This window comes from Grampus griseus, assembly GCF_964374135.1.
Source record: "Grampus griseus genome assembly, chromosome: 5".
Classification (NCBI taxonomy): domain Eukaryota; kingdom Metazoa; phylum Chordata; class Mammalia; order Artiodactyla; family Delphinidae; genus Grampus; species Grampus griseus.
In genome coordinates this window covers 128,342,431-128,486,609 of record NC_138998.1, presented here as the reverse complement: position 1 = coordinate 128,486,609, position 144,179 = coordinate 128,342,431, and the positions used below count along the sequence as shown (strand labels likewise).

The following is a 144,179-nucleotide window of genomic DNA, read 5'->3' as shown; positions in this document are numbered from 1 at the left end:
CCTTCATTATTCATAACCCTTTATGTATATTTAATATTTCACAGTATTAATTAGCTATTCCAGATTGCTAGATTTATAGTCCTGAGGTTACAAGTTAATCCAATAGAAACTGAATTATTTAAGGTTCTCAAAAAGCAAGTTATTTCAAATAAAATCAATGATAAATCTCCATTAAGATGCAAAATATCTTGGAGTAAAGCAAAAAATTATTTTGTAATTCATAAGTCCCATATTTAAATAGTGCTTAAAATGAACGCCATTTGTGATACATGTAAAATGTCATTTATCAAAACCATAAATAAATTCTTAAAATCAAAAGTACAGTTTCAAAGTCTTTCTTGAGCACTTTGATTCTAGCTGGTTAGCATCTTTACTAGGTATTAGATTATGAAAATTGGCAGTGGTAGGAGCTTGGGAAAATACCCCTGTTTTAACTTATTATGAATTGTAACATATACAAAATGTACAGACCAATAACCTATTATGTCAAACTTGGTTTTAATGTTCTTGAAATCAGGTGTAATTTATAAGAGGAAGCAAGTACTCTGGCAACCCCAGGGTATAGGCCAAAAATAAAGTAGATTTTTAAAAAGAACACATTTTTAAATAAACCAGAAAACAGATATATTTGGTAAATGTTGGAAGTGCTGCAGAAGGTTGGCACTAGAAAATAATTGTAAAGACACAAAAAGTCACAGAAGGGAATTAGTCTAGCCAGATAGAAGAATTTGCAGAATACGGACTTAATAAGGAAGTTTTTGGAAGGAAAGGCTGTGTGGCAGAATATTAAAACACAACCCTCCTGTCTTACATTTTCACCTGAGACCCCAAATGGAGAACATTCCCTGCCAAGCATCCTCATAATTTTTAAGTGACATCTATGTAAGATTTGCAAAGGGGTGGCTAAAACCAGTTCTAAGAGCTTTTGTCAAACAGCACATCCCCCCTAGAGTATATAAAAGAAAGCAAGAAGGAGAGAGATAAAAAGAACACGTTTGAGCAGAAAGCTTTTTCATCATTTGAGCTTTCTTTCATTAGGATTGATTACCAGGAATGGAATTATTAGTTCAAAAGGAAAAACTATTGGAAGGATGAACCTCATGAGGACCTTAGAGAGACTGGAGATGGAGGAAAGCACCACATGTTCTGTGCTGTGGCACTTATCTTCCCACCCACAGAGGAGTGAGGGGTACCTCCTTAAGCCAAGTGAAGAGAACATGGTATAAGAAAGCCACTCTGAGGACATATGTCCCTCAAACTCATGGGGACCCTAAAGGAGAGAGAGGCTGCTCTACCTGCCAGGAGGCAGAACCAAAAGGCAGTATCTTATTGGAAGTAGCCTGTATGTCTAGAGTAGAATGGGACAAAAGTGAATCAAGAAGCTAGATATAGGGGCTTCCCTGGTGGTGCAGTGGTTAAGAATCCGCCTGCCAATGCAAGAGACATGGGTTCGAGCCCTGGTCCGCGAAGATCCCACATGCCGTGGAGCAACTAAGCCTGTGTGCCGCAACTACTGAGCCTGTGCTCTAGAGCCCGCGAGCCGCAGCTACTGAAGCCCACATGCCTAGAGCCCGTGCTCCACAACAAGAGAAGTCACCGCAATGAGAAGCCCGCACACTGCACCGAAGAGTAACCCCCGCTCGCTGCAAGTAGATAAAGCCCATGTGCAGCAACAAAGACCCAATGCAGCCAAAAATTTATGAATTAATTTTTTAAAAAGGAAGCTAGAGATAGACAGTCAAACTCTAGGATCTGAGGGAAAATAGGAAGCAACCACCTGGAAAAGGTATCTCCAGAAAACTGGAATTGGAGGACTTTAAGGGGAATCTCCAAGGAAGCCATAAAAATACCCCCCAAGAGAAAGAGTCTGCTATGGACATCTGTCATCTCTACCTCTACCAACCATACCAATGAAATAAGACCTGCTTTCCCCCTTACCAGCACCCTCCACCACTACAGTCTTTAACCCTGGAGGAACTAGAAGCAGCATGGTGGTCACAGGTGTGGAGTAAAAGAAAAGTAAGAACTAGTAATGAAACTGACTACAGGGCTCTTCTCCATGGCAGGACTCCAGAATGGCAAAAGCCCAAACTGGAAGTTGGAACAAATATTTTCATCTCCATCATTTTTGGATAGTGATAATAATAATAGCTAACACATATATAGTACCTACCACTTGTCATCACTGCTGTAAATCCTTTATACATAATAACCCTTTAATCTTAAAAAGACTATGAAATAGGTGCTCTATTAATTTCTCCATTTTTCAGATGAGAAAACAGAGGCATGGAAAGGTCAAAGTCACATGGCTAAGTAAATGGCAAAGCCAAGATTCAAAACCAGGAAATCTAGTTCCAGAGTCCATAAGCTCTTTGCTAGGTCAGATTAAAAATTATCCAAAACAACAGAGAAATTCAACATCCCTTACAGCCTGACCAGATTGTAGACTATTGGCTCACATCAATAAAGTCAAGTTGCAATGGACTGTGAACAAATATTTCTGATTTTCCCAGCATGCTAATTCTGAAAGGACCCCCTGATGTCACCTGGACCTGGGGTAGAAAATGGGCAGCAGACCCCAAGCACCAGGCCAACCAGCAGCCTCTTTTACATGAACAGTACACTGAATAGATATTTTAATACTAAGATTTACCAGAAAAGTTGTGGGGTCTGCCTGAGATTTCTTACCAGGAGGGGGAAAATGACAAAAGTTTTTTTTTTTTTCTTTAAGATGCAGCGGTGAGTAAGAATAAATTTCTTTTCTCTGTGTACCATGCCAACCACCGGTCTCAATAAATTAGTTAGAGGGAGAACCAGTGGGATACTGGAGCCAGCTAGCAAGAGCCAGTTCTGTGCATCTCTTCCCAAATCTGAGTTTGGTGGCACCCCATAGGTAGTTTGAAATCAGCCACAGTGGGAGTATTTACACCATGGAAATTGCAAATGCTACAAGTCAGATTTTTCTTCTGCTTCTAAGAGCTGGCTGTTAAACATTTACCAGCACACCAATGGAAAGAACCTCTCATTTGGAATTCAGATGGGATGTAAAGAAGTTTTGACCTGGACCAAGGAGTGGAACTCAGGACAGGAGTCAGCAAGAAAGTAGTGGCATCCCCAAAGATACCCAAAGATCAAGATTAAGAGAGGAAATAATAACCTGAAAATAAACCCAAGCATGATAATGTTATAAAGGCCACCTCACCTCTGGATACACCATTTGGACTAAAGGTCAGTTTTAAAAAATAGCCTAAAGGTTAAGGAAGGAATATCACAAAGAAATACAGGAAGGCAGGAGCAGTACAATGCAGGGACCAACAGTGCCAGAGCTACCGGACCTTAGGCTGACTTCTGAGCATCCTGGGCTAGAACCCAATGTAGACAGGACTGGTAGTCTGCAAAAGAGGCTGCCAGAATGTATATGCAGCCCTGTTTACATTTCAACGAATTCTAGAGACTTTGTATATTATGAGAGTCTTTCTCTAAGATTTGTTACCGTTTTTGATCCCACAGTCCTTAGCAATATAAACAAATAGCAGTAAAAAAAAAAAACACAAAAGTTATTAGGCTTGCCTCAAATACAGCAGGGCAGGGGAAATTTAAGGGAAATATGTGCATAAGAGCATCCTGGGGAGAAAGCTTGACAGAGGAATGTAAAAATAAAGAAGCAGAACCAAGTATCTGAGGAATCTGTCAGCTAGTCTTCTGGTAAATTAGCCAGCAGGAAGGTTGCAAGACACTCCTTGTTTCTCTGAGATTCAGATGAACATCATTCACAGAGACGGTGTTTCTTAGAAAATATATATTTATGCATCAGGCATCTCGTTAGGTTGAGGATTTGCTGCAGGTTCCCTTCTCTGATCTTATGGTGATTTTTGAGCCTCTGACCTTTCTCTTATTGTTAATTATGATTTGATGTGGAATTATAAACCCCACTAAAATGATTTAAATCCCTTAGAAAAGATCAAAAGCTACAGCGATGATACCATTTGAAGGTAATAACCAAAATTGTCCAGAATGACTAAATAGTCCTTTGCTTATGCATAAATAAATCTTGGTATAATTGATCTTTCAGGGATCAATTTATTGCTAATCATTCTGTCAGAACCATTTTGGTTTTGCATTCCCCAGCAAAGATAAACCATCCAACTTAGATCTTATGTCCCATAGATGTTGTATCTTGTACCATGTTGAACTGGAAGATCATCATAGAAGTGTACTGTTGGAAGATGATCTAATTTAACCTGTCTATTCTATAAGAAAGTAACCCAATAGTCAGAGAAATTAAGTGACTTATCTCAAGATCATACAGTTCAGTAAAAGAATTCCATTGACCTATGCATCAATTAAACACTTAACATTTGGTTACTTCAAAAGGTGATAAACTGAGAGGCACTGAATGTTGGAGTGAATGCTATCCTATTTTTCTATTCCTGAATTCATCTAATATCTCTTTGTAATGATCAATAAATGTCCCTATTGAGGCACAGATAGTAGATAGTTGCATGTTTATGTGATTTAAGGTATAAGAGAAAGGGCCCCAGCTGTTACAGTACCAATCTCGTGCCCCACTGCCCACAGCCCACAAGGAGCTATTAGTTACTGAGAATGAAGTTGCCATACCTCTAAGCGGTATTATATTAAAACCCTCAAGATTGTGTGATCCTGGGAAATAGCCATAACTTATCTGAGACTTGGTTTTATTATCATTTTTTTAAATATTGGAAAATAGAACTTTAAGCTATCTCCCAATTATAAATGTAATGGGAATGAAACTCAGCTGTGCAAAAAAAAAAAAAAATACTATCCATCCATTCTAGGCTACACATTTTTAATTTACATCTTTACATCTCTGAAATTGGAATGCTTCTTACAAATCAAAGGTGTCTTAGCATCACTGTCTCCATGGGGCAGTTATGGTGGAGCTGTCACTTCGTGACCAAAAGAAGTGGAAAGTGGCTTGGAAGAATGTCCCAGAGAAAATAGTGGACACGCATTCTTTTCCTCTCATTCCTACCTATTTCTTTTTTTAATCAAATTTTAATTGACATGAAATATTATATTAATTTCAAGGAACATGTTTTTAATAAATGCTGCATGTCCAGTGTTTTCACAGCACAGAGGAAGATACTGAAAAGAAACCATGAACATTGACAAGTCTGAATCAAAAAGGAGATTCAGAAGAGCATGACTCCAAATGGGAAAAACTATTATGAATATGGGTTAAAATAGATTTTGCTTATATTTTTCCTTTTTATTTGTGTCCTGGGGTAGTACATGACAGAAGTCTATGTCTAGAGAAATCTAGAAAAACAGTTTCATCAGTATAAAATAAAAACACCGAGAGAAATGATAGCAGTATGTCACAATTTAATGGCAATTTGTTTTCTTGGTGGAACATAACATGATTCAACATCTTGGAGTAAATGGCATCTTAGAGTTCATAAAATATGATATCCCATTCCTCAGTTGTCTATAGATCAAGTGCATTTCAATTCCGAGCCCCTATTCTGACAGCCTGATGGTAAACTCAACTTCAGTTAGATGACCACCTCTAGCCCATGTTTTCATGTGTGTTGATATTTGGAAAGCGGATAAGTCAGGTGCCTGAGGTTCTGCCTCTTTAAACACACACAAACAGCCATTTCTTTCTCAGTTCTTCCAGAAGTGCAGCCAGGAGCTGAGCACAGATCTCCTCTGTTCGAACAACCATAGATCTCTCCTTCTGCCTCCATGGGAATCTTCTCAAAATCATTCTTTCTCATGAAGAGATTAATTCCTCCCCCATAGAAAGGGAGTCCAATAGATAACACTTCTGGCTATTTCCTGTGATCTACCTATCCAACTTTTCATCAAATGCCACAAGAGCAAAGGGCAGGCAACCTTCCTTTGCAGGCTCATACTTCTCACCTGTGGCTCTAAGGCTGCTTTACTGACTGACTGAGACATTAAAGCTTTGTCTTCAGTATCTTGCATGCTAGGTTGGCAATAAATATTTCCATCCAGTACAAATTACCATCCAGGACAATACTGCAATTCCACTTCTCTAGAGGTGATAGATGACTTTCCTTTTAAAGGTGAGCCAGTTCCTAGTTCCTGAAAACAAGCATTTCTCTTCACATTCAGCTTTCACACATTTTCAGAAACAATTTTTGAGGTTTTTGTCTTTCTTTCCAAGTCCATTAGGTGACAATTTTCAAATGCAGAGCACACCCAAAACTGAGAAGTGGGGAAGATTTGTATTCTTGGCCCTCAAAACCACCATTTAACCCTTCCTGTACTCTCCCCCTCAAATCAGTCCATGCCCTCTGTAGTGGCTTTTTTGATGTCTCAACTTGGCTGAGCTATAGTTCCCAGTTATTCAATCAAACATGAATCTAAACATTTCTATGAGAAGATTTGTGCAGATTTAATTAAAGTCCCTACTCAGTTGACTTTAATTAAGGGAAGTTATCCTGGATAATCTGGTAGGCCAAGCTTAATCAGTTGGAAGGCCTTAAAAAGCAGGGCTGAATAAAAAAGAATGGAATAATGCCATTTGCAGAAACATGGATGGACCTAGACATTATCATACTAAGTGAAGTAAGTCATACAGAGAAAGACAAATGTCAAATGATATCACTTATATATGAAACCAAAAAAATGATGTAAATGAACTTATTTACAAAACAGAAACAGACTCACAGACATAGAAAACAAACTTATGGTTTTCAAAGGGGATGAAGAGAGGGCAGATAAATTAGGAGTTTGGGATTAACACATACATACTACTATATATAAATAAGATAAACAACAAGGACCTACTGTATAGCACAGGGAATGATATCCAATATTTTGTAATAACCTATAAGGGAAAAGAATCTGAAAAAGAATATATAGATAGATAGATACATAGATAGAAACAGGTGTATATATATATAGAAATATAGATATATAGATAGGCTGAGGTAGATATAGATATAGATAGATATAGATATAGGTATAGACATAGATATAGATATAGATAGATATAGATATATAGTCTGAGGCTTCCCTGAAAGAAGAAATTCTACCTGTGGACACCAGTTTTGGCCAGTGCCATTGAGATCCATCCTGCCCATGTCCCTCCCTTCCTACTGGTCCCAATTCTCTGGCTGAATTCCAACAGATACACCCTCCCCCACCACCATACTTGTACCCACCTGGAACTGTCTTTCTGGAGGCCCCCTGCTTTGGACCTCCCTTTCCCTCTTCCTTTACTCAAGTTTTACTTGTGTGCCATAGTCATGGTGTCCCTTGAACAAAAATATTGGGACTTGTTGTCTTATAATAGATTTTTTTATTCTATGAACATGTTTAAATGAAATATCTTAAGAGAACAAATATTAAATTCCACTTAATTATGTACATAATGACCCACATTATTCACAAGAATTTTAAAAGTTCCTTGAAATTGGTGTATCTGAGATATCCAGAGCATATGATCACCACACCTATATCCAAACTAGCTCTCTTCCGTTTGGAAATGAATATTATTCCATATATACTAAGGTGTTAGGTGTTTGGACATTGGATGTTTTTGCCATACAAGCATAAACTATTAAGTGTAATGCATCTCTCGATGTATTTTGTTTTTACAGAATTCTTCCAAAGTTATTACTTCATAAATCAGTGGTTCTGAAAGTGTGGTTCCCTGACCAGCAGCGTAAGCATTATTTGGGAACTTGTTAGAAATAGAAATGCAAATTCTTATCCCCACCCGAGACCTGCTGAATAAAAACCTCTGCAGAGAGAAGTCCCAGAAATTTGTGTTTTAATAAATCCTTCAGGGGTTCTCATGTGATCTAAAGTTTAAGAACTACTTCCTTAATCTAAGAGAAAGAAGCACAGTCACAGTACTGGTAACACATGGGATATTTTTGACAGGCAAATTTTTTTGACAGGGGAGTTAATTAGCTAAGGTATAAAAGAAAACAACTGGAAATTGTAAAATGACCATCAAAAACAAATTTATTAGGAAAACACTGGCAAATACAAGCATACCTCATTTTATTGCACTTCACAGATATTACATTTTTTACAAATTTAAGGTTTATGGGAAATCCTTGTCAAGCAATTCTATTGAAACCATTTTTCCAACAGTATATGCTAACTTCGTGTCTCTATGTCACTTTTTGGTAATTCTTGCAATATTTCAAACTTTTCATTATTATTATATTTGTTATGGTGATCTGTGATCAGTGATCTTTGATGCTACTATTGTAATTGTTTTAGGGCACCATGAACCACACTCACATAAGATGGCAAAATTATTGGTAAATGTTGAGTGTGTTCTGACTGCTCCACCTACTGGATGTTCCCCTTTCCTAGGACTTCCCTATATCCTGAAACACAACAATATTGAAATTAGGCCAATTAATAACCCTACAGTGGCCTCTAAGTGTTCAAGTGAAAGGAAGAGTCATGTGTCTCTCACTTTAAATCAAAAGCTAGAAATGATTAAGCTTAGTGAGGAAGGCCAAAAGCTGAAAAAGGCTGAAAGCTAGGCCTCTTGCAGCAAACAGTTAGCCAAGTTGTGAACTCAAAAGAAAAGTTCTTGAAAAAAATTGAAAGTGCTACTCCAGTGAACACAAGAATGATTAAAAAAATGAAATAGTCTTAATGCTGATATGGAGAAAGTTGTAGTGGTCTGGATAGACGATTAAACCAGCCACAACGTTCCCTTATGCCAAAACCTAATCCAGAGCAAGGCCCCATCTCTGTTCAATTCTATGAAGGCTGGGAGAGTTTAGGAAGCTGCAGTAGAAAAATTTGAAGCTAGCAGAGGTTGACTCATGAGGTTTAAGGAAAGAAGCCATCTCCAAAACTTAAAAGTGCAAGGTAAAGCAGCAAGGGCCAATGCAGAAGCTGCAGCATATTATCCAGAAGATCTAGCTAAGGTCATTAATGGCGGTGGCTACACAGGTGTTTACAACAGACTTTCAATGTAGGTAAAACAGCGTTATACTGGAAGAAGATGTCATCTAAGAGTTTCATAGCTGGAGAGGAGAAGTCAATGCCTGGCTTCAAAGGACAGGCTAACTCTCTCATTAGGGTGTAATTCAGCTGGTGACTTTAAGACATTTACCATTCCAAAAATCCTAGGCCTTTACAATTTATGCTAAATCTACTCTGCCTATACTCTGTAAATGGAACAACGAAGTCTGGATGGCAGCACATCTGTTTACAACATGGTTTACTATTTTAAGCCCATTGTTGAGACCTACTGCTCAAAAAAAAAAAAATTCCTTTCAAAGTATTACTGCTCATTGACAATGCAAATGGTTATCCAAGAGATCTGATGGAGATGCGCAGGACACTATTGTTTACATGCCTGTGTCAGGGAGGAAGAAATTTTCCTCTACACTTCTAGGTTCTTCTGGCTGGTCTAAGAATTAAATTGGCATAAAACAGATTAACAGGAGAAAATCAAACATAAGTTTAATAACACATATACATAGGAGAGATGCAGAAAAACTAAGTAACTCACCAAAATGGCTGAAACCCTCACCTTAAATACTGTCTTCAGTTAAAGACAAAGTGGTTTGGGACTTCAAAGGAAAGTATGCAATTCACATGGAGATGGAAAAGCAAATGTTTGGTAAACAAATATTTGGTAGGCCATGTAGAGACAATGGGACACAGAGAGGAATTTTAATAAACAGACTTTGCTAGGTTCCCTGTCTACCATACTTAGTTCATACTATAGTTATCTATGATGATAGCTCTCTTCCTGGAAGAGGTCCGCTATCTACATTCTTTTAGGCAGTTAGGGGAATGTCAAAGTTTCTTCTTGTGTCCTTTGGACCTTGATTGTTGTCAGCTCAAAATAATCTACATGCCAAAGAGACATGCTGGGGTAGAAAATTTTGCTCCCCTACATCTGCTAACACAACATCCATTCTGCAGCCCAAAGAACAAGGAGTCATTTTGACTTTCAAATTTTATTTAATAAATATATTTGGTAAGACTATAGCTGCCATAGATAGTGATTCTTCTGATGGATCTGGGCAAAATCAATAGAAAACCTTCTGGAAAGGATTCACGATTCTAGATGCCATTAAGAACACTTGTGATTCATGGGAAGAGGTTAAAATACTGACACTAACAAGAGTTTGGAAGAAGTTGATTCCAATGCTCATGGATGATTTTCAGGGCCACAAGACCTCAGTGGAGGGAGTAACTGTAGATGTGGTGGCAATAACAAGAGAACTAGAATTAGAAGTGGAACCTAAAGATGTGACTGCATTGCTGCAATCTCATGATAAAACTTTAACAGAGGAGGAGAAGAGCAAAGAAAGTGGTTTCTCCAGATGGAATCTACTCTTGGTGAAGATGCTATGAAGACTGTTGAAATGACAACAAAGAATTGAGACTATTACATAAACTTCGTTGACAAAACTGTGGTAGGTTTTGAGAGGATTGACTCCAAGTTTGAAAGAAGTTCTACTATGAGTAAAATGGTATCAAACAGCATTGCATGGTATAGAGAAATCATTCATGAAAGTAAGAGTCAGTTGATCCAGCAAATTTCATTGTCTTATTTTTTTTTTAATTGCGATGTCCACCCCAACCTTCAGCAACCACCATCCTGGTCAATCAGCAGCCTTCAAGATCAAGGCAAGACCCTTCATCAGCAAAAAGATTACACTCTCTGAAGGCTCATATAATGGTTAGCATTTCTTAGCAATAAAGTATTTTAAATTAAGGTATATACATTTTTTGTCATAATGTTATTATTGCACACTTAACAGACTATGGTATAGTGTAAACATAAATTTTATATGCACTGGGAAATCAAAAAATGTGTGTCTTGCTTTATTGTGATATTCACTTTACTGCAGTGGTCTGGAACTAAACATGCAGTATCTCCAAGGTATGATGGTACCACCAAGTCCAAGGGTTTAACAGCCAATACCCAGGATATAGAGAACAGGAGCTCCAACAGCTTCCAGCCCAGCGTTTGTGAAACTTCCTTCTAAAGCATAGCCACAGGCAATGCAGTTCCCATCTTCTGCAGTTATCGTGTCTTAGTTCAAACTATGAAATTCCAGGTATTCAGGACCAGGAAAGCACAGTCTGAGTCAGGGTTTCACCCTGTAGCCAGGCAGGGTCACAGAGTAGGAACACTATCCTGAAAACCTTTCATCCCTGGGTCATAACCTTCATCTGAGAGAAAGGAGAAAGCTTGTGAGCTGAGAGTCACCCTAAGCTACACCTGCTACAAGACATCCTTATATTACCTTGATTCTCATACTATATGGACTACAGGTATAGTTAACCTCTCTCAGCATGACAGCAGATTATAATACTCCGAGTCATCTTCCACAGCTCATTTCAAATGTCCTCTCTAGGAAGCCCTCCATGGCCCTTTGAGTTGGAATTGGTGCTCATATCACTGGTCCTGAGTTCACATCAACTATTTTTCCTCCACACTCTGCCTCTGCCTCCAATCTCTTGCCATACCATCCCACTGGATGCTGTTTCGGAGTTTCTAACAGAGATAAATTCATTTAGAATATGGGGTTGAAAGTCGGGAAAAGGAGATTGTGTCAATATATTCCAACTGAAAATTGAATATATCAGTAAACACAATAGATAAAGGAATTATATAAGCTTCCACTCTCTGGACAAAATTGAAATGGGCAAAGTATTTGGAAAACAGTGTGAAATTCAGTGTTGAATACATTTACCATTTTATTTGGATATTAAGTCCAATGTATATATGCTGGGATATATTGTGAAGTATTAACTCATATTCTCCCTACCTCTATCATGTTGCACCCCTCTTATTCAGGCTGCTGGACAGGAGGACTACAGGGACCATGTTCCATGTATGTATGTCATTGCAGCTCACTCAGAGAACTAAGTGGCCATATTTTACCTTTTGATTTTCAAAAAGTTCCTTTTCCATGTTACCGTCACACACACACCACCATTTCCCATCTTCAGAGTCAGTAAAAACCTCTCTGTCTGGAAGGGAGGGAGAAAAGATGCAAAGTCATTTAAAACATCGGTCAACAAAATAATGTCTTTGTCATAGGAGACAATTTGGGGGGATGTAGACAATCTTAATCTACAGTTAAAAGACAAGGAAAGAGAGAAAGAGGAACAGAGAGGGGAAAGAAGAGGGAGAAGAGAAGGAAAAGGAGAAAAAGAACAGATCTTAACCCCCTCCCACAGGATACTAACAGGCCCAGCAACAACAGATAAGCTTTCCAGCAACTCTCCCATCAACATGCAAGTTGCTCTTTTATGTCCAAACACTCTAGAACAACATGGAAAAGCAACATGGAAAAGCAACATGGAAAATTGGAGAAACAAGAACCAAGTTGAGAAAATCTGTGAGAGTGAGTTGACCTCAGAATAATGACCTCATGCTTGAGATTTTCTCACAGGATGACAAGAATTTGATTTCCCTCCTTGAATAAATGTTATTTCTAGACACCCTTGGGCTGTCTGGAGATTCCAAGTTGCCCAGAACTCAGTTTTTTGACCCCATAAATGTGGTAACATTCTCTTTAAAATGAAGGATCAAACACCATGAGTGTTCATTCGATCTTTCTCTTCTTCCCTCCCCACTGCTCCTTTCTTATCTGGTTTCCATTCCTTTCTTCTCTTCCCACTTCAACTATGATTTTCCCCTTTTATTCATAGTTCTTTATTTCAGCCATATCTGGAATATTAGAAATGTCGAGACTCATCTCTTATTTGCATAAGAAACAGTTTCACCTGTCACTCTCTCTTCTTTGTACCAATGTTTTAGAACCTGCTATTGAACAGATGTATTCATACCTTTCCATGCCTTTAGAAAGAAGGGGGCTTAGGACTATTAGAATCAGAATTAGGACACCTATTTTCTAGCCCCATGATTCCATCCCCTAAATAACTTGGAAAATCACTTAATTTTTAGCCATTAGTCTCCTTATTTGCAAAATGGATGAGTTCGGCTAAATTTCCATCAAAGTTCCTTCCAGTTTTAAAATGCTACAATTTCCAGTGGAAAAAGACTCATATCTAAATTCAGGTTATTCAGGGGAAAGGAATTAATTTTGTTCCAGGCACCAGAAATATTATTCCATGTTATGAGAAGAAATAATATAAAATGCTCATACAAGTATTCATTCAGAACCACTACAACTAAAAATAAATTCTTCTTTATTGTCTTCTGTTTCACTTTCTCACTCTAATGCATTAATTTCTCCACTGATGGGTTTTTTCCCATACTTTCTTTCCCCTTTCTGGCTTACAAAATGGGAAACTGGTTCAGCTTATGTTCAAACCTTGTCTCCTTGACTACACTCCTAGAGGATCCTGTTCTCTTCTCTTAAACATCACCTGATGCCACTCACTGTTTTCAACTTGTACCTCACTTCTTCCTATCTTCCTGGCAGCGTCACTGTCCAGAGATCTGTCTCTCTGCCAGTTTCCATGTAAACTTCATATGACCACAGCTGTTTCTTATTTGTGCTTGTGTTTCTGGTCCCAGCTGGTACCAGACCCAAGTGTGCATCTAATAATGAGTGGTCAAATTAATTAATCATAAAAATTGACATATCAAGCTACAAAAAGACACAGGGGAATCTTATATGTGTTTTGCTAAATAAAAGAACCAGTCTGAAAAGGCTTTATATTATATGATTTCAACTATAGGATATTCTGGAAAAGGCAAAACTATGAAGATAATAAAAAGTTCAGTAGTTGCCAGGGGATGGGAAGAAGGAGGGAAAAAGAAAGTAGGGGGAGCACCGGGAATTTTCAGCTCAATGAAAACAATTCTATATGCTATTGTATGATGGATATGTGTCATTATTCATTTGACTAAACCCACAAAACTACACAACACAGAATGAACTCTAATGTACACTATGGGTCCTCAATTAATAATAATGTATCAATGTTGATTCATCAATTGTAACAAAGGTACCACACACTTACAAGATGTTAATAATAGGGGAAATTGAGACAGAGAGAGGAAGTATATGGGAACTCTGTACTATATGCTCAATTTTTAAACTTAAAACCGCTCTAAAAGATAAAGACTATTAATTGTTTAAAGGATGAACCAACTTCCAATTCTCGGTCCAGCACATAAGGGCCTTGGAAATTGTCACTGTGTCCTAACAAGCAAAAATCTGAACAAGCTGAAAAATCAACAAGTCTTCTCAGATCTGTGGGAGAAGTGAGGTCACAGGGCAAATTATTGTCTCTACAACTGGAGAAAATAATAGATGAATGCAGAAAATCGCTACTTACTGGAGCAGCAATCCATGAGCAGACACCTTCGCAGGAACCAGAGCCAGGGTAGGAAAACATAAACTGTATTGATGAACTGCTGGAAGCTCAGTGTGGACAAGTCTGAGTTAAAAACTCCAGGAAGACCCAGTCAGAGGGAGCTCCCACACTTTTATGAGTTTTACCTCCAGGAGCTCTGTGAGAATCTTCTGGTTCTCACAGAGAATATAGAATAAAAAGAGTGAGCAGTGAGCAAATATAGGAGAATAATGAATAGAGGAGAAAAATCTCCTCCTGCTTTCATTGGGGTGAGGAGAAAAGTAACAATTTTGAAATATGCCAGAGCACTCTGCTCTTAATAAGACCAGCCATCAAGAGAAACTATCTTACCAGAACCTAAACTCCTGGGATTTTTTGAAAACCTAATCAACCTGAGGAAGAGAAATACCCAACTCCATCCTTCTCCAGACTTTCAGATGGGGGAGGAAGGAAAACACCCAATTGCAGCCATTTTATCCCACCTAAGTGGGAGACTGAGAACCCTTATGAAGTTCACAGTCCAGAAGCACAAGCTCATAAAAAGACTAAATCATAGCACAATAGAGCATTTCCCACCCCATACACACACCTTCCCACCGTATTACTAAAGGTCTATTTACACCAGTTTATTTAACTCAGACCATGGCGTCTGGCTATCAAGAAAAAATTATAAGACTAAACACACAGTATGAAGAGAAAAAGCAAGCATCAGAACCAGACTCAGATATGACAGGGATATTGGAATTATCCAACCAGAAATGTAAAACAGCTATGGTTAATATGCTAAGAGTTCTAATGGATAAAACTGACAGCCTACCAGAACAGATGGGCAATGTAAGCAGAGAGATGGAAATTATAAGAAAGAATTAAAAATAAATGCTAAAGGTCAACATACATTGTAACAGAAATCAAGAATGCCTTCCATGGGCCTATTAGTAGACTGTACACAGCTGAGGAAGGAATCTCTGAGCTTAAGGGGATGTCAGTAGAAACTTTCAAAACAAAAAAGCAAAGAAGTAAAAGACAGGAAAAAAAATGAAACAGAATATTTAAGAACGGTGGGACCACTACAAAATGTATATCATACCCTTAATGGGAATACTAGAAGGAGAAAAGAATGAGGAACAGAAGAAATATTTGAAGCAATGATGACTGAGAATTTCCCCAAATTAAGATCTGCTGTGGTCTGAATGTTTGTGGCCCCCAAATTCATATGTTGAAAACTAATCCCCAATGTGATGGTGTTTGGAGGTGCTTAGATCATAAGGGCAGAGCCCTTATGAATGATATCAGTACCCTTATATGGACCTGTGAAAGTTCCCTTACCCACTTCTGCCATGTGACATTTCAGCTAAAACATGGCCATCTGGGAAGCAGGCTCTCACCACACACTGACTCCACTGGCACCATGATTGCATTCCTTGGTATTTACCCAAATGAGCTGAAAACTCATTCACACAGAAACCTGCATGTAGATGTTTAGAGCAGCTTTATTCATAATTGCCAAAACCTGGACACAACCAAGATGTACTTCAATAGGTGAATGGACAAACTGTGGTACATCCAGACAATGGAATATTATTCAACACTAAATAGAGCCATGAATAGACATGCAGGAAAATTAAATGCATATTTCTAAGTGAAAAAGCTACGTACTGTTTAACTGCATGACATTCTAGAAAGTGAAAACTGTGGAGACGGTAAAAGAATCATTGTTTACTAGGGGTTGGGGGAAAGGAGGGATGAAGAGGTGGAGCACAGAAGTTTTTCAGAGCAGTGAAACTAGTCTGTGTATTAGAAAGGTGGAGGTATATCATTTATACTTTGTCAAAACCCATAGAATGTACTAAAACAAGAGTGAACCCTAATGTAAACCATGTACTTAGGATTGCAATGACATATCAATGTGGTTCATCCATTGTGAAAAATACACCACTCTGGTTTGGGATTTTGACAGTAAGGGAGGCTGTGCATATGTGGAGGCTGGGAATATATAGAAAATCTCTGTACCTCTCACTCAATTTTACGGTGAGCCCAGAACTGTTCTAAAAAATAAAGTCTACCTTAAAAAAAGAAGAATGAACCCACATCAGACTCTCCAGTTCACTTGGTTTTGTCCACATAACAAACATGAAGAAGGTAAAAACAGCTGGATAGGCTCTCACATTTCATGCTGACATTAGAACTAGTTGCTAGGCCTCCTATTTTCAAGCCTAAGGAGTTTTTCTATAGCTGGCTTGCTTTTCATTCAGGTCTTGTTTGCCTTTTAGTTGTTTCTTTATCCACCAGCTTTTACCTTTTTTCATAGCTTTTCCTGCAACCTGGGCATTGCTTATATCATTTTCTTGTCTGTGTCACTAATTAGCAATTGAATTCTAAAAATTCAGCTCATCATCAATAAATGTTGCTACTAAGTAGTCAATTAGAAAAAAACATCTCCCAGAGATTTATGGAGTTATTAAGTCTCAAATCTAGCTTTGGTGAACTTATACATTAAGACCTCATGTCCCAGGAGGATTATCTGTGGCGACAGCAACAAGAGGTGAACCTGCTCAACTCAGCTGGAAAGTTCAGCATCAGGCTGGTGAATCCATCTTCCCTGGACCCCATGGTGTCACAGCCAGCTGACTAATGCTCTAATTATGGGCTCCACTTTTGCAACCTGTACAGTTTAATGGGCATCACATTTGCTTCGGGTCTAACGTCCATTTTTAAATTGACTGTCATGCCATTAGCTTTTGGTTCGGGGGACTTGCTTCTTCCTAGGAAGGGAGTTTGGCAATTATATCCATCGACCTGCTCTTGCCCTAATGTATTAAGGAGAGCTCCTCAATCTTGGCTTCCCACGAATGCAGTAGCACTTTGTTCCCTTAGCAAAACTCTTTTTTTATGAAACTGCATTAATCACCTACATAAACCTACCTCCACATGTATCCCTGCCTTCGTATTCCTCCTCTCTGAAGCCCTTCCCAGTTGGCAATGAAAGGAAGTTCAGACAATGAGCTGTGTTCTCTGGAAGGGCAAAGGCGACTCCTCAGCCATGTTCTGATAAATGAATACAAGAATTCATTGTGCACGGCAGTGAAGAACGTTTATGTTGATCGGATAACTGCGACTTAAAATGCCCCCAGATGATATACACCAGGCAAAAATCAACACAATTAAACACACAGCTTGGATCTGAGCAACAGCATCAGATGTATTCATTTTAAACCAGGATACACTCTGATTCTCTCATCTCTCTCTCTCTCCCGCTCTCTCTCTCTCTCTCTCTCTCTCTCTCCCTGAAAGTCTATGACAGAGTAGGTAACACAAAGGCAAGATATGAATACTTTATGTAAAGAAAAAGACAACCTGTAGATTATTTTCTCTGGCCAGGTAATAACTCAATAGTACAGAGAGAATGGAATTGTTGAGGAAAAATCATTCAACAGGCAACAATGGTTATTGGTTACGACGGTACAGAAAACCATTTATCTCAAATATATGCTGGTGGAAGATAACCCCAACTACTAAAAATCATATTTTAAAAGAATATTTAAAAGATTATGAAGAGATATCACTACACCCTTATCAGAAGAGCTCAAATAAAAAATAGTGACATTACCAAATGTTTATGAGGATGTGGAAAAACTGTATCTCTAATACCTTGCTGGTGGAAGTACAAACTGGTACATCCACTTTTACACCATATGATTTGGCAGTTTCTTAGACTCATCAGTTTCTTAAAAATAATGTGGTAGCTTCTTTAAAAAAACAAAATTAAACTAAACCTATATTTATCATATGACCCAACAATCACACTCCTGAGAATTTATCCCAGAGAAATGAAAACTTAGGACCACAGAAAAACCTAGACATGATTGTTCATAGCAGCTTTATTTATACTAGCAAACGGCCAGAAACTCCTCAGATGTACTTCAACAGGTGAATGGTTAAACAAACAGTGATACTTCCACACCATGGAATACCACTCAGCACTAAAAAGACTGAACTTGAAACATGCAACAATTTGAATGGATCTTAAGAGGATTCTGCCCAGTAGGAAAAAAAGCCAATCTCAAAAGGTCACATACTAGATGATTGCATTCATATAGCATTCTCAAAATGACAATATAATAGAGATGAAGAAAAACTAGTGTTTAGCGGGGGTAAGGAATGGTGCGGGCCAGAGAGACGGGTGTAACTATAAAGGGGTAGCATGCATGAGATATTTATTGTGATGGAATAGTTTTGTATCTTAATTGTGATGGTGGTTACACAAATCTGTAGCATGGGATAAAATGACATACGCACATTGTACTGATGTCAATTTCCTGATATTGCCATTGCACTGTAGTTATGGAAGATGTAACCATTGGCAGAAACTGGATGAAGGGTACGTGGAATTCTCTTTTTCTCTGTGGATAAATAGTTAATTCAAAATTAATGCTTAAAATAATATTTAATAACAAGAAAATTCTCACTATAAACAGGATACCTAATACATATACAGAAAAACCATGCATACTTATACCACCCCCAAAAAAGTGGTTTAAAATAAAAACACCTCTACTGGTATAGTAATGATTGTGCTTGGGTATCAGAATTTATATTTGATGTTTCTTTTCTTTACATAGTTTCTCCATTGAACTCCTATGAATTATATAATTTGTTCCCCAAATTCTATTTTCCTGTGCTCCACCAAAAGGGCAGACCTTTAAAAAACATTAAGTTATACATACCCTACTAAAATGAATGAACCAGAAGCTGTTTCTGGAAGAAAACTGCAGAAATAAAAGTCCTCCCCCAAGAGGATCAAATAGTTCCTCCAAATAAAAATCAAGCAGAATCTCATAAGAACTCTATTTGTGTGAGATATATTTTTTAAGCTAATACAGACCCCAAATTAATAAGACAACCAGATACCATGCATGCGTATAACACTTCAACCAAATACACTAATTTTATAACTACTAAAGCAATGGTGATGATTTGATTGCAGTGTATTTCCCTACCTCAACAAGGTAACAATCAGAAAGGATGTGTTACTCATTATGCTTAATATAAATCATCCATTATGACCACTGGAAGAACACTGACCATGTGGTAACTGGTAAATCAATCTGAGATGCACATAAATACTAAAGTCTTTATTGAAGGGTCTTATATTTGGTAATTACTGTATGCTGTACTCTATTTCATGCTTCCCTTGTGAGCTTCTTTGGTATTCATATAGAACAAATAACTTATTCAAAGTCTCTATATTTAATGCTTAATATTTTCTCTTTGGATAATCTACATTTATGAACTAATTTTTGTAAGTATTTCCAGAGTAGACTCCACACATCTCCAGGATGAGTTTAATGACAGGAGATAACTGGGGTTTATGCTTTTCTCCAGCTATTTATGAAAACAAAGAACAGCCTATTTATTATTCAAATGTAAAACCTCTATTCATCAAAAAGCCATTGATTTCACATTTTCAACTAAAAGAATCCTGAATTATTTTAAGTCATGAAACAAATGCCATCCAAATTGGAATTTCAAGATAGGCTCACAATCAAAAGGAACATAACCTGAAGCTGAAATTCAAATAAATGCTTAGTTTCATCTCATTTTTTCAACTTGAATAACAGGAACGTAAAAGAGAAAAATACACACATAAATACAAACAAAGAAAAATTATCTTAAAGCAATCGACATTCAAAAGAAAATCCTGCCCACTGTTGTGTCAGAAATAGAAACAGACATAAATGTGAGTATCTGAGTTGAAAGAATAAAACAAATATACACGTAGATATAGGCAGTGTGGTGTAAAGATAAAGGACAGATGAGCACAGACTGGGGACCCCTATACCCAGGATGCTCATAGCTGAACAATGACCAAGCTCAGGGCCAGACCAGGGAACCTCTCAATTTCAGGTTACAGCCTCTGTTTGGAGCTGTCCTCCTCCAGTCAGCTCCGCCATACCCCAGTACAGAGATGCACAAGTTCTTGGTGCCATTCACACAAGTGCTACACTCTTGCCTTCAGACTTCAACAGAATATTGTGGATTTTTCAAAACTCCTGTCTCATATCTGTGCCTTCACCTGAAGCCTCCCTGCATCTGTGGAGTAAAGTAAGGGGTAGACCCTGGGGCTGGCGGTCATCCTAAGTGTCTTCTCTTTCCACTCCTTCCTTGAAACCCTTCTAATATCCTGGCTAAGAGAGAGAACTCATCACCCAGCCTCTGCTAGGGGTCACCACACAGGAAATACTCCATCCTCAGGTGGGTCTATTCAGGCCAAGTACCAGTCCTGTCTCTGCTTCTGGGACCACATAGAAAAAGCTACATTTCTTTGCTGCAGCAGTATCATCCCCGTTATTACTAATATTTCTTGGGCCATCATTCACGTTCTAGGCATCCTACTAACAACTTTAAATGTATTGCCTCATTTGATCCATTTAACACCTTTAATCAGCAGGTGCTAATATTTTGTTCTATTTCACAGAAGAGGAAGTGGAAGTGGAAGGCAGTTAAGTAACCAGCCCATGACCACCAAACTAGTGAGTGGCACGATCAGAATTTGAATGCTTTATTCTTAATCATCCACCACCCTCAACATATTAGCCAACAACTTTGTACTCTCCCTGAGATGGCTCTTATGCAGATGAAACAGTCTCATTTTCAAAGCAAAGAAATCATAAGGTTCTCCTCAATGCAGTGACCACTAAATGGACATTGCCTCAGAGATCCTAGCTGGAATGCAAATAGTTCATTAGACAAGCTGGTCAAATTCAGAATATGGTAAAAATAGCATAAGGAACGCAACTGAAAGGTGTTACATGTTTGTAGTGTCAGAAGTGCCATGGAGATGGTTATGTTGAATTACCTACAATACCGCTGCTCACAACACCCCAAGGTGCGCTCGTCATTCTTCCTTCTTCCTAAGATTTCAAGAGTTATGCAAGCATCTCAAAGAACTTTGCAGTATATCTGTGACAATAAGCTTCTATGGATTATATAATCTTCTCAGTTTATAAATGCTTTGAATGTAGTGGCAGCATCTTACTTAGCTTTGTGTCATTTACACATACCTTTTTGTTTTTTTTAATTTTTTTGTTTTAATTTTATATTGGAGTATAGTTAATTAACAGTGTTGTGTTAGTTTCAGGTGTACAGCAAAGTGATTCAGTTATACATATACATGTATCTATTCCTTTTCAAATTCTTTTCCCTTTGATGAAGAGAAAAATCAATAAGCAACAGTCTACATAGAACCAGGAAAACCTCAGAAGTAGACACTAATTCAATCTCACAGCCCAAGGCACAACTTGTCATAATTTGGTCTCCCCAAGAAGCAAACCCTAAGACAAGGACTTGGTGCACAGCCAGGAGTTAATCCCCAAAAACAGAAGTAAGGGAAAAGTAGATGGTGATGGAGGAAAGTCAGTACATGGTGTGTTAACTGGATAACATGGTGGGCAGCTGTGGCTCAGTCTCTCTGGGGATCCTCTGGGAAACTGCAGAACATTCTTCAGAGTTGTCACACCAGGTAACGGGAAGCAGAGGTATTATTCACCTTGAAGGTAAAGACTGCCTCCATGGGTGCTTACTCTCCTGAAAGTCTGAATTGCCCCTGGCCAAGTTTCAGCAGCCTTCTGTAGCTTTGGAGAAAACAACTCAGAGAAAACCCTTGGCACAATCTTGATGAAGGACCCTGGCAATGGTACATGGGGCAGCTACCCTAAAATCAGGTGGGCTGAGGGCATATGCAGAGTACATCACAGCATCTGTTCTACCATCTTCATCCAGACCTTCTAAAGTAAGCTTGGAGTAGAATGTCTCCTGTGGTCTCAGATCTTCAAGGGAAGGCCCAAAGTTTAAGACAAGAGGCATCTGAAGAGATAACCAAGAAATGGCCTGACACATCCCAATTTATAGAAGTGGGGGAACAAAATGAAAATGGGTACCTATATTAGTGTGCTAGGATTGCCATAACAAATATCACAGACTGGGTGGCTCAAACTGGGTGGCTCATAATCAAGGTGTCAGTAGGGTTGGTTCTTTCTGAGGCCTCTCTCCTTGGCCTTTTTCTCCATGTATCTTTTCTCCATGTATCTTCCCTCTGTGTGTCTGTGTCTTAATCTTCCCTTCTTACAAGAACAGCAGTCACATTGGATTAGAGCCCACCTCAAGGACTTTGTTTCATCTTAATTACCTCATTAAAAATTCTATCTCTAAGTACAGTCACATTCTGAAGTACTAGGGCTAAGACTTCAACATATGAAGTCCCCCCATTACAATATTTCACTCCCCAGCTGGAGGTTTGCTAAGTTGCAGGAATTCTTACTTCCCTGGAGAAGAATACGGTGTAATTGTACTCTGGAGTGTTTGACATGGATGCACTAGAGTTTAGGGGTATTTGTGAATATAGAGTCTGGTGTCTGCCTCCCGCTGGAGAATATAAAAGATAGAGATGCTGACAGAAGAGAGGAAAAGAACATCAGAAGCAGCCTGAATTTGGAATGGCAAGGACCCCTGCCTTTCCCATGGGTTCACTGAACACTTGAAGGTAGCCAGGCTTGCACCATCTTGATGCGGAAGGATATGCAGGGCAGAAGATGGTAGAGGGAGGGTTGGAAGAAGACAACCATAGAAGAAATTTCTTGCCACACAATTCAGAGTCCACATGGAACACACAACAGACCACACAGCACCCCACAGATGAGCCAGAATTTGGAGGTCTGCCACACAAGTCATTAACAGCCAGAAGACACCTACAAATAACATGAAGTAGGTAAAAATCTCTTTCTCCCTTTCATTCTAACCCCTTCTTTCCCATGCTCTAATCCTGGAGGAGCCAGTAGCAGGAGGTAGGAAAAAGAGAAAAAAAGAAAGGAATAGAAAAGGGAAAGACTGCACCCCTACCTTAGATGATAGGTCAAACCTGAGCTGGGGGGAAGGAGAGAACCTCAGAACTGGATATGGAGCTGAAGTTTTTGTTAAGACTGGACTGAACTGTTTAAGACTGGACAGTAGAATGGGACTCTTGTCAATGAGGCAAAAGGACAAGAAAGCTATGAGATCTTGCCCAGATTTCATCCAAGGGTAAGGGGAGAGGATTGGACAGAGTATGCTTGAATACAATAGATGAAGAAAAATAAAGTCTCTTATTTCTCTCCTTGTTGAGCTCATCCAACACACCAATAGTATTTCATGTTCTCAGACAGACTACTGAAAAAAATATTCTGAACTAGCCTCTTTCCCAGATATCCTTCAAGTTATATTGTACCCAAATCCATATTTTTTAGACACCACTTCTATCCCATTATTCCTCTGTCCAAAATTCTCCATTGACTAGGTGGTTTAAAAGATAAAGCCCACTATTTTCTACTTGTCCATAAAGGCCTTCTCCACTAATCCCCATTCCCAGATGCCTGATGATTTTTCTTTCTACATTCCAAACTTAGAGGTTGGAAGGGCTACATCATTAGTTTCTCAGGGATCCTCCCATCATGCCCTGCAGACATTTTGAAATGAAAATGCTATCTCAATGATTTGAGGTCAGGCAATCCAAAGCATCCATTCCTTCATTCAGTTATAAACAGCCAGTGTTGGCTGCCACATGTCAGAGTCTATGGCTCTCCCTTACCCCAGGCTCCCTAAAGAGTTCACGTTAGCACTAAATGGAGTCCCATTATCTTTATATCTGACATTTTCCATTTTGTGAGATTGTACATCAGGACCCGATCATGAGTTCTCTTTTGTGTTTTTGAACCTTATGTAAGAACCTAAGGTCTGACTCTACATTTCTCCTCATCTTCTTTGGTACGAAGTAAGTCAGAAAAAGGGTGGAGGGATGATATAGGCCTTTTTAAATGACCCTGATTCTCTGAACTCATGGTCCCCTCCCACAGAGGGGAAAGGAAAACTTACATGATTAAGCATGATATCTTACCCCTTGAAGAGGTGGGCCCATATCAAATATGGACCGTCAAGAGTTCGATGTCCTTAGGAAATTTGGGGGCAGGTTTTGAGCCATAAGTAGCAAAGTCTCTATAGAATTTCCTTGGACTTTTACATTTTCTTGCAACCAGTGACACATTTAAAGGGCAATGGCTCTTATTGTTCATCAGTCAAGAAAATATATTTGCAAAATCTAGAATCCAGGCACAGTTAAAATCCACATTTTTCTTTCTGGTCCTTTTATTTATTTCTTTAAAATTGTTTTATTGTTACCATGCAAGCCTGTGCCTGAATTACAACCTTTAATAAAGCAATGGCAGTTTTATTTCTTGGGTGCCTCATGACCACATTAACCTCTTCTCAGTGGAGTTATTAATTGTGCATTCTGCCCACACTCCTTTGGCGTGGCTTCCAAGGAGAGAGTCAGAAGTCTCCTCGGGAAGGGAAGGACATGTTTATAGCCAGTCCCATGGGAGTGTTTGCATAATTACTGGAATGATTAAGGAGGTGTTTTTGGACACAGACAAGTGTACTAAGTTTTAATATGTTTCGTGACAATGCATAAGACGAGTGCATGATACAGGACACTGCAGGTCACCAAAATAAATAAATATGTGCAGAGGCACTAGAATAAATTCAGGCCTGGGTATAAACAGAAACTTCAAGGGGAAATGAGCTTTGATTCTTGACAAGAGAATTGTTTGTGATCTGAATGAGGACAGCTGTACAGAAGAGGTAACAGAGAGCCCGGGGACGCAAAGTCTTAGATGGTTTTCTCTAATCCCCTGTTGTAAAGACAGCTTAATGTGAGCGAGGGGGTGGCAGGGGGAGCTTTGATTAATTCTGAGATTGAAGTTAAACCTTTTCTAATTTGACTCACCGATTAATCTTGTAACTATGCATCCTTAATCAAAACTCAGAAGGAATCTTTAATCTTGTGGAAATAAAACACAAGACGATTAGAGGCCTTTGACCCGCCCGTGCTTCCCAGCTGCTGCCTTCTTTTCTATTTTCTAGGTACTTCCTACTGTTCTTCATATCTCATTCTAGTTATAGAATACAGGACTGGTATTCTGTAATGTTAGAAGAATGACTATGAAGAACATAACAGTTAAAGTCCCATATTCAATCTGTCATCTATTCATTCATTCATTCTTCTTTTCTTTCAGTGGGTAAAGAGTGTGTATTATGTGGCAGGCATTGTTTTATATATTAATAAAGAGTGTGAACAAGACTGTCACATCTACTTTTACAGACCGCACCTAACAAGGACTTTTTCATTCATTCTTTGCTAAGTAACCAAATGCACGTGATCTAGGAAAATAAATATGCTTCTAAGAATTAAATAATACTATAGGAAAGCTCTTCTCATTCAGATGACTGCAAAGTACAAATTATTTACTGGAGAAATCCAGTCATATGTCTGGCAAAATGTTTTTGGATGCTGTTAGAAGATGGATAACCAGGTGATAAAATTCACCATTCCAGCATCACAAGATTTAATAACCGGACGAAGGCTTTAAATGGTGCCTAAGCCATCTTTTATGCACAATAAACAGGGTTCCAGGGGAAAGTCCTCCCACCCATGCCCATCCTAATCACATCTTTTATAGAGGAATATTCCTGCAGACAAGGAGAGTATTCAGATCACACCTGTCCCTTGAGCCAAATACTACCATATCCAGGCAATACCTCCCTCCTATTACCACTTTATAAAGCCATGTATTTTAAGAATGTTATTAAAATCTTTCAATTCTTCAGCTCCAGATTCAATTTCAGTAGGCGGACCAAATTTAAACGAACAGCAATTGGCAAAACCAAACAAAAAAATCCCTACAATAATAAAAAATACTAAATTCTCTGGAAGATAATTCCCTGCCACTGTGACCAAAATAATGATTATTATGAAATATAAGTTTTCAAGGGAGAGAAAGCATTGATTTTGTTTTTCCAGTTTTTGAAAGAGTTTTCTAGGTTGGATCCTTCTGAATTCATGTAAACAAAGCGGTTGACTGGCTGCATTTTATTCCTCCCCATTGGTCCTTTGCAAATAAGAAAGCACCCACGGTGCTGGTAAGGGAACAACATCATTGAAATAATACAAAAAGAGTAATACCTGCACTCAGATTTGTTCTACCCGTTATACTAAAATACTTGGGCAAAACTCACTGTGGCAAAGTGTTAAGTGACAACACCTACAGCCAAAATGATATTTTCTGTTGACATTGCTGAATAGAAGAGCATAGGAAATGCCAAGATTATTAATTTGTGTGAAATACACGTCCCTCTTTTCAGCTTTTCCTCTTGGTTGAGACCAAATGGATTCCCAGAGATATGCTATAAGGCCCTCCAGAGGCACCAGACACCAAGCTCTTTGATTCTTATTTATTGCTTGTCTAGAAGACACTTTGGTGTTGTGGAGGAGGAATATTAGCTGTACGTCAGTCACACTTTATTTGTGAGAGACTTTGCTTACTTAGAGCATGTTAATCAAAGGCACACTAGAAAATATTAAATCAAAAAGAGCTTGTCAAACACAAAAGACTAGAAACCACAGCGACTCTGCGAAAAAGCAGTACTCACGCCAAAAAGAATGCTCTTTACCCAAACAGTGCCCTATCCAACCAAGAGGAAGGGACCAAAATATGAAGAGCCTGGACCTCAGAAAAACGAAAAAAGACATTTTTCCAGTGTTTCTCTTTTCTGACCACCATTCTGGAATAAGAGAGGAAGAGTGAGGGGGAGTCAGAGGAAGCAAAGACTGTGGCCACTTCCTGCCTCTTCTGACTTGTAGCCCCAACATTTGACATTCAGATGACTTGCTTGCTTCTTATAGCTCTCAATAGCTGCCAGATGATCTTTTTCTTTTTAAAAAATTTATTTTTGCAATATTTAAGACATAGAAAAGGAAATAACAAATAAGTCCCTATGCACCCACCCCTACTTTAAGAGATAAAATAGTACTAATCCATTATATTTAATGCCCTTTGTTTACTCATTACAAATATACCTTCATTCTAAAGGTAAACACTGTCCTGAATTTAGGGTTTGTCTTTTCCAATCTTTTTGTTGTTGTTATATTTTTATTCTGTCTCTATGTAGCCCTTAACAATTTTTGTATTGTGTTGTATGTTTTAACCTTTATATACTCTTTTTTTAAATTTGTTAACCTTTATATATTTTTAACATTTATAAGATTTGCTTATGCTTTTAACTTTTACACATTCTGTGATTTTCTTTTCTCAAGACATCATTATGTTTATAAAGTTCTCCTATAAATATATTTGGCTCTAGTTTATTAATTTTCAGTGCTGCATAGTAGTCCATTATATAAATACACAACCATGAGTTAATTCACTTTTCTGTTGACAACTTAGGTTGTTTCTAAGCATTTGCTATTACAAACTATTTTGCTGTGAATATGTCTCTTGTCTCCTTGACTATATGGGCAAGTTGCCCTGGAGTATATTCCTTTGGACTGCTGAGTTATAAGGTGAGGGAATCTTCAACTTTACTAAATATTGTAAAACTGACCTCCAAAGTGGCTACACCAATTTACATTCCTCCTGCTGTGTACAGGAATTGCCATTGCTTTATATCCTTATCACAATATAGTGTTGGCAGGTTTTTTAAATTTCTGCAAATATGATAGGTGTGAAATTATAATCATCTTTTCAAGTGATTATTAGTCATTTATGTTTCCTCATCTGTGAGGTTCCATGTTGCTGTGTGTGTTTTTTATGGACCTCGTTTTTTATTGTGTTGTTTGTCCTTTTCTTATTGATGTGCAGAATTTCTTACATACACGGCATTTTAATCCTCTGTTGATTATACGTGCTGCAAATATTTCTTTTTCATTCTTATTATGATGTCTTTTGATGAACAAAGTTTTTATTGTAGTATATGCCATCCATATTTTTTATAATTTGTATTTTTCCTGTTTTATTTATTTCATGCTAGAGGCCGTAAAGATATTCTTTGTTTTCTTCTAAATTTTTTTGGTTTTATTTTCACTGTCAAATTTTTAATATACCTTGACTCGATTTCTTTATGAAGTGTGAACTAGTATGGCATAGTGATTGAAAGCATGGAGTCTGAAGCCAGACTGCCTGAGTTCACATCTCACCTCCATCACATTTTAGCCTGTCACTTAACCTCTACATGCCCTAGTTTCTTAATCTGTAAAATGGGTATAAAAATAGTAGCATCTATTTATAGATAAGTGTGAAGTTGCAACTAGGATATACAAAAACCTCTTAGAACAGTACCTACTAAATGCATTTAAGTGATTACTATTATTATTGTTGTTGTTATTATATGAAGTAGGAATCTAATTTTATTTTTGTATATGGATAACCAAATTTCCTACCCCTATATACTAGCTGACCTCTTTCTCACTTTCTAACAATGCCATTTCTGTCATACATCAGCTTTCATGTAGGGGTGAACATTTTTCTAGCTTCCTTATTCTTCCGTTGGACTGTCTATCCTCTAGAAAAATTTCAAGCCTACATTTAAAATTCCCTGAGTTCTAGAAGTCCCTGAAGTTGTCACTCTGGCCTCTTCTTCTTTTATCTATAATCCCACCTCAATAATATATTTTTAGTTGTTTGATAAATAACTGAAGGACAAGGGCAATGTTTGTTCCCTAGGGCTGCCAAAACAATGTACCACAAACTGGGAGACTGAAAACAAAAGAAACTTATTGTCGCTCATTTCTGGAGGCTGGAAGTCCAAAATCAAGGTGTTGGCAGGGTCACGGTCCCTCTGAAACCTGTAGAGGAATCCATCCTTGCCTTTCCCTAGCTTCTCGTGGTTTGCTGACAATCTTTGGTGTCCCTTGGCTTGTAGATGCAACATCTGATCTTTCATCTTCACATAGCATTTTTCCTGTGTCCCTGTCTTTACATGGAGTTCTTTTTGTAAGGACATTAATCAAATTGGATTAGGGATCCAACCTATCCCAGTAGGACCTCATCTTAACTAGTTATATCTGCAACAATTATATTTTCAAACCAGGTAACATTCTGAGGTACTGGGAGTTGGGACTTTATTTTTTTTGGGGGGGGGTACCATTCAACCCATAACAAGGGCAAAACTAAAACTACTAACCTTTGGCTTCAATCAAATCTTCCAACCCTCACCTGAACATCTCAATCCACCTGCTGAGGATCCTTGCCATACTGCCTTCAATTACAGTGGTTCAATCCTCCTAGACCCAGTTGTCCTAACCCAGACAAATTTAAAAAAAAATAATTTCAAACTTCAAATAGCCAACTACATCAGGAGTTTGTAAAGAAGGACGATTTCAGAATCCTACCCTTAGAGATCCTGATTCAGTGGTTGGAGTTGATCAGTGCTAATGCAGGTGGTCAAGAGAACACACTTTGGGAAACATTAATCCAGACAACGTGTTAAAAGGCACATTTCTAAAGAAGGGGAAATCTGCAGAACAGCCCACCTCATTGCTCAACACTCAGGCAGCTGCTCATCAACCCAAAGGTCTTGGAAGAGGCTGTCTGCAGAGAAATGGAGTTTTCCTGATAAGCAGTCTAGAAAATTAGATTAATACTACTTCAGAGTTTAAAACCCACGCTTAGAGGATTACAGAATTGAACTGCTTCCATTTTTTAATTAGCAATTCAATTGTGTCTTCAATTTTCACAGGCTGCAGATGCCCTCAAAGTCCAAAGTAGGACACTGCAGTAATCTATTCTACATTAATAAAGCTTGGACCAGAGTTTGCTTTTTTATTTGGAAAAATGAAATTAAAAGACAACAGCTGGTATTTGTTGAAATCCTACTATTTGCCAGCATTTTTCTGGGCAGTAGTGAGACAGCATTAAACAAAACAGACATAATCCCTGTTATCACAGAGCTTTTATTCTTGTGGATGGGAGATGATTGAGAAGCAAGATAAATTAATAAAGTGTGTGAAAACTCCAGGATGATAGAGATTTTTGACTGTTTCATTTAACACTGCCTCTCAAGTGCCTAGAAGAGTCATTGGCACATAGATGAGGGTCAGCAAATGTATATTGACTACCAAATGGTGATAAGCGCGATGGCAGAAATAAGGTAGGAACATGGACTAAGGAGTGGGATGGGTGCGATTTTAAATGGGAGAATCAAGGAAAGCCTCATAGAGAAAGGGTTTTTGGAGTAAAGATCTGAAGGAAGTGAAGATGGGAGTCATATATGTATCTGAGAAAGAAAGGGACCAGAAAACAGCCTGTGCAAAGGCCCTGAGATGGGAGCAAACTTGGTGTATTCAAGGTAGCATTGAGAGAAGGAAAGGAGAGAAGGAAAAGTGGGAGCATGGAAAGTCAAGGGCATTAGGAATGGACAGATCGAGAAGAGGTAAATGGGCCACTATAATACCCTTGGCATTTGCTCTGAGAAGGGCAGCCACCAAGGGTTTAAACAGTGGAGTGATAGAAACTGCTTATACTTAACAAGTGTATTTCAAGTGCTGTGTTTTGAACACACTGAAGGGCATAAGCAGGAAGCCATTGAAAACACCCAGTGAGACTGTCTTCTGCCAAAATGGTGGCAGTAGTAGGATGAGAAGGAATAGGATTCTAGGTGTATTTTGAAGATTTGGGCAACAGGATTTCCTAATAGATGGAATTTCAGATTGGATGCGAGAAAAAGAGAGCAGTTGAAGATGTAGCCAGGCAAGGATGTGCAGGAACTCATACTTTAATACACTGCTGGTGGGAATATGAAATGGTACAACTACCTTGGAACACTGTTTGACACTTTCTTTAAAAGTTACCCAATACACCTACCATTCTACCTGGACATTCTGTACCTAAGTGATTTACTCAAGAAAACTGAAATCAAATGTCTGAACAAAGACCTCTACTGAATGTACATAGCAGCTTTATTCAGAATAGCCAAAAACTGGACACAACCCAAATGTCCATCACTTGGAGAAGACATAAACAATTATCCATATAAGGGAACATGAATCACAACAAAAAGAAGTGAACTACCAACACACACGACAAAAATGGATCTCAAAATGTTTATTCTAAGTAAAAGACACAGACACCAAAGAGTACACACTGTAGAGTTCTATTTATATAAAATTGTAGAAAATGTAAAGTAACCCCACAGTGACAGAAAGCAGACCAGTGCTCTTTAGGGGACAGGGGAAAAGAGAGGAATGGGTGACAAAGAGAGAGAGAAATGTTCTGTATATTGATTGTGGCAGTGATTTCCTGGTATATACATCAGTCAAAACTCATTGAATTGTACACTTGAAATGGGCAAAGTTTACTGGGCATAAATTACACTCAAAAAGTTGATTAAAAAAAATTTTAAAGAGGATAAAGCTAAGGTTTTTAGCCTGAGTGACTGAAAGAATGGAATTGCAGTTGACATAAATGAGAAAGACTAGAAGAGAAGGCTATTTTGTTGATGGGGGATATCAGGAGCTCAAACTCATGGTGAGTTTGAGACACCAATTAGATATCAGAGTAGAGATGTTAAATGGACAGTCAGATATAAAAACCTGGAGTTCAGGAAATGGCCTAGGGTGGAAATATACATACTGAAGTCATAACGTACAGATAAAGCTATAAGGCTATATAAGATCATTACAAGATAGAAGGTAGACAGAAAATAGGAGAGATCTAAGGACTCATCCCTGAGATAAAGATGAACAGCAAAGAATCTGAGAAGAAGCAGCAGTTATTCAGGAGGGAAAGAAGTAGAGTCTAGTACCCAACAAGGCACATGAAGGAGGGTTTCAGGGAGAAAGGAATGATCCTGTGGCAAACGCTGCTGATAAATCAGACTAGATGAGGACTGAGAACTGCTCATTCATGTAAACGACCTGGAGTTCATTACTGATGGGGTGATAGTGAAGAAAGAATGGGAAAAGAGCAATTAGAGTTAGCCTAGATAGCTAATTCATTCATGGAGTTTTACTGCAAGAAATGGGGAATGAGTGGTAAGTGCAGGAGGAAGTGAGGTCGAGGGAGAGCTTTCTTAAGATGGGAAAAATCACAGCATGTTTGCTCACTGATGGGAATGATTCAATGCAGGAAGAAATGTTAGTGCTTTGAAGGAGCTAGGGGAGAATTGTTAGAGCAATGTTCCTGAGAGTATGAGACAATGGAATTAAGTGCACAAGCAGAAGGGCTAGATTGTGTCAGGAGCCCAGAGAGACCCTTAGCTATAGGGACAAGGAGGGGAATTCAGGCACAATAAATAAGGCAAGGGGAACTGCTGCTACATCTTTTCTGTTTGCTTCTATTTTCTCAACGAAAGAAGAAGCAATGTAATCATTGAGAGTGAGCATGAGTTAGAAGCTGCTGGAGACTTGAGAAGAGAGAAGAAACTACATAATAATCAGCTCGTGTAGGGGCTGGCAAACTCCAGCCCCCTGACCTACCTGTTTTGGTATGGCCTGTGAGCTAAGAATAGCTTTTACATTTTTCAAAGTGGTCAGATAACTATAGCTTTTTAGTGAGAACAGGTTCTTGAAGAGATGATATTTCCTCTTGGCTAACAAAGCCTGCAATATTTACTATTGGCCTTTTAGGGAGAAGTTAGCGGTCCCTTGATGTAGGAGAAAGAGAGAGTGAGTGGGATGAGACCATACAGCACGATATGCCAGGCAACAGGAAGGTATTGGGTGGGAGCTTGATAGAATGTCAACTCACTGAGTCCTCGTACAAGCACTGCAAGTTAAATATTAATAACCCAATTTTAGAGATACCCTCATTGGGTTTCTGGGATGTTCGGTAACTTTCTCAAGGCCACACAAATAATAAGTGCTGGAATATACGTATTTAGCAAATATACAACTATCTCAAATGTTTCCTTTCCACTCTGCCATGCTGCATTACAAAAGACTGTGGCCTCTGTCTTTACCTTGAATCCTCCCATCTGCAATGGCAAGGTGATACATAAAGAAGCAGCACATGCAGCAAATGAGCCACCTCTTGAGCTGGACTGATGTAGGGGTAGACCTCACCCTGCTCTTGGCTTTGTGGCCTTGAACAGGATATATCACATGTGCAAGGCTCTGCTTTTCTCATCTATAAAATCAGATTAATAATAAATGCCCCATTTGAAGTCTCTGATATTCAACCATTTTTAAACAATAAAAATGACAATTTCATATGTTTCAAACTAGTACCTACCATCCAAGGATATTGTGTGGATTAAAGTTAATATACATATAGCACAAGTACAATGCTGACATTTAAAGAACAGGTATTCTATGGACAATAATAACAGGAGCAGCCTTATGCCTAAAGAAGTCATTATTTAGAGAGAAGGGGCTGTGAAATGATCTCAACTATGTACACTTGGCCCAGAGGCACAGGGGAAAATGAAGGGAGGAAGTCTGCAGGAATCCTGGTTGTGGCCAATCAGCCTCAAGTCACTCTAACTCTAAGTCCAAACCCAACTGATAACATTTGGCCTGGAGGAGCCCCGAGGGCAACTTGATGACCAAATACCTGGAAGACTCATGGGGTGGACTGAGACATCTCACTCTGTTTGGCTGCAGGGGATGGAAACAGGAATAGTGAGTGGAAGTTACATGGAGACAGATTTATATGCCATTAAGCTAAAACTTTCTGGTAATTAGAATTATTAACCATGGAATGAGCTTCAGTGGGAAGTAGAGAGTTCAAGGGTAGACTGGGAGAGCACTAGATCACGTATTACTAGAGGAATCTCATAATGGGTACATTCATTACATAATAAATGATTTGTGAGATTCTTTGCAATTCTAAAATGTTATGAGTTAGTAGTCCCTGGCTTTGGCCTAGCAGTGCCCTAAAGTCAGAACAGCTAGTTAAGTATCTAGTATAGTGCCCTAATACAGAGCGAGCATTTAAGGAATATTTGCCCCTCTCCTTCATGATTCTTCTGCCCTTAAATGCAAGAAGTTTTACGAGGCTGTCTTATCATTCAGCAACTGTACTGTATCTCCCCCTTATCTCATTCTTTTTGATTTATCATCTATCTGCTAATTAAGAAACAGAAGAGGAAAGAGCTGATTTTAAAAGTAACAAGTCCAAATTCAAATTTGAATCCAAGTCTATTGTCATGCAACTGTTATCATATCACAGTCAGTATTTCATATTTAAATTGGCTTTTCCAAGAATAGATCACTGGGATTTATAGCACTAATAGGGGAAGAAATTGTTTTCTGAGAAAAGATTAAAAATTGGCATTTGAGAGATATTCAGATCACTTCACTCACAGATGGATGGAATAGAAATTCTACCTACGTTAGTCAGACTGGCCAGAAAAGGCATCTGCAGAAAACACAATATTTAAGTTGATTTCCAACAGACAAGAAGTCAAACAAGGCAACAGTAGAGATAAAAGAACAGAGGGAACAGCATGTATGAACATCCTGAGGTGGGAAAGATGTGGATGTGTTTGAAAAAGAGTGGCTTTGGTGTAGTGATGGAGTAGTGCAGCCTGAGGTTGGAGAGATCAGCAGAGACAAATGAGGTAGATCTATAGAGCCATCCAGCTCTTGTAAAGAGTTTGAATTTGTTACAAATATAATGAAAAGCCACTTACAGTTTTTAAGGAGTGTTTAATTTATGTTCTAGAAGATGATCACTCTTGCTTGTGATGTGGAAATGGATTGTAGAGGAGCAAATGTGGAATCAGAGAGACATCAAAGAGATGTCAACATAGTCTGTGAAGGATGGGCTATGGCCAGGAGCCAAGAAGATGGAGAAAAGACAGAGAGAGTCAAGATATTTTGGGGAGTAGAATCAAGTGAAGTTACCAATGCTTTGGATAAGGGTTATGGGAAAAGAAAATCAGGACTGACTCAGGTTTCTGAATTGAGCAACTAAAGGATAATGTGCCATTTATTTGGATAGAACAGATAGGGGAGGGATTCACTTGCAGAAGAGAAATGAGAAGTTTTATCTTAGATGTATATGATTTAAGTGTCTGTAAGACATACAGGTTGAGCTATCAGGTAAGCAAAATTGTAATGGTGCTCAGAAAAAAAATTATCTAGGTTGGAGATATAAACTTTGGAGTCTTTAGTCATACTGAATTTTTAAAGACTGGGAATTAATAGGATCACTCAGGGAGAAAAATCAAAAGAAGAGAAGAGGATCCACAACTTAAACCAGAGGACTGCCAGTACTTCAGAGGAGGCGTAGGAGCCAGCTGGAAAAGGAAACTGATGTAATAAGCCAGTGCATTTGGAAAACTAGGAAACAATAGTGTAATGATAGCCAAGAGAAGAGAGTGTTTCAGGAAGTAAATGGCCAATCCCATCAAATGCTCAAAGGGTGGATAAGAGGACAGAGATGTGTAGATTGCAAATGGCTGTGTGACCATTGTCAGTGATCCTGAGACAAGAAATTTCAGTATAGTCGTGGGGCAATGTGGAAACCATATTAGAATGGATTAAAGAAAAGTTAAGGAGGTGGAACTAATACATTTAACAACTCTTGAGAAGTTTGGTTATGCAGGATAATGGGGAAATGAGTGAAACCAATCTTCAGGGAGCTATGGAACTAAGGTTTGATTGTTTGTTTTTGGTGTTGTTTCTAAGATAAAGTTGGAAAATTAGAATATGGTTACAAAACTGATATGGTAAAGAATGGAAAATTTGATAAAAGGAGAGTGGATAACCAAAGTGAAGTGTTTTTAAAGGTCAAAGAGCACTGGATCCATAGGATAAGGGAGGGCCTGGAATTGGCTAAGATGAAGAAAGGGCTCTCCATAATGACAGAGGGGAAAAAGTGAAGATAACTGCTGATGAGGGTAGTCTTTGTTAAGTTTGCATTAGAAATTTTAGAGTTATCATCTGAAGGCTTTTATTTCACTTAAGTATGAGGCAAGGTCAACAGCTGAGTGAGGGTAAAATAGGGAGGAGTTGTGGGTGGTTTGAGGAGAACATATAAAATCATTCTGGGAAATATAAGTGGGTTTCTGGGTCGTAGTATGTGCAAGTTGTGATTTTAGATAATCAAATTAAGGAAACATCAATTCAGTTATATATACTCCAGTAACATTCAGCTACTCAGACACAGGTGCAGAGAAGATGGGGGGTGTTGAGGTTTTACTAGACATGTGTGATGAAGGTGAGAGTAGTAGAGGGGTTGAGACTACATGTGAGGGGGTGATTATAATGTTAGACCATGGAAGTTTAATGATGTACCTAAGAGAAAAAAAATAGAAGGAAACTCAACAAAATGTTTAAAGGGTACTTCTGAGTGGGGAGAATACAGGTGATTTTCATTTTCATCTTTATGTGAGTCTTTATTCTCTAAATTTTCTATAAGAAGCATATTTTAGTTCTAAGTACATTATTTTAAAAATAACCAAAATGATATAAAAGCAGTTATATACTGAGCTTAAGAACAATCCTCTTAAAATTGAGACGGGAATCAGAAAACAAGTAACAATGGCAATAAGTACATACCTACCAAATGCTAGTGGACTAAATTATCCAATCAAAGGCATAGGCTGGCTAATTGGATTAAAAAAAAAAAACAAAAACAAGACCTACCTATATGCTTCTTACATAAGACCCTCTCCAGAGCTAAAGACACATACAGACTGAAAATGAAGGGATGGAATAAGATATTTCATGCAAATGGAAATGACAAGAAAGCAGGGGTCGCAATACTATATCAGGCAAAACAGACTTTAAAATGAATTCTGTAACAAAAGACAAAGAAGGGCATTATATAATGATAAAAGGATCAATAAAGGAAGAGGATATAACACTCATTAACAATAAAGGAAGAGGATATAACACTCATTAACAGATATAACACTCATTAACAAATATACAAAAAATTCTGTATTATACACATAATACAGAAGTATGTAAATATATAAAGCAAATATTAACAGACATAAAGGGAGAAATTGACAATATTACAATATTAGTAGGGGACTTTAACACCTCACTTACATCAATGGACAAATCATACAACAGAAAATCAACAAAGAAATAATAGTTTTAAATGACACATTAGTTCAGTTGAACTTAATATATATCTATAGGACATTCCATCCAAAAACAGTAGAATACACATTCTTTTCAAGTGCATGTGGAGTTTTCTCTAGGATAAATCACATGTTAGGTCACAAAACAAGTCTCAAAAAATTTAAGATGATAGAAATTATATCAAGCATTTTTTCCAATCACAGCAGTATGAAACTAGAAATCAATTACAAGAAGAATGGGAAAAACACAAAATGAAGAGATTAAACATGTTACTAAAAACCCCTCAATGAAGAAATCAAAGATAAAATCAGAAAATACCTTGAGGCAAATAAAAATGGAAACACAACTTTCCAAAACCTATGAAACATAGCAAAAGCAATTCTAAGAGGGAAGTTTACAAGGATAGAGGTCTGCCCCTAAGAAACAAGAAAAATGTCAAACAATCTAACTTACCATCTAAAGGAATTAGAAATAGAAGAACAAATAAAGCACAAAGTAAGCATAAAGAAGGAAATAATAACAATCAGAGAGGAAATAAATTAGAGACTAAAAAAAATAGAAAAGATAAAGCCAGGAGCTGTTTTTTTGAAAAGATAAACAAAATTAATAAACTTTTAGCTAAAGTCATCAAGAAAAAAAGAGAGGACACAGATAAACAAAATGAGAAATGAAAGAGTAGAAATAATAACTGGTATCACAGAGATACAAAAAAAAAATCATAAAAGAATACTACAAACAGTTATATGCCAATGAACTGGTCAACCTAGAAGAAATGGACAAATTTCTAGAAACATACAACCTTCCAAGAATGAATCAGGAAGAAATAGACAACTTGAACAAACCAAAAACTAGCAGTGAAATTGAATTTATAATAATAATAAAAATTCCCAGCAAACAAAGTCCAGGAGTGGACAGATTCACAGGGGAATTCTAATAAACATGTAGAGAAGGGATAATACCTATCCTTCTCAAAATATTGCAAAAAATTGAAGAAGAGGTAACACTCCCAAATTCATTTTACAAGGCCACCATTAGCATAATACCAAAATCAAACAAAGACACTACACAAAAAGAAAATTACTGGTCAATATCTCTGACAAATATAGATGCAAAAATCTTCAACAAAACATTAGCAAACCAAATTCAACAGTATATAAAAAGGATTATGCACCATGATCAAGTGGGATACAAGGGATACATTCTAGGGATACAAGAATGGATCAACAGTCACAAATCAATCCGTGTGATACACCACATTAACAAAAGGAAGGATAAAAATCACATGATCTTCTCAATAGATGCAGAAATATTCAACATCCATTCATGATAGAAACTCTTATCAAAGTTGATATAGAGGCAACATATATCAAAATAATAAAGGCCATTTATGACAAATGCACAGCTAACATCATACTCAACAATGAAAAGCTGAAAGCTTTTTATCCAAAGTCAAAAACAAACCACACATGCCCACTCTCACCAGTTCTATTTAACATAGTATTGGAAGTCTTAGTCACAGCAATCAGACTAGAAAAAGAAGTAAAAGGCATCCAAATTGGAAGGGAAGACGTAAAACTATCACTATTTACAGATGACATGATACTATATGTAGAAAACCCTAAAATTTACACCAAAGGACTATTAGAGCTAATAAATGAATTCAGTAAAGTTTTAGGGTACAAGATTAATACATAGAAAGCTATTGCTTTTCTATACACTAATAATGAACAATCATAAATAGAAAGCAAGAAACAATCCCATTTAAAATCACATCAAAAAGAATAAAATACCTGGGAATAAATGTACCAAGGAGATGGAAGACCTTAACTCTGAAAACTATAAAACATTGATGAAGGAAATTGAAGATGATCCAAAGAAATGGAAAAATAGCCCATGTTCATGGATTGGAAGAACTGATATTGTTAGTGTCCACACTAACCAAAACAATCTACAAAAATAACACAATACCTATCAAAATACCCATGACATTTTTCACAGAACTAGGACAAATAATCCTAAAATATATATGGAAACACAAAAGACCCTGAATTGCCAAAGCAATCTTGAGAAAAAAGAACACAACTGGAGGTATCATGATCCCTTACTTCAGACTATACTACAAAGCCACAGTAATCAAAACAGCATATTACTGTCACAGAAACAGACACATAGATCAATGGAACAGAATAGAGATCCCAGAAATAAACGTATGCTCTTATCATCAATTAATCTGCAGCAAAGGAGACAGAACATAAAATAGAGAAAAGACAGACTCTTCAAGTAATGGTGCTGAGAAAACTAGACAGATACATGTAAAAGAGTGAAATTAGAACATTTCCTCACACCATATATAAAAATAGATTCAAAATGGTTTAAAGACCTGAAACCATAAAATTCCTAGAAGACAACATAGGCAGAACACTTTTTGACATAAATCATAGCAATATTTTTTTGGATTTCTCTCCTAAGGCAAAGGAAACAAAAGAGAAAATAAATAAATTGGACCTAATTAAACTTAAAAGTTCTTGCACAGAAAAGGAAACCATCAGCAAAACGAAGACAGCCTACTAAATGGGAGAAAATACTTGCAAATGATATGACTAATAAGAGGTTAATATCCAAAATATATAAAGAGCTCATACAACTCAATATCAAAAAAAAAAAACCTGATTTAAAAATGGACAGAACCTGGAGGCCACCACCGCCATTGCCGTGCGGTCGAAGCACCAGCCTGCACCATGATCTACTGCCAGCAGGAAGGGAAGGATTGAATCATATTTGTCACCAAAGAAGACTATGAAACTCCAAGCAGATTGGAGCTGGTGGCCGATTGGAGCTGGGGTCTCTTCTCCTCATACAGACCCCAATGATCTGTATGAGGAGAAGAGACTGATCCTGCCAAATGGAGATATCAACTGGAACTGCCCATGCCTTGGGCGGATGGCCAGTGGTCCACGTGGGAAACTTTTCAAGGTGGCCTTTTCCTGATTCCTCTACAGCATGGAGGATGTCAAGGGGTCAGACTGTGTAGACCAGTTCCGGGCCATGCAGGGGTGCGTGCAGAAGTACCCGGACCTCTATTTCCAGAAGGAAGAGGAGAAGCCAAGGGATCGTTTAGAGGAAACAGCTGCCTCTGAGGCCACTGCAACCATAGAAGAGGAGGGGTCCAGCTAATGATGGCTCTGGGGTGCTGGGCTCCAGCCTCCTTCAGAGCAATATGAACCTCTCTGAGAAAGTGTCTTTCCTTCTGTTTTTCTGTGCACTGTAATGTACAAAATAACTTATTGTGCTGATCGGGGTCTTGGCCCCTTGACATATACGCTGAAAAATGGGGTTGTGTGTCTGTGTGTCTCACATGGACATATCAGCAAATGTAGCTGCCACTTTTGAATTCGTTTCTCAGATTGTCCTGAATTTTGCCACTTTGAAATAATATGCTGAATAATCTCAGCAACCAAAAAATCATTATCTGGGAGTGTCTCTTGTGAGTGAGCTGATTTATTTTATTCATTGTATCCCTTTTAGTAGATTTTACACCCAGTTGGAAAGTGAAACAGAAACAAAACATCTTTCTTTAAAAATGTTGGAGTGGGACTATTTCTTGTAGAAGAGGAGGGATGATCAAAACTTAAGTACCTGAGGAAGCACTATGCTTCATTTCTGATACATTTTGCTTTCTAATTTTGCATTGAGCTCCAGGTTTTCTAGTTTGGAAAGCAGAGCTTTGGACCCTCTGAGTGACTCCCTTTGTAAGTGAAGAGAAAGGCTAGTTTTTGCTCTTCTTTTATTCCAAAAGCCCTGGTTGGGGGTCTGTGTTCACACTGGCTCTGTCTCAGCCTGTTCAGATGCAATGTTCTTGAGAGGTGGGGACCTAATCATTACCAAAGTAGCACCGAGAGAGGAAACTGTGTCCATTAAAAGGAAAACATAATTTTTACCTGAAAAAAAAATGAACAGAACCATAAATAGACATTTTTCCCAGGAAGATATACAAATGGCCAACAAGCACATGAAAAGATGCTCAACATCGTTAATCATCAGGGGAATAAAAATCAAAACCACAATGAGATATCACCTCACACTGTCAGAATGGTTATCATCAAAAAGAACACAAAAAACAAATGTTGGCAAGAATATGGAAAAAGGGAACTCTCATACATTGTTGGTGAGAATGTAAATTGGTGCAGCCACTGTGGAAAACAGTATGGAGGTTTCTCAAAAAACTAAAAATAGAACTACCATATGACCCAGCAATTCCACTCCTGGGTTTATATATCCAAAAAAAAAAAAACAAAAACAAAAAAACTGTGCAATAATATGGATGAGTTGGAGGGTATTATGCTAAATGAAATTAGTCAGATAAAGACAAATACTGTATTATATCACTTATAAGTTGAAACTAAAAAATCAACTAGTGATATAACAAAAAAGAAGCACATTCACAGATATAGAGAACAAACTAGTGGTTACCAGTGAGGAGAAGGAAGGACTATATAAGGGTATGCGATTAAGAGGTACAAACTACTATGTATAAAATAAGCTACAAGGCTATATTGTACAATACATGGACTATAGCCAATAGTTTATAATAACTATAAATGAAGTATAACCTTTAAAATTGTGAATCATTATATTATACACCTATAACTTATATAATATTGTACATCAACTATACTTTAAATAAATAAAAATATATGTGTGTGTGTATATATATATATATATATATATATATATATATATATATATATATTGCTGGGCTCATTATTCTGAAATTAGATTAAGGTACAGAATCAAGCATTTATCTTGCCTCTCCTTTATAAACTGTTTTTCATATTAACCAGATAAAGAAGTCCAACTAATTCAGAAAGAACGATTGACTTAGAAAAATGTCATTTTGCAACCCCAGTGAAATAATGGATCTATACAATAATCCTCAATGGCTGCTAAGACCATTAGGAAAAGGTTGACACCTAAATCCCACTGATCAATCTTAGCATCACTAAAAGTGGGACAAACAGGTATTACATCCCTCTTGATGTGATACAATAGCAAGTACCCACACTGCCTGTGAAATAGTCTTGCCTCCCCCAGCATAATTAAGCCTATATTTCATGTTTTAGACTCAGCTACAAGTTAACAAGAAATATAGGACTGTAGAAACAAGTTAACCAATACCACAGAGATATAACCAAAACAGTCCAGGATGCAGAAAATCAACAGGAAAAATGACTCATTTTTTCAATAAATAAATGTCTTGGTTAAAAAAAAAAAAGGAGAGGAAACTACTAAACGATAATAGAGACATAAGAGATAAATCAACAAATTCTATAAAGGACCTTGTTTGGGTCCTGATTGAACAAATAGGACAATTAACAAATTTTGAGACAATCGAAGAAATCTGAACACGGATTGGAATAATATTTCAAATAATAATTTTGTTAGGTGTGATAATACTATTGTGGTTATATTGTTCTAAAGCCTTTATCTGTTAGAAATGAGGTATTTATAAGTAAAATTTCTGTGGCCCAGGAGTGCAGACTGGTTAAACACAATTGGCAAAATATCGATAATTATTGGGGCTGAGTGATAGTACCATCACGATCTGCTTCCCTCTAATTCTGGATATGTTTGAAATTTTCTGTAATAAAATATTTTAAACAAAGTTGAAATGAAAAAGACTATGTGCCATGAAAATCTGAGTGTTGAGACCTGAGGCTTATAAAGTCCTTTCAGAACCTGAAATCACTTGCAATTTTATACTATGCAAGAACGATCCAAATATCAATGTGTATTGTTATTCTGCTGAACTAACACTTGCCCGTTTGCCGTGTCTTTGTAAGAATTCATAATAACTGGAGCCATCCAGCAATCTGTGAAGAGCTTCTTGTCTTTACCATTTGGGAGGGAATAAACAGATTACTAGACGTGCTAAGTCATCCACACACCCCCATCTTTAAGCAGGTGAATGACTATGATGATGGGATTAAGCTTCACAACCAATTACACCATCTGACTCAGATTTCTTGAGACAAAACAGAAGAATAAGGAAACATAAGTAGTGTCAAATGTACAAATATTTATCTAGCTACTCCACCACCGCACAGAGTTTTAATATGTAGTCTGAGAGCATAAACTGCAGATACCAATATTGTATGTGTGTCTGAGACATGACAATTTAGCAGCCCCTCTGGCACTTAAACCATTTAGGAGTTTCATTCCAATGAAATCCAAATGGGAGAAGCATCCAGAGGTCAGGAATACATCAGGCTTTCTCTTTCTCAATTCCCCTCTCACACCTTTGGGACCTGGGCTCATTCCAGAACACCCCGCAGCTTCCTCACAATGATCTACACCTGCAAGCTTTCCTATGTCCATACTCTGCCCCGGTCAAACTGTACCCCTACTACCACCTCCACCACCACCATTGCCACCACCTCTGACACACACACACACACAGCGGAATTCTTACTTCTTGTAATAGCAGTAGGTATCAATGTGTGGTCCTGAGACAGGGAGCAGCTGCATCACGTGGGAACTAGTTAAACATGCAAGTTCTTGGGCCCCATCCCAGACCTATGGAATCAGACGCTCTAGGGTAGCACTCCAAGTTTTAATAAGTCCTCCAGGTGACACCTGTGCACAGGAAAGTTTGTGAAAAGTAGAGGAGTGTCATGCCCACAAACGAAGGGTAAATTTGGGGGAACACTGCAGGTTCTTCTAATTCTTAAAAACCTGCTGAGTGAGTAGGAGACATTCTCATTTTACACAAGAAGGAAAGTGAATAATTAAGAAATCAAAAGACACACAGTCAATATGAATTCATTACAGAAAACATGGAGGTGGGGTGAAACAGGCCAGATAATACAAAACAAGTGTTAACAAAACAAGTGTTAAATGACTGTTATTGTTTCAGCACATCTTCCAAATTGAGGTTAATTTAACATTGGTTTGCGTTGAGTCAATCTGTCAACAAGTGCTAATTGAACACCTTTGATGTCCTTTTCTTCAAAGCACACCAACCAATGGAGACACCCAGAAAGAGAGTATTTGGGGAATTCTCTGAAGGATTTAGGATTTAAATCATAATATGAGTAATGTATATGTATCTAAGTGATACTACAGTTAACTTTAAAGGGGTTACTAGAAAGTGAAAAAATTACAAGGGTATTCTCTCCTCTGCCTCTGTCTAGAGTATAGAAGAAAAATCTATATTTTTAAAGGAACAAACATAAGGGAAACAATGTCCAAAGACTGAATTTCTACTCTGCATCTCGGTTTAAATGTGAAATATATTGTTGCTAAACTCGGACTCAAAATCAGGTATGCCTCTTACTGAGCTCTGTTTACTGGGTACTGCAGAGAAGCCAGATCATGGAATCCAGTTCTTTGGAAAATCTCCAAGGAAAGAATTTCTAGAATGAGGATTCTGGAGTATGAATATGTGTGTTATGTTTCTAATTTCCCAGAACACATGTGATTTCTCATAATTAAAATGCCCAGGATTTTTCTTCTACTATGATTTTTATTAGGTTATAAAACTGGTGGGACAATTATTCATGTTAAAAAGAATTATTTTCAGTTTTAAGCTATCACCATATTTCAAACTCTTTTCAATTTCTCGTAATTGTGGTGAGACTGTATTTATAAATGTAGAATAAAGTCCCTCATATGATAATACTTCAAATACTCCCTGCCTTCTTTTTAATTAATAAACCCAAAAGTCATCTTTTGCAGAAATAACTGCCTTAAGCTTCAAAAAAATTTTCAGCTTAAAAGTAACAAAGTTCAACATTTTATGGTCAGCTGTTTTATTACAAATTCAGGTGGTAGTAGGAAAAATCAGAAAATTGAACCCAAGACATTCAAAAGATGCTAAAGGGAACATTCTCCTCCCTCCACCCCGCCCACCTTAAACTTTTACGGAATACAAAAAATTCTTATTTTCCCTCTCTACCATAACTTACTTAAATTTTATTGAAGGCCTTTATTATTATTATCATATCTAAATAGTTAGAATTGACTTTATTTCTGTGGAAATAAAGACCAACCAAATGAGAAAAAACAAAGGCTATTTTTTCAGAACCCGGATGAGAAGTGAGTCAGCCACTGTCACTTGCATCTTGGCAAAGATGCAAAGGCAGGCAGAGGAGTAGGAAAGCTTGATTGTACAAAAAAGGGAGGCTTCACGTGTACCCTGATTGGAGGCTGTGGGCTTGGGGAAGCTGGAGGTGCGATAACTCATAGCAAGGTACCTTATGTGACTGGTCAGGGGTGTGCATATTTGTTTTTCTCTAGTTGGTCCTAAGTTGGAAGGATTTAATCAAATCCTGCCCATTTGGGGCTGGCTGTTACAGAAGTTACTGTTTAGTTTCTTAGATTGTTATTAGAGATAGTGGTCTGAATTCTAACAAGTCTGACTTATGGCAGGCTGGCTTCCTGGACTGTTTATTGTCAATGAAAGGGTTGGTTTCCTTGGCAGGTTGCTGTAGGTTGTGGGTCAGAGTTCTATTTTTATATAGGGTCTGGCCGTTGTCTGTTTCTATGTTTAGTCTCTCATTTCCAAGTTAATTATAATTTAATGAGTAGCTGCAATATTGATGTAGTTCAGATCCAGAATGGGGTGCCCACCTCTGTGGAAATTTAGGCCCAGCAACCAGAGGAGGTATCGTACAGTTCCCACAGGTATGAGGGCCTCTCCAAGCAATGACAACCTGGGATCATTTAAGAGACAAATTGGAGTGAATAGCCCCTGGACAGAGACGGGACCACAAGGAAAGGTTTGAAAAGAGTAAGGCACAGGCAGATGCTTTCTAGGAAGCAACAGTAAGATAAATCAACAAAGCCAGCCATCTTACTCTATTTTTTTATACTGCACAGTTTTCATTATTTTATTTTTTTCATTACTTTTTATTGGAGCCTAGTTGATTTACAATGCTGTCTTAGTTTCTGCTGTACAGCAAAGTGAATCAGTTATACATATACATATGTCTTCCCCTTTTTCCAAAGAGCTGAGGCAGAAGTACAATGTTTGCTTCATGCCCATCTGAAAGGACGAAGTTCAGGTTGTGCGAGGGTGCTACAAAGGGCAGCAAATTGGCAAAGTGGTCCAGGTTTCCAGGAAGAAATATGTCATCTACACCATACGAGTGCAGCAGCAGAAGGCTGATGGCACCACTGAGCATGCGAGTATTCACCCCAGGAAGGAGGTTATCACTAAACTAAACTGGGCAAAGACCAAAAAAAGATCCTTGAGCGTAAAGTCAAATCTTGCCAAGTAGGAAAGGAAAAGGGCAAATATAAGGAAGAAACAATTGAGAAGATGCAGAAATAATCTTTTATATGACTTTCATTAAAAACTGTTAAAATGAAAAAAAATTTTAATTAAAAATATAGTAAGACATTTTAAAAAACAAAACAAACAAAGCAAACAAACAAAGCCAGCAAAAACTCTAAGACATGAGACAAGATAGCAGACTGAAAATGGGAGAGTGCGTGCCTAGATCAGAAACAGTGCCTAGTGCGTGCCTAGGCTCAGAAACAGATTTCAAAACCACTCAGCATACCCAACAAAACTAATCTACCAGGAAAATGGCCCAGAGGCCTGCCTGTTTGGGACCCCTGTCCAATCTGATATTCAGCCTGTATGCACTGGTTTGACCATACCAATTGGTCAGTTCCCCATTCCATCATGGTGCCCAAGACAACTGGTCATTAAATATGTATTCTGAATATTACCCCCACCTGAAAGTGCGAGAGTCTGGAGGTACCCCCAACTAGTGGTTACGAAGAATAAACGATTTCAGATGTAGTTTTGCAGGTATGCTGTTTCCTTTCAGTTTAGGTGCTGGGTAACTTGTCTCAAGCTTGATCTGAGCTGGGAAGGCATGAAAACCTGAAAGAAGAAATCAAAGAAAAGTACCCCTAGTGAGAAGAGGGTACTCTTCTCTTCATGAGTGAGGGCCATGAGGAAGCTATGAAATCACACATCTATGTCAACTGCACAGGTTGGAGGGCAAATCACTGGGGTCTGTGGCCATGGAAGGGAATATGTCAACACTGCAACTGAAGCCACTGCAGGAGCTTCAGAAATGGGAGCCCAGGACAGAGCAGAGAATAAAGAGGATAAAGAAGGGCATTAATTTTTTTTAACATCTTTATTGGAGTATAATTGCTTTACATTGTTGTGTTAGTTTCTGCTGCATAACAAAGAGAATTAGCTATGTATATACATATATCCCCATATCCCCTCCTTCCTGAGTCTCCCTCCCACTCTCCCTATCCCACCCTTCTAGGTGGTCACAAAGCACCGAGCTGATCTCCCTGTGCTATGCGGCTGCTTCCCACTAGCTATCCATTTTACATTTGGTAGTGTATATATGTCAATGCCACTCTCTCACTTCATCCCAACTTACCCTGCCTCCCTCCCCATGTCCTCAAGTCCATTCTCTACATCTGCATCTGTAAGGAAGGGCATTAATTCTGATAGCTTCAGCAAGAGAACTGCCACCCCCACTGATAACGTGAGTTACCCCCTTGACTCGGCCAAGAGGTCATGGTGATGGACATTCCAGGGGTACTTCTGGGTGTGTGGTCAGAGCAGAGACACTGTTCTTACCATTTCATATGTTAATTTGCCCCTGCCCCTGTCCAGGGTAACATCTGCTTTAGGTTAAAAAAGAGGGGTGGACATTTAATGTACCTTTTTTACCATTTGAATTTTTCACAATAGTTAAGCCTATTTCTATGGTGGTAAATTAACAGATGCTATTTGGGGAAAAAATATCTAAAATTCACATATGACATACCACAGGTATGGTAAATTGTTTACTAAAATGGCTAAATAATATAAAGGCAGGTTTTTTTTAATATAGCAGGTTCTTATTAGTTATCTATTTTATACATATTAGTGTATGTATGTCAATCCCAATCTCCCAATTCATCGCAAGTGCCCCCCTTCCCCCCCTTGGTAACCATAAGATTGTGCTCTACATCTGTGACTCTATTTCTGCTTTGCCAGTAAGGTCATCTGTACCATTTTTCTAGATTCCACATATAAGCAATATTATACAATATTTGTTTTTCTCTTTCTGACTTACTTCACTCTGTATGACAGACTCTAGGTCCATCCACACCTCTACAAATGGTACTATTTTGTTCCTTTTTATGTCTGGGTAATATTCCATTGTAAAAAAATGTGGAACGCTTCACGAATTTGTGGGTCATCCTTGCGCAGGGGCCATGCTAATCTTCTCTGCATCACTCCAATTTTAGTATATGTGCTGCCGAAGCAAGCACCCAACTTAACTCTTTAAAGTATGGCTAGGGTAGGTGATGTGGATCTCTCGTCCCACGTGCAGTGGGGTGTCGATGATACTAATTCTGTTGTCTCAAAATTGGCGACCAAGACCTGGAGCAGAAAGCGAAGACACATCAAGCACCTCCCATTCTAAGAAGAGCTGCCAACAGCTGGAGGCATGAACCCCTCCAGGACGTTTTAATAGACCAGACTTAACCAACTGTACTGCTTTCAACCATTCCCCCCACCCCAAACAAGCAGAAAACCAGGAAGAGGAGAAGGAGGAGAGATTCCTTATTGTGAGTCATCGGTAGAGAGTTGAGAGCCTCGGTGTTTTCCATGGAGGAAGAAAAAATGGGGAGCTCTCATAGACAGTACAGGTGTCAGAAACAAGAGGAGACAGGCATCTCGAACCACAGGGAGACATCAGCTCATGGAGCAGACATGCTGATCTGCCAACTCTCTGAACATCTCTGAGCAGGGGAGAGGAGAGCCCACAGGGCAGAGAGAGAGACCAGCAGTGGGGAAACCAGCCCTCCTACCACTTGGTATTTGAAGGAAAGCTGACTCTTCAGTGACTCAGGTGGACACTGCAGAAGGTAGCTGGGCTTAAGCTGTCTTATTGTACCCCAAACAAGAGGGCCACGTACAGGGTGGATGTCCCAAGCAATGGGAAACAGCAGGGTGTGCTGCTGGTGGTGAAAGCTGTGGTGGCATTCAAAGAGGTTGAGCTAGAGTTAGTCTCCCTTGTTAAGGCATTGGATGGAAACAAGATGTGGAGCCCTGTCCCGATCCTGAAAGGTTCATGAAGAACTCACACATGTACCCCAAGAAGGAAGCAGCCTGGGATGCCTGCCCTCAGTGGGCATCTCTACTTGGTCCATTTCAGCTTAAGAAGCAATAGCCAAGAGATGGCCAATGCACACCAGGAATGACAGATTCGTCCCTTTCCATCTCCCCTCTGCAATGAAGGAGAAAGGTGCCCCAAGAAATCGGGGATAAGGAGTGAAAAAGCAGACCAAGCTTTCTCCCTCCTCTAAGTCTCCTTGGGAAAGCATGGCCAGTGCTGGGAGGAGGGGAGGGGATAGATGGATCTGAAATGGATATTTTAAACTTGACCTGCTTTTTTTAAATATTCAGAAGTAAATAGAAAATGTATGGAACTCTGTGAGTACAAGGCAGCATTTTCCTCCCAAAATGAATAAATATCTGCAGGTTTTAAATTGCAAGAAGAGCCCTCCTGCAGTGAGGGATGTGGCCCTGAGGTCAGGGAATCACAGTGATAAACCAGGAGCATCTAGGAAGTGAGCCCCGCACAGGATTTCAATTCCAGGACACTCCTTCCTTGGACTTCAGGAAAAGTAAACTAGCAAAGTTTAAATAATTTCTCTCATAGTTTCTCCAACACTTGAATAAAAAGTTTGAAATAAGTGAGGGACTGAGTCATAAAAACAAAAACAGAGGGGAACAGATCCCCATCATGCTCACCATCATCTCTGGGATTTTGCAGAAGTGGGAAGATTGCATTAGAAGGTGTCCTGAGCCCCCAGCCCCACTAGAAGGGCAACAAGTACGTATCTGCTTTGGCTCAGAAAAGTCTGGGGAGAAAAAAGCAGCCTGGAGAATAGGTAAGAGGACCCTGCAAGAGCAGAGAAAACTTCCCACCCCAGTGAATACACTAGAGCAGTGACTTTCAAACTCCTTGTACCAAAAGCCACAGTAAAAAATACATTGTACATCATGACCCTATACACATGTATATGCATAACTGAGCAAAGTTTTATAAAACAATATTACTCACCATGTGCAATGAATGGACACAGGTTGTTTATATTCTGTTCTGTTTTGTTTTTTTTAATGCTGGTCACAGATCATATAAATTGATTTCTGTGGTTCTGAAGAACCTAGTGACAGGAATAAAGACTCAGACGTAGAGAATGGACTTGAGGACAAGGGGAGGGGGAAGGGTAAGCTGGGACGAAGTGAGAGAGTGGCATGGGCTATATACACTACCAAGTGTAAAATAGATAGCTAGTGGGAAGCAGCCGCATAGCACAGGGAGATCAGCTCGATGATGCTCTGTGACCGCCTAGGGGGTGGGATTGGGAGGGTGGGAGGGAGGGAGACGCAAGAGGGAGGAGATATGGGGATATATGTATACGTATAGCTGATTCACTTTGTTATACAGCAGAAACTAACACACCATTGTAAAGCAATTATACTTCAATAAAGATGTTTAAAAAAATTGATTTCTGGACCCTAGTAGTCTACAAGCAGCAGTATAAACAACTCTCATTAGAAGGAGATGACCCTTAAAAGGGAGGAGAGAGTTTAGGTAACACAAGCATGAACAACATTTGTTTTTTCTCTCCCAAATATGCCTCCCACATTCACAGCTCCTTCTATATCATCAGATTGGAATCATATATTCCTGATAACCTACTTTCCAGATGAGCTCTCTCCTCTGGAGTTCACATCTCTCTACTTGTTCTCTTATCTAACTATCCTCCATGCCTTTCTAGCTCTACCCACTGTAGATGTGGATTGGACCCCTCAATACTATCTCCACTAATTAAATACTTTGCAATCCCTTAAATATCCAACATGTACAAATAATTCACAGGGCATTCTTAACAAGCATGTCTGAACAATAACAATAGTGAGTAACATTTACAGAACGCAAGGATGTGTCAATCACTGCTCTCAGCTTTATCAATCTATATCTCTCTATCTGTAACCCTTATAATCATCCCACAAATAAGGAAACAAAGGCCCAGGAAGGTTAAGTAAGGACACAAAGCTGTCAAGTGGTATACCTATGCTTTGAATACAGGGGTTCTTGGAAAACTTGCAGGTCATAGAAAAGCATGGACACAAAGGATAAGTTTGACCTTTCAGTGGGGGGGAAGAGGGTCATGAGACATGGAGCATTGGTGGGTCTCATGCAGAGCCTCTTCCGGGTTTTATGCTCATGGTAGAATAACCCTTCTGTACCAAAGGGTTCCAACCAAGAGACTTCTTGCTCTCTCATGAAGACAAACATTGGTTTCAGTTTCAGTCACAATTCCTACTTTGTAAGTCAAATCTTGAAATAATTTTATCCCCACAAAACAGAGAAGCAAGATACACATCCTGATAGCATTTGGATTTGTTAACAACCTTCTCCTACCATTTTCACTTGTTCCAAGAATTTTAGGACCTGGGTTACTTGGAATATTGACTAGGAAAATCTTTCTCAAGGGCAGGCCTCTCTGAGAGAATATTCTCATAGGTCCCTGGGACTGGTCCTCAGTTTTGCTAGTTTAATGTGAAAGGAGTAGACTCCAGGGGCGCATAAATCATGTTTAACCAACAATGCTAGATCCTTCACTTAGGAGGATATTCTTTTCCTCTCCTCCAGGGGGCACCATTTGCACAGAATTCAATATGAATGGCACCCGCAGGGATTAGGCAAAGCGGTGGTCCTGAAAAATAGTCCTGCTTGAAACCATCCTTCAGATATCAGACAGCTGGAAAACAAAATAAGTTAATCAAATAACCTAATTGAATTAACGTTCACGAGGTTGCCTGGTGTCCAGAGAATCAGAAGGAAAGGTAGAAACTGACCCTTTCATCACTTCTTGCCTTCAGAAGGAAACTGTCAGATATATTTTCTGCCCCATTAATTAATGCCTCCCTTCTGACCAACCGCCTATGATAGGCATATTCTCTCTAGACTGTGTTAGTTTTACTATTAGTCAGGACTTATTCTGAACCATTCTCTCTAAGGTGAGTTTGTAGATATCTGACTTCATTCTCATTATGCTGATTTTCACAACAAATTCTGAGGTCCCGAATGTAGCAGTGGTTCTCACAGTGTGGTCCCTGGGTACCAGCAGCAGCATCACTTGGGAACCTGTTTAGAAGTGCAAATACTTGGGCCCAAACCCAGACCCAAATCAGACAGACTCTCCAGGTGTGGTACCAGACATCTGTGTGTTTACAAGTCTTACAGGTGATTCTAACACATGCTAAACTTTGAGAACCATTGCCTTAACATACAGTTTCCAGTCCAACCGATACCAGAAACAACTATGAGCTTTTTAAAAATATAGGTGCCCTGGATTCTCCCAGAGCCACTGGGAGAGTAAAAAGAGCTTTGGAATCAAAAGGATCTAGGTGGAAATTCTAGTTTTGTCACTCACCAGTGTGTGCCTGGTTGATGCTCCATTTCCTCATCTCTAAAGCGAGGGTAGTAGGACCTTGCCTCATAGGAAGGTATTGGAGGTAAGATGCAACACATGCCTCATATAGAGACTGACAGCAAATCTTCTTCCTTGGCCTCCATCACAACTGGAATGGCCTTTGCCCAGCCTGTGAGGTTGCAGGTCAGGTCTCATCTCACCCAGAATCACAAAACAAGAGCTGCCAGAAGCTGATTTCCAAAGTTTCACAAATAGCCTAACATTTTGACAGCAGTTACTGGGGGTTTTGCCATGACTCAGTGGGAACAACACGGCCCTGAGATTCCCATGGAGCTATTTCAAACTCTAGATTGATGAGTACAGGAGGAGTCCCTATGAAGCAATATTTACCAACTGAAAGCATTATAATTGTTAAAATAGCTCTTGTGAGCCAGATCACATTCCTGCTGACAACAGGGAGGCAAAGAATTCCAATGGTTGCCTAGAAAATTGAGTGGAAGTTCCCCAAGTTACCTGCCACACCCAGGTTTGTTTTTCCTTAATTATCTAGGTAATTGCTTTGGTTCCTCTACTTGCCTTTACCAAGAGACACCTGGGCAGAAGAGCGAGTATCTGTGGGGCTGCCCTGCTGGGTAAAGGTTCAGGTTGCTCACCCCAGTGCAGAGACCTCCTCCAATGTCAGTGGGAGTGCCTATGAACTCCCCCTCCACTGGAACTAATGAGGCCTTTCTAGTCAATCTGGGTCCCTGCTCTTGTGTATTTTTTGTTTGTTTGTTTTGGTTTTTTTTGCGGTACGCGGGCCTCTCACTGTTGTGGCCTCTCCCGTTGCGGAGCACAGGCTCCGGACGCGCAAGCTCAGCGGCCACGTCTCACGGGCCCAGCCGCTCCGCGGCATGTGGGATCCTCCCGGACCGGGGCACGAACCCGCGTCCCCTGCATCGGCAGGCGGGCTCTCAACCACTGCGCCACCAGGGAAGCCCTGCCTTTCATCTTTTTAAGCACTATGACCCCTTGCCATGAATTAATAAGAACAATAGATGTAGTCAGGGTTCTCCAGAGAAACAGAAACAGATTAATAGAATATGTGTGTCTACATATATATACACACAGGTTGGGACCCATTTCTAGAGATGGAGTGGGATCCATGTCACCCACAGCACCTGGTTTGTGAATGGGGGAGGAGGGAGCTTCTGCAGTGTCCGCAGAAAGGTACCTTATGTGCTGGAGAGACAACCAATAGAAGCGCACTATTGCCAGATGGCAAGAAAGTGTCAGGGTCTTTTCCCCTTTGATTCATTTCCTTCTGTGAAGTGGGGAGCCCAGATAATTAAAGGGAGAAGAAATGAAAATAATTTGAGAAACACTTCATCCCACCTACAAAACACTCATTCTCATCTATGCAGTTATTTACAGTTTTCAAAGCACTTTCTCAAACAGCACCGGACCTGCATTATAGCAGCTCTAGGGAGACAGCCTAGTGGGTAATATTATCCCCGCTAGAGACCTGAAGCAAATCAGCCTTCTTTACTCACTGCTCAGGATGTGCCCCTCTCATGCTCACTGAAGGGGAAACTCCCAGCCTGTCTGCATGGGAGCGAAATACTAGGAGATTCCATGAGAGGAGGCTGGGAGGCTGAGTGGTGAGAACAGAAGGGAAAGTGCAGAAAGAGGAGAAGAGGTTCAAGGTAGGAAAAGAAAAGCTGCAGAGTGATGGAACAAAGTGCCCACTACCAACAGCAGGAACTGTATTTCTTTCCACAAAATGGGTGACTGAAGCAACAGAAATTTATTGTCTCACAGTTCTGGAGGCTAGAAGTCCACGATCAAGGTGACAGCAGGGTCAGTTCCTTCTGAGGGCGGTGAGGCAGAGGTGTTTCACGCCTCTCCTCTAGCTTCTGGTAGCTTGCCAACAATCTTTGGTGCTCCTTGGCTGGTAGGCCCATCACCCCCTTCTCTGTCTTCATCTTCCCATGGCGCTCTCCCTGTGCGAGTCTGTCTTCAAATTCCCCCATTTTATAAGGACATCAGTCATACTGGATTTGGACGCATCCTAACGGTCTCATTTTAACTTGATTAGCTCTGTAAAGATCTCGTCTCCAAATAAGGTCACCTCCTGAGGTACTGGGGGTTAGGTCTTCAACATCTGAATGTTGAGGGGACACAATTGAATCCATAACAGACACTAAATCTCTAGAGCTGAGCTGGATATCACAGTGCCCACTGGTCACACGTGGATATCAGGCACTGGACATGAGGCTAGTCTGAACAGAGATGAGCTGTGAGTGTAAAATAGACACCAGAGTTCAAATACTTAGAGTGAAAAAGAGAATGTAGGATACCTCCGTTGTCTTTATATTGATTACCCGCTAAATACTTTTGATACATTGGGTTAAAGACACTACAATACAGAATTAAGATTAATTTCCTCTCTTCTTGCGTTTTTCAATGCAGCTCCTAGAAAATTTACAATTACACATACAGTTCATGTTTGTGGCTTGCCTTATATTTCTGTTGTACAGCACTGTTCTAGAAAGAGAAATTCACCAGGTCCCTGACACCTGATCACCTCGTGAGAAGATTTTCTGAACTTCTCACATAGTTCTCTGACAATAATGGCAACATTAAGCATTTGAATCACTCGAAATGTGACATAGAGTAGACGGTAAACATCAAACTTTATACCTGTACAGCGTACTCTAAATGTGAAATAAGTTTTTGTCTAGCCTAAGTGACAGAAGATATATTTGATCAATAAGGATCACACTTTATTTTTTATTACTAAGAACTCAATTTGGAACAGGCCACCCAATATCATCTTATAACAGTAGCTCCTGTTTAAGGTATTCACTTTTTCATTTACCTCGTGTGAGAAAAATGAGGCTGCATAGCAAGGGTGCCTTTTATTAACGATTACATCGGAATGGTACCAGTCCTTATTAAAGATGGTTTTCCAAGTGAGGTTTTGCATATGCTCCATGCAGATCAATCATGGGTACCTTAGTGAGGTCACATCAGTGTAGATGGATTTTGCTTTATGAAATGCACTGGGTTATAAATACTCTGACCTTGTTTATAAAGGAAGCCGGTTAGTTCACTTAATGAAGACATTAATTTGCCAATCAGCTTGGACTGATTATTCATTAGCTGCTATTTCCTGACCAACAGCTCTGACTTACAAACGCAGCCGTTTGTAGGCAGTGGTGTGCTGCCACCTACGGCTGGAAAGAAAAAAGGATAAGGTGCAGAGAGTTCTGAGAAAGCCACAACTATTGAAAAGAGTCAGAGTATGAATAAAAAAAGGCTAGAACAAAGTATACTACTGTGGACCTTTCCCCATGTTAAAATCATTGTAAGACATTGACTTATTTGCAAGCAAAATAAAACCTAGATGAAGTAAGCCATAAATGTCACAACTGCAAAGTCTTAACCCAATTATTCTTGGTGGGGCTGGTGTCATAAGATCAACAGTACTGATAAGTCAAACAGTGTAAGATCTACTATAATCACTTTCCAAGTAGGCCACTGCTTGTATTTCCCAGAACTCACCTTGGGATCATTTTTTTTTTCACTCTTCAGGCCTTTTCTCTACTCTAGGACAGCACCTTTGGCAACACTCCACAAATATTTTTGGATTCCAGGCATTGTCCTGGATACTTGAGATGCAATGTGGACGAGGATTTGTGTGTAAATCTCCTGCCCTTGAGATGCTTACATTCTAGTGGAGTGAGACAGGTAATAAACATGAAGGAAAAGAAATAAGCCAATTCTCTAGTATGTTGGAAGGTGACAGGTGATATGGAAAGAGAAAATGAAGGACAAGATACAGAGGTTGGAGGTGGGATGGTAGGATGGAGGTAGGGTGCAATCTTGACTAGAGGAGCCTCACTGAGAAGGTTATACTGGGTAAGTGTCACCTGGAAAGGTGTTCTTAGAGGTAGCTGCAAGAAGAGAATTCTGGGAAGAGGGACCCCTTGGACCAAGGCCCCATGGAGTGGCAGTGTCTGGTGTGCTGAGAAAGAAGAGGCTTGTGGAGCTGGGGACACAAAAGAGGAGGAGAGCTGGGGGATGAAGCCAGAGGGGAGGGGAGGGAACCCATCACAGCAGGCCTTGGGGACCACCATCAAGATCTCAGCTTTTAGCTGAGTGAAATATAACTTTCTGCTTTTTTTACATTTCTGGCTGACTTACCCTTAAATTTTTCTCTTTCTGGTTTTTGTTTTTAAAATCATGTTTGATAGTTTTATAGTGGTGGTGGTGGTTATTGTCTCAAGATTCATGCGTACCCATGAAAGCAAATTGGAATAAATAAGAATGTGTTCACCTTTCACGGACTTCTTTTCATTATTTTCTATTCTATTCATTATTTTTCTATTCACATTATTTTTCTATTCATATTTCTTATGCATGGTTATAATCATTCTCGATACATGTGTCTTGCTTTTATGTTTAGTATGTCACGAGCACTTTTCATGTTATTCTATGTTTATTATAAACAGCTTATTAGCTTACTAAAACTCCTAAAAGAGGATAATATCTACCTTTTGAGGTTATTGTGAAGATTAAGTGAAAAAATCATGAAAAGAGCTGAATGTAGTGTCTGGCACCGAATAAACCCTCAATAAACTTAGCTTTGAGTAGATGTACAGGGATTCACTTTTTTTCCATTTCTAAAGGTTTATTCACTACTATTTACTAGGCTAAATAATGCTATGATGAACTACTTGGTCCACAGAGGAATTTGTAGGATTAATTTATGGCTAAAGTCTATTAGATCGCAAACTGCTTTCCCAAGCCTTCAGGACCTTGAGAAAATAAATTTCTGTTATTTATTTTTATTATTTATTTATTTCTGTTATGTAAACCTCCTACTCTGTGGTCTTTTGTTATGATAGCCCAAGCTGACTAATACACACTTCTTCCCATTCAGGAATGTGGTACAGTGCTCCATTTATTGAAATTTTCCTTTACAACTCTCTAAAACAGGTTTTCAATTTATTTTGAGTAAGTTCCAGCCATTTCTCACCAGAATTTTATTTCTAGAAATGGCTATTTTGCTTTTATCATTATGTATTGGAAATCCTTTTTATCAGGATATTTTCTAGCCAGTTACTGGAGATAAATAGAAAACCTTCTCATTTAATATATCTCATATCTAGCCAGCCACCTTACTGAACTATTATATGTCATAAATTCCTGTAAAAGCTAACAAGGAATTGGAGAATAAATTATTTAACAGAAATTATATTAAAAGCACATTGCTCTCTACAGTTCTATGTAGTCAGAATTAGGCCTCAAATTTTCTCTTACAAGCAAAAAATATTAAAGGAGGAAACAAAATCCATTCTAAGTTAGTATAACTAGTTGTAATTAATTCTTCCTACTTCTAAAATCTTCCTTACTACTGAAAAGCAATTTCTCTAATAGAGCCTCAATAAGAGGACACAGCTTTCTCATAAAAGAAACTGTTTTTTTGTTTGTTTATTTGTTTGTTTTTTTAGGTGTTCACTGTGGCATTGTTTAAAATAGAGAAAAAACTGGACACAATTTATATATCCATCCACACAACCGCATAATTTAAATACAAAGTACAATGTAATATTATGAAGCAGTTGCTTAAATTAGATCTCTCTATGTAATATGTATATATCTTTATAATATAATGTAGGGACTTCCCCCGTGGCACAGTGGTCAAGAACCCGCCTGCCAATGCAGGGGACACGGGCCGAGCCCTGGTCCAGGAAGATCCCACATGCCTCGGAGCAACCAAGTCCGTGCGCCACAACCACTGAGCCCAAGCACCACAACTACTGAAGCCCACACGCCTAGAGCCTGTGCTCCGCAACAAGAGAAGCCACCGCAATGAGAAGCCTGTGCACCACAATGAAGAGTAGCCCCCGCTCGCCACTAGAGAAAAGCCTGCACGCAGCAAGGAAGACCCAACGCAGCCAAAAATAAACAAATTAATTAATTAATTTAAATAAATATATATATATAAAATGTAGAATGAAAAAAAGCAACAAGCAGAACAATAAGAAAGAAACTGTTTTTTAAGAGCCCATGACCTAACCCCTTCAAACCAAAGGACTACAGTATTTCTTTTTGAAATTTCTAGTTATCTTGGAGTTTCCGGGGAAAAGCTAAATTCAGAATCTTAATTCAAAACAAAGTTATGGTATACATATACACCACCCAATTTTTCTGTAATAGGAGGTTTTTCTGTAACTTGGGCTCAAAATATTCAACTTACTCAGCTCCTACATAAAGAAATGCCTAGAAATTTTAGCTAATTCCTCTACCAAATCAACTAGTCCACATTTCAGTTGCTTTCTCCTGTGATGATGCAGTTAGTAGACATTCCATCAACTCCCTAAAACTACACCCACACTCCCTCATTCCCCCAAAATGGAAAGCCCAGTCTTACAAACATCATGGTGGTTTCCTGGAGTCATTCAGCTCTCTTCCTCCTTCCAATGTCATGAGTCCATGGGATGGAGAAGCACATCCATGCAGGAGTCTTCCTACAGGGACTTGTCTATGTTTGCAGCAATTGCAGTGCCTAAAAGTGGACACAAATCCCCTCTCCTGAAAGGATGCAGGAGTTAGTGGATAAGAATACATAGCAATACAGAAGTCAATGGAGAAATACACGTAACTGCTTTTCTCCTTATTTTAACCCAATAATTCACCCTGTATATTCATTAAATTTACTCATCTGCACCCCATATCCCCCCAAAAAACTATATTAATTTGGATTTTATTTATAATTCCCTATGAAAGACATACTGATGTTTTTGTTTTGTTATCTATACTTGTAACAGTAAATATATCATAATTTTTTAAGTAATTAATACTAGAACCACCCTTATTTTAAAACCCCATTGAAATAGGAGAGAAATAGGTGAGGGAGATTAAGAGGTGCACACTTCCAGCTACAAAATAGATGAGTCATGGGTATGAAATGTACAGTGTGGGAAATACAGTCAATAATAATGTAATACCTTTGTGTGTTGACAGATGGTAACTAGATTTTCATGGTGATCATTTTGTAGTGTAGGGGAATATTGAATCACTGCTGTACACCAGGAACCGTGTAGTGTTGTAGGTCAATTATACTTCAAAAACAAACAAACTCGTAGAAAAAAGAGATCAGATTTGTGGTTATCAGAGGCAGGGGGCTAGGGGTGGGGGAATTGAATGAAGGTAGTCAAAGGTATAAATTTCTAGTTATAAGATAAATAAGTGCTAGGTATGTAACGTACATCATGATAAATATAATTAACAGTGCTGTATGTTATATATGAAAGTTGTTAAGAAAGTAAATTCTAAAAGTTCTCATCACAAGGAAATTTTTTTCTTTTTCTTTTATTTTCTATCTCTATGAGATGATGGATGTTCGCTCGATTTACTGTGGTGATCATCCCATGGTGCATGTGGGTCAGGTCATTATGCTGTGTACCCTAAACTTACACGGTGCTGTATGTCGATTATATCTCAATGAAACTGGAAGGAGAAAGAAAGAACGAAGGAAGGAAGGAAGGAAAAAGAAAGAAAGAAAGAAAGAAAGAAAGAAAGAAAGAAAGAAAGAAAGAAAGAAAGAAAGAAAGAAAGAAAGAAAGAAAGAGAAAGAAAGAAAGAAAAGAAAGAAAGAAAGAAAGAAAGAAAGAAAGAGAGAGAGAGAAAGAAAGAGAAAGAAAGAAAGAAAGAAAGAAAGAAAGAAAGAAAGAAAGAAAGAAAGAAAGAAAGAAAGAAAGAAAGAAAGAAAGAGAAAGAAAGAAAGAAAGAGAGAAAGGAAGGAAAGAAGGAAGAGAGAAAGAAAGAGAAAGAAAGAATGAGAGAGAGGGGAAGGAAAGAAGGAAAGAAGGAAGGAAGGAAAGGAAAAACTCCTCCACTGAAACAAATGAATGGATAAACAAAATGTAATATATACATACAGTGGAATATTATTCAGTCTTAAAAAAGGAATGAAGTTCTGAGACATGCTACAACATGGATGAACCTTGAAAACTTTATGCTAAGTGAAATAAGCCAGATACAAAAGGACAATTACATGATTCCACTTATATGAGGTACCTAGAGTAGGTAGTCAAATTCATAGACAGAAAGTAGTCAAATTCATAGACAGAAAGTAGAATGATGGTTACCAGGGCCTAGGAGGAGGGGAGATTGGGGAGTTACTGTTTAATGAGAAGAGGGTTTTAGTTTGGATGATGAAAAATTCTAGAAATGGATAGTGATAATGGTTATACAACATTGTAAATGTACTTAATGCCACGGAGTTGTACACCTGAACATGGTTAAAATGGTAAATGTTATGTATATTTTACCACAATAAGAAAAATGAATTTAAAAAGTGAATTCATTGTAATATACAGGGAGTCCCCTATGCTAAGCCCTTTGGCATACTACCATGATACCACCATCAAATACATTTTTAGCCAAGTGTTTCTAACTAGACCGTAACATCTTGAAAAATGTTGTGAATAAATCTTTAGATGTTATCAAAACACCACTAGGAAGTTTGTACCAATTTACCTCTCAACTGGTAGTGTTCACTTCTTCACTTACTTGTTGACATTCAGTTTTGATTGGCAGTCATTTAAACTTTGGCTGTAAGACTATAGTTTTATTTCAACTTCCCTTATTATTAGTTCAATTGGAAGATGTTTTCACAGGTTTGTTGGCCATGGCAGAACAAGCATTCTCTACACAAGCTGTTTTTGCTTTTCCACCTCTCACTTACCAGGTCACCTAGCCCCCTAGACTTGGTCATGGTCAGACTCACCCTGAGCACCTCATCACCAGTGGAGATGTTCGTTCCTTATCTGACAGAAGGAGTGCATCTCCTTCCCAACACCAGTCTTCCATGTTACACTTGTCTTTCGATTTTCCTTCTCCTCTGGTGTTCCTTCTTGTCCCCTTCTTAGTTTCTTCTTTCTTAAACATCATTATTCCTTTGGGGTCTGTCCAGGACTATCTTCTCTGCTCACTGTACACACTCCACTCACATGGCTTCAAAAGTAGATCATATGTTAATGCATAAATGTAAAGCTTGGGTGCAAATCTTCCTCCTGGGTACAAGTCTTATATATCAACTACCAAATCGACCTCTCCACACAGAAGCACACGTTGTGCCTCACATGCTGTACATTCATCACAGAAATCAGCATCTGTTCCTCAAACCTGCTTTGATCTTGTCTTCACCACCTCAATGAATAGCAACGTCTTCTACTCTGTTATTCAAGAAAGAAATCTGGGAATAGTACATGATTCTTCTGCCCTTTTTTTACCAATCCTTCTCCCCACCTCAAGTCAGTCACCTTTTTCCTACCTGTTTCATGAATCTGGCTACTGTCTTGTTTTCCCACTAGTACGTCCTTAGTCCAGCCCACCATGATCCCTTGTCTGACTACAGCCATGGTCTTTTATTTAGCTCCCCAATTCCACTCTTTGACTCTACCATCTACTCTATTGGCCACAGCCAAAGCAAACTTCCTAAAACACAAGACTGATCATATCACATCTTTCAGAAGTTTCCCATTGTCTTTAAGATAAATTCCAAATCCCATAATATACCTAAGGAGGGCTGGACTCTTCTCAACCTTCTCCATCTCATGCCACTCCTCCAACCTAGAGTCATCATCACCCTGACCACACACACAGAGCATTCAATCATGCTAGACACATTTCAGGTCTACAAATAAATCAGGCCCTCTCTTATCCCTCAGCTTTTGCACATGCAATCATTTAGACTCAGGACACTCCTCCCCAACTCTTTACCCAACTTCCTGCTCATCGTTCAGACGTCTGTTGGTTGGCTATTTGCAATCCCTCATCAGCTCCTGTTCCTGAGGGTAAATCTCAGCTTCTTCCTTTTAAAGCTGCCTCACCACCTGGCAGAAGCCCTCTTGCATAGGATCCCTTTGGAAATGACCCCAGACAAATAGCTCTCCCTTGGATTCCACATTTAGCGGCTAGAACCCTACAACTCTGACCCAGACCAAACAGATCCCACTTCTTCCCAAATGCAGCCTTCTAGTCTGCTGCCACAGGTGTTCCATCCATCTCCCACCCCAAGGTTATTTTTGCTTTTTGTTTTCATGAGTCAGATACCAGTCCTTTGCATCCCCCAAACTCCAGGTGACTTATGTCAAGGTTTACCTAGTGGGTCCCTCATAGCCCCTCTCACTAAGCTTAAGATGGTTAGATTCCCAACACAATAATAACATTTTCTAAAGAAATTCTCTATCTTCTCAAAAAAATTCCTGTCAGTCTTCTCAACCATCTTTTTAGGCTGGAGGTGGGTGGTCAGCTAAGGGTACTTAAACCAGTTCTTGGCCAGCTCCTTTCAGATGCTGCAGAGGAGAAGGAGGAAAACTTTGGCAAGTTGAAAAAACAGAGAGAGGACCTCTCACTGAAAGGTAATGACAACAGAGGGGAGTGATATGAAATGTAATCAGTGGGATAGAAAGGATGCAAGACCATGGTGTATATATAGATAGATAGATAGATAGATAGATAGATAGATAGATAGATATTTTTTTAAAGGGAAACCACTGAAGCGTTTTGAGCAGAGGAGAGACATGACCTGCTCATATGTCATAAAAGCCACTCTCTTTCCTTTGTGTAAAATGTAATTAATGTAAAGGAACAAGAGGGAAACTAGGAGACCAGTTAGAAGGCATCTCAGTGCTCAGTGGCTCAGTGGAGAGATGGGAATGGCTCAGGTGAGACTGTTGACATCAGGTAAGAAGACCACTCAATCAGATTAAAGCTACTTTTTGTCGGAGAACTAACAGGTATTGCTGGTGGATTGGATATGAGAAATGAAGTAAAAGGAGAAAAGAAGGATGGTTCTAAGGATTTTGCCTCCAGCAAATGGGATAATTTACTGAGGTGGAAATGACTGGAAGGGGAGCAGGATTCTGGTCATAAAAGAATATGTATTCAAAAGTCTACCTTGGTTATGTTAAGTTTGAGATGATGATTAGATATCCAAGTGGAGAGATCAGGAGGGCAGCTGGAGTCTAGAGTCCAGATGTTCTACCATTCCAGTAATCTATTGCTATGTAACCACCCTCAAACCTTCGTGGCATAACTATCATTTTTCTTTACGCGCATGGAATCTGTGAGTCATGGACCAAGATGGCTTGTCTCTATTCCTTGATATCTGAGACCTCAGCTGGGGAGACTCAGACAGCTGGACATGGCTTGAATGACTGGGGATTAGGATCATCTGGACGCTTCTTTACTCATATATCTGGCACCGAGCCTGGGATGACTTGAGGGCTGGGCTCAGCTGGTACTGTCAATGGACATGCCTACACAGGGCCTTTCCGTGTGACTTGGGCCTCCAAAAGCAAGTATCCTGGTAAAAAACAAACAAGCAAAAAACCAAAAACAAACAAACAAACAAACATCCACAAGGCCTTTTGAGAGCGAGGTTCAGAAATCTCAGAGAAAGAGTTCTATAGTGTTGTTCTATTGGTGATGAATGCAGTCACAAGTCCACCCAGATTCAAGAAGAGAGGACATAACATAGATCACACTTTTCAATGGAGGAGTGTCAAAGAATCCGTGGCCATCCCCAGGATACTCTCAGAGTCCCTGTTCGATGGTGGAGACCTTGAAGAACAGGGAAGAACAGATAATTGTAGAGTGAATCTGAGAAACCAGTTTCACGAGAGGGAGACGGAGAGAAAAGTCAGACCACAAGGGCTTCCCTGGTGGCGCAGTGGTTAAGAATCCGCCTGCCAATGCAAGGGACACGGGTTCAAGCCCTGGTCTGGGAAGATCCCACATGCCTCGGAGCAACCAAGCCCATGTGCCACAACTACTGATCCTGCACTCTAGAGCCCGCGAGCCACAAGTACTGAGCCCGTGTGCCACAACTACTGAAGCCCGCGCGCCTAGAGTCCGTGCTCCGCAACAAGAGAAGCCACCACAATGAGAAGCCCTCACACCGCGAGGAAGAGTAGCCACCGCTCACCACAACTAGAGAAAGCCCGCGCGCAGCAAAGACCCAACACAGCCAAAAATAAATTAATTAAAAAAAAAAAAAAAAGTCAGACCACAAGACTATAATTAGGGAAGAGAGAAAAAAATCTGCACATTTAACTAGCAAATGCCTCTGTGCAACAGTATATACTGGACCTTGAAATAGAAACTGAACCTTTCAGTTACATATTGTACGTACCTACTGTATTAAATGGGCCAAATCCCATAATGGTTTGGTTTTTCTTCCATTGCTTCTGATATTCTCTGATGTCTCTTCCCTACCCTCTGGTGGTAGCTCAGGCAAATCTCAAAACTTTACCATTGTTTGTGACTAAAAGAATAGTTTTATTTTCAGGTGTTCAAAAACCCAGAACAGAATCTGTTCAAAATATGTACTGTATTTTGAAAATCGCATAGCTGCACACAAAAATCCAGCAGTCTGGCTTCTTTTGAAAACCTGAAGATCTGGTAACACCGGACCTGCACTGCAACAAATGGTAGAAGCTGAGTAGCACCTGTCCCTTTTTGGACAAGGTGAGTGCCTCTGGCCCACAGCCCTGCTCGTCCTGTTTGTGAATTGCATTAACCTCACCTGCTTGGCCTCATGGCTCTGGGACCCGCCCCAGGGACTGGTCATGTGGTCTGCTCTTTCACTCCCTGGCTCTGCTTCCTCCTCATTGGCCCCTAATTTAATTTTCTCTTTACTGTTGATCCCTTTCGAGGCAGACAACCAGATGTCAGCCTTCCCTTGGGAGGCATCTCTGTGGTCTCCTCAGAGATCTTCCACAGCGACATGCCTGAGGCACATTCCAACTGACATCTGACTCCACCCAGACACTTGCCTTCGCCATACAAACAAAGACTTTGTCCCTTGTTATGAAGGCAGGTCCTTACATGGCTTTAGCCTACCTACCCACTGTGACACATACTCGGCACCAAGGTGGGCTCCTCTGCTTGTGGTGGCCACAAGCAGCGGGGCAGGCTGTTCTGCTATCTCTCCCCAACCCATTCTCACAGGCAACTCAGCCAGCCTCCCCATTAGACCTCTCCACTGAGGGGCAGTTACCTCTGCGTTCACACAGAACCCCTCAAATTCTTAAGAACACAAACCAGGTTCACCCAAGAACCCTTTCCTACTTGCCTCTGAGAGCAGCCAAGGGGGGGTCACACAAGTTTCTGCAGTTCAGACACATCTAGCCGGGAGTGGATGTCAGACTCCCCTTCCACCAGACACCATATCTCTGTGTGAGGTTCTCCCGGCAGCCCTTCACTTGACTTGTAGGATCAGAAGCTCCCCTTCTACACTCCACAGCACTCTCTGATGAATTCACTGGAAAGAATCTAGTCTCTTAATGAACGCTGAGGCTTCTCTTATCCAGACTGGAGACCAGAGATTGTCTGGCCAAAAGCCTCATTTGGCTTCCACTAGTAAGCCCTGCACAAATGTATCTATGTTAATATCTCTCTTTCATATGTGGGAGCACTTGTCTCCCACTGCCCTCAGCTATGAGGCTTGAGCTGAAATTCTAAGACAGCAGAGTCCCATGACACTCCTGTTATATATAAAACTGTATTTTCTTTGATTTATCAACGTTAGATAGTCTATTTAGCACTATGCCATAGAGCTTTCTACAATGATAGAAATGTTCCACGTCTGTACTGTGCAAAATGTCAGCCACCAGCCACATGTGGCTATTGAGAATTTGAAATGTGACTAGTGAGACTGAGAAATTGAATTTTTAATACTACTTAATTTGAATTAATGTAAGTTAAAATAGCCTCTTGTGGCTAGCAGGTACCGTATTGGAGGGCACCAGTCTATATAATAAGAAGACTAAAACTTATTACATGCTAGCTATGTACTAACTGGTCTTCTGAAAGGAATTATTCCATACATTGTTTCATTGGATTTTTACTATAGCCATACCAGATTGGTATTTTCTCTAATTTTTCTTTATAACTTAAGCCAAAAATAATCTTCAATGTATAACCAACTAAAACTCACTTAATACCCTTCAGTTCTTTTTTCAAATGTCATCTTCTCGGGTAGCTTTCCGTTGTCAGCCTGTGCAAATCTGCCACCCTGCTCTTCCTTCTGTGCTTATTTTTCTCATGGCCCTTTTTATCATCTAATACACTCTGTGCTTTATAATTCTGTTTATTGTCCATCTATCTGGACTAGAATGTAAACTCAGTGAGGACAGAGGTTTTCATCTCTTTCTCTAATGAATCCCTGGAGCCCAGAACAGTGTTTAGTCGTTCCTCCCGGAGCTTACTAGGTTTTTGTTGGGTGAATGAATGAGCTGCCTTCTAGACGAGACACATCCTGCTCCACGAAATGCCCTCTGTTCTGCTGAGCCCTTGTGTGGCTTTGTAAGTGGAGATGGTCCAAAGCCATCCTCAGAGGCTGAGACTGGAGAGAGGTGAATGGGGGCTCCCCAGGGCAATCAGGAGGAGAAGGAAAGAGAGGGGAGCCAGGGGTGGCATGAGGCTGAGACCCAACATGAGGCTGGGCAGGCTGTGAAAATCCCCCAGTGGTGGGGAAGACCTCAAGACAGAGCTATCTCACAGCGTTCACACTGAAGCTGTCTGTATTGCTGTGAAATAAATGTATTTCCCTAATTTTCAATAAAGCCTACTCTACCCATACAAGTCTAGTGCTAGAGGTAATTTTTTTATTGAAGTATAGTTGGTGTGCAATACTATATGCTACAGGTGTACAACAGAGTGATTCACAATTTTTAAAGGTTATACTGCATTTACAGTTATTATAAAATATTGGCTATAGTCCCTGTATTGTACAATATATCCTTGTCGCTTATTTGATACATAATAGTTTGTACCTCTTAATCGCCTAGCCAAGAGGTATTTTCTTTGTTTGTTTGCTTACTTTACTTACCTGCTTCCTTATTCATTTGGGTGAAATTAAAGGAAGTTATTGAGTTTAACGGTTCCATCAACAACGTGTAAAATGCAGCACAAGAAAAGATAAGCTGAACTATTTGGATGGAAGCAGGTGCCTAAGACAGGGTGACCATGAGACTCTAAGCCAATTCAACCACAAATACCCACGCTCACTCTCCAGAAATCCACTCCTCCTTCCCAATTTAAGGAGAGCATTTAATAAATATGTGTTGAATAGCTGATTAGGACTTCCATAGGGTGTGAATGAGTTGGAGTCAATCTGACTTTGATCTCAAGGGCCAGAAGATGCACAGATAAGGAAACTATGGGGGAAATTAAGCGCAATTTCCTATGGCTGTTCAGTGATGAAGTGTCAAAACCAGGCTTCAAAACTATGTGTCTTAACTCCAGGTCCATAATCTTTCTATTTGTCCCCATTGTCATCTTTCTGAAAAGGCCTGGATCTGTGCCTGAGTCATTGCCTAAACTTGTGCAATTCCTTTAGTCCTTAAGTGCATACTTCATTTTTTAGCCTATTTAAAGTATGTTTGCAGCTGTCGGCTTTCCCAGACCCTAGTGAACACAAGGCCAGTCTATGAAGTGCTTGGAGTAGCCAAATTCTCTTGCTTATCTTAGCAGCTTGATCTCCTTAACTTATATGTGCTCCACTACTCATTCTTGTAAGTTTCAAACCCCATCCTTGATTCCACATCAAGCTTCCCTCCCAGAGGCTACTCATTTATCTGGTTGGCTGAAACAGGGATGTCTGAGCAGATACCCAGATTTCTAGGAATGGTATGGAAGACTTCTTGGCTGGTTAAATTTTTCACAATTTCCCACAACAGACACCTCAAATATCAGGTGTTGAGCACAGTAGGTGAGGTCTTCTAAAAACACAGATAAAAATCTCTGACAAGCTCAAAACATGGTGTTTAAAAAGTTATTTTTTTTAGAAAAATTTATTTTAAAGGCACTAGTAGTCGCCCTGTTCATTTAAGGTTATCATTTAAATCAAAGCAAGCAAAACAGAGTATACTTATTTCACAGAGGAAAATTCTTTGAAATTAATAGTCCAAAGCAAAAAGACTCTAAGTTTCTGAGATGGATCAAAGAGGTCATTACTTTAGGAAGATTAAATTATAGTGGATAGTTCCATATTTAATAGTGCTCTGGGTATTATTCACAGGATTTCCTTGCAAGAGATTAATACCACACCAGAAACCTGCTTAACAAGACAGTATCTAGAAAATTATTTAGGTCTAGTCCCCTGAAAGAAGGAAATTAACTGTTTAGAAAACAGCTGGCTTTCTGGACAGTGAGTAAATGTAAACTAAGCGGGGAGAAGGAAAACAGTGTCTGCTGGAAAGACAGTTATTTTTAAATGAAAAAGAAATATGCGATCATCAATTTTTAAAATGTTTTCCATTCTCTTTTCTTTTAAACTTCTAGAATTGTGCAAATAACAGAGGTGAAGGAGAGGAAAAAGAAGTGTTTGGGCTTAAGCACAAGGTAATACTTTGTTTTTATTTTTTAATTTTTTAACATCTTTATTGGAGTATAATTGCTTTACAATGTTGTGTTAGTTTCTGCTGTATAACAAAGTGAATCAGCTATACATATACATATATCCCCATATAATACTTTGTTTTTAAACCTGAACCTATGTTCCCACTAGGGGTGGAGTGGGAGGCTGGGAGGCTGGGAGGCTGGGAGGCTGGGAGGGTGAGTTCATGACCTTCATCACAGCCTGCTTCTCTTTTGGATACCTTGCTGTTTCTCTCCTTGTAAGCTTTCCAAAGCCCAGACTCACTGCCTCCATGTAATTCCTCTCCACATTTTCCCCTTAACCTCCTACGCTCTGGCTTCTGGGATATCCTCCCTTAACCTCTTTACTCACTCTGTCCCTGGAGAGGTGGGAGCTGATTGATGAATTTGGGAAAAAATAACTGGCTGTTCTCCACTCGGCATGGCCCTTCACCCTCTTGGGGTACACCTGTAGCACCACTTGTACTCATCCCTGCCACCATGCTGATAAGAGTAGAGGCAGTATAGGTGATGTGGTGCTGCTTAGAGGAAAATCTCTCTTCATGGAAACCAGGAGTAGGGAAACGCTAATTCCCTCCAACAGGAAACAAACTGATAACATAAACGTGCCTCACTCTGGAGTTCACATCAGGCTCTCTAAGCTACTCCTTCGACTACTCTTTACTGAGGTTTTATATTAGTTTTCCACCCACCATTCCTTCATTTTATTGCTCATAACCCAGGAAGGGAATATGAAATGTTCCTCTGGAAACCCAGAGGAGCAGGGCAGGGGGTTGGAGGGGGGGAAGTGTTTAGAGATACTGAGAAATCAAAACCATAAGAACAGAATTTGATAATGAAGCATACATGTGATCTGGAACTTCGTGGCCCCATGGTACACACTGGAAGCCAGGGAATTTTAACTTTGGTGTTGCCTGGAGGCTTGGACTAGGACCAGTGGGTTTTCACAGTAGCACAGGTGGCCTAGGTGAGAGGTATTAAACCAGCCCGTGAGCCTTTTGAACCTGGAGGGTCATTGTGGCTTACGGTATTTTACTCATAAAACGTGACTTTCTGTGGGGTCCCAACTGCCCTTCTCGGGCTTTTGAAAAGGCTGAGTGGGCATCTTTAAGCCACAGGCGCTAAGGCCTCAGCAGAGGTGTGGGTTGCCCCTCACAGGGTCAACGTCATTCCTTCAGGGACTCAGAAGTAATGGCTCCATGCCAAGAGCCTAAAGTGACTCAGTTAATAAGGACACACACATTATCACAGTACTTGTGCCACCTGGTTTGAAAACAAGCCAACATCCAACCATCAGAGCAGTTATCCCAGGAAAAGTCACATGCCCAGAACACAGAACCCAGTGTACCCAAAGACCGTGGAAGATGCTCAGTGGCCCGCAGAGATTCCTTGCGTCAGTTTTCCCGATTCCAGTCAATGCCCACTTGCCAGAATCCCCTGCCTATGACCTTAAAGTCAGTTGGCAGAAACACCCTGGCACACACACTCCGGTGGACTGCAAGAGGCCTTGGAAAATGGGCGCAATGTGGCATAAATTAACTTGCAGGCAGCAGGCCTGTGGGTTCCTCTCCAAACAGCTGCAGCACTGCAGCCTTACAAGCAAAAGCCCAGCAGCAGCCAGCCTTCAGCCCAGGCAGGTAGCCTCAAGGCACCACTGCTGAGTTTCCAGGGAAAAGGACTCCACAGCGCTGTTAGGCATAACTGGGAAGAATATGTGTTGCTTTCCTGCTTTTTTCAAGGCATCTGGGTCCCAATGCCCTAGAGAGTACTGGTAAGGTTCTAGCTTTTAACTGGTAGTGCCAGGCCAGTGTCACCCACACTGCACTTACTGCCCCAAATTCCATTCTACATGCAGGCCCAAGGAGGGAATGCAGAGGGACCAGCTTTGGATCCACGTGGCTTGTCTTTAGTTGCCTCTGGATTGCTTAAGTCCACGTAAAGGAAAAAATATCCCTGGGAGGCAGCTTTCTTAGGTCTAAACATTGCTTTGCAAGGGGCAGCCTGCACATCACTGAGGCTCAGGCCTGAAAATGCTTGTTCACACAGGAGTACGGCCCCGGAGCCCCTAGAGGGAGCCCTCACTCAATCCGTCCTGGGTGCCAGAAGTACCACTGGAAGGGGAAATGTAAATGAAGGCATTATGCAATGGTGAAGTCTCTCCCCCAGAAACGATCAATGCATAAGGCCAAAATTAAGCCTCCACACAGGATGCAATATCACCCCCAGATGAGACTCACAATTATGGGATCAGAAGACCCTGATCTGGATGCAGATAGCTCTGGGCAGTTGCTCGAAGCTTGATTACAAGGGCCTGGATAGAAGTTGAATGTAACATGGTAGAACTGACTCCACAGATAAATTTTTTAAAACTGAGGACTGAAAAAGATACTACCCCTTACAAAAACCCTACAGCTCTAGCCAAAGACTAAAATTAAATCAGAAGCAAGGCTAAAATCTGTGCTTCCCTGAACACCCAACTGCTGAGAACTTTCTTTTCAGGCATGATTATCAACTAATGAAAGACTCTCTCATACAAATGCCAGAGTCATACTGTTTATTGATCAAAAGACCAAAATTAGTAAACTCATATGAGAGATGAAAAACTGGAAATGGAATGTACAACTCTAGTCAATCAGAAGCAATTTCAGAGAATTTTATTGAACTGTCATTTTATTACCAACATCTAACATTTCTAACTTTGCTACATTTGGATAAGCACATTAGGAAGAAAATGTAAATTAAATACTATGAAAGTTCACTTTTAATGAAACATGATCTTAACAGATATGGATATATTAACTTAGTGGTTTCATTGCATTGTTAGAAAATTATATTATGAAAGATACAAAAAAAATCAATAGCCGTTATTATTTCTGTTTATTTTACAATCAGTATGCCATCTTTGCCATTACGGCTTTAAAATTTCATTCTGCCCAACAAGTTTCAAAGAATAGTTTATTACATGCCTTAATAAAACAGTTAAAATATTTACAAATTCAAAATAGATGTTCCATAACTGAAAAAAGTTCACCTGAGAATTCATTATAACATTGCCATTTTTAAATTTTTTTTCCAAGTTATTAATGTGGCTGAGTGTCCACATGCAACCTGTATCGTCTACTGCACCAAATATATTTGATTCCTTATTTTAAATTAGTTAAGCATTAAGCTATAGTAAATTATGTTATAAAATGTACAGATGGAGAACTTAGATTTATATCCATATTTGTCTTGAATTTAACAATTTAACGACAGATTATTTGCTATAGCTGCAGGATTCAAATAATGAAAAAAACTTTAAGGTATGGTTATTTTATCAAGTTAGACCTAACAGCTTTTGAAAAATCATCAAGCAGTGAGAAGGCTAACTCATAAAATAAGGAACAATGATCATGTAAATATGCAATATACAAACTGAAAAACACTTCGCCAAAATTCTGCATGAAGGAAAAGATATACACTGTATACACATAATCCTGTCATTTGTCTTCGGCAGCCTCAAAAAAAAATGAACTTAAAACAAATTTTCTTAGAAAAAACTTCTTTAGAAGTTAATGTTAAAATAGGCATAAATGCGTAATGCTATGCAATATATAAAAACTTCCCCACTTTATGGCCAAAAGACAAAGATAAAAAATTTTTTTATCTATCTGTCCCTCTGGATTACAACTTGAAAATGATATAGGTATGAGGTAGTGTAGTTACTTGTATTACATGCTGGCTATTAAAAGTAATGCTATATTTTACAAAACATTACACTTGGCCAATAATCAGAATATCATTAAAATAAACCCTTAATGCTAAACTTTATATGTAGAGAGAAATTTAAACCAAGTGCCTTAAAGATCGTATTTAAACTCTGGAGACAACTAGGTTTATAAAATAGAAAGTAATCTTTCAAAGCAGTTATTTACAGTAGCAATTAAAGCAAAAGATTGACATTTGCACATACACAAACTGATGTGACAAACAGTTGAGTGTACACTGAGGTAGGAAATCAAGGAGTCCATTGGCTTGTATAAGATTTTGCATTTTGTAAACCAGAAAAGGTTTTATATTATATTTTGAAGTTAAAATTTAAAATTACAAGTATCAAAGAAATAGCTACATGGGGGTATATATATATATATATACACACACACACAAACACGTACACATATCATTCTTTTGTAGTACGGGATGCATTACCATTGAATTATCATTCTCCCTGACAAATTCTTGAGTGTACTTATAAAAGCCTCCAGAAAATAAACAAGTCCAACCAGTTTTCTCTTACAACTACTAAGCTGATAACAGAGATAACATACAAACCACTGAAGATACTAGCAGTATCTTCCCAACGCCACCCGCCCCCATGAAAAAGGGTAACATTTGACAAATTGCTCTGAAATATGAAGTCTGGTCCCCACATCCCCTCACAGCAGAGGCCTACTGGTTTGAGACCCATTCCTACACAGCAGATGACGGTCTCCCACATCAGCTACACAAGCCCTTCACTAGACTCAGGATGCAATCTACAAAAGTCTCCTCTCAGGTGTCTCATCTTGGTGAAATGAAGTACTTTCTAATCCAAACACTAAAAATCACTCTCTGTACCCTTTCAAACTGGATTCTGCAAATGTTTCTGTGCATGTGAATATGAAATTTTGTTTTCGTCATTGAGAGGAGGTCCATAGCTTTCGTTTGACTCCCAACCAAGCCTATAACAGCAGCAGAATGGCTAAGAACCACGGTAAAATGTTATGGGGTAGGGGCTCAGATTATCAAAACACTATTGTAAAACAGGATTGAATAAACACAAAGACTGATTTTAAAATGCCCAAGTCCAAAATGATTTGTGCGCCCTTATATACTAGATTTGGGGAAGAGAACAAGATTAAATCTGGCTTCCAAATTCAAACCCACAATGGAACAAGATCAAGTTTCATCCTATTTCACAAACCTGCATGGTTGCTGTAGATACATTTTTATCTATCATAATGCTTTTACAAAGAAACCACAGGACTTCAAAAAATAGGATGGAAAATGAACTGCCACTCCAGATCAATGTAGGCAATCTTCTTACCCCACGATATCTGGTTTCCTTGCATGGGTGACTTATGGTGGCAAGGCCGACAGCCTTGTATCTGAGGAGCTAGCTCTCCAAGATTCTAGGGAGGCTAAGACAATGCTCCCAACACATGAGCTCATGCCACTGTATCCTGAGTCTTATTTCTTCTTCCAAAGTGACAAGAATGTCAGGAAACAGAAAGATCATGATGGACTCAGATGTGAAAGAGACTGAAGAGAAAAGAGGGAAATGACACTTATCTACCGCTGACGCAGCCAGAACTCCTTGAGAGCCGACACTGAGGAGGAGCAGAAGCCTCTGCCTTAGCCCACCGTTTGCCCGTTTCCTAACCATTCCCAGCGTAGCTCAGGACTCACAGTGCAGGCCAACCAATCTCTGGTTTTAACAGGAGCTGAAGAGCAAAGTGCTGGGATTCAGGCAAGAAGATTACGTCATGTTTTCACACTGCGGTTCTACACCAATATTCCCAAGGAGCTGACACCCTACTTCTCAGTAGAACTGAACCCTATCAGCGTTACTTGGGGAGACATTTTCTTTTAAACCAGTATGTTGTAAGAAGGTCAGATTATTAAACTTTTGCAGGCTACTTCTTGATAGTAAGAACTATCTGCTGACGTTTCAAGGTGTTTAAATGTTGTCTGATACGCTACAGTTTTCATTTTCTTATTTATTTTTAATACTGGGAAGAGTCATTACTAATAGTTATTATTCTTTAAAACATGTGAGTTTTCAAAGCCTTACTACATTTCCACATATGATTTTTCGGTATCCAGGAGGCAAGTCATTTCTGCATCTCCTGCAGAAATCAAGGAAAAGTCAAGGGTTGACTTCAGAGGAATTCCCTTAACGGCAAACCACAAGGGGAGAAAAACGATATTGTTAAGAGACAGATGGCTATGGCTATGTCAGGCTTTCAAGACAATGTCAAAATTTCAGTAGAAAATGAGACGGTCTGAAGGAAGTGGAAGCAAGTTTACTCATCAGTAGTACATTTGTCGGTCATCTGCTGACAGAAATCGGAGATGCCACCACTCTGGCGACACTGCTCCCCGGGCCCGGCCTGCTCCGAGGGGGCGCTGGCAGCTGCCCGGGACTCCGGGCCCCAGGCACCACCCGCCTCACCACCCTTGGCACTGGGATAGCGAGGGCTCTGCTCCCCAGCAGGCGGCCCAGCTGCAGGCCCTTCAGGCAAACTCAAAATCGACGGTAACGTGAGCTCACCATCAGGAGTACTCTTTCCTTTCTCAGAAATTAAAAAGGAAAGTGGGCAATCGGAGGCCGAATACTTGGCGAGTATCTGTATTTGTTCTTGACTTAGAGCTGCTTCTTTACAGACTTGCTGGCAAAGTCCAGTTAGGTTCTGCTTTGTCTCGCCCAGAGTGGACAAAATATGATCCCTTTCCTTCAACAAGCTCTCCTTTTCGTTTTGCTGTGAGGGTGAGAAAGAGAATACAGTGAATTGTGTTTATGAGCTCAATCAACATTCCTAAGGTGAGCAAACATTGATATCCACAGTGTCTTCTCATTATATAAGGTCATGTGGAATTTTTCCTGTCAATTCAATTCAAAAATATATTTAACACCTCAGGTCCATAAGCCCCCATCCAAAACTCTTAGGCCTACATGTATCTTGGGATTCAGAATTTTTCAGATTTTAGAAAGAAAATAGATGCACACATAATTCCTCTAGCAGGGTCTGAGGTAGCACCCCACTATCAAATGTCTTCACATTTCTAAATAAAACACATGAAAGTATCCATGCACAAAGTAGGTTAAATAAAGACTCTACATACCCTGTCAGCTTGTGTCAGTTCTTTGGCCAAAATAGTTTGTGACAAACTTACATGATTTTCAGAGCTTTTTGGATTTGTGGATTGCAAGTAAATGAGTGTGAACTTTTTGGATGGAATGCAACCAAAAGAAGTACAAACACAGTGATCATAACTCCTGCAAGATTCTAGTAATGACTGACATTAGTTGGGCATTTACTTTGTGCCAGATATTGTGCTGAATGTTTTGAAATACGTAACCTCAGCTACGTAATCCTCACAATGACTCTGTTGATTTCAGTAATACCAAACCTATTTTATAGATGGGATTCAGAGTTTAATATGCCCAGAGTCAGAAAGCTAGTGGGTGAGTTACTAAAGTGTGAAGAAGGGAGAAGGGGAGGGGACTTGTGTTTGTTAATTATTATTACTACTGGTGCTGTTATTATTTTCATTTAAATGCTTATCCCTACAGGAAAGTCAACCATGGAATTTTGTTCAAGTTTTCCTGGTTCTGGTCTTTCTGTCTGCCATCACTGGTTGCTGCTGATGGTGTGTCTTTTTTCTATCATTGCCCCACCTCATCCTTCCTACTCTACCACTGCATTGCTCCTAATCTAGTATGAGCTAGAAAACCAAATAATCAAGCTGTTTATAAGGTAAGAGTAAATAAATATTGATAGAGAGTCAAAGATTTCTCTTGTGAAATTTATGACAACTCTCTTGGCCTTCTGCTCATTGGCAGCTTCAAGAGAGCTGAGCTGTTAAATGTTGCCAGCTAACATTTAGACAGGTTATTTCATAGTAATCATCTACAGTGGTCAACCTTTAAATAGATGCTTTTATGGGACAAAAATAGCTAAAAGGTTAGAAAGAAATCTGCTTTGCACAAACGTACTGTTGCGGTTTTAGGTAAAAGTTTTTCTACAAAACTGTGACTCCAACTATTGGTAGTTAGTTTTTAAATATTTCAAGGCCATCTAATATTTTGAGAAAATCTGCAATGAATACAAAACACTAAATTTTTATACTGCAAGGTATTCTCCAATTTGTTGTGGTTTGAAAAAATAGGTATACGCCAAGAAAAGATATATATATATAAAATAAATAACAGCAAGATCAATGTTCAGGAAGTACATTTTTTTCTTACAGAAGGTTTGTCAGTTGTAGCCTTGTGATAAAATGAGTCTGCTGGTACCTACAGGGAGAGAACAGTGCCTACCACCTGACCAGAGAAAGAACACATTTAAAGCAATCAGCACCCACTTCTCTTTATGGCCCTTCAGAAGCCAATCCAAATGAGTATGGAAACAAAGCTTCCAGAAGAAAATGAGAAACCTTTTTCCTTAGTCATAATAATATCAGCCACCGACTCCTCTATCAAAGTTAAGATAAATCTCCGTTCTAAATAGCAGCAGACAAAATTTCAACTGTTGGCTGGTTTTTAAAATTAAATATGGTTAAGGAAAATAATGAATATTTGACCTTCCTCCCAGAAATCAGAACTACTACTTGACCTACAGATACTATGAAGATGACAAATATTTTATAACTTCCATATCTTTTGATAAATATCAATACAACCTTAGATATTCTCACTATTATCTCACTAAATAAAGGATGACAGGACTATAAGTATGTCCCATACAAGATGGCTTGCTTCTTTACAACAATTAAAACCAATAGGTACAACCCTGAAACTCTACCATGATTATTTCTAGAAATTAAATGTTCCCTTTCTGTTCCTCCATACTTTAAGCTAACTCCTACATGGGTAAGTTTCCAGGAAATTAGCTGATTTTTCCATTTCACTCTCATTTTAAAACACAAATTTACTTCAATAGCACTCAGTTTAACTAAAGCAATTCAACTTAAGAACTTCATGATATCATTATTAAAGATACCTCCCAAACATACTACCAGTATCCTGCTACCTATTTCTACAATATACTTTAATTTTCTTATAATGCAACTCTATAAATCCTAAGTGTGAAGTGCTATGGCTTTAATCACAGATCTAGTTTTAAAAAATGAATCCTGGTATTATTCTGAATTTTATGGGAAGAAAACAAATTTACATCCAAATCCACATTTTCAACAGCTAGTGTACAATATTCATTCAATGTAAGAAGTTTAAAAAAAATCAAAATACAACTCACCCAGTAAAGATGAGGAGTGGAAGAATTTGGCACCAAAAGAGCCAGGTGACAGTGACAATTAACTTTATTTTATTTATTTATTTATTTATTTTGCGGTACACGGGCCTCTCACTGTTGTGGTCTCTCCCGTTGTGGAGCACAGGCTCCGGACACGCAGGCTCAGGGGCCATGGCTCACAGGCCCAGCTGCTCCACGGCATGTGGGATCTTCCCGGACCGGGGCATGAACCCGTGTCCCCTGCATCGGCAGGCGGACTCTCAACCACTGCACCACCAGGGAAGCCCGACAATTTACTTTAGATTAAAGGGTCCTCACTGCTAGAAAATGGTGACTAATGGTCCCTTATGATGCAAAACCTCTGAATAGACAGTTCCTAGAAATATAAAAATGAGCCTTAAAAATATGAATACAAGTGCTCAGTTTCACTCATAAGAGACAGAGAAATAAAAGCTACCGTGAGATATCAATTCTCACAATTAGATTGGGAAAAAAACAAAAGCTGACAACAAACTCTCTGCGGAGGTTGTGGGCGGACAGACACACATATTACTGCTGGTGGGAAAGCAAAATGCCATAAACCGCTACTGAAGGGAATTCAATAATATCTAACAAAATTACATATGTATTTACTCTTGATCCAACAATCCTACTTCTAGGAATCTATCCTGAAGACACATCTTCTCAAACATTAGAGAAAACAATGTTCAAAGTTCTTAACTATGGCATCCCAAATGTCCACTAATAAGAAACTGGTTTGGATTAACTGTGTATGCTACAGACAGCCACAACTGAGTACTATGGAGCTTTAAAGCAAAATGACAACCACTGTGAACTAAGGAAAATATTTCCTGGAAATCACTTCTTGAGCAAAAACAGTAGAATACAGAATGGTATATACAGAATACTGCTCTGTAGCAGAAAGGGTAATAAAAACACATACAAAACATGAACCTGTTTTTAGAAAAGAAACACAAGGGAAAAAATCTAGAGATTAATGGTAATAGTTACCTACAGGAAATAGCTATGAATAGGGTATAGGGAGAAAATGGGATCAAGACTTTGGAGTAGCTTTTTTAAAACATAGTTTTAACTTTCAAACCATACAGATGTTTTTACATATTCAAAAATTAAACTTAAAAAATTTGAAGAGTAAATCCCAGAAACAGAAATAAAAACAAATTAAATTAATTGTATATAAAATTGCTAACATAAAGAACTACTCTGAATAATTTTTAAATTTTAAACTTCAGTACTATGGTATATATTTAAGGGCAAAAAAAAGCAAAGAAATTTTAAATTTTACTTAATCTCTTTTATTATTGATAGTAATATTGACATTATAATTTTATGACATATATTTCATATGTATGTATTTATCAAATAGTAAATATAATTGGAAGCCACGATTTTCCCTATAATGAAAAAAGATAAAATATAAATACAGCGACTGCCCTGGTGGTGCGGTGGTTAAGAATCCACCTGCCAATGCAGGGGACACGGGTTCGAGCCCTGGTCCATGAGGGTCCCACATGGTGCGGAGCAATTAAGCCCGTGTGCCACAACTACTGAGCCTGCGCTCTAGAGCCCGCAAGCCACAACTACTGAGCTTGCGTGCCACAACTACTGAAGCCCGCATGCCTAGAGCCCGTGCTCCACAACAAGAGAAGCCACTGAAATAAGAAGCCCGTGCACTGCAGCTAGAGAAAGGCCGCGTGCGGCAATGAAGACCCAACGCAGCCAAAAATAAATAAATAAATAGGGCTTCCCTTGTGGCGCAGTGGTTGAGAATCTGCCTGCTAATGCAGGGGACACGGATTCGAGCCGTGGTCTGGGAGGATCCCACATGCCGCGGGAGCAACTAGGCCCGTGAGCCACAACTACTGAGCCTGCGCGTCTGGAGCCTGTGCTCCACAACAAGAGAGGCCACGATAGTGAGAGGCCCGCGCACCGTGATGAAGAGTGGCCCCCGCTTGCCACAACTAGAGAAAGCCCTCGCACAGAAACGAAGACCCAACACAGTAAAAATAAATTTAAAAAATAATAATAAATAAATTTATTTCTTTTAAAATATATATATATAATCGAAGCAAAAAGACAAAAGTTCTGAACTACTAAATTTTGACTAGAAATATCTGCATGAACTCATGATTTCTAACATACCTTTATTTATTGAAGGATAATATACATCCTGAATGCACTCATGATTTTACACACACACACACACACACACACACACACACACACACATTTCCCAGAAGAAGCAACACTCCAGCAGCAAGCATGCTTTCTACAATCTAATACCTGCTATAAGAAACCAGGGATTTTTAGAGAAAGGGGTGATTCCCAAATCTTCGAACAAGAGAGGTATAAGGTGAGCCTATGACATGCTGTTCTAAATGGCACAGAAGCACTAATGGGGTCATGTCAAAAGCACACAGCAGCAAAAAAAAAAAAAAAAAAAAAAAAGCACACAGCACCTGGCAGAGGAGGGTGGCTCTCCCCACGCAAGTCTGAAAAAATGTCAACATCAAGAAGACCAATGACTACTATGGGTTCTAAGAAATTAAATTAGAAAAAAAATAATCCATGAGTCTACAGTGATACTAAAGAGTTGTGGTGGGAGGGAGGGAAACAGGAGGGAAGGAAAGTTCTTTTTATGGAGGAATACCAATAAATGTAAGTGCAATGACAGAATTAGAAAAATCATGATTTTGCAACCCCCATTGCAAAGGCCATCAAAGTATGCTTAAAACCAAAGGACATAGGAGTGTTGGGGAACTGGATATTCGTAAAGTGCCTAATAAACACTCCACAGATTACTAAACAATTACAAAGGCAAAAAAAAAATTTTGGAAATGATCTGGCAATTCCCATGCACTCAGGTGGGACACCCTGACATTGTGCCTCCCCAACTGACGCAGAATGAAGGACACAAGGATGAACGTTTAATCTCAACCTAAGAACTCACACTTCCACAGTTTACGTGAAATACAAGGAGTGAAGGAATGTGTTAAATAAAATCAAGGGGAAACAATCAGACTTTAAGAGTAGACATTTTATGAGAACACTGGCCTAGACTCTTCAAAAAGTTACTGTCATTAAAAAAATAAAGGAGGGGGCAAGAAGGAGTATTTGTTCTAGATGAAGAGACTAAAAAGACAGAACCAAACGCATCATGTGAGGATAGGATCCTAGTTTGAAAAGGAAAAAAAAGCATATAGATGAAATACGTTTGGGGAACAATTAGGGTAATCTGAATAGGAACTATATATATTGTTTAAGATTTATTAATTTTCTCAGGTGTGACAAAGATATTGGTAAATATATGTGATAAAGATATATAAAAATGTCTATTTCTAGAAGATTCATGTGTAAGCATTTACGGGTGAAATGTCATAATGTGGTAGGTTTCAAATGATTCCGAAAATAAAAGTAGAGCAATAGAGACAGAAAGGCACTGAGACCAAGATAACACAACTGCAGTTAGAAAGAGTCCAAAACTGACTAAGAGGGACAGAGAGAGAGAAAGACCTATAGACCAACCAAGTGGAGCAGGGGGACACACACCTGGCCAGAGAGACAGAGACTAAGACCCACAGAAACAAGGAGACAGCAAAGGTGGCAAAATGTCAATAACTGTTGAATCTACCCAGGGAGTACACGGTTGCTTACTGTACCATTCATTTAACTTTTCTGAAAGCTTGAAATTTTTAGAATGGGGAGGAGGAAAATGAATCTCAAGAAAAAAATGAAAACACATAAACCTGGCTCCCTATGACACTACAAGCATTTTACTGACAAGGACTATGTCTCATTGATCTTTGATTTCCTGGTACCCAGTACATTTAATATGGAGTGACCAGCAGATGCTTATAGAAAACACAACTACTAATATTTCTTGAGCCCTGAACACATGCTGGGCAGTACAAAGAGCTTTCCATCCTTGAAGGTATCAGATCCTCGCACCACACCTGAGGGAGGTACTATTCTTATCTCCATGTTATCAATGAGGGAATTGGGTATTGGAGGTGAAATTATTTCTCCAAGCCACAGAGCTACCAGTGGCCAGGCAGAGTTTCCAGCTGTTTGACTCCAAAGCCTCCAACTGACTTTTGTGTGCTAGTGCAGTAGGTTCTCAAAATTTAATGTGTATAATAAAGATTTACCCAGGAAACTTTTATAAAATGCATGCTCCTGGGCCCCTCCCACAGGTCTGGGATGGGGCTAAGGCAGGTGCATTTTGAGGGGGGCACCCCCGGGGAACTGATGCCAATGGTAAACAGACCACATTTCAAGACAGGCTGCTAAAGGGCCTTACAGAGTGGCAGAGGGCAGGTTCCAGAAACCCATGGGAGGGTTTGGAGACAACAGTGCACATGTGACTAGAGCAGCCAGTAAAATGTGACTAGAAAAGGTTTATTTTTAATAAAATACAATCTTCACAACAAAATTCAAAACACTAAAGACACATGAGGTCATTTTACTCCTACACCATCATAATGGACAAGGGCAATGAAACAAAATGGTGTGTGATCACCTCAACCCTGAGTTCCAGAGCTTTGTGAATATTGTGATTTCTGATCACTTATAAGTTGATATCAATCAATATTTGATATCTTCTAAGAGCAATTACATTTTGGTAATTTAATTTTTTTTCTTTAAAAAGGAAGTTTCATTTCAAGGTTATCTTTGTTTCAGGCCAAAATGGTATCAGAGACACACATTTTCTAACTTCTGAATTAATCTTACAGAAAAGAATAAACATGGACCTTGTAAAGAATCCTACAGAGACAAGAGTCTTTTAATCAAACACATAACAGAAGTTGAATGATTCCTGAACTTTGTTCAAGATCTTATATTTATTGGTAAAAAGAAAAGTTATGTTTTTGGTTTATAGATTATGCATATTCAATCCTTATAGTCAAAGCAATACTGAATTAATGCCTAACCTCTAACATATTATCAAATTTCAAATAAACATTAAAAGTCAATGCCATCGATTTATCAACCAAATAAATACACACCTTTCCTTTTCTTCAAAGGTTTTGTTTTTGATTCTGATAGAACTTCTTGTTGAGAAATACAACTCATTAATTTATTGAATTCGAACTAACATCTCCCTTTGGCTTTCCCAGCACATAAAGACTATAAAAGCACCCTTTACACATGATAACTATACTTTTTTTCATGTGCTGATCCATCCACAGTCTATTAGGCTATTACTTTTAGGACCAACTACAAAAAATTCAAAGTCAATAGGCCAAAGACCAAAGCTTACAAAAATAGGGGACCCTTCACCTGAATATAAATACCAAATGGACATACTGTGAATTTACTAATATTTAATTCAATCAATCATTGGCTATATTAAAATGGATGTTTCATTATGAAACATGTAATTTCCCTTAAATAGGTCTGCTAATTCCACCCACACCATAAAGACTGGGAAACACTGCTTGTCTACTGCTTCCAAAAAGTGACATCCCGATAAAAAAATTTAAAAAACCTGTCCCACTCTACCATATTGTTAATTCTCCATACTACTAAACAGGAATGTGTGATGGAAGCACGGGGTAACTTCTCTCTACAAAAGACAACAAGGTCCATAGTATCACCCAAAAACCAGGGTCTAAGTTCTATGTAAACTTCTTAATGTAATAAGTATCTTAAGCATTAAACTCTTTTACTTCTGGAAAAGGGCCAGCCAGCTTGTAATTCTAATTAGCTAATAAGTAGCATATTTTCTGCTTATTTTCATCTGAGACAAACATCTGCGGCAGGACAGAAATTTATAGCATGCCTCTTATAATTTGCAACTGGAGTTTGCCTGTATAAATCACTAGAACCGAGAGCAGTATGAAGGACAGAGCAGAATTCAAGGAAGCCGAAACACAAAGTAAATCATTCTGATTTAAAAAAAAAAAAATTACTGTGTCTCCCCTGGGGATATTCTAGAAGAGGAAAGAGACCGAGTTCAGCCTGGTGCACATCTGGGTAATGAGACCCCTGTCGGGCTATCTGCTCTACCTGCCCAGATGTGAGCTCCTGGCAGCCACATTTTCTGTTTCTGCTGTTTGTCCCTGCCCTCTAGTCACAGAAGAGGACACCCAAACCCAAAATAGGCCAACAGGCTAACTCCTTGGGAATTTAGAACTAACTAGAACTGTAGTCTCTGCCTGGACTGGTCTCTGGAGGAGAGGGAAACTATTCTTGAGCTGTGCTGTGGCCACTCTTCTCATACACACTTGGTGGCACACACAGCCAGAGAGAAGGTTCTCTGGATTCCTGGCAGTTTTCTACTTTCTTGTTCTGCACTATTTACAAGGCCTGGCTCCATTCTTTGGCTTCTAATTGAGACACACGTAAATTCTTACAACAAATTCAGTAATTCATGTTTCAGATGGTTTCTGTTTCTTGCAACCAAAGAGTCCAAATTAATACAATAGGTAAATAGGGTACTGGTTTCTCATTTCATAAGAACTGCAGGAAAACCAAATATTCCCTTCTCTTGGAAATTAACCAAGAGTTATTCCACTGACCATATGAAAGGAACCTTTCCATAATGAGAGAGGCAATATAAGGGTGAGGTCCAAACCCAGAATTTACAGTTTAGGCAGAGACATCAGGAAAGGAGCAATTAAGGGAGAGAAAACTGAAAATTGATAAATAACAGTATAGCAATAATAATAAGAAGAAAAAGGTAATATTTATTGAGTGCTTATTATGTCCAGGCACTCTTCCAAGTGCTTAGATGTATTAACTCATTTAATCTTCAAAAATGAATACCCACTCTATAAAGTAAGAATTAGTATTATCCCATCGTAAAGAGGAGAAACCTGAGGGACAGAGAAATTGAACGGCCTGCCCAGAGTTACAAAGTACCACAGACAGGCACAGAATCCCACACTTTTAACCACTGTATCTCCCACTGCTCTCTGTTGAAGCAAAGGCAGAGGAAGCAGAAAGTCCAAAGAAAGTCGCAAGACCTCTTCATCCTAGATACCTGAAATTCAGTAAAAACATCAACTGTCCAGCAATCCAACATCTGACTGCAATCAAAAAATACAAATAAGACCTATGAGTCATGAAATAGACTAGTTCTAAAGGATAACAGCTACTCTCCAACATATTTGCATAGTACATGTCTAAAATAAAGTTACTGATGAAACAAACTCAATCGATACAAAGGGGTTTTTTGTTTTGTTTTCATTTTTGTTTGTTTTTAGGAGGAAGAAAACCATATAAATTCTACTGGCAGATAAAAATCATCACTAGCTGAGGGTGAAGACAAAACTAAAAGAAGCAGGTATAGTAGTACTCCAGTAGTGCAAGTTTATTCAATGTTGATTTCAAATAGCACTATACAAGCCAACAGTCTAGAAAGCATCTCTGTATTACAGTACAGAATAAAAACTAAAGCTAAAATGCTGTACTCTGTCTAAAGGCAGGTAAGTGTTTAATCCAAAGTTGGATAATAAGAAAGGACACTAGTGCTTACAGGTATGGACGGATACACACCCTAAGAGTACTGGGTAAATGTTACTGAATTTGTCACTTTTCTTCTTTGGTCTTAACAACTCTAATCATTCAGCAATATCATATAGGTTTTTTAATATCTCTCACGCCTCTATGTGTAAAACATATGGTTTCTTTTTCATCTCCTTATACAGTTTGCTTCATCTTTTTATATAGTTAAACATCTTCATCTTTTTGCCTAAAGTATATCACAATACTATACAAATAACAAATTTTTATTTTTCCACTTTTCTGAAGGCATATAAAGGCAGTGTCTTTTTTCTAAATTGTTGCTGTTTACTTAATATTCATAACTAGGAACATTCATGTTTAAAGATTTGCTACAATCGCAATTTTAAACTTCTACCAATAATTAACAAAGACCCAAAACCGAACATTCAATGAATGTTTTTACTACTTCTAGGCACTTTTTCCCTGATGTCTCTAACCTTATTTTTAGCTTTAGCTGGCCTGCACTATCAGTTATCTTTTTTCATACAATGTTTCCTTCTATCAACCACTAGGGTGCAGAAAAACATGGGTGGAAATTAATCTACTTTGGGGGTTAATTTGTGTTTTGATGCTGGAATAGAAGATAAGATTCAATAAAATAAGCATTCTTCTCACTTAGTATCTCATTAGATCTTAAAATTTTCAATTTATACCAGCACGTGAATTCCTTCCCTTAGATGAAAGATCCAAGTTGGCTGGTTTGTTTTGGTATCAACCAAAACAAGTTACTAGTTATTAAAACTAACAACTGGAACATCAGCTTTTATAGACACCAAACACAGCACAAAGAGATTAAAGTGCTTTATTAATATCTTTAACCCTTACTCAACCACCAAGAATTAGGTAGATGGTAAAATTATCCTTAATCTATAAATCATTTTTTTAAAAGCACACAGAAATAGTCCTCAACTTACATATGGTTATATATCATGCTAAATATGTAGAACACTTACTCAAGTAAAATAGTCTATGAAAACCCTCATTGTTTTTTATTTCCTAAGCTTTCTGAAAATGTCATATAACTTTCTTAGAATGATAATTGGTAAATTTTAAAATTAATGTATAATTGAGCATTATATCTGACTTAGGAATTAAAATAGCTATTTTCTGTCTGGAAAAAAAAAGAAAGAATGAACTGTTGGAATTAGAAGAAGAAGAAACTTGCATACTTACCAGCTTCTCAATTTCTGACTCAAGATTCTGTATACAATCAAGTTTTCTCTTGCGACAGCGCTGTGCAGCAATTCTGTTTTTACTTCTTCTCCGAATATCATGGATGCAATCCAGTTGTTCTGGAGTCAACTTGTGCATTTTCAACAAGGATTGAAAATCATTTCGAGAGAGCGAAATTATGCGTTGTGCATTAAATGGTAGTTTTACCTAGAAGGTGAAATAAACGTTAGTAGTTGCTGTATTTTGTAGTTTCTACTTAAATCTAGGAAGAGAAAGATATGTACCTATGTTTTCCAAGGAACTTCATTTAGACGTTAAAAAGAAAAAAGATCCCTATTTCCAATTTCTATACAATCCTTTATAAAAAGACTGATAATTTAATTGATATTCTGATTCTATTTTAGAGAGGGTTCAGAAGACAAATTGAGAAGCAGAGTTTTTTCAGCAAATCAAACATTAGCAACACAAATATTAATGTAGTTAAGATGAAAAAACAGAATTTAAATTATTTTACTAGGGCATGTTAATAACCCATAGATATCTTTATCTTTAAGGCTCTTTCTAAAGTATTTTTAATGTATTTTTATCCAAACCAAAAAAAGAAATCTATTTTATTCTTTGATTTACATTACTGTGTACCACTGATTTAATACTGGTATATTAACAGTAGTAATTTCTAAAGCATTTCAGAAAATTTATTTTTCTGTCAGGAAAATGGCAGTTTCACATAACTCATTTCACTTGCCAATGTAGAAATGGTTAGAAAAACCTTATGAATATATATATTTTTTTTTTTGCGTTACGCGGGCCTCTCACTGTTGCGGCCTCTCCCGTTGCGGAGCACAGGCTCCGGACGCGCAGGCTCAGCGGCCATGGCTCACAGGCCCAGCCGCTCCGCGGCATGTGGGATCTTCCCGGACCGGGGCACGAACCCGTGTCGCCTGCATCGGCAGGCGGACTCTCAACCACTGCACCACCAGGGAAGCCCAAACCTTATGAATACTTTAAAGTCATTTTCAACATACTTAAATTTGAAAAAAATAAGAAGATAATTTAAAAACATAACAAAACTGTGGGACAGTTTAATTGTATTAATTATCAAAAACACAAATGAAACATTGGTCAGCTTCTGTGGTAACTTAGTTTTTCAAGCTAACAGAAATTAGTTACACAAAACACTCTAAAATTTCTTAAATGTTTTATTTTTAACATTCTTTTCACAGTTCCAAACACTGGATTTATAAATATCATATAAAAATCTATAGATGTAACTCATGCATACATACTACTTCTTAAATTAAACCACCAATCACCTCCTTCCACAGCCAAGGGAAAAAAAAACCTCTTTCACTGTTTCAAACTATGTCATCCAACAGCTATCAAACCAAAGAACATGATAAAGAATTAACATGCCCTTATTATTACTGGAACTATAGTAATGTTTTACAAAAAAGCATCTATCAAATACAAACATTTGTACACAAAGTACACAGATCAAGCTTAGTATGATTAATACCATACCATATACACATAATTCATGCTAAATTATTAAGACATTCTTTAAATTAATAGATGAAATAACTAAGGGAAAATAAGAAAAAAATTCATAGCTCTGAGAAAACAGTGTAAAGAAAACTCTGTGGGGAGAGGGATAAATTGGAAGACTGGGATTGACATATACATACTACTGTATAAAAAAATAGATAATAAGAACCTATTGTATAGCACAGGGAACTCTACTCAATACTCTTTAATGACCTATATGGGAAAAGAATATAAAAAAGAGTGGATAGGGCTTCCCTGGTTGAGAGTCCGCCTGCCGATACAGGGGACACGGGTTCGTGCCCCGGTCCGGGAAGATCCCACATGCCACGGAGCAGCTGGGCCCGTGAGCCATGGCCACTGAGCCTGCGCGTCCGGAGCCTGTGCTCCACAACGGGAGAGGCCACAACAGTGAGAGGCCCACATACCGCAAAAAAGTAAAAAGAGTGGATATATGTATACGTATAACTGATTCACTTTGCTGTACAGAAACTAACACATCATTGTAAATCAACTATACTACAATAAAAATTAATTTAAAAATTGTTAACTAGTTCTGTACTCAAATAAAAAAGAGGGACGATAAAATAAAAAAAGAAAGAAAACTCTGGATCAGAAGCCACATTCTTACAACCAGCCACTGCTAAGTTATTGCCAAGTGACTAGTCCCACGTCTAGACATCCATGTGGCAGTGAATAAGACTGAATATATGCTGTATTTAACCAGAAGTTATCACATAATGTTACAGAATCATTTTTCTTTTTCCTCTCGGGACCTGGCATTTGATTTAAACAGTTAAACACCCAATGTGTGAATCCATAACCTGGTTAACAAAATAAATACACCTACTTGAAATAAATGAACACAGAAGTCCTTCAAACTTCATCACGCACTCCTGGTATTTATCACATGGTTGTATAATTAACTGTGTATGGGCTTCCTCCTCCCTCTCTGAGCCAGCTCACATCCCCAGTGATGCAACAGGAGCTGACACATTAATCCCAATTAACTGTGGTAAAATAAAACAATGACTTAACAACACACTCATTTTCCGCTCACCTCACATTCTTGTTCTCTGGCTGAACAGGGTTCACTGTCTCCTTCGGTATCCGTCTCAGAGTCGTCTCCCAAGCTAATCACACAAGCGTAGGGACAAGGTTCCTGTTGGGGCTCTGAAACATAGTCATCGTTTCCAATTTCCAAATTGCTAGAACAGCCTTCGGTACTCAGAGTACTTATGAAAGGGCAATTGACAGAACTCAACGTTGTGAAAGTCCTCTGACCCGGTTCTGGGCTCTCACTAATCCTGATACCTAACCAGGGACACTCAGACCGTTTCTGGGAGTAGATCTGTTCTGAGCCATCTTTGCCCACGGCAGGTGATAACTGCATTTGGCAAGGAGAGTCCGTGCTGCAAATGTCACTCCAGAAGCCTTTCGCTAGGTGTTCGGCCACTTCTCGTTCCACGCTACTCAGATCACTCGAGGCGAGGCTACTATCTTCCCTGGGGCCAGAGTCAGATTTCAAATCTTGACTCTCACCGAAAGTTTTCTCTTCTCGAACATCTGAACCTGACAAAGGCTTTTCTGTTAACACTGTCGTGTTTTGCATACCAGCAAAATTCAAGTCACCATACTGGTCATACGTGTGTAAAAGAGACAGAGAATAGAGCCCATGGGGATCTGTAGAAGTGGGGGGAAAAGGAGTCGCTTCTGTTTTTCCTGATGGGCACTGAGAAGCAGGATCTTTCTTCTTGGCTTCTTCATGTTCCATTGCTAATTTTCCTTCTTCACATTTTAAAATCACCTGCAAATCTGCACAGTCCTGGATTCCTCCCAGACACTCATTTTCAGATGTCTCATTTGGCTGAGCAGAAGAAGTGTGAATGTCTTTGACACTGGATTCCACAGTGCGGACTCTGTCAGTTCCAAACGCTTTTTGGAATTTTCGGTATTTGGGGCACAAAGATGGCAGAGCCAGAGCGGCATCCTTTGCTAAGCACATGGATTCACATGTTTGACTGGCACTGTCTTGTAGAGGAGGAGATACTTTTGCACTGCCTTGATACCTACGGAGTTTACAGTGAGGAGTCTGAACATTTTTATTTTCCAAAAATTCCTCCACCTCATCAATTTCTAAATCCCTCTGGTCCAAAAGTGAAAATCTAAAATCTGGTTTCTGACAGGGTGATGAGAAGCATTTTTTTCTTGGGCATTCTTGCTGGTCTGCAGTGGAGTCCAAAAACTTGTATTTGAGAAACTGAAAGCAGGATTCCTCAATATCAGGTACACCTAAAAATTCCACACACTTGTACACTTCATCCACATTGTCCTTACTTAGTATCAGTTTAGCAGTGTAGGCAAACTGAATTAAAGGTTCAAATCCTTTAACTGTCACCTGTTAATATACAAAATAAAGATAAATGCATCACATGAAAGCCATCTAATAGATAAGTACAAGAGAAGTAGGAGGGTGGCAAGATGAGTAACCTCTTAACGATATTTACAAAACGGGTATTTTAATTTGGTAAGAAAGAATATTCTTCTAGGAAATGTAAAGCTAAGGGAATTTAGAAAGGCATGCTTCTCACATCTTGTTCATTGGGACCACACCCTTCACTTTATAGACTCCACTCTTAATGACCCATGGAGTATGATTTACTCATATGAGGTAAAGATATAAACATTACCACAATTTTCCACATTAGCTGAAAGAAATCATCTATGGAATAAAGCAACATGGATACGATCTGCAACACACAGTCAAGTGCCAGGTGTCTGTTGCCATCCCAGCCCCATGTGGTCACTATATTCCAAACAACTATAAACTACAACTGCTATAAACTACAAAAGTGAAATTTTTAAGGATGGAAAACAATATATCCAAGGCACTTAAAGTAGTCCTGGTCCATGGTGAATGCACAGTAAATGGTAATTATTATCTTTATTTCATGCCAAAAATTTCTAATAAAACTTTTAAAGATTCAGATTTAAAAAATGATCTAAGTGAAGTTCTAAAACTCATACCCAGTACTGTTTTAGCAAAGATCCATGGACTCTAGGTAATAAAACTTTTCAGCAGAAACTTGCACATTTACACTGAACCTGCCTCTGCAAAGTGAGGGGCAAATGAAACCAACTGTAGTGCAGGGAAAGCCTCATTCTGGGCACAAAATACAAAATTAATATTAAAACACTGAATTCCCATAAGAGTGATCAATATATAATTTTTTGTGATCTTCTTAAAATACTGCTAAACTGGGAGTACTTAATTAGCTTTTACATAGCTAAAATAAAAAATAGCAACACCAAATACTGATGAAGATGTGTAGAAATTGGATCACTCATGTATTGCTGGTGGGAATGTAAAATGGTGCAGCCACTTTGAAAACCAGTTTGGTAGTTTCTTTTAAAACTAAACATGCAACCACCCTATGTCCCAGCAACTGCACTCCTGTTCTTTTATGCCAGAAAAATGAAAACTCATGTTCGTACAAGTGCTCACAGCAACTTTATTTGTAACAGCCAAAAACTGGAATCAGCCTGATTTCCTTCAGTAGGTGTATAGCTAAATAAAAACTGGTACACCCACCCTATGGAATACAATAAAAAGGAACACACTACTGATGCATACAACTTTGATAAATCTCAAAGGAATTATGCTAAGCGGAAAAAGGCCAATCCCAAAAGGTCACATACTATTATGATTCCATTTATATAACATTTTTGAAATGAAAAGACTTTAGAAAAGGACAGATTAGTGGTTGCCAGGGATTAGGAGTGGAGCAAGGGGGTAAGGGAGAGCAGACAGAGGGCAGGAAGGAAATGGGTGTGATTATAAGAGGGCAACACAAGGGATCCTTGGGTGGGTGCTGAAACTGTTCAGACTGTGGTGGTGGATACATGGACCCACCCAGAAAATGAAACTGTATAGAACTTCATACACACACACAATTTAGTACAAGTAAAACCAGGGAAGTCTGAATAAGATGGGTGAACTGTATTACTGTCAGAATCCTGACAGTTGTGATATTGTACTGTAATGTTGCAAAATGTTACTATTAGAAGAAACTGGACAAAGTGCAACAAGGGATCTCTCTGCATTATGTCTTACAGCTACATGTGAATTTATAATTATCTCAATAAATATTTCAATTAAAAAATTTTTAAATAAGTTAAAATAATCAAATGAGGCTTTTAAGACAGTGAGTTACACAATGATCTTTTCAATTTGTCACTATGATGAAATACTTCAAATATCTGAAAATTTGATTTACATTCAAATTAGAATGAATGAATGCATATACACACACATGCATGCATATACCTTTCCTTCTATGCACATGAATCACATTTTTCTCTACTTGGAAAGTCATATTAAGTAATTTGAAACTACAGACCATAATAAGGATATCTCCATTATGATACGTGTTGCTACTTTTTAAAAAACAATGGCTAACCTATAGTTGGCCCTTCCTGTCGTTGTCTTGGTTATCATATTATTTGCTCTGACCTCTGCCACAGAACTGACAACCTTTTGCTTCCCCAAACTGTAGCTACAATTTCACGTATGTACGCACGGCCAGCGATAAGGTAAACTGTAGACTTAGTGTCATCACAGAGCAGCCCCCACACACCTGTCGTACACACAGAAGTTCTACATACTTTGTCCAAATTCCTTTTAACAGCTTCTAATGTGTCCCAATGCCACAAGGTTCAGCATTCTTCTAACTGTAGTTACTAATGAAATCAAGCAAGCTGTTATAAGAGTCAGTGTATACCCAGCACTCCTGCCCCAGAGAGAGGTCTCTTGCAGGCAGGATGGTAACAAGGACTTAAATATCTAGGTGCGTGAGCTCCACAACAGGCTGGTGGGCGAAAGGTGTGTAAGGGCAAGGCTCTATAAGTAGGACACAAAATCACCTTTCTTCTACCAACGCACAGCCACAATCTCAAGAAGAAAGGGAGAGAAAGAACACTTCTGGAGTACCTAACAGCCACATGTAGACAAAATGAGGAGGCTGGAATGCATAATCTTTTAGGTTTCCTCCAAATTCTAAAATCCTTAGCTAACAGCTGCTTGAAAAACTAACAGATCTGACAACTCTGACCCATAGTGAAAACAATAAAACTAAGCATCACAGGGAGGCTGTCACCTGCAACTCACTCCCAACCCATATCCATGAGGGCGGGTCCTAGAGAAATGGATGTTTTAGAGAACCCTAATCCCTGTCAGTTTCCCATCACAGAAAAAGGTCCGAAGGGAGAGAAGAGCACATGGTATGGCCTCTCCCAGCATGGCCTCTCTGAATGTCTGTAATCCACTGGCTGGGTCGTTTCATTAAAAATAACAATGGGGTGGGAGTTCCCTGGCAGTCCAGTGGTTAGGGCTCTGTGCTCTGCCGAGGGCCTGGGTTCTTTCCCTGATAGAGGAACTAACATCCCACAAGCAGCACAGCACAGCCAAACAAACAAACAAACAAATAAAATTACAGGGGGTCAAGTTATTCAACTGCTCAACAAATATTCACGCACATCCAAAGTTAATCATTTTACGTGTAAAACGTCATCATTTCTAAGAAGAAAGTTAAAGCAACGTGCTGTTGCACAAGCCGGGAACTGCTCCTCGGCCTGAGGACGGGGAGACTGGGTCTTCTTTTAACTTTATAAACCAGGAGAGATTTAATTAAGTTAAATTGAAATCAGGACGACCTCTCCTACCTCTTCCGGCAGAGTGATGCGCAGGTCGGCGTCGGCCTGGCCCGCGAGCCTGGAGTGGAAGTAGGCGCTGCAGGCAGCCAGCACGGCGCGGTGGGCGCGGAAGGGCTGGCCCTCCACCAGCACCGTGACGTCACACAGCACGTCCTTCCGGCGCTGCTCGTCCAGGCTGCGCAGCACGTGGCCGCTGTGCACCGACGACTCGTAGGCGAACACCGCGTTCTCACCCAGCGACATTCTGCGTCACAGGTGGCGTCGGGAGGGTCCGAGAGAGCATGCTTCTGACAGTCATTAATCCTGCCAAGACACAGGCCAAGTGTCACTCGCAGAAAACCTTGGTAAAGAGATTTGTTAAAGTGACACTAGCAAATAACGATTAAAATACTCATCACTAAAACCCAACTGAAAACAACAGCCTCTCGAGAGCCTGGAAGCATTTCTTCACTTTACCTCATTTAAAATTGGTTCTTGATAAGGAGTTTTCCTAACTAATTTTAGGAAAAATGTTCTTAGGGTGAGGAAGGGAAGACCTTTCTGAAGCAAGGATTTCAGGGCTCTCTGAAAATGAGACATTTTGTACGGAGAAAATAGCTCCAAAGAGCAAACAGGGTGGCCGAGAAATTTCTGGGTGGCATCCCAATCCTGTTGCTTTAAGACATTAATGGGCGTGCGTACAGATCACCAGAGGTCATACTTTGGGCTTCAGAACAAGGGACATGTAATACAAAAGGTAAAGTCCCTCCAACATGAAGAAGAAAAGGACTTCCCTTGATTGAAAGCCTCAAATCTGTCAGGCCAGATCTTAGTAATGAGTCTTTTTCACATAACAAGTCTTACTTGACATGACAAAATGTAGGCAACAAATAGGACTACTCTACCGTTAAGAACATAGTTTACCATACACAGAAACTCTTGGTTTTCTCAAAATGCTAAAACATAAGAGAAAGTTATCAAAAATGTATATTTTTTAAAATACATACTAACATACAGTAGCCTCCAAACTTTTTTTTGATCCATACATACTACTGGCAAAAAAAAAAGGGCAGCCCCAATATATGTATGTGTCCATATATTTCAGACATGTACCATTCTTATATATTACATATGTTATAAAACACACAGAGGCTGAATGTAAGAGGTTGAAAGAGAAGCTCTAATATTTTCTTCCGGCCCCCAATGGCCAGCAGTGAGCACCCCAAGGTGTGTGTGCACACCCCACCATGGCATGGCAACCACAGTAGAGGCTGAAAAGCTCCTCACAGGGGTCATCCCTGTGTCGTTCACTTTTGCTCTTCTGACACCTTATTCACTGCCTGAAACGTGAAGGTCCACACATGTTCAGTGACTGAATAAACGTTACTGTTTTCAGTTGCTATACTCCAAACAAAAATGAAAGGAGAAGTAAGAACTACTAAAGTTCAGACAGACCAGGCCCAAATCAAGGGTGAATTCCACCTCAAAGACAGGGTGTCTTAGTAACAAACACATGAAGTGCATCCATGAATTCTATTTCACTTATGTGTTTATTTTTAAGGTGCTCATTATAGCTGAAATGTTGAGTTCCTCAGAAATAGTCAACTACAGTAAAATCTCTCACTATGTGGTTGAACTCTACCGAAGGTCAAGAATCACAACCTATCATTTACTGATTCAGCATACCACATGAAATCATAGCAACTCTAAAATCATGTCCTAGGACTACCTCGACTTTTGGGTTGTGCTCATAGGAGAGGGTAGTAAATTCCCTTTAGCAATGGGTCTTAATATTTCATCTATCAACACAAGGAATTAGTGTTAGGAGTAGTGGGGAGGAACCATCATTCAAAGAAATTATGTATCTTGTGTGTGTGGTACCACACAGACCACTGCCCTCCACTTTATCTGAAACTGTATACCCTCCCCAGGCAAGCCAGATTCAACAGCTGACCACATGCCTTGCTATGTCCCTGCACAAGTCCCCAGCCTCCTTATTCTTTCCTATCCTCTGCCTTGCAAACCCTTAAAACTATACAAATCTTACCCTCCTACTCTATTGGTGGTAATGTAAATTGGTGAAGCCACTATGGAAAACAGTGGGGAAATTCCTCAGCAAATTAAGAATAGAAGTACCATATAATCCGACCATTCCACTTCTGGGTATTTATCCAAAGAATACGAAAACGCTAACTGGAAAACATATACACACCCCCATGTTCAATGCAGCATTATTCACAATAACCAACATATGGAAACAACATAAATGTCCATCAATGGATGAATGGATAAAGATGTGGTATATATATACAATGGAATACTACTCGGCCATAAAAAAATGAAATCTTGCCATTTGCAACAATACAAATGGACCTTGAGGGTATAATGTTAAGTGTAAATAGTCAGATGGAGAAAGATAAATACTGTATGATCCCACTCATATATGGAGTCTAAAAGAAAACAAACAAAAACAAAATAAAATTTGTACATACAGAGAACAGACTGCTGGTTACCAGAAGGGAACAGGGTTAGGGATGAGCGAAATAGATGAAAGTGGTCAGCTGTATGGCTGGTGATGGATGGTAACTAGAGATTTAGCAGTAAGCACTTTGTAATGTACACAGATGTGGAATTATAATGGTAAACACCTAAAGGTTATATAATGTTTATATACCAATTTTACCTCAATTAAAAAAAAACTATATTGAAAGACACTGAGGAACACTTAAATAAATGGAGAGATATGTTCACATAAAACAAAGACCAATTCCTATACCTTCACTCTAGAGCTGCTGTTAGGCCACATGTGTTTGTGTGGTCCACTGCCACCAGTTTGCTCACTACTTGCCTCAAATTCAAGACAGAGAATTTACTCTCGGCTCAACCCTCCTGTTGAGCCGTTTTCTGTGACAGGTTCGCTCATAAGTTGGTCAGCTTGCAGATCTGGGCCATATGCCAACACCAAGTCCCATCAGCTGCAGCTGAGAATCGGGCAGTTAACAGCCACCCGGGACGTGGGACTCATCGCTGACACCTCCCACACTCGGCCCCAGTGTCCAATCTCTTACCGAGACCTGGTGCCTCGACCTCTTACAGCTGAGACCCATTTGTCTCCATCTACACCGCCACAACTCCAGTCCAAGCCATCACACTGGCTCTTGCCTAGACAAACGCTGTTTATCCTCTTGCAATGTCTTACAAGCTCACACATGTACAAATATATAAAATGAAAAGTGGCACAAAATTTCACATATTAATATTTTATCCTTACTAGTGCAAAGTAGTCTAATTTCTACTCTGTTCTATTAAAAAAATAATTCCAGTTGTGATCCACTCAAATTTCAAGAACCAATAATGGACCATGACCTCATACATTGAAAACACAAGCCCACTGGCTAACAGAACAGGGTCTAGAATCATACGCTGTCTGGGTTCAAATCCCAGCTCTGCCACTTACTCACTATACGGCCTTGGACAACCTGCTTAACCTTTGCTGGGTTGGGTCTTGTTTTCCTCACCTGTAAAACAAGGATAACAGCAACACTTCACTGGGTTGTTGTGAGGTTTACATGAAGAAAATGAGGGTAAAGGGTTGAACACAGTGGCCCAAAGCAAACAAATTATAAATATTAGCTATTAATTATGATGATAATACAAATAACAAAAGCCTCAGCCCCCTCAAGCCCCTCTTGATCCTCTCCAATTTATTCCCCTATATCAGTGTCTCCCTTGCTGAAAACCCCACGTCTTCCAAATTTCTTATGATCAATTCTAAATCCTTAGCATGCCCTCCAGACCTGCCTGGTTAGGTTTTCTATTAATCCAGCCTTGCCTCAAAAGCCTTTGTCTCTCTCTCTCACTATTCTCCAGCCTGACCTTCCTTCCTTCTCGCCCAAAGGCACCAAGCTCCTTCTGACCTCAGGACCTTTGCACATGCTCTCCCCACTCCCTGGACTTCTACTCTTCAGCTGACTAACTCCTCACCTTTAGATCTCAGAGTAAATGTCAGAACCTTGCCTGACTTGTTCTCTGCCATAACTCAAGCATGTAAGAGAGTACCTTGCCCAATGCAGGTACTTGCTTCTGAACAAATGACTTGGCCTTTTTAGTATAAACCCAGAACCCCAATCACCTACATCTTCCAAACACAGCGCAGTCAGCTATCCCAATACATAAGGGAATAATGCCGCTGAGCCACGTACTCAGAGAAGATTCCTTGGATAGGTTTTCCAGAGTCAGGAGGAGCAAAAGGGAGGCCCAGCTCTGGGAGCAACTGGCCAAAGAAGAGCAAAGGTTGGCAACTATAAACACAGCCAACACAACTACCCGCACTTGGCCTCATTAGCATGGAGCACTACAAAAAGTTGTTCTGAAATTCCATTTTCCTAATTCTGAAAGCCATCTAAGTGGTCAATAATCCAATTTTACCAAATAACAATAACTAAGTAATGACTAAACCAGGTAAGAATGGCACACATCCTTCTAACATCTGTCATCATCTATCATTTTTCAAACCTAAACAGTAAGATATAATACCCCCCCAGAGCCTGCCAGACCTAAAATTCTGTCAATTTCTTAACACCAAATTCAGATTCCTATGTCACACATGAATTTTTCTATATTCTTGGAAATAGAAACTATTGTTACAGTTCAAAATAAAGTTCACTGACCTGAGCAAATTGCTGATTCATTCAGTAATGCTGATAAAGGATGAACAGGCATTTTAAAGCTTCCTGCATCTCAATTTGGAAATAACTTCTACTCTCTGCTCAATATACACAATATAAATTTAAGTTTTAATAGTTACTTCTTAATGTTTTTGCTTTAAAAATCATTTTTTTAAAGAAACAAGATGATGTTGCTTTATCACATTTCAATAACTTTAAAGATAATGTACTTAAAAAAAATTTTTTAAATCCTGAGGTGAATATTGGATCATGGAGCCAGACCTATAATGCTTCATAACAGAAATTCAGAATAAAGATGAAGTTCCACGTATACAGAAGAGCTGGACGTTTATTCATCTCAAGTCTCACAGGACTTCATTGTTTTTTAATTCTCAATGTAGCAGGGCACAGGGAGTAACCTAACACCAAGGATTCATATAAAAAAGACTATCACCTGAACATCCTTCATCTTCACTGAACGATGACAAATGTTCATTTGACAAGTGCCTACCTGTGCCACATAATCAACTAGATGCCGTGAAAACACTAACAAAAGACAGTCCCTACGTTCAAGGAGAACACAACCTGGAGATGTTCAAAATGAAAATGGTACTTTGGGGTGAAAGAGACGACAATGATCACTATAAACAACTTCCACAGGAATGTGGGCATTCCTAAAGGTATTTGCAGTAAGACTTCAAATAAAACCTACTTTTTGGTCAATTCTCATTTAACCATAATATTCAATTAATGAGAACGACTATTTTCAAAATAGTTGTTAGCCAAGGGGGTGCGTGTGTATGGCTGGGCATGAGAGACTGGTGACCCTGGACATCAGAAATGGCACAACAGGCAAATGTCTCGGCCTTTATATAAAGGCAGTGCCCTTCATCTGCAGCCTGGGCGAATTCCTCCCAACTCTCCTCCTTCTTTCTTGTGGCCATTTGGAATTTCTGCCTTTTTCTCCTTATTGCTTCTGCCTGCCACCACCCATTATCCTGTCAATTACTTTTGCCTCACTCAATTTCAGGGCAGGGTCTTTGGAAAACAGGCAAATTCTTCCTACCACGCCACCCTTCTTGGCTCCCTCTTTAGCTTCAAAATCTGCTAAGCCAGTACCTGTTACAATATACCCAAGATACCAAGAGTTTAAGTGTTCTTAAATTAGGTGAGCCTTATCTTCTGTTTTTCAAGAGGATGGCAAAGACCAAACAGTATCGTGTGTTTACACCTTCAGTCCTTTATCTTTTCTTTAAAGGCCTTTAAAAAACTTTTTTTAATTTAAGGTGGAGATGCTCATAGGAAAGAATCTTCTTAAAGATAAGGGCTCTTCTTGTTATTATCCCCAATTTTGAAAGAACCTTAGCATCAAAAATTCTATGGGAGCTGAAATCACAGACAATAACTTAAATCTGCATTCTTCCAATGTTCTAAGACCTGACTTACCAGCCAGAAAGAGCCAGTAGGAATAAATCAGAACCAAGATTTGCTATTTTCTTTAATCATCTGCAGATCCTAAATATCACGCTTGTTTAAACAGTGTATCTGATCATCACATTTTCTAAATCCACTTCTCTCAGCCTTATGAAAAAAAATCTTAAGTATGACTGGATAAGGTACATGGATGCATATACCAAAAAAAGCTAAAGGAAAACAGAAAACGTAAGTTTGAATTAAGGTAAGTAGCACAAGTGCTTATAGCAGCACCAAAAACGATGACATTGTGTTTTAAGGACTTCTACAGTGACATATGGGAAAACAACCTGACAATCTATGTTAAAATTATGTAACAAAAGATGCTATAGCTTTTTTAAAAATGGAGGTGATGGGGTGAGGGAATCACTACAACTTCTGCAGCTCATGGTTATTACAACAAATGTGAAGTTCCATAGAGAGAAAGTTGGATTTTTTTCCATTTACTTTTCCTATTATTGAAAATTACATATTTAATCATGGATCTTGTTATACTTACTTGGTCTAATTCCATATGTGAAATTATGAAGCTAAAATTATACTTAGAAGGGAGAAGTTTGAATGGTTACAGAAGTTTACAGTTGTTTATGGACTCACCTGGTAACAGATCAGAAACAAAAGGTTTTTTTACTTCCCAAATCAACAAATTCAAATTTGTTAACTTCTGGGTAATAAGTTTAAAATAGCTTGGAAGGGAATAAAGGAAGAAAAAAGGAACACAGGAAATCCAAGTACCAGAACTAAAACAAGAGTAACAGATTCTTCTGTTATACCTTCTCACTACAAAAACTTTAAGAAACAATGAAGTCTTTTATTTGTTTAACAGATTTGGCGGCGATGTGATTCTTAGTAAGACTGTTACACCTCAATGGAATATGACTATGTTATGAAAACGTGAACTAGCAACTAGAATTGGCTTATACCGGTACAGCTTATTTACTGAATTATATATTTTCTAACATGCACTTGTCAGTCACTATTTTATTTATCAACTTAGAGGTATGATTTTCCTTGAATGAACTGCACTGTTTAAAGCAGAGCATTTAATGAGTTTTGACACTTGTATATGTGAATAAAACCACCACCACAATCAAGATAAATTTCCATCACTTCTCAAAATTCCACACGCCTCTTTGAGGTCTCTCCCTCCTTGTTCCCCTGGCTCCAGGTAACCAATGATTTGCTTTATGTCACTGTCGATCAGCATGCATTTTCTATGATTTTTATATAAATGGAATCACACATTATGTACTCTGGCTTCGGGTTTCTTTCACTCGGCTTAATGACGATCAGGTTGCGGACATTAGATGTTTGGGTTTTTTATTGCTGAATACTATTCCATTATATGTATGTACCACCATTTGTTTATCCATTTAATGGTAGATGGACTTTTTATTGTAATAAAGATGGAGGACAACTACATTGTTTCCAGTTTGGGATTATTGTAATAAAGCTTCAGTGAACATCTGCATGGACATTACTTCATTTCTCTTGGGTAACTAAATACCTAGAAGTGGAGAAGTGGAGTGATATGGTGGGTTTCTGTTTAACTTCTGAGAAACTGCTAAACACTTTCCAAAGTAATTGTATCATTTTCATTGCTACCAGCAGTGTATGGCAACTCCAGCTGCTCCACATTCTCACCAACCTTGGTATTGTCTGTCTTTTTAATCTTAACTAACCTAATAAATATACAGTGGTATAGAGCTGTGGTTTTAGTTTGCATTTCTTGATGGCTAATGATGTTCGGCATCCCTACATATGCTTATTGGCCATTTGTATATCTTCTTTTGTGAAATGTCTGTTCAGTTCTTCTGCCCATTTTTAACTGGGCTGTCTACTTCTTGAGTTGTAAGAGCCAGTAGAATTTTGATTAGAATTGCAATGAATCTACACAGCAATTTTAGGAGAACCAACATCTAACAAACTGAGTCTTCTGATGCATGAACATGGCATATCTCCCCATTTACTTAGGTCTTCTTTAATTTCTCTCAGCATTATTCTGATGTTTTTTAGTAAAGAGGGCTTGCATATCTTTTGTTAAATTTATTCCTAAGTATTTTACAGTATTTTGTAGATACTATAAACGGATTTGTTTGTTAAACTTCATTTTCTGGTTTTCTGCTGCTACTATGTAAACATAGTTTTTTTTTTAATATTAACCTTAAATTCTCTGCAACCTTACTTAATTCTTATTAGTTCTGACAGTTTCTTTGTAGATTCCTTAGGATTTCTATGTACACAATCATGTCATCTGCAAACAGAGACAGTTTTACTTCTTTCCCATCTTTACACTTACTTCTTTTTTCCCCTTATTGCAACGACTGAATAGTGAGAGTGGTGAGAAAGGGCATCCTTGCCTTCCTGTAAGGACATTTTTCAATGTTTCACCATGAAATATGATGTTAACTGTAGGTTTTCTAAGCTGAGCAACTGATGGGCAGAAAGGGGGGTGTACTAGTTACTATCCCAGTTAACTTAGGACTCCTATAAGAAACTCAAAGGGGAAAAAAAAAGCAGAGTGAAAACTTCCAACAATTCCCCTGAAGAGTAAAATTCCCCAACTCACTCAGCACCCGCATTCCCACACCACTTTCAAAGTATTCACCCCAGACATCTATAAGATCCCACAATCAGGGGCGAGAGATAAGAAGGACAGAGATTAATCATCAGAGAGCACACCTAAGACTGACTCTCTCAGAACCTCACAAACATGGCAGCTGGCTGCTCTAGAGAGCTCCAGAGGTGGACAGCACATAATAGTATTTTACAGCTTGATGGCAACCCTGCCAGTTGGGCAAATTACTTTACATCTCTCTGACAATTCCCTTTTTTTTGGGGGGGGGGAGAAGTAAGGGACAAGAATAGTACTTTTTGTTGGGAGGATCAAATGAAATAATATACATAATGTCCTTAAGACTGTGCCTGACACACACAAGTGCTCTGTAACTGTTAACTATTATTTGAATTTGATGTTAGAAATGTTTCTGGAAACACAAAAGATCCCAAATAGCCAAAGCAATCTTGAGAAAGAAAAACAGAGGTGCAGGAATCAGGCTCCCTGACTTCAGACTATACTACAAAGCTACAGTAATCAATACAGTATGGTACTGGCACAAGAACAGAAATATAGATCAATGGAAGAGGATAGAAACCCAGAAACAAACCCAGGCACCTATGGTCAATTAATCTATGACAAAGGAAACAAAAAATATACAATGGAGAAAAGACAGCCTCTTCAATAAGTGGTGCTGGGAAAATTGGACAGCTATATGTAAAAGAATGAAATTAGAACATTCTCTTACACCACACACAAAAATAAACTCAAAATGGATTAAAGATCTAAGTGTAAGAACAGATACTATAAAACTAGAGGAAAACACAGGCAGAACACTCTTAGATATAAATTGCAGCAATATCTTTTTGGATCCATCTCCTAGAGTAATGGAAATAAAAACAAAAACAAACAAACAGGACCTAATGAAACTTAAAAGCCTTTGCACAGCAAAGGAAACCATAAATAAAACAAAACAAAATGACAACCTACAGAATGGGAGAAAATATTTGCAAATGATGCAACCAACAAGGGATTAATCTCCAAACATACAAATAGTTCATACAGGGCTTCCCTGGTGGCGCAGTGGTTGAGAGTCCGCCTGCCGATGCAGGGAACACAGGTTCGTGCCCCGGTCCGGGAAGATCCCACATGCCGCAGAGCGGCTGGGCCCATGAGCCATGGCCACTGAGCCTGCGCGTCCAGAGCCTGGGCTCCACAGACATAGAAAACAAACTTATGGTTACCAAAGGGGAAAGTTGGGGGGGAGGGATAAATTAGGAGTTTGGGATTAAGAGTGTGTATCTACACACTATTACATATAAAACAGATAACCAACAAGGATCTACTGTACAGCACAGGGAACTATACTCAATATTCTCTAATAACCTATACGGAAAAAGAATCTGAAAAAGGATACATAGATATAGATGTATAACTGAATCACTGTGCTGTACACCTAAAACTAACACAACATTGTAAATCAACTATACTTCAATTTAAACAAAAAAAAAAAAAGTTTTTGAGTGGCACAGGGTGACAGTGAAACCGTAAAGAAAAAAGTGTAACAGCATGTTACTTAGCTTTCCAGTGCCCAATATGGACATAGATATAATAATATTAACACTGTTAACTGGTTTTCAACTTTCAGAACAAATAATGGAAGACTTAATTATGGTTATTAAATGAAATGTAATTATTAACCTTAGTAAAATAAAAGTGGCCAGTTGAGAGATGGAATCAGACAGAACTGAAAGGAAAGGTAGTATTTCTATATAACTTATAACGTACAGAGTCAAATGATACTGCCTTAGATTAATGAGACCAAATTTTAAAAAAGGTGGAGGGGGGACTGTAGAGGTGACAAAGAACAGAAATGGAATGATTATAAATACAGCTGATGGGACGGCAGAAGCAAACAAAATCAACATCTATGGTAACAGAAAGTAAACAGATAACATCTTAGGTTCATAAATAAAATGAGGTATAAAACATCTTAGAGACACAGAGGTCTGTGTCTCTAAAAAATTAAATAGCAGAAATGGGTAAAGATGAATATTATCTTTGAAGCAGAATTAGGTGTGCAACAGATGAAGGTGCTTTATGATAAATTTATTGTTTTTAAATCAAAAATATGTAATACTTCATAAAAACATAACCTTAAAAGATGTTTAAATAGACAGTAAACAAAAAATAGTGAAACTCAGTTAAGTCTAAACTGTTGATAACTTGGCTGTAAGTCTTAATGCAACTTTTCAAAGATTCTTCAAATAGAAAAGGAATTTGATAAAGAGAAAAATCAATCGTTAACCAAAATCTTAGATTATTTTAACAAAACTAGGCGAAAGGAAGGGTAGAAAAATATAGTAAGATTTCTTCTTGTTTGGGAACAATGTTATACATACTGTTTAACATATCATATTGACAAAGATATCAATTCAGATAGAATTTTTAAAAATGTAAGGGTATCTTTTAGGGAAACAAGCTGTTAAAATTTCCAAACTGGAGCGCTCGTTCTCCGACTTAAAGAATCTAATGAAATCTACTGTATTTCCACCAAGAAAACCACTCACATAATAAAATTTTGCAGCTATTTTCGATAGAACTGATGACTTAACCATGAGCTGATTTTTTTAAAATTAATTTTTATTGGAGTATAGTTGCTTTACAATGTTGTGTTACTTTCTGCTGACAGCAAAGTAAATCAGCTATATATATACATATATCCCCTCTTTCTTGGATTTCCTTCCCATTTAGGTCACCGCAGAGCACTGAGTAGAGTTCCCTGTGCTATACAGTAGGTTCTCATTAGTTAGTTATTTTATACGTAGTTTCTATAGTGTATATATGTCAATCTCAATCCCTTCCAATCCCCTTTTCCCCCAGGAGCTGATTCTTTAAGGAAACCAATAAAATTGACAAACTTCTGCAAAGTCTCACCAAGCAAAATATGAGGAAAAAATGAATACATACATTCCCATTGGCATACAAAAATACTGTAATGGCTCTTTTCTTGAAATAAAATTTCTTGACCCTCCCCACATTCTTCTAACTACAGTAAAATTCACTGCTCTTCTTTATAGTAGAACTCCCCAAAAAAGCCGTTTATATTCACACCATCTCCATTTCCCTCTCTCCCAATTTCATTTGAGCCCACTGAAATCAGACCTTTTCCCCTCAACTCCATGGGAATTACTTTGTGAGGATCTGCGGCCTTCACATTGCCAAATGGCAAATTTTGGGTCTTCTTAGACAGCATCTCAGCAACATTCAACAGGGTGATCATTCCCTCCCTGAAATCGTTTCTTCACTTGGCCTCAGATTTACCACCTCACCAGCAGCCCCCTGTCAATTCCGTGGATCCTCCTTCTCCTCCAAACCTCTAAATCCTGGAGAGCCAGGGCTTGGTCCTCAGATCTCGCCTCCTCTTTGTAACACTCCCTACGAGAACTCATCCAGATTCACAGCGTGGACACGATCACTCATGGACTTACTGTACACTCTCATATTTATATTTGGTCTAATCTTGACTATTCTCTTGAACTTCGTACTCATGTATCCAACTGCATACTCAAATTACTACTTGTTTGTCTAACAGGCATTTCACATTTAACATGTCCAGAAACCTTGGTTCCTCCACCTCTAGTTAGGATATGTATCAAAATACTAACAATGGTTACATCTAGGTAATTTTTGTTTGCCTGTTTCTGCATTCAAATTATTAACCATAAACACATATTACTTTATAATCAGAAAAATGTTCAAAGAGACAACAAACCATAAACAAAAACATATGCCTTTGGAAAAAATGCAATTCACATTTCTTTTGGCTGTCTTGAAGGCTCCCAAAGGATGTCAATTACTTTTTTCCCCCTTGATAATGGATACTTCCTCCACTAGTCAGGATATTGGTTTGTCACTATCTAGAAAATTCATGGGCAACTCTAAAACACAGCAGCCTCCACTGATATCTTCAAAGTAAACACAAAAGAACAAATTAAATTTTATAGAAATTTAAAATAAAAAGATGCTGTGATGTGGAAAAAGAGAACCCTGTTACAGGAAAATAAGGAGGAAAAACCCATCAAGTCAGGTCTAGCTCTGTGAACACGGGCAAATGTGTACCCTTGAGACTTAAGGAGGGAGCCCCTGCCCTACTTATGTCACAAAGCCCTTCGAAAAGGATAAAGTGCTAAACACCAAATATACATAATTATGAAATGCAAAAGAATATCAATTTTAGGTATTTTAAAACAACCAGCAGCATGATATTGGAAAGAATGGGAAGTACTGGGATATAATTAAGGTTCTACAGACATTACCAATGGTGTGATCTATAAGATACCTGACCTCACCCTTTAGGTTCCCCATAAGGAAAACAACATCAACACTTACTCTAAGGATTGAATGGCTGGGCGCATTTAATAGCACAGTGCCTGGCATGAGATCATTAACATTTTATTATTATTATTGCCATCTTTATCCAAAAGATGATGAAAAGAATACTGCATTTTCAAAGGTTCTACAAACCCAAGAGTTAAACTACAAAATACAGAGATTCCTGAACCTTTAAGAATGAAGTGTCAGTAAGCCTAATAAAGATCTCAACAAGATAAAAAGAAAATATTAAAATTATACAAGTCTGCTCAAGAAAATTGATAATTTCACAGACCCAAAGAATTAGCAACTGAAAGAGCACACTCACCCAATACAACCCACTTCCACACTTTGGTTACAGATGAGGAAACTGAAGCCCTTAGAGGGTCAGTCACTTAGAGGTTAAAAAGTTCCTCTGCCCCAGGTCCAAATATTACATTTCAATTCATATGACATGGCCTGAATAGCAAGGTTGTTTTGAGGGTGGGGGTAAAAGTGAGGAGGATAAAAAAAACAAGACTAGAGGGAAATGTCTCAAGTATCCTGTGTGTGTGATGAGAACGTTAGACAAATTAAAAGGGGATTTATGGAATAGAAATTTTTCCTTATTACTCAATATTTAGTTTATTAATTTCTGATTAACACTTCTTGGATTACATAATCTCATATATCGTTAAAAAGAATCTGACACCAAACTATGCTGAACTTAAATCAAAGTTTGTAGTTATACCCAACTACATATGGAAAATTAAACGAAGGACACACAGCTGGAGATATTTCACCAAAAGTCACTTTCCATATAGAATAATAAGTGTTCATGTCCCATATTCATAATGAAATAGTCATATGTTATTTTGTTTTCAAACTGTAAAAATTATAACCGTGATTCACATTATTTACTTCTGATTGCCGAGAGGAAGTGAAAGCCCTAAAACTAGATCTAGGTCAGAATGATCCTCTGTAGGTCTAAGACTTGACAAATATAGCATGCAAAGTAACTGAAAAAACAAGCAAACCACCAAAAAGGTGCCCTTCAAATTCCCAACCATTCCTTAAACACCTTCTCACCCCAACTCATAATAAATTTGAGTCAAAAAAAAGGATTAAGAGGAAAAAGTGTTAAGTAACAATGTTAATTAAATAAGGCAGCAGTTACAGTAGAGCAATTAGAATATGAATCACAGATATGAAACTTTTTAATTTTAGTAGAGGTACTAAATTGAAATGCTTTATTTAAAGATAACCTAATCCACTAATCCGTGGTAGGCACTATAGTACTAGGTATCTCAATATACATAGCTAAAACTAAAATTTTAAAATCTATTTCTTGTTATTGATGTTAACTTGGAAGTCAAAATTACCATCTCTAAAATGGAGATTAACGAGCTGTAGACTTTCCACCTGAGCCCTCAGATAGCTACTTTCCAATATACAGTCACAAGATTTAGTCAAATAAGTAATAATTTGAGGCCTGTAAAAAAAAAAAAAAAGCTGAAATATTTCTCAGTTCAAATATTATTTGAGGAACAACTGAGTAGGTAAATACTATTGATTTTTTACCTGAGATGAAAATTATTTTGGCAGTATTGTCTTTCTAAATTCTATCCAAAAAAGTAACACCATTTCAGAAGCCTACCCTAACCATCTATCACAGCTATTCGTTATTCTCAAATAGAAAAAAAACTATTAGTAATTATTTTCTATTTTATGAATTTACAACACTAAGTATTTATGTATTTACATTATTTGTTTGCCTTTCTCATCCATACAGAGCACCAAAACTTCAGATTGAGAAGAAGGAACAAGAATGAAACACAAGTCCTTTGAACATATCAAAGTGCAGTAAACAGTTTAGGAGTTAAAATTAAAGTGGAATTATTCTTGAAGTCTGAAAGGAATGGCAAATAAACTAACCACAGGACAGCTTTCCCTCCTAGAAGAAGAATGAGTGTGTAAAGAGGGAGTAATGTTCCTGTTTGTATCCCAGATTCAAGAATGTGGGTTCCAAAGAATGCTGGCCTATCCAGGCAATGAATCAACCATTCCATTCAAACCAGACTAGCCTCACCACTCACTGAGAGCCACAGACATCACAGATGGGCATGCCCTACAGAGTAAGAGAGAGAGTGGTCCTCTTGGTATAGACACAATCAGAAGCTACAAGATATTATTATATATTCTTCTTTCCCTGAAAGTATTAGGAGAATAACAGAGAACCTTAGAACTATTTAAGTAGCAGTCCCCAACCTTTTTGGCACCAGGGACTGGTCTCATGGAAGACAATTTTTCCACGGATGTCAGGGAGGATGGTTCAGGCGGTAATGTGCACGACGGGGTGCAGCAGATGAAGCTTCGCTCACTTGCGCACTGCTCACCTCCTGCTGTGCAGCCCAGCTCCTAACAAGGCCCAGTACCAGTCTGTGGCCTGGGGGTTGGGGACCCCTGGTTTACAGTACTGAAAGAAATGTATTCCTACTACATGTAATTTTTTGGATAGAACAGGCAAATTTTCAATTTTAAAATCATTTTAAAATAAAACATTTATTTGATCTGACTGTAAAAATAATACTTGATCATAGTAGGATACATAAGAGGAAAAAAATCACCAAAAACTCCAAAGACAATCACATTTTCTTTTTCTACTCAGAAGTATGCGTCTGTGTGTAGTGTTGATATAAGTAGCAGGCAAGGATGACACTGTTGGCCATCCAGTTCCATTCGCCCCCTCATTTTCTAACCACATCCTGATTGTGCCCACAAATCTGCTCTCTACCTGAGGCCATGAGTTTCTGGGGTAGCAAACCCTAGTCCCAACCCAAGATGAATCGCAATCCATTTAAGCCAATCACAGTGGTCCCACTTCTCTTCACGTTGACTGATTTAGGCGTAAACTTATGCAATGCTGGCCCCACAAAGGAGAGGCTAGGGTGGTATTCACTATGAGGTCTTTGGGAAAGGCTTTTATCACTAATAAAGAGACATCACAGAAAAAAAAAAGTCTTCTTCCAAGAACCTCAGTTATATTTACTGGTACACTTGAACTTGTGCCAGTCATCTTGCAACCATAGGAGGAACTAGCCACAGACAAAAGAAAGACATATCCTACATTTTCAACCTTTTCCCACTGACCTTATTTTTAAATACATACAGATGCAGACACACAACCTTCTTGACCCAACCTCCCCCAACTAAAATCTCTCTCTTCCCTACTCTTCATTGCTATGCTTCTCGAAAGAGTGGTCAAAACAAGCTGCCTCCTCCACTAAATTATGCATTCATCACTGACATTCCTAAGGCTTTCTTAATTTCCCAAAACTTAGGCTTCTCATACCCTATGGTTTCAAGCCACATCTTACATGTTGCTATTTTAGCAATTAACACATGCTATAGTAATGGTCTGCCTGTCAGACTGTAACCTCTGAATAATTCTGTATTGCCAACATCTAGAAAAGTTCCTGGCATATCAAGGCACAAATATTTGTTTCATAAACCAAATGTACACCCAATACCTAACACGTAGGCATACCATGAATGTTGAAATAAGTTTAGCAACCCTACTATCTACTCACACCAGAATATGTGTTTGAGTGTAAACTGGGGAGAAGAACAACACGCACAGGAAGATAAGAGACCAAAGTGCCTTGAAACTTAAAAACACAATTATTCTTTACTCCCCAGGGATCAGAGAGCTGGTCAAAGTTAACTCAGTAGGAGAGAAGAGGATGTTTCCACACTGGTGTATGAGAAGCAATGGCAGGGAGGCGTGCTAGTATCTGAGCAGCTCTGCCACTGGTGAGCACTGTTGCCAACCTGCTCCAGAGAGGAAAAGGTGTCCCAGACCTCCTGGGGTCTGGAACAGGCAACAAACCAGGCCAGTGACAACAGACTTGTGCTCAAATGCAAAACACGTTTTTTTTAAAAACCCAGAGAAATATATCTAGAGCTTGAACAGTACTTGCAACAGTCCAAGAGACAATGAAGCAGGCAAAGTTGGTCATAGCTAAGACTCATCCCTAAGCAGCATTTCCTTTGATATCTCTGGATGACAACTGGGAATGAAGGAATGAAGCAAAGATCCCTATTCAGCTGGGCAAAATTCTTTTCTACTTCAAAAGTCTCTTACTAATGTAGGAAAACTGATTAAAAGGGCAATGTCTTTTTTCTTACTTCCCCTTTTAATTTTAGTAGTAAATCCTATCTAGAGAAGCCCTGCTGGGAACACTCCTCAGAAAAACAGAGTAAATAGAGACATCAGGTACTCTGAAAATGTAAAGTGTCTTGGGCCAAGATTTGACAACCACTTTACATTTTATAAAATAACAGTTCAGTGTAAAATACTCAGTAATGAAATTACTGATCTTACCAAAACGCACTTACTCCAAATTGACAAACTAATAATTACAACCTAATAAGTTCACTGAAAGACTAATAAATCTTTTATAACCACCTATTTTATAGCAAACTCTCTGATGGATAAGTACATCTCCTCACTGATTTAACTGACTTCCAAAAGACGCTGGCACATTTTAGAGAAGGAATAAGGCATTAAGGATATGAAGAAACCAGCAAGTAGGGTCTTCCCATTTTTTCAATAAGACCCTAAGAGTTCATCTCCTTAGGCCAAAAACATCTCCCCTGGGAATCCTAGAGGATGACCAGTCAGTAAAAAGAAGAGACTAATGACAGGGGAAAAAAAAAAAAGGCAGAAGAGGGAGGTAAGATATTCCCCATACCAGGTTTAGTCTATAACCTTAGAGGTGGGATATTGACAAGGTCCAGGCACAAAGGAACTGAAAAAATGACCCCACTATATAAAACACTTTTTAATGTAATTCCACTTTAATGGGGGATGGGGAAGTGGAGTAAAGCTAACCACTATGACTCTGATTCAATCTAAGAAATGACCAATTAAAAAAGTGAAAATGACTTTACCAGATAGAAGCTAAGAACAGTTATTTTCTTACAAAAATATCCTTTGGGGACTTCCCTGGTGGCGCAGTGGTTAAGAGTCCGCTTGCCAATGCGGGGGACATGGGTTCGGGCCCTGGTTGGGGGGATCCCACATGCCGCGGAGCGGCTGGGCCCGTGCGCCACGGCTGCTGAGCCTGCGCTCTGGGGCCCGCGAGCCACAGCTGCTGAGCCCATGTGCCGCAACTGCTGGGGCCCGCGCCCCTGGAGCTCCTGCTCCGCAACGAGGGAGGCCACTGCGGTGGGAGGCCCGCACTGCAGCGAAGAGTGGCCCCTGCTTGCAGCAGCTGGAGGGAGCCCGCGTGCAGCGGCGAAGACCCAACGCAGCCAAAAGTAAATAAATAAAATACATAAATTTATAAAATATATATATATCCTTTGATTACTAACTTTCCTAAGGCATTAAGAAAATGACTTAAATTTATTTTTAAAAGAATATGATTTGCACACAGCTTCACCTGCACCGATGTAACATTTTCTAAACGGTGCCAGTACTGAGAAAGGAGCCAGCAGCCCGCCAACTCCACTGCATGCCCACAGTGCTCCTAGGACAGTCATTAACAACCAAGATCCTGGCAACCACTATTTCTTTGTTCCTTATATTTGCTTGGGGACAATTTTTATGATCCTACTAATAGTCTCTAAATTGTCCCTGATCCTAAATAAAACAAAGGATCTGTTCCAGAGGAGTGATCATATTAAAGAAAAGTATTAGATGTATAAGAGGTTTAGCATCTAGACAACCCAAATTATATTTTGCTCAATCCAATTCTAAGTCAATTACAAGGAAAAAGAAGTCAGAAGACAAATTTTCTTTCTATCTCAGGAGATGAACTAAATGATTTAAATCCAGGTGCTTCCTCAATCCTCACACCAATGATGGAAACAGAAAGTAGAATTCTAAATGATCAAGGGTTTCAATTCGGTGCATATTTAAAATAACTTAAGAGGTACAACATACACCGTTTTCTCTTTCACTCTTTAAAAAACCCCAAGTTTCAAAACCACAAAACTAAAATGAATCCATATTATACTAGTGCAGCAACTGACAGTTTACTGAACAAACAGCCAAAGCACGTTCACTGTTCCATGGAGATAAACAGAAGACATGTATCTTCATTAAGAAACTTACACTCTAGTCAAAAGGATGGTCAAAATGTTTGACACAACCTTTCTGAATTACTAACGGGTGCAAGAAGCCACATGATAAACATATTTACTGTTTATCATGGATAATTTTTCTATATTAGCACAAACATGTCATTTAAAGAAAATACAATACTTAGAAGTAACTGGCAGGTAAATTTACATTCTAAATGTTCACTGCAAGTCAGTTATGAGAATCAAAAAATGAGTTCTGTCCTGATGTTAATAAGCAGGAAGGGGGTAGACAGGTTACTAACCCTGCTGGACCACAGTGCCCTCAATTATAACATGAAGAATAGGTTAGATGCAGGATGGCAGATGTTATTTCTTCAAAAGCCAATTCCAAATAACTGGTGAAAACTGCCTCTAGAGCATTTTGCTGGGACTGTTAGATTCCTTTACTAAAAAGCCATGTCCTATGTTACTTGCCCTCAGAAGTTGGGTGTTTGAGATGCTGCTACTGATTTGTCAGAATGTTCACTTGAGTTGTTTTCCCAGTAGCAGCCACGTGCTGTACACCCACGCTTCTCCTCACTCTCTCCTCTGATCAGTCCGTGAAATGCAGCTCAGGGAGGCTGCAAAATGTGGCTGTGTAATCAAGCGCTTCCCTGATTCTGAAGAACAGACAATAACAACTAATGCGTACTGATGTTTAATATGGAGCCAGCACTGTTCTAACTGCTTAACACATATTAATGCACTTTACAACAACCCCTATGATATAGATTCTATTATCATCATCCCATTTTACAGATGAGAAAAAGAGGCACAACTAAGTGAAGTAACTTATCTAAGGCTTCACAGCAGGTAAGTAACAAAGCAAGAACTTGACCTTCGGCAGTCTGGCTCCAGATGGCCCACTTTTAACAACTTTGCTTACTGCTTCTCTGTCAACTGTACAGTGATCAAATCTACAACTTCACTTTTCTTAATGCTATGCACTAAGCCAGAAGCCCAGGTTTCATGGTGGTATAAGTCTATATTTTATCTGCAGTCTTGAAATGTTTACTTTCTCCAAGGGGCCTGGATTCTGGCAAATAATGCTCAAATTACCCACACCTTGAGCTTCGGCATATTACCTTGTTTGGCATATTTTAAAAAATTGTAACAGTTTCATAAGTCACCCATTCAGCCACACAAAATACACCCTCCATTTAGTAGAACCCTCAGAAAATGTGAGTTTAGGGTTAAAGAAATTCTCCCATTAACAGAACATTAGTCAGAAAATTGGGAGGACGAGATGATTCTTAAAACGTAAGTCTGGGAGAGGATCAGCACTGTGAAGAGAAGTAGCCGGGGGAATGCCACTTCCCAAGTGATTTGCTGGATGTGAAGTCTTATTAATCCTTGTTAAAGGGGGCCCTTGTAAACCTGGCCCCCAAAAATGCAGACTTCAAGGAGTAACAGTGATCTTTCAAAGAATTTGTTATATACAAACTATACTCCAATGTGCAGATTATCTTCTGGTGGTCCCATTATACCCTTTTTACCTATTACACTTCAAATCATACCCATGAAACAAACCAACCGTCTGGCTTGTCTCCAAATTCAAAATACACGGTATTATATGTAATAGGCAACAATGTATTTTTTGTTATTTCCATTCTCCACATCAACAATGCAATAAGAAATTTACACTTAAGCTTCTAATCTTTAAAATACAGCATAAAAAGAATAGAACTACATGTGAAATAAAAATTAAAATGAATTAAGAACATGTGAAAGAATGACAGCTTTCAAGAGGAAATCACAAATTTAAAAAAAAAAAGTACCCCAGTTGTTGAAAGAGTGTTACTGGCAGTGGTTAACAAACTCTTTATGTTCCCCAACAGAAAAGGGGTGGCATAAACCCAAGTTATATAACATGCAGGTACTACTGTTACCCTATATCTTGAAGATGAATGTCTTTCTTATTTTATATAAAAGTGAATTTTCAAAAAATCAAGGGTTTATTATTTTCTTCCAAATGAATCATCTTGCACTCACATTAGAATCCCTAATCCCTAAAAAATTCATGATTTTTAATCTCTTCTAGTCCCAAACGTAAAGCATCTTTTTCTACTACAGAATGTTTTAATGAGCTACCGTCAATAACAATCAGTCATTCTTCTGACCACAGATAAGGGTCAGATCCCCCCACTCCACATTTCCCTTCCCTAAACTCTGTTAGCAATAGGGACTGTATGCTTGGGTCCTGTGCTCACTTTTAAAGCAAGAAGTAATGATCCGAGATGGAAAGACACCAGCGCCATCACTAAGACAATGATCCATATGGTTTGCCTTTCACCCGACAGTGCTTTCAGACAGTGCTTTCAAGACTCGACCCAAAGAGACTTGTTAATTCCACCCACATTCTCCCTCCCCTCCTCTCTGCCACCAGAAACAACTAGTGTATGTATGAAAAGCCAGGGGCCATGAAAACCACGAGGAAGGCTCCTTTTGTGTTCTCCTAAAGAAATCTTTATGAAGAACAAATTAAGTTCACTTTCTGAAATGTATAAACCACAAAACAACAAAACCACAAAAGGGAAACTAAGTACAATAAGAAGAGTAAATATTTTTCTTACACTACTATTAAGAGGTGACTCCTAGCTGCAAATTTCTTCCTCAGTTTTAGCTCTCTCCAGCACAAACTTCTCAGGCAGTAGGTCACGAGGCTGCTCTGTGTTTACCCACCACCTCAGCGCTCCTTGGCCACTTCCTAAGAGCGCTGGCACCTCACCCACTGATTACCTGTATCAACACAGACAACCCCAGCTTCAGGCCTCTGAAGCAACCCCTCTTCAGTGCTCCTTGGCCTTTTACAGTGGAGGCATGTGATGAGAGTATCTGCACCAGCTGTTCCTAATTACCTCTCAGGCTGGGGCGAATGACTCAGCAACCCAACTTTTTTTAAGGAGTCATCTACCTTGTTAGCCAACCAACATATTGAACAATGGTAAACCACTTGACAGAGCCACAGGTTAAACAACAATAATGCACGATGCCATGCCATCACTTAAACCAAGGCCATCCTACTCCCAGCTGACTCACCAAGTGTTCTTTTTCCCCAGGCTTCTTTAATCCAAAGGCTGAAGTGGCAAGCGCCTTCAAGCCCAGCCCAGCCCTTGCACCACGACCCAAGACCAGGAAGAAGCAGCCGGCCTCTTCCCACTTCTCTGCTTGACCATGTGAAGCGCTCAAGCGCTCTGACACTAACACCTCCGGTGTTTCCACCCTTTATCTTTCGGAACTGCTTGAAATGCAAACCCTCCTGGATATAAGCAGTGTTAAACTACATGAACAAAGACCTAGTCGTGGCACCCTCCAGACCCAATACTGATAGAATTCTCCCAAAAGATAGGCATCCCTACAAAACAGCCTTTGTTCCTTCAAGCGTGACATTGGAGCCTGTTTTTCCCACACACGTTCTTTCACAATCACTACTACGCTATACCTTGAATCAGCCCAAATTCAACGCAGAAGGCTCACTGCACAAAAACCTTCTGTACAATTCTACTCAGTGACATTAAACTACCGTGCAAGAAAGAGAAAGCCATGGCACTCGCGTTTCATTAGACGAGCACAAAGCTGGTGTCTCTACGATCAACACCCACTCTCACCCGACTGTGGGAGTCTTTAATTACAACGCGCGGGCAAAACTCCAACAAAGGGAGCCCTGGGATCTCCGGGCCCCCAAACCAATCTTCGCTAAACCCAGCCCCGCAGGGTGGTATTTTTTGCTCCAGCCACGAACTCGGCCTTTCTTACGTGATTACACGCGCGACCTACACCCAGGCTGGGCAGACGGGAGGCAAACAGCTCGCCGGACGCGGCGGCTAACGAGGGTGGTGGGAGAGGGCGGAGGGACGATACTGAGCCGGGCCGGCCGCGCGGGCGGTGCTGATGTGTCACAGCCCCGGCGGGCCGCGCGCCGGCTGGGGATTGGGGGGGGGGGGGTGCCGGGCTCGGACCCGGGTGCCCGAGAGGCGGGGGAGGGGGAGCGGGCGCCCGGGCCCCAGTACATCCCGGCCCCCCGCCGGCCGGCCCGTGATAAAGTACAGCGCGGGCCCGTAAACAACGGCGCCGGCCGCGCGCGGGGCCACGGGGCGCCGACCCGTCGCCCCTTCCGGCGGACGAGGCCACTTCCAGGAAGGGGAGCTGCAGCCGCCCCCCGCGGGCCCCGCTTAATGCCCCCCGCCCAGAAAGCAGCAGCCCCGGTCTCCCTCACCGCCTCCCCAGGACCTGCCCGCGGACCGCCCCTCACAGGCCGGCGGCCCAGACCGCGCGCGAGACGCCGCCGCGCGGACCCTGCCGGGGAAGGGCGCCCGGGACAGGCGAGCTACTCACCAGAGCCGAGGCGCGACGCAGCCCGACTGACGGCAGCGAGCGAGCCTGGCGGGCCGCGCGGGCAGCTATCAGGTGACTCACTCCGTCTCCGCGGCCGGCCGCCCCTCCCCTCTCCTTCCTTTCCCTTTCCTCCCTCGCCTCCCCTCCCTTCCCCTCTCGTTCCCTCCCCTTCCCTCCGCAGTCGCGGCCTCCGCCCCCTCCCGGCGCCCAAGCCCCGCCCGCCTCGCGAGGTCCCGCCCCGTAGGCCTGCCTCGCGAGACCCCGCCCTTCCCGCTCTGTAGCGCCTAAACCCCGCCCTCACTAGAGGCCCCGCCCCGCCAGCCAGGAAGCCTCGGTACGCGGATCCCTGCGGCTTCCTGCGCGTAGCCAGAAGCCCACGCGAGGAGATGCAGGGAGGCATCGCGCGAGCCCTGGGCAGGGCAGGCCTCGAGGAGGCGGCGGCGGGGTCCCGCAACCTCCGTGGGCAGCGCCCCTTTGCGAGCGCAGCCCGCAGCCTGAACGAAAAAGCCACCCGAGGACCACCTCCTCCTTTCCTGCTGAAAGCAGAAAGGAAAAGCCTGACGGCCTGCTCGCTCTAAGTGTTGCCGGGATACCCGGAATCGAGTGCCAGCGGACACCAGCAGGGAGGACGAGAGCCGGCCACGTCTCTCCCCAGACCAGACCCCCTCAGGGGTAGCTTCTGGCAGCCCCCGCAGGAGAGCTTCTCCTCTGCCTCCTCCTGGGGGTGGCGGGGCGCCCAGGTTCGCAAGGTTCTTGAGCTTCTTGATAGGGATGCATCAAGTGCATCCAGGATTTTGTAGAAAGCATCTGGCAGCCCTACTTTTGTCTGACAGTGAAAACAGTGGCGTCAGCTAACAGGTGTTCCCTTTACGTGGTGGCCGCCAGGAAACTTGGAACCAGGTTGAGTGCCCAGTGGTGTCAGCCGGCTCATCTTAAGCCCAAGTCAGGCTTTCATCTTCTGCTGCTTATTCCGGTGTTCATCCAATTGTTGGTGTTAAAATTAAGTTCGCAAGCCATTTAGCATCTCTGGAGTTCAAAGCACTGACTGTGCGAAAAGATGTGCACCTGGCAAAGCCTACACTTATCAATCTAAAGGGAGACCCGAGCGCTCTGGCACTGTGCCAGCCGACCTGATTGGAGTTGGGATCTTGTGAAGGGATTTTGCCGTTGGCTTTTGAGTTCAGGTCGAAAGACAGAAAGAAGTCGATGGCTGGACAGCATCAGCACCAAGATGTGTGGGCTCATTCTTGCACACCGGAAGACAGCCCTGGACCTCTCAGGGCAAAAAAAGACTGCCACGTTAATGAAGTCAGGTATTATCACTAACATGACTGCGTTTGTATTCACAGGCGGTGAGACTTAGGGACATTTGAGTTACATCCAAAATACACGAGAAAATAATGAGTGAAATCGTGTGGGAGTCCAAGGGGTAAAGTGATTCACTGTGACCTAGAATTTGGGCAGTAGGTAACATTTGCATTGGGTCTTAACTGGGAAGAATGGGGCCCTGCAGTCCAGGGAAGGAAGAGCATATGCAATAGTCCAGACATAGGAGGCAGATGGCATTTCAGGCTACCTGAGTTCATGGTGGGGTAAAAATATTTAGTTAGAAAGGAGGAAAGAACAATTGGAAATAGACATGGAAGGACTGGGGTTCTTACATGCACCTGAGCATTTTTGAGGCTTCACTCACCTTCCACCCAAAGCCAGTGGAATTCTTCCTTCATCCCACACCTTTGCAATTTCTTCAAGAGGAAGAACAGACCCTTCCTCTTTGCGAGGAACTCTTCCTTCTGTACTCTCGATAAATGGCAGTGAAAGTTTCTAGCATATGCTCTGATATGTTAAATTATTTGAAAAGTCTTACAAAGGTATACCAAGGTGTTGAGAATATCAAGGCTGTTAAGGCTGTTAGTGTTCATAAGAATCTCTGGATAGCCAGGACATGGAAGCAACCCAAATGTCCATCAACAAAGGAATGGATAAAGAAGTTGTGGTACATATACACAGTGGAATATTACTCAGCCATTAAAAGGAACAAAACAGTGCAATTTGCAGAGACATGGATAGACCTAGAGACTGTCATACAGAGTGAAGTAAGTCAGAAAGAAAACAAATATCGTATAATATCGCTTATATGTGGAATCTAGAAAAATGGTACAGACGAACTTACTTGCAAAGCAGAAATAGAGACATAGATGTAGAGAACAAACTTATGAATACCAAGGGGGGAAGGGGGGATGAATTGGGAGATTGGGATTGAGATATATACACTACTATGTATAAAATAAATAACTAATGAGAACCTACTGTATAACACAGGGAACTCTACTCAATGCTCTGTGGTGACCTAAATGGGAAGGAAATCTAAAAAATGAGGTGATACATGTATATGTATAACTGATTCACTTTGCTGTACAATAGAAACTAACACAACATTGTAAAGCAACTATACTCCAGTAAAAATTAAAAAAAAAAAAGAATCTCTGGGGTACTTGTTAAAAATGTAGATTCCTGGGCTCTGCCCCCAAAGATTCTGGTTTCATAAGTCTGAATATGACCCAAGGATCTGCATTATTTTTAATAGTTATGCAAATGGTCTTCAAACATCACTTGAGAAGTACTGAGTTAAAGCTTATGGTATATATTAGGTACAGGGCAGAAAAACAAAATTAGAGAATGATATAAAACCAAATCAGAATGGGAAGGGCCTCATGCACTGTGCCTACAGTTTGAACTTTATCCCATGGGCTGAAGGGAGTGTGTAGAGGTATTTAAGTCATGTGATTGTTTTTAGAAGCTAATTCTAGAGAATCTCATTCACTCCATTTCCATTGCCTTAGCTCCTTCTGTCTCTAAATATTCATTCACTAATTAAATCAACGATATTTGGAGGTTGAACAAATTGTTTTAAACTGTAAGCAATTACCAAGATAAAACAAGAATAGGTCGCCACAAGTTGAAAAACTGCCAGTTCACATTTCTTCCCTCAAAAATGATTATGAATTAAAGCCCTACCACCCCTAGCCCTAGGTTGAAAGATTTTTGTAAAAAATGAACATATTTCATTAGAAGACAGGCTTCCTTGAGCAGGATGGGCAAACACACCCCAGTGTTTACCTGCTATCTGAAATGAAAGATAAGGTGAAAGGAATGTAGCCTCTGACTTGGGATATTCACAGCTTCTAAGATTTGAAAAAGGCAGAAATTATAAAATAAGCTACAAGGATATATTGTACAACACAGGGAATATAGCCAATATTTTATAATAACAAATGGAGTATAACCTTTAAAAATTCTGAGTCACTATATTGTACACCTGTCACATATAATATTGTACATCAGCTATACTTCAATTTTTTTTGAAGGCAGTAAAAGAGAAAAAAAGAACACAATATTGGAGCAGTAGAACTTAATGTGACAGGGGCCAAATTGGTGAAAGAGGTGCTACTTGAATACCAGATTTAATGACAACCAAAGTGGCACAGTGTAGGGTCCAAGTAGGGAAAAATTCTTGTGCCTCCAAAAACCAACTGGAGTAACTCTTTTGTCACTCTCCCCATTGAGAAGGGGAATCTGTTGTCCATCCACTCGAATCGGGGTTGGCCCTGTAACTGCAGAGCCAAGAGAACACTGCAGAAGTGATGCTCTGTTAGTTCTGGGTCTAGTCTTTGGATTGGCATCTCCCACTTCCTCTTTCTTGGGACGCTCCCTCACAGACAAGTCACCATGCTGTGACAAGCCCAGCATGGGACATGTGTAGCCTCTCCAGGCAACAGCCCTAGCAGAACAACCAGCCAATAGTTGGCATTAAATGTGTCATGTGAGCGAGCCACCTTGGTTGTTCTCTTCTAGTCAAGTTCATACATGTACATCCAGCCCCAGCCAAATGGAAAAAAAAAATACTCCGAATGGAGCCCAGTCAACTCATAGACTTATAAGATAGTAAAATGATTGCTGTTTTAAACCACTAAGTCTTGGGGTGGTTTGGTTAAAGAAAATATCTGATAATGAAGTAGAGCCTGAAAATGTAGTTAAATTTTGTGAGAAGACCCACAAGCGCGATGGTCAAGGCTTAGAGGAAAGTTCAGATAAATAAAACAAAATATGTAGAAGAGACTGGTTAATTTTAAACTGTGTTAAGCTCCTTGATCTGAGGTGACACTTGAGATTTTCCTCAATTACAAATTAATTGTGCCCCCAATTTCTCTCACTCTGCTGTATATATTTATCTAATGAAGTAGAGAAATTGTTATTCTCTCAGAAGCTAATGCTAAAAGTCATACTCAAAAAATATATATATATGTATATGTATATATACATACACACATATAAATGCTTATGGGTAGAAGGTGAGACCCTCAGGATTCTGAGTGTAGCCTGACTTCTCTGCACAACTGGGGAGATGGGAGAAGAGAGTTGGAAGCAGCAGACTGCACAGAGTTTGATGTAACCAGTCCCTCAAGCCCAAAGTTAAAGTCACTAAATATTTGGTGCACGTGCCCTTCCTGTGGAGCCAGTGATGTTTGTACTTGGTACTGAGTCAGAAACAGCAAGTAGAGCCTTCAGGCACAGTCACATGTCTGCAAAGGGTAGAAAGATCCAGCCTGATAGCTTTGTTACCTGTATTTGTTGAGGCTTACACCCAGAATTATACCTGCAGCTCTTGGTCTTTTATTTTCAAAATTCATGCAGGTGTTAAATTCTACTTCATAATATATTTGTCTTCACAAAATTGTTCTCAAAAAAATTGTTTTTGGGCTTCCCTGGTGGCGCAGTGATTGAGATTCTGCCTGCCGATGCGGGGGACATGGGTTCGTGCCCCGGTCCGGGAAGATCCCACATGCCGCGGAGCGGCTGGGCCCATGAGCCATGGCCGCTGAGCCTGTGCGTCCGGAGCCTGTGCTCCGCAACGGGAGAGGCCACAACAGTGAGAGGCCTGCGTACCGCAAAAAAAAAAAAAAAAATTTAAGTAAAACTGACAGCACTAGCAGAGGTGCCGTATTTTAACTCATAGTCTCTTTCACCTCTGACATGCACTGTTTCATTCACCTAGAGCAGCGGGTCTCCACAGCGGCCGGTTTTGCCCCCCAGGAGATATTGGTATTGATATGGGACAGGGGCGGCAGGGAGGAATACTACTGGTATCTAGTGGGTAGAGGCCAGAGATGCTGCTCAACAACCTACAATGCACCAGGGAGTCCCCATGGATAAACTGCACTGTGAATATAGACTCCTTATTCTCCATTCACAACAAAGAATCCTCAGGCCCAACACATCAATAATGTCAAGGTCGAAAAACCCTCAATTAGATGTACTCATGCTCCAATATGAGAAATGTGTACATAAATTAAAAGAAGGAATAAAGGGAAATAAATAAGTAGAAAGAAAATACAATGAAACCAGGGAAGAAGCTAAACGTACATATCACAAAACAGATATCCTTGACAAAGATGACCTCCAGAATTCTCTGCCGTCTCCTAGCAGTCAGGTAAAAAGGGAAACCTGTTAAGTCAATAATGAGCTACCTAGGGGTTGGATAGGAGTGATCACCGTGGGAGGAAGAAGTACTGAACTCTGAGAGAAGACGAAAAAATGGGCACGGGCTATGACCCCCATCACAACAACACATTTCCTGGACTGGGGTGCCAGATGTAGGAAGTGCTTTGGAAATAGAGTGGAATGAGTAACCTCTGAGGTTTAAAAGTTATCAAATAAGATAGACCTATGGGGTCAGAGGAGAGATACACATACTGCCATAAAGAGATAGAACCGTCACTCGGGGGTGCTGGATTTTCTCCACTGGACACTCCTGATTCCCTGTACAGTCTTCCCCACCCTGCTCTGTGCCCCAGGAAGCTGTTCTCTAGGTGCAGCATCCAGAGCGTCCCCTGCTTCCTCACTTCTGATCGTACTTGGATAACCAGAGGTGTCAGCAGGAAGGCAACTGTCTCCCATCCCAGGCGATAGGTTGGCTCTAGCTATGTTCCTCTAACAAAGGCCCAGCGGCTCTCAGGCAACCTCTACGTAGAGCTACAGCCGAAGCAACACCTTTCTAGGGGTGGTGATAACTCCCCACCTTGGTTAGCCCCAGGGTGCGTCGCTGTCCCTTGGCAGGTTACTTGCCCAGTCCTATCTGTTTCCTGCCACTTCTGGGACTTATTCACCAGGTCAAGACTTGGGGATAACCAGAGTGAATATATTAATACATACAAGGAAAGAATGTGACTGCCAAGAAGAGGAGTTCATCAAAATCTGAAGCCAACAAGAGGGGAGCCAGAGGTGCAGACACAGGCAACACATCCCTGGCACTGTGGTGTGAGAGTGAGGGTAGGTCAGCCAAGGACACGGTAGAGGTAGACCCTGCTTTTCAAAAGTTCATTTTACACCACTTTGATTTTACAGAATACCTACATTAGTACTTATTTTTGTTAACCAAAAGAAATCTAAAGAGGATTTTTATTTTTGCAAAAAAGGAGAAAAATGAAAATAGCATTCAGCTTCTGTTTTGCAGTGAGCCTTTATAGAGGCAGTGCACATCCTGAATGTCAAGAGTGGCGCCACCCAGCCCCTTCCCCGGGAACTACACTCAGCCTCTCAACATTAAGCTACCATAGCTTGGAACTATGTCTGAGCATCTGTGTTTTATCTCAGTTTATTTTGTGCATTCATTAGCAAGATGTGTCCTAAAGTAATTACTTCTTCACTTTATGCCATTTCAGCTTATGAAAGGTTTCATAGAAACACTCCACTTTCTCAGAAAGTGAAGAAACCTGCATTTTATTCCCAGGCAGGACATGGGGAGGATGGAAGCTGAGGGCTACCCGTGTCTTGGTTCCATTAGATTAGGCACCTAGGTCACCACATTAACATCACTCTTTGATTTCTTTCTAATGATTTGCTTTGCATATACATCTGCCTACAGAGAGAGATCATCTGATTAGTGAGCATCAACATTTGGTACATTTGCTGGCAATACTCTCTTCATAAACTAATAAATCATCTTTCTGGTTATCTTCCTGCCTCTGTAGCTTTGGGTGAGTGTGCATCTGAAAGACAGATCACCACTGATATGTCCACAGTTCAGGTTTCTGATCTGCAAGTACAGAATCGTACTGAATGTGACAAGGTAAAGCCCCAGGTGACCTGGTCTAGGTGGTACCTCCTTCACAGGAATTCTCCTGGTATTCATCACTAGTAACCTTTAGATAAGGGGCACTTTATTCCCCCATTTATGTCCCTTTCTCTAAATCCCTTTTTGACAAACACTGCTAGTTGTCTACTCAATATCCATTCCCCCTTCTTCCTTTCTATTATAATTGAATGTGTGCTTAAAAACACTTGAAAACACCTCCCCAGACTCTCTTAGTCATGTGACCTAGTTCTGGCCAACCAGATATAGGTATATATGCACTCAATGGAACTTCCAAGAAAGCTCTTACTTTCCTGATAACAAAAGACCAAATCAGCCAGTATGCAATTTTGCCTTCTGCACTCTCTGCCTTGTATGATTGAGGTGGGGCTCTTTTCTCTCATCCTTGAGTATGAGAACCACACTCTAAGGATAGCAGGCCAGGAAGCTAGGAAACAGCTCAGGTCCTTGACAGCTTCCTTGAGCAGCTGACCAGCCCTGGTTGTGGGGTTCACATCTCTTATCATACAAGGGAAAGAAAACCCTAGTCAGTTAAGGCTTTCAGAGTTGGGTGTCTATTACATGAAGCCAAATGCAGCCTTGACTGATAAGTTTTCTTAATTTCAAGGCTTTGCCAAGTCCCCCATATCATTCTGTTTAAATGCATGAACTGAGAACCCTGAAGTCATGCATCCTAGGTTATGTGGGAATAAATGAGTTGTTATGATCATAGGCAAACTATGCATATGACCCCGGAAGCTAGAACAAATAGCAGTGAATAGCAGTATAATCATGTTGAGAGTATTAGAAGAACAAAGAATTAATATTATTATGAAATTACAAAGAATATTATATGTTATTGACTTCTGGATTGCCATATCCTATTAGGTATAACTAGGTCAAAAATAAGAAAACAGAGATGCAGTTAAGTCAGTAAAAATACTCTGATAAAATTCCAGGAAATCGCTCTTTTGAAACATGGGACAGCTGCCAAAGGGGGGAAAAAAAGGAAGTTAAAATCTTTCAAAACAATTTCATGGATTTTAGCTCTGCAGAAACATTGGAAAGCATAAGAAATTGTATGGAATTATTCTGATAATTTAAACTCTTCCTCTTTTATTATGCATTTTATAACTGGATGATCAAAGTCTGCATCATAATTAGATTACACGAATTGAAAGAGACATATCCACTTACAGCAGCCAAAATAAAGAAGTCCAAGCACTGCAAGCAGCATGTGCTGGGGTAGAGACTCAGGCACTCCAGGATCATGACAACTTGCGGTGGGGATACAGGAGGATGGGGGCTATGGCTGCTGCTTCTAGACACTAGGGAATGCAACTGGACCTGGATCCAAAGCAGGCTCTCCATATCGACCAGGCCCGGAGGACAACGCCCAGCTGGAGAACAAAGCGGAGCACAGAAGGCTGACCACCCTATGCCTTTGGATTGGAGAATTTAACCCATTTATATGTAAGCCATATAGCTGACAGGGTCTGTGCTCCAGCCAGGTATCAGGCCTGAGCCTCTGAGGTGGGAGAGCCGAGTTCAGGACATTGGACCAACAGAGACCTCCCGGCCCCACATAACATCAATCGGCGAGAGACCTCCCAGAGATCGTTGTTTCAATGCTAAGACCCAGCTCCACGCAACAACCAGCAAGCTCCAGTGCTGGACACCCCATGCCAAACAACCAGCAAGACAGGAACACAACCCCACCCATTAGCAGAGAGGCTGCCTAATATCATAATAAGTTCACAGACACCCCAAAACACACCACCAGATGCTGTCCTGCTCACCAGAAAGACAAGATCCAGCCTCATCCACCAGAACACAGGTACCAGTCCCCTCCACAAAGAACCCTACACAACACACTGAAAAAACCTTACCCACTGGGGGCAAACACCAAAAATAATGGGAACTATGAAATTGCAGCCTGTGTAAAGGAGACTCCAAACACAGTAAGTTAAGCAAAATGAGAAGACAGAGAAATACACACCCAATGAAGGAGCAAGGTAAAAACCCACCAGACCAAACAAATGAAGAGGAAATAGGCAGTCTACCTGAAAAAGAATTCAGAATAATGATAGTAAAGATGATCCAAAATCTTGGAAATAGAATGGAGACAATGCAAGAAACATTTAACAAGGACCTATAAGAACTAAAGAACAAACAAACAATGATGAACAACACAATAAATGAAATTAAAAATTCTCTAGAAGGAATCAATAGCAGAATAACTGAGGCAGAAGAATGGGTAAGTGACCTGGAAGATAAAATAGTAGAAATAATTACCTCAAAGCCAAATAAAGAAAAAAGAATGAAAACAATTGAAGACAGTCTTAGAGACCTCTGGGACATTAAACACACCAACATTCGAATTACAGGGGTGCCAGAAGAAGAAGAGAAAAAGAAAGGGTCTGAGAAGATATTTGAAGAGATTATAATTGAAAACTGCCCTAATATGGGAAAGGAAATAGTCGATCAAGTCCAGGAAATGCAAAGAGTCCCATACAGGATAAATGCAAGGAGAAACATGCCAAGACACATATTAATCAAACTATCAAAAATTAAATACAAAGAAAACATATTAAAAGCAGCAAGGGAAAAACAACAAATAACATACAAGGGAATCCAACAGCTGATCTTTCAGCAGAAACTCGGCAAGCCAGAAGGGATTGGCAGGACATATTTAAAGTGATGAAAGGGAAAAACCTATAACCAAGATTACTCTACCCAGCAAGGATCTCATTCATATTCGACAGAGAAATTAAAAGCTTTACAGACAAGCAAAAGCTAAGAGAATTCAGCACCACCAGACCAGCTTTACAACAAATGCTAAAGGAACTTCTCTAGGCAACAAAAACACAAGAGAAGAAAAAGACCTACAATAACAAACCCAAAACAGTTAAGAAAATGGTAATAGAAACATACATATCAATAATTACCTTAAATGTAAATGGATTAAATGCTCCAAACAAAAAACATAGACTGGCTGAATGGATACAAAAACAAGACCCATATATATGCTGTCTACAAGAGACCACTTCAGACCTAGGGATGCCTACAGACTGAAAGTGAGGGGATGGAAAAAGATATTCCATGCAAATGGAAATCAAAAAAAGCTGGAGTAGCAATTCTCATAACAGAAAAAATAAACGTTAAAATAAAGACTATTAGAAGAGACAAAGAAGGACACTACATAATGATCAAGGGATCAATTCAAGAAGAAAATATAAAAATTGTAAATATTATGCACCCAACATAGGAGCACCTCAATACATAAGGCAAATGCTACAACCATGAAAGGGGAAATTGACAGTAACACAATAATAGTTGGGGACTTTAACACCCCACTTTCACCAATGGACAGATCATCCAAAATGAAAATAAATAACGAAACACAAGCTTTAAATGACACTTTAAACTAGATGGACTTAATCAATATTTATAGGACATTCCATCAAAAAACAACAGAATACACTTTCTTCTCAAGTGCTCATGGAATATTCTCCAGGATACATCATATCTTGGGTCACAAATCAAGCCTTGATAAATTTAAGAAAATTGAAATCCTATCAAGTATCTTTTGCGACCACAATGCTATGAGACTAGATATCAATTACAGGAAAAAATCTGTAAAAATACAAACACATGGAGGCTAAACAATACACTACTAAATAACAAAGAGATCACTGAAGAAATCAAGGAGGAAATCAAAAAATAGAAACAAATGACAATGAAAACATGATGACCCAAAGCCTGTGGGATGAAGCAACAGCAGTTCTAAGAGGGAAGTTTATAGCCATACAATCCTACCTCAAGAAACAAGAAACATCTCAAATAAACAACCTAATCTTATACCGAAAGCAATTAGAGAAAGAAGAACAAAAAACCCCAAAGTTAGCAAAAGGAAAGAAATCATAAAGGTCAGATCAGAAAAAAATGAAGAAAAAAATTAAGGAAACAATAGCGAAGATCAATAAAACTAAAAACTGGTTCTTTGAGAAGATAAACAAAATTGATAAACCATTAGCCAGACTCATCTAGAAAAAAAGGGAGAAGACTCAAATCAACAGAATTAGAAATGAAAAAGAAGTAACAACTGGCACTGCAGAGATACAAAACATCATGAGAGATTACTACAAGGAACTATATGCCAATAAAATGGACAACCTGGAAGAAATGGACAAATTCTTAGAAAAGCACAACCTTCTGAGACTGAAGCACAACCTTCAGAGACTGAATCAGGAAGAAATACAAAATATAAATGGACCAATCACAAGCACTGAAATTGAAAATGTGATCAAAAATCTTCCAACAAACAAAAGCCCAGAACCAGATGGCTTCACAGGCAAATTCTATAAAACCTTTAGAGAAGAGCTAACACCTATCCTTCTCAAGCTCTTCCAAATTATATCAGAGGGAGGAACACTCCCAAACTCACGCTACAAGGCCACCATCGCTCGGATACCAAAACCAGACAAAGATGTCACACAAAAAGGAAAACTACAGGCCAATATCACTGATGAACATAGATGCAAATATCCTCAACAAAATGCCAGCAAACAGAATCCAACAGCACATTAAAGGATCATACACCATGCAAGGAATGCAAGGATTCTTCAATGTATGCAAATCAATCAAAGTGATACACCATATTAACAAACTGAAGGCGAAAAACCATATGATCATCTCAATAGATGCATAAAAAGCTTTCGACAAAATTCAACACCCATTTATGATAAAAACGCCACAGAAAGTATGCAGAGAGGGAACTCACCTCAACATAATAAAGGCCATATATGACAAACCCATTGTTCTCAATGGTAAAAAACTGAAACCATTTCCTCTAAGATCAGGAACAAGACAAGGTTGCCCACTCTCACCACTATTATTCAACATAGTTTTGGAAGTTTTAGCCACAGCAATCAGAGAAGAAAAAGAAATAAAAGGAATCAAAATCAGAAAAGAAGAAGTAAAACTGTTGCTGTTTGCCAATGACATGATACTATACATAGTGAATCCTAAAGATGCTACCAGAAAACTACTAGAGCTAATCACTGTATTTGGCAAAGTAGCAGGATACAAAATTAATGCACAGAAATCTCTTGCATTCCTATACACAAATGATGAAAAATCTGAAAGAGAAATTAAGGAAATACTCCCATTTACCACTGCAACAAAAAGACTGAAATACCTAGGAATAAACCTACCTAAGGAGACAAAAGTCCTGTATGCAGAAAACTATAAGACAGTGATGAAAGGAATTTAAGGTGATTCAGACAGATGGAGAGATATACAATGTTCTTGTATTTAAGAATCAACTTTGTGAAAATGACTATACTACACAAAGCAATCTATAGATTCAATGCAATCCCTATCAAACTACCACTGGCATTTTTCACAGAACTAGAACAAAAAGTTTCACAATTTGTATGGAAACACAAAAGGCCCCAAATAGCCAAAGCAATCTTGCGAAAGAAAAATAGAGCTGGAGGAAACAGGCCCTCTCACTTCAGACTATACTACAAAGCTATAGTAATCAAAACAGTATGGTGTTGGCAGAAAAACAGAAATATGGATCAATGGAACAGGATAGAAAGCCCAGAGATAAACCCCCGCACATATGGTCACCTTATCTTTGATAAAGGAGGCAGGAATGTACAGTGGAGAAAGGACAGCCTCTTCAATAAGTGGTGCTGGGAAAACTGGACAGCTACATGTAAAAGAATGAAATTAGAACAGTTCCTAACACCATACACAAAAATAAACTGAAAGTAGATTAAAGGCCTAAACGTAAGGTCAGACACTATAAAACTCTTAGAGGAAAACATAGGCAGAACACTCTACGACATACATCACAGCAAGATCCTTTTTGACCCAACTCCTAGAGAAATGGAAATAAAAACAAAAATAAACAAATGGGACCTATGAAACTTAAAAGCTTTTGCAGAACAAAGGAAACCATCAGCAAGACGAAAACACAACCCTCAGAATGGGAGAAAATATTTGCAGACGAAGCAACTGACAAAGGATTAATCTCCAAAATATACAAGCAGCTCATGCAGCTCAATAACAAAAAAACAACCCAATCCAAAAATGGGCAGAAGACCTAAATAGACATTTCTCCAAAGAATATATACAGATTGCCAACAAACACATGAAAGTATGCTCAACATCACTAATCATTAGAGGAATCCAAATCAAAATTACAGTGAGGTATCAACTCACACAAGTCAGAATGGCCATGATCAAAAAATCTGCAAACAATAAATGCTGGAGAGGGTGGGGAGGAAAGGGAACCCTCTTGAGCTGTTGGTGGGAATGTAAATTGATACAGCCACTATGGAGCACAGTATGGAGGTTCCATAAAAAATTAAAAATAGAACTACCATACGACCCAACAATCCCACTACTGGGCATATATCCTGAGAAAACCATAATTCAAAAAGAGTCATGTACTACATTGTTCTTTGCAGCTCTATTTACAATAGCCAGGACATGGAAGCACCCTAAGTGTCCATCAACAGATGAATGGATAAAGAAGTTATGGCACATATATACAATGGAGTATTAGTCAGCCATAAAAAGAAACGAAATTGAGTTATTTGTAATGAGGTGGATGGACCTAAAGTCTGTCATACAGAGTGAAGTAAGTCAGAAAGAGAAAAACAAATACCGTATGCTAACACATATATATGGAATCTAACAACAACAACAAAAAGGTTCTGAAGAACCTAGGGGCAGGACAGGAATAAAGATGCAGACGTAGAGAATGGACTTGAGGACACAGGGAGGGGGAAGGGTAAGCTGGGACGAAGTGAGAGAGTGGCATGGACTTATATACACTACCAAATGTAAAATAGATAGCTAGTGGGAAGCAGCTGCATAGCACAGGGAGATCAGCTCCATGCTTTGTGACCACCTAGAGTGGTGGGACAGGGAGGGTGGGAAGGAGACGCAAGAGGGAGGTGATATGGGGATATATGTATACGTATAGCCGATTCACTTTGTTATACAGCAGAAACTAACACAACGTTGTAAATCAATTATACTCCAATAAAGATGTTAAAAAAAGAAAAAAAAATCCACATCTATGCAATGAAGCTGTAGAAATTAGGAGATGTTGAATTCCATCCAGTAAAGGGAAATATCATTTTATACTAATAATTTGAGAAATTTTTCCTAAGTAAAAGGAGGCTTTAGAATTAATGTTAAACTTAAGCACTTCCATGTGCTTTTGCTCTCAATGGCCAGCACCTTCAGCCCTTCTTTAGAAGACTCCCCTTAGTCTACTGAAGCTACTTCCCCGAACTCCATCACACATGCAGATCCAGAAATGCCTCAAATTGACCTCCCCTGGGTCGTAGTTAGCTGATGGGCACAGGAGTAGGAAAGCCCAGCTCCCTTGCCTCAGTTGGTACAACTCCACGGTCCAACTTGATCTCCACATTTCCTCAAGGAATCAGGCTGACCCCACTTTCTGCAGAGCTTTTGCCTGAGATGCCACCCTTGTCTTCCTCCCCTTCACTATTCTTCTTCCTTCACTTCCTTTCTGAATTTCCCCGGGAGGAAATAATAAATAATAAATAAATTGCTTACACACGAATCCTTGTCCCAAGGTCTGCTTCTGGGAAACCTGACCTAAGACCTAAGTGAAGATGCTTTTTGTCTTATTTTATAAATAAATGCTTGGTAATTGGGGCAAGCTCAGAGTTTAACTCTTGCCTTACCACTTAGCTGTGCTAACTTCTATGTGCCTGCTTCCCATCTGTGAATGTTTTCAGCTTAAGTAGTGTTTCAGTTCTTCTTAACACAACCAGAACTAATTTAGATTTTGAGTTGCCTAGGTAGAGGAACACACCAACAGTTGCTGAGTGCTGGGCACAGAGCTAGAGTACATTGATACATTACTGAATTTAACCTTCATGACAACCAAAACAGTGGAAGTATGCCCATCCCTGCTTTCATGATGAGGAATTTGAGGGTCAGAGAAGTAATTTATTTGTCCAGTATTACACTGAATGAGTATTTAAGTTCAAGGAAGTGTACATAGAATGTAGAGTTATAAAAAGGAATCACAAAAAATGTAAAATTCTATTATGCATAACTTTGTTGCATTAAGGATATCTGCATGGAAATTCTCAAAAGTAGACTGCAATCAAAAGTGACTTCCCGGGCTTCCCTGGTGGCGCAGTGGTTGAGAGTCCGCCTGCCGATGCAGGGGACACGGGTTCGTGTCCCGGTCCGGGAAGATCCCACATGCCGCGGAGCAGCTAGGCCCGGGAGCTATGGCCTCTGAGCCTGCGCGTCCAGAGCCTGTGCTCCGCAACGGGAGAGGCCACGACAGAGAGAGGCCCGCGTACCGCAAAAAATTAAAAAATTAAAATTTTTTTTTAAAAAGTGACTTCCCTCTCAAGGGTCTCTCTCCTACTCTCACATCCTCACCACCTGACATAACTACACACACAGTAAACAATGACAGTGTGTTGAATGAATGAGTACATGAGTGAATCAGCAAAGATCAAGGAGGTCACATATTCTATAGCTTTTATTGAACTATAGAATTCAACAGACAGCCTTCTTGCTGCTGCAGTAAAAAAGTTCATTTATTAATTTTAAATATATACCTGTATTTGGCGGCTATCAAAGAAAGGCATAATTGGGAAATTCAATCTCAGTGTTTGAATTTTTTAAGGTCATTTTTCCCCGATGGGGATTTTTTATTTTGTCAGTTATGTGTCTGGTGTATTTTTTAGAAGACAAACCTCTTTCCTAGAGTTTACAGCAAATGGCTAGCTTTAAGTGGAAATCAATTATATTAACGTATGTGCATATGTATTAAATATGTAAAAATAGTAAGGATGGAGAGATATCATTGCCTGTGTTTTCATAAACCCTTTCAACTCTTCAAAACAGTGGAAAAGAAACATGCTGAGAAATAAAACTCTTCAATCACAATTTTTTTGGAAAAGTTGAGAAAGCGCAGAGGTTTAGGAAGCAGACCCCACTGAACATTCTGCTAAAGGATCGCAATTCGAGCATTCTGAGAGAAAACGGAGCAAATGGAGAAGGGTCTACTAAGTATAACGTGAAAGAAGGAAAATCAGAGAAGGCTATGTTTGGGGGAGGGGGCTCTCAGTGTTAAAATATGGTGGGAAATTAAATGAATGAAGTCAAAGGAACCAGCGCAGGAATGGAGAGAGACTTCTAAGGAGAACAGTAGTGATCAGCTCCTTGAGATTGGGGCCAGAAAAAACTCTCTGCAAGTTATGATTAGCATAATCACCAGGGTAAACCAAACAAGAACTCAAGTGTGTTGGTACAAGCCCTCCAAAAAGCAGGCTCCAAGATGAGATTAAACATGCAAGTATTTGATGGGGAGGAATGCCTATGTGAAAGGAAGTGAGGAGGGAGCCAGAAAAGACTGGCAGAGTCATAACACTCCAAAAGTGTGACCTTAAGCAAAGGAGAGTGGGGGATAAGTTTGCATGGAAGTGTCTTAGGAATGGGGTGCAGCCTAATGAGGGTTCAAGCAAAGGCATCAGGATGTCCTTGGGCCTAAACTGACACTGGTAGGAGTCCAGTGGCTCCATGAATAGGTATGCCTTAATATTCCCCACGTACTCCATCACTGGCTTTGAACAAATGTACTTTTGCATTCCAAAGCTTAGCAGGTGGGACCTTTGGTCCATTACAATTATATCCAAGTTCAAGGTCTAGGAGGTACACTCTCATGGCCACTTTATTGAGTTACTAAAATGTCTGTGAATATTATAAAGTAAATCCCTTTTATTTTCAGAGTTTCACAGAAAAGTAATGCAACTAGTCACCTTTTATTGAGCACTTGTGTGTACCAATCACTGTGCTAAATGCCTTATATTTCTTTTCTCTTATAGTCCTCAGAGCAGCCCTATGAGGTTAAAGGACTTGCGCAATAATACAAAATTAGTAAGGGGTAATGCCAGGATTCAACTCAGGCATTTTCACTCTTGATGCTGATCACCATTTTGTAACTTACAATAATAATACCAACTTTGGTATTAGGTAGTGTTGTCGTGAGAATTAAGTGAAATAATTCATGTTAAAGCCCTCAACATGGTGCCTAGCCAGGTATTAAGAGCTCAAGGAACATTACTGTTATTGTGTAGTTGAGCCAGGACTCAGATCCATCTCTGACTGATGCCAGTTTCTGTACCCTTGGCCACTCCATCAGTGTAAATTCAGTATTTCAATCAGATAGTATCAGAAGCACCTGGAAAGGCATTAAAAAGAAAAAGGAGGGCTAGAACTAAACCTTCGTTCAATAAATAGTATCAGTCACACAGATAGAATTCAGTGATAGGAGATACTAGAAATGCAAGGTATGCTTCCTTTGGTTCCCCAGGGAAGAAAGGCACATAGGTGTGGCCTGTTTACTGCTTATTCATAAATAGAAATATGTAAGATTTATGAGACTGCCATTGGGAAAAGGATGAGACAAGTAACCCTCCACATTCTTTTTTTTTTTTTTTTGCAGTAAGCGGGCCTCTCACTGTTGTGGCCTCTCCCGTTGCGGAGCACAGGCTCCGGACACGCAGGCTCAGCGGCCATGGCTCACGGGCCTAGCCACTCCATGGCATGTGGGATCTTCCCGGACTGGGGCACGAACCCTTGTCCCCTGCATCTGCAAGTGGACGCTTAACCACTGCGCCACCAGGGAAGCCCTCTCCACATTCTTTTAAAAGAAAGCAGAAAGGAAAAAAGTGTTTGCAAAAGAAGGCATCTGAATTTCTGCTATGACCAAGATGAGTAATAGGGACAAGATTTACCCTCCTACCAGAAACAACCAAGAAATACAAAAACAATATGAAACAATGGTTTTTAGACATTGGATTCTGACGACATAGGACAGTGCTCCCTGAGAAAGGAGAAACACATAAGATGAGTCCTATGAGTGCCCCAGACTACTACCTAGATAGAGTGAACCCAGGTGGAGCCTCATGGTCAACTTAGTTGAGGAGATGGAGCTGGACGTATATAGGCTGGAGAAACCAAGGCAGCTGGAATTCATTCTTCAGCAGAATGCTGAAGAAAGGGAGCTACACAGAGGGAGAACTCTAGCAATCTATATATAATCCCCCTCAAGTCCTCAGTTTAGTAATGGTCAGTGCATGCCTGTGAGGAAAATGCTGGAGGTTGGGGGAAAGCCACCTAAAAGGACCAAAGGAGCAAATACTGGAGCTCACACAGGGCTGAGAATAGTTCAGGCTTCTACAAGCCCAAGTAGAAAATCTCATAATTCATGGGGCCTTGAATAGAGCACTCAGGAAGTTATTGCCTCAATAGTGGGGCAAAACTAGTCGTAAGCTAAAGACTGCTCTTGTCTCACTTAACAAAGCTTAAAAGCAAGACTTGAAAAGATCAGACTGTTTTCATAACTTCATCTTAATAAAAATCAAGAATATTTATGAGAATAAAAAAATATCCAGGACTCTAACATGGTAAAATTCACAATGAACAGCATCCAATCAAATATTACCAGGAATACAAAGAAGCAGGAAAATATGAATAGCCATCATAAAAGAAAAACCAATCAATAGAAACAGATCAAGAAATAATAATTCAAAAAGAGGGCTTCCCTGGTGGTGCAGTGGTTGAGAGTCCGCCTGCCGATGCAGGGGACACGGGTTCGTGCCCCGGTGCGGGAAGATCCCACATGCTGCGGAGCGGCTGGGCCCGTGAGCCATGGTCGCTGAGCCTGCATGTTCGGAGCCTGTGCTCCGCAACAGGAGAGGCCACAACAGTGAGAGGCCCGCGTACCACAGAAAAAAACCCAAAAGAGTCACGTACCAAAATGTTCATTGCAGCTCTATTTACAATAGCCAGGACATGGAAGTAACCTAAGTGTCCATCAACAGATGAATGAATACAGAAGATGTGGCACATATGTACAATAGAATATTACTCAGCCATAAAAAGAAACGAAATTGAGTTATTGTAGTGAGGTGGATGGACCTAGAGTCTGTCATACAGAGTGAAGTAAGTCAGAAAGAGAAAAACAAATACCGTATGCTAACACATATATACGGAACCTAAGAAAAAAAAAGATCATGAAGAACCTAGGGGTTAGACGGGAATAAAGACACAGACCTACTAGAGCATGGACTTGAGGATATGGGAAGGGGGAAGGGTAAGCTGTGACAAAGTGAGAGAGTGACATGGACATATATACACTACCAAACGTAAAATAGATAGCTAGTGGGAAGCAGCCATATAGCACAGGGAGATCAGCTAGGTGGTTTGTGACCACCTAGATGGGTGGGATAGGGAGGGTGGGAGGAGGGAGACGCAAGAGGAAAGAGATATGGGAGCATATGTATATGTATAACTGATTCACTTTGTTATAAGCAGAAACTAACACACCATTGTAAAGCAATTATACTCCAATAAAGATGTTAAAAAAAAGAAATAATAGATATACAAATGATGGAATTAGTAGACAAGGACATTAAAACTGTTATTGTAAATATATTCCATATGTTCAAGAAGGTAGAGGAAAGATTAAACATTTTAAGTAGAGTTATTGGATATATTGAAAAGACCCAAATCCCACTATTAGAAAAAAAATAGTGTTTTAAATGAATACTCCATCAATTAGATGGGATTAACAGCAGATTAGACACTGTAGAAGAAAGGATTAGTTAATTTAAAGACATGGCAATAGAAACTGTCCAAAATAAAATAGAATAAACAACTGAACAAAGAAAGAAAGAAAGAAAGAAAGAGAGGAAAGAAAAGAAAAGAAGACAAAAGAGCATCAGGTAACTGTGTGACAACCACAGCAGCATAACGTACATGTTATTGGAGTTCCCAAAGGAAGAGAGGAGACAGAAAAAAAAAATTTTAAGATATAATGGCTGAAAACTTTTCCAAATTTGATGAAAACCATAGACATATATACCCAAGAAACTCAACAAACCTCAAACACAGAAAAAGGCATTTTACCACACAATGCAAACAAATTTAGAATGGACTGGTTGTGCTACCATAAAAGTTGCCAAGATAACGAAATAACACCCAAAATCATATTTAAAACAAACAATTAAGAGCTCTTATATAGGAAGTCAGGTGAAATGGGAAACCTCCATCCAATCAATTCAAAAACAGATGAGGTTATATATAAGGAAGGAGCAATTAGAAGAGCCAAAAGAGATACATTTACACACCATGCCACAGTGTGTAATAAAGTCAAGATGAAATCCACAAAAAGGGGTAACCTAAATACCTCATATAATAATGATGGAGAGACTTCCCTGGTGGCCCAGTGGTTAAGAATCTGCCTGCCAATGCAGGGGACACGGGTTCGATCACTGATCCAGGAAGATCCCACATGCCGCAGAGCAGCTAAGCCAGTGTGCCACAACTACTGAGCCTGAGCTCTAGAGCCCAAGAGCCACAACTATTGAGCCCACGCTCTGCAACTACTGAAGCCCACATGCCTAGAGCCCGTGTTCTGCAACAAGAAAAGCCACTGCAACGAGAAGCCCACGCACTGCAACAAAAAGTAGCCCTTGCTTACCACAACTAGAGGAAACCTGCACACAGGAATAAAGACCAAACACAGCCAAAAATAAATAAAATTAAAAAAAATAATAATAATAATGATGGAAAAACTACCTCATATGATAATGATAATAGGACAATATCTCTATCCCTAACCTATTTCTAACCTTTAGATCTTTATTTTCAGTTACCCCTGGGCATATTCATGGTCCCAAAATTTCTTAACTCAGTACTTCCACCTTATTATCTTACTACACACATATCCCTCCTCAATTCGAACTCCTTGTTGTTTATATGTCAACTTCCATTAATAGTATCAACGGCCTTCTGCCAGTCTACCTTTTTCTCTTCTATGATTCCTCTGGCTTCCTCAAAACCAATCACCAAATCCCGTGGATTTTTCCTCTGTAATATCCTTAATATCTGGTACTTTTCTCCCCTTCTCTCTATTCCCACTGCTTCAGGCCTTCATCATTTCTTTTATTTTAATAAACCTTTTATTGAAGTAAAGCATACATACAGAAAAGTGAACAAATCATAAGTGTACAACTTAAATTTTTTAATTCACATGTATGTGAATACATGTATTTAACCACAACCTAGATCAATATATCAAATTTCCCATTACCCCAGATGAATCCCTGGTGTCGCCTAAAAGATAGCCACTATTCTGAAACTAACACCATAAATTTTGCCTGTTTTTGTAAACTTCATGTAAGTGAGACTGTATGGTATAGAGTCTTGTGTCTGGCTTCTTTAGCTCTACATTATTTTTGCAGAATTCGTCCCTGTTATTAAGAGTAGCCATAATATGCATATTTCATTGTTGTGTATGAATATACTACAATGTATGTATTCATTTTACTATTGGTGGGCATGTGGGTTGTTTCTATTTTGGGGCTATTATGAATAAAGTTACCATGAACATACAAATGTTTCTGGTGAATGAATATACATGTATGTATTGGGTATAAAACTAGGAGTAGAATTGCTAGGTCAAAGGGTATGCAGATGTTCAGCATTAGTAGATACTGCCTCACAATTTTCCAAAATGGTTGTTTAAAATACATTCCTACTAGTGATGTATGAGAGTTCCAATTGTTTCACATCCATCAAAACAATTGGCATTGTTCATTTTTAAGTTTCACCCATTCTGGTAGTCATGTAATGATATTTCACTGTGGTTTTAACTTACATTTCTAAGATATTAATCCCATTTCATAAATATAATCACCATTTCAAAATCCTATTATAATATAATCACTATTTCAAAATCCTATTATGTAAAGTCTTACTTTAGTCTTTTGCCATTTTCTATTGGATTGTCTGTATTTTTCTTAATGAGTCCCAAGAAGATATTTTTTCAAGTATACATTCTGGACATATGTCCTTTGTCAGTTTTTTTCTCATCCTGTGTCTTGACTTTCAATCTCTTAATTGCATTTGGTTTTGTTTAATCAACTTTAAGGAGATAAAATTTATGCACCATTAGCTGCACGATTTTAAGTGTGCAGTTCTGTGACTTTTGACAATGTAGACATATGTGTAATGCCAATCACAGAGTACAACATTTCCAGCATCTCAGAAAAGTCCCTCATGCCCCTTTGCCTTCTCCCCCTTCTCCTCCTCCAGGCAATGCTGATCTGATTTCTATTAACATAGTTTAGTTTTGCCTGATCTTAAGGCTTATGTAAAGGAATCAGAAAGTAGATTCAACCATGTTATTTATTGCATGTGTGAGTAGTTCATTCACTTTATTGCTGAGTATACATTTGTATGGCTGAAACACAATTTGTTTATCCATTCGCCTGTTGAAAGACATTTGGGTTGTTTCAGCTTTGGACTGTTGTAGATAAAGCTACTATAAATATTCTTGTACATGTTTTTTGTAGATATATATTTTTAGCTCCCTTATTTCCCTAGAAATGGAATTGCTGGGGGTCATATAGGTGTATGTATAACTTTATAAGAAATTGCCAAATTGTTTTTCAAATTTTGTAACATTTTACACTTCCATCAGCAATGTGTAAGCATTCCACACATGCTCTCCAATACTTGATACTGTCAATCTTTTAAACACTGAGGTGTATTTCTATTTCAGGACAACTAATAATAATCTTTTCACCTTTTCAAGTGTCTATTTGCCATCCCCATATTTTCTTTTGGGTAGTATCTATTCAAGTTTTTGCCCATTGTCTATTGATTATTTGTACTTTTATTACTGATATCTAAGAGTTCTTTTATGTGTTCTGGATACAAGAGGCATATACACATATAGTGTAAGTGAGAGTGAGAGAGAAAGACAGACAGAACATTTGATCCCAGTCTTTTCTGTGGCTTGCTTTTTAATTTTTTTGTTGGTATATTATTCTGAAGTCCCCCCTATCAAGTTTGCTTTTTATGATTAGTGTTTTTTGAGTCCCATCCTAGAAATCTATGCCAATTGTAAAATCTTGAAACTATTCTCCTATGTCTTTTCTGGAAGTTTTATCATTTTAGCTTTTACATTGAGGTCTATTTTCCATCTTAAATACATTTTTGCAGGTGGCATGAGGTAGATATCAAGGTTAATTTTCTTCCTCATATAGGCATCCAAATTTTCCACACCATTTATTGAAATTATTTCCCCCATTGATTTGACTTGGCATTTTGTCAAAAATTGATTACCGTGTAACTGTGGAACAATTTCTGGGCTATTCTTTCCTTTGGCTCTTTTGGTCTATCCTTACACAGATATTATACTATCTCAATTATGGTAATTTTAAAGTGTGTTTTAAAATCAGGCATGTAAATTATCCAATGTTTTTCTTGTTTTTTCAGAATTTTTTGGCTATTCTTGGTCCTTTGCAGTCCATAAAAATTTTAGAAACTAAAAAAATTCTTAAAGCATTCTGAGATTTTATTCTGAATAGTGTTGTCTATAGATCATTTCTGGGGAAATTTATATCTTAATCTTGAATCTTCTAATACTTGAATATGATATATTTCGTATATATTTCACTATTTCTCTGCAATGTTTCTGTCATTTACAATATACTGGAGGTAATAGCCAGTTCCATAAGGCAAGAAAAATAAATAAAAGGAATAAAAAATGGATAGCAGTAAAATGTTATATTAACAGTTGATATGCTTTTCATGTAGAAAACTGTAAGAAAAATATTTTAGCTTACCAGAAACTTAATTAAAATCTAATGCTTATGAAGTACTGCATAAGAAAATCATCAGTTTTAAAATTATATTAAATTCAACAAGCATTTAAAAACATTTTTATCTGTATATATTTCTAAAACATGTATACTTTTGTTTTCACCTTTATTAAAAAAAGGTAGCAAGCTGTAGATAATCTCTTGGTACTTGATATTTTCCACTTGATATTGAATATGTAACATTTATCCTGTGGTAAGTGTTACAGTATTTTATTAGTTAAGAATGCTGTATAATATTCTACTGTGTGGTTATACAATAGTTCTTTAATCCACTCTCCTGTTGTTTAGCATTGGAGTTTTTTCCAGGTTTTTGCTATTGTGAACAATACTGCTATGAACATTCTTATAGGGTGTTCTTACCTTGCCAATTATACATTGGCAAGAGTTTTTCTTGGATATATTCCTAAGGGTAGAATTGCCAGGTCACCTGATATATGAATATTCAGCATTAAGAGATAATGGCAGTCTATTTTCCAAAGTGATAAGTTCTATTTATATGCCCACTAGTAATACATAAAACATTCAACAGCTATTCAAGACTTTTCTTTTCTTTTTTAAATTAAAAGCTACTATAACCTTAGTACTATCCTTAAATACAAATGAGAAATATAACCCTGTCCTGGAGAAGAACACAATCTAAAGGAGAAGAAAAATTGTATCCAAAACAATTAGAAAGCAATTCCAAAATATTATATAAATGTCATGACAGCTCCTTATAGGGCGATAGTAAACCTCAGACTTTTTTGTGAATGTACGTACCCCTGATGCTACAAGAACTGGAACTTGCAGTTAGTCCTCCTTACACCTCCTTCCCAACTCTCCTTATCAAAGCTGGGGACTTGGTACAAACTTCAAAATTCATTTGAAGTTTAACATTTCATTGTAATTTTTTGTCATTACTCTAAAATATAATCATTTTATTACAATATAAAGTAATATTTTTATCGCTGATCTTTGAGTACAATTGATAGCCCAAAATTATGTGACACATTTATCTTGTGTTAATCTGCTCTTACTAGCACATTCATAAGTGTATATATATATATATATATATATATATATATCTCAGTTTAAGAAACACAGTTATAAGTGGTGGGTATGTCTTGGATTTTCTTGCATGATCTCAATATCCATTTTTGGATTTCACATTGGAAATGTTTTCAAACTGTTTCAAAAGACTTTTTGCATACCACATGTTTCTTTTGAAAAATAAATACTTTCTTAATGTTGAAATGTCGTATTTACTTTGAAGGGACAGATTAAGTGTGTTTATTTGTCAAAAATCTGTGCTATACAGCATTATTCTAACTACCATTTATCTTTACAGGAAAAGTCAGTGAAACTATATTGCTTGAATTATGCGTGCCATCTTTTAATACATCTTTTAATTACTTTGGCAAAAATTAAGTCAGGAACTTCTGTGTTATTAATCTGTATATTACATATGAATAAAGCTGAGTTTATATTTTTCAGTTTTAGGCAAATTAAATGAATAAAGCCGGAATCTCTAATATTTTCTTAATTTGCCTCTATTTTGGAGCCCAGCGCTCTGGTGAATAATGAAAGTAATGCTTATTGTTCTACTTTCTTTTCTTCTCTTTGTCTCAAATAGGCTACACCACAATATTGAGAAAGGGAAGAAGGGGATAGCAATTTCTATATTTTTTCAAAGATATCTGTTCTATTCATTTGATACCTTTAAATTAACATTTGATACTATGTGATGTTGTTGAATTTTAACTATCTTTTGGAGTTTTCACTGAAAGTAGAAAAATAAAGTACAATATTGTGGTCACAATTCTGTGATTGTTGTGTTGAAATGCATTTTTAGTTTTTTTCTTAATTGGTCTTTATTGACCTAGAGTGATCAACTGTTCCAGTTTTCCAGGGACTGAGAGGGTTCCTGGCATTTGGGACAGTCAGTGCTAAACCAGGGAAAGTCCTGGGTAAACTGGGATAAGAGGGTTCCCCTTCACTGATGCCCATTCAACTGACTTTCAAATGACATGAGTACATTGTACTTCTTTTTGCCCAGTGGCTTTTGTCTTTTTCTATATGAAAGCTTGGCGGAAACTGAGCAGCACAAAGAAGAGGAATGTTGGGTAGTTTTCAGTTTTCTAAATGATTTTGATAAGAAACATGTCACAAACCTTTCCTGAAATAATACTTCCGTATTCTGAGTAGTCATTTCTTAAAACCCTAAGGTAATTGGTATGATTCTGAATGTTACTTGTTATAGGGAATTTCCTCAGGAAAAAAAGGTTGTATAAGCATAAATAAAATTGAATTTTTTTTAAAGTGATCTGGAAAATTATGAATCTTCCCTTCAAAATGCAAACACAGTCATCTAATTAAATGTTTAAATGATGCTTCAAACTGGCATACTAATTTAGAGCACATTTATATTGGAGTCATATTTTTATACACTGCATATTTTTGCAGCGAATTGAAGCTCTTTATATAATTAATGTTATATTTTTATTCATTTAATTGGAGTTGAAGCATTAAATTGCCTATTTTAAAGGGGAATATAGAAATTTTACTTACAGCTTTTCTTTTATGATGTTTTTAGTCAGAGCTATGAACCGTTTCATGTTGAATCAGCAATATAACCCCCAATTATATCATTAGTCCTATGACAAAATACAGTTTTTAAATGATGACGTTTCTGAGAATACATTGCAAATAGAGTAGGAATTTTTTGGGGGGTTTTTTTGTTTTTTGGTTTTTTTTTT

At 39.2% G+C, this 144,179-nt stretch overlaps 1 protein-coding gene across 1 annotated transcript; it reads right to left on the bottom strand.

The window, feature by feature from the left end:
* Positions 1-71,788: 71,788 nt before the first annotated feature.
* On the bottom strand, positions 71,789-117,636 carry BACH1 (BTB domain and CNC homolog 1). The gene is made up of 5 exons (XM_082655441.1): positions 117,559-117,636; positions 94,075-94,368; positions 89,414-90,751; positions 86,812-87,018; positions 71,789-75,612 (listed from the first exon to the last, which is right to left on the bottom strand). The coding sequence occupies exons 2-5, from the start codon at positions 94,306-94,308 to the stop codon at positions 75,157-75,159; spliced, it is 2,235 nt and encodes a 744-aa protein (XP_082511567.1). The 5' UTR covers positions 94,309-94,368; positions 117,559-117,636; the 3' UTR covers positions 71,789-75,156.
* Positions 117,637-144,179: the final 26,543 nt, after the last annotated feature.

Coding starts and splice junctions, on each gene's coding strand:
- BACH1 (XM_082655441.1), bottom strand. CDS start 94,308: ATGTCGCTGGGTGAGAACGCGGTGTTCGCCTACGAGTCGTCGGTGCAC. Junction 90,752..94,074: donor GCATCACTCTGCCGGAAGAG/GTAGGAGAGGTC, acceptor GTATATTAACAG/GTGACAGTTAAAGGATTTGA. Junction 87,019..89,413: donor CCAGAGAACAAGAATGTGAG/GTGAGCGGAAAA, acceptor TTCACCTTCTAG/GTAAAACTACCATTTAATGC.